The sequence below is a fragment of the Fringilla coelebs genome (genome assembly GCF_963513975.1).
Source record: "Fringilla coelebs genome assembly, chromosome: 2".
In the NCBI taxonomy this organism is placed as follows: Eukaryota; Metazoa; Chordata; class Aves; order Passeriformes; family Fringillidae; genus Fringilla; species Fringilla coelebs.
The window spans coordinates 92,791,626-92,934,932 of NC_140029.1; the positions used below are offsets into that span (position 1 = coordinate 92,791,626).

General features: G+C 46.2%; 1 protein-coding gene across 4 annotated transcripts; it reads left to right on the forward strand.

Moving 5' to 3' along the window:
- Nucleotides 1-1,570: 1,570 nt before the first annotated feature.
- Nucleotides 1,571-102,500, forward strand: IGSF11 (immunoglobulin superfamily member 11; the record flags this gene model as incomplete). Of its 4 annotated transcripts, XM_084226093.1 has the most annotated exons (7): nt 1,571-1,643; nt 97,418-97,581; nt 98,766-98,973; nt 99,760-99,915; nt 100,935-101,057; nt 101,289-101,439; nt 102,050-102,500. In XM_084226093.1, 7 exons carry the CDS (start codon nt 1,571-1,573, stop codon nt 102,498-102,500), a joined length of 1,326 nt encoding a protein of 441 aa, XP_084082219.1. The 4 variants fall into 4 exon arrangements, with proteins under 4 accessions (XP_084082219.1, XP_084082221.1, XP_084082222.1 ...); XM_084226095.1 differs by lacking the exon at nt 1,571-1,643 and having other exon boundaries at nt 97,505-97,581; nt 101,376-101,439; XM_084226096.1 differs by lacking the exon at nt 1,571-1,643 and having other exon boundaries at nt 97,505-97,581; nt 100,935-100,997; nt 101,376-101,439.
- Nucleotides 102,501-143,307: the final 40,807 nt, after the last annotated feature.

The following is a 143,307-nucleotide window of genomic DNA, read 5'->3' on the forward strand; positions in this document are numbered from 1 at the left end:
TGCTCACTGCCACATGGGTAGGTCAACCATTGCTCCTTGTAAACAGAGTTAGTAGTTTTATTTCAGAACCAAGATAACTGGTAAACCTGGACTGCTGGGGTGACATTTTTACCTAGTCCTCTGATACAAGTTTGCCAAAGCTTGGTGCTGTCCAAGGCAGAGCTTAACCTAGGCTAACCAAGGCTGGTGAGATGGTAGTTAGCTTTCCACATACTGTTATTATGGGGCACCAGCTTGCTTTTTTTTCATGGTTCTTAAAATAATTTCTGTTTTTCTACTCCTTGCCATTTTCACTCCTGGGTGCAGGTCTCCCCCACCCCTCTTCACAGGGGTAGTGCACCCATGTAAGGGGTCAGAGCACCTTTTGAGGCAACTGAGGAGGCAGAAACCTGAACAGTGCTGAGCAATAGGGTAGTCTGGGCAGGGGGATGCTCCCAGGGACTATGACTAGGAAGGAGATAGGGAGAAGCATGACAAGATGGATTCGCTGACTGCAGGATGCAAAGGCTGCATAGTTGTGCTTTGGTGGGGAGGAACCATTGAGTGGGGGAATGAAGCAATTGGACGTTGACAGAATTGTTAGAGAGTTTTCCTTGTCAAATGGCTTATTTTCACAAAGCAAAGCTACCGTGATCAGACTTGGACAGGGAGCTGGCTGTGTACAGTCATTCTGTGCAAGCTTTCTGCTTGATCCGTTCCCCAGAAGATCACCCTAGATTCGTAAAGGGCTCCTTTCCTCCTTTTCTACCCTCTACATAAACACTTGATGTATGCTGATTTGCAACTGATTAATTTTTCTGCACAGCCTTAAGAACTGCACTGACTTAAGCTTGTGACACAACTTGTTGGCCATTCCTGCGTTACACAGTATTGCAGTTCCCCAACTCCAAGAACTGCCTCACGCCCTTTGGAGATACCTTGGTCGGTTTTACAGGAGTGCGGAATGCTCGTGTTTCCCAGGCTCCTGCATGGCGGAGTTCGGGTGGTTCATACCTTTGCAGTGTTTATACCGTGCGCTGCAGCGGTGACCAGTCCCATGCAGACCATCCCAAATATTTTGCTGTGTGCTGCCGCGGTCGTCTTCAATGCAGCTGTAGGCAGGCTCCGGAAAGAAGAAGCCCCCACGCTGCCGCGATGATCCGGAGGAGCGGTGGGGGTGCAGTCTCCAGCCTTGCGCTGGACCGCACCTCCTCAACCTGGCCCGTGTAGCATCCCTACGGATGCAGCGGCGCCGGGTTGGCGGGGAAGGGGAGGAGGGGGGAACCCCCAATTTGCGCGGAGAGAGGAGGAGGGTGGTGGGACGTGCCGCTGCGCGCCGGGACGGTGCCGCGCGGGGGGTGACAGCCGCAGCCCGGCGGGTTGCGGGGGCGGCTCGGGGCCGCCAGGCTGCGCTCTCGGTCCGGCCGCCGCGCCTGCCGCCCTCCCCGGGCGACCGGGGCTTGGGGCACGGCGGAGCCTCGCCGCGAGCGGGCGGTCCCGGGACGGCGGCGGCACCACCGGCGGCGGCACCTGCGGCGGCGGGGAAAGGCAGGGCTCGGCGGCCCGCTCCGCGCCCCTCGCCCGGCCCGGCATGACGCGGCGGCGCCCCGGCGGCGGCGGGAGGTGGGTGCCGGCAGCCCTGGCCGCGCTCCTGGCCCTGAGAGGTGAGTGCTGCACGGGCGGAGCGGGGCGCGGCACCCGCGCACGGGGCATCGCCCTGCGGCCGCGGGGTCGCCGCCGCCGGTGCCACGGCGGTGCCCCGCGCGTGGGGAAGTTTTGATTGCGGTCCCGCCGGGGATGCTCGGGAATGCGGCGGCGGGTGAGTGCTTTTGCAGGCAGGCGTGAGGAAGGAGCGCTGCTCTGCTCGGCTCCTTCTGCTGCCTCCGCTGCACCATCCTTCCTACTATTCTTATATATACATATTTTATTTAATCTATTTTTTACGGTGCCGTAAAACTTGCTTGAAACTGGGCTTCACGTTAGGCTCAGTTGTCTGGGCCTAGCCCCTTGGCAAGCTCACCTGTGTGGAAAACTCTGGTCTATCCCTCAGGCCCTGAGGCAGCAGGGAACTTTCCGCAGAGATGGTGACAGGCTGCTCGGAGCCTCCTGTGTCCCCCCCATCCTCTCCTCTGCCTCCTCCTTCCAGGCACACGGCGCACCGCTTCAGCTCTAAGATACGTGCCTGCCCCCGGGGACGTGGAGACTCCAGCACCTCCCGCCCCCTATAGCCCTTCCGAAATAAGGTTCGTTCCCTGGTCTCTGTGCGGAGAAGAAACAAATTGCATATGACAGATGCTACTCACATCACTTAGTACATTGCCGGGGAGCACCAGGAGGTGCTGCATTAAGGGCAGCAGAAGAAACTACCAAGTGCAAGATGTTCAGGCTCATCTGTTGATCAGGTGGCAATGCCTCCTTTCAAGTAATGCTAAACTTAAGGGCAGCCTGCTTGGTTATGGTTTACAGAAGTTCACGTGGCAATTTTCTTAAGGTCTGGCCTTTAATGCAGACACTCGCTAAGCAGTTTTGCAGAGCTCAGCTCAGCAGTGAGCAGACCACAGCTTTGAGACAGCTGGGCCACCTTCACTGCTGGGAAACTGGGAAACTTGCTGCAAGAGGTCCCTGAGATGGCGGGAGGACAGTAAGAAATGATGGGATCTCCCATGAGAAGACCAGAGATGTCTCAGCCAGGTCTAGATGAAACCGCCTCTCAGTTGGGGTCTGGGTGGAGTCTGCTGCTTGGGTGGCTGTGCCGAGCTGTCACTGTCTGTGAGTCCCCTCTACCCAGGACTTGGTTAGAAACAAGTCTTGTGATGGATAAATGAGCTTTCCACAAATGCCTCAGCCTCAAATGTACCCTGCATTCCTGTCCTCAGAAAATATTTGGGAATCTGAGTCTCAGGCATTAACTGGAAGTTGCACTGCTGACTTCAAAGAGATGAATTATGGAAAAAAAAAAGTTTACTAGCATTAAGTTGAAAGAAATAACCTCAGCTTTCAAACTTCACACTATTGATTTGCTTTTTGTCCTCTTCCCAATTTGGAAAGCAAGTTCAATTATTTTCAGGTCCTCGATGCTACAGGTTTTTTTGCCTGCAGATATTGCAAAGGTATAAATGTCTATGGAGTTACTGGACTTGCTCCAGTTAAAGGCATATAAGTGGTGAAGTCCTTCTGTTGATATGATATCACTGTAAAAACATACAACAGTAATCAGATATAAGGTTAAAATTTAAGGAATATTTAATCATCCTTTTAAGCATTGACTCAATAGTCACTTTTTTTTTTTTTTTGAGGGCACACGGGGACAGTGACATTAGACAGAACTAGGTGTGAAAACACACTTTTCCATGAATTAGTTGTCTGCAATAGTGTAATGGTTTTTCTTGCAATTTCCTTTAAGACTTCATGGTTACCTGAATGAAGCACCTATGTCTCAAGCTTGGCTTTTTTTCATTTTGTCTTAAGAAAATCTTTAGAAGCTGGTGGTAGATGAAAATAGCTGTGGTACGCAGTTATTTTTGTGGAACACAGCATGGCCATATTTTTCAGTGGTTCTTGAGTTTGAAAAGAAAATCCTGTAAGGGATAAGGAACAGACATACGCCCAGGAAAGCTGAAATTAAATTGGGAGAGTTTTTTCTAAACAACATTTGCAGAAGATTAATAAGTGTGTTTCTGCTCTGGGCTGCCAAGTATGGTTAGGAAGACTGATTTTTAATTTTTTTTCCCCCTTTTTGAGATTTTTGACTGGTTTAGAAGATAGAAGAAAAATGAAGGGTCATATGCAAAGTGATTCCTAAATTAAAAGTAAGATTTAAAAGAAGGATCTGAAAGTGTAAGAGTGTATAATCAGGCAAAAGACTTAATGCCAAGAAAATGAAAGCTGTTGGGGGGAAAAACATCTTGGAGGTCACTTCATCATACTTGTACTTTATACCTACAATAACATAAAATTAGACTTCATAGTGATATTTAAGTCAATTATTATGGAGCCATTTTCTTATGTTGTTTTGCAATTTGTAGAATAACAATTATTCTTTGTAACTGGTGCTAGTTGTCCATTTTCTGGGCCTATTATATCCATGTTTAATGTCTTGGGCCAAGGGCAGCATCTATGTTTTCCCTCTAAAACATTATTAGTGTAATAATTTTTTGTGGAAATAATATTTTCCCAGGAGAAGTCTGGGGAAAGATAGGAGGGAATTCTCTTTAGAGCTTTGAAACCAAACCTGGGATTGCTAATCAATCCTCCTATGTCTCCAGAAATAGCATCCTGCAAATTGTCAAATGTGGTAGAAATCACACATCGGGTACAGTCAGAGTGCAGAACTGACGTGTTTTTTAACTGCATGGTGTTTGGATCCTGTGACACAGAACGGCAACAGGTGAGATTTCAGTGTGTTACAGTCCACTGCAGATGGATCTTGCAAGACCAGGGGGTGAGGGTGCCTGGCTGTAGTGGATTAATGCAACAGCAGGTCTACAACTCCTCACATGACTTTTTGGAGTCGCCCTCCTGTCGGTCTGAGGTTCTCATGGCTGAAACTCTTTTGGCCTTGCAGCACCCTTGTCCTACCCACTTGTGCTTCCCAGCCCTGCACCAGCTCCTCAGCCCTAGAAAGGGAGTACTGTGTCAGTCCCTTGCCCTTCCATGCTTTTGCAGGTTTTTTTGGGAACAGATTGCCATTTGTGTCAAGCTGTGTGGTTTTGTGACGTGTAGATAAATCATTTTGCTCGCGACCTGACCTTGGTCCCCAGCGGTAGGCACAGATGCATTAACCACTTCTTTTTGAAGTGGGCATCATTCCCTTCTTTTGGAAAGCAATTCTTTATCTCTGTTTCTTCAGTATTGCCTAAACTGCAATTTTCTTTTTATAAGATTCTGTTCTCAAGGGATCTCAGAGTGCCTCAGGAGCATCTATATTTAGTTGCTCAGTAGTAATATGGATATACAAAGTATGGTATAAACAACTCTTTAACTTAGAAAACTTAGGAATTATTTTTCCTGCCTTCTTGGGGGGGTAGTGTTTTTATTCTTGTACCAATAGTACAGATGGAGAAAGCAAGACACAGAGAGAATTTGTGACCCACTGAAGGTCAGTAGATGCTGGTAGTAGTCTTGAGTGTCTTGGAACAAACTGTAGCCACAGGAGGATGCTTAAATTTATGCAGCAGGTTAAGCAATAATGTAATGGTCCTCTTTAGGGATGTTCACTACTAAATTGTGGTGAGTCATCTATATTTAGCAGGATGCTACTATCATCGTGCTTTTTAAGTAAAGTGCTTTTAACACAGTTTATTTCAAGGAGAAGTGCATGCACTGAAAATCTGTTCTTTGTAGTTTCCTCCTTGTGGAGCATTAATGCTGCCTTCCCTTTTGTAAGTGTTCAGAGAAAAATTTAGCTCCTGGTTGTTTAACAGACAGCAGTGTAGCAAAGACAGTTCTCTGGTTATTACTACCTTGTGTTTGCACAGTTATTTATGAACATTACCTAATTGAGAGTCTCCAAACTTACTTTGTGAGGGCAGTCAGTTTGATTTACAGCATGGAAAACTGATGTGTGCAGAGATGAAATGATTTTCTTGCTGTCAGGTAGGACATTTGCCCAGCCTCTCCTTTAGAGAAGTCACAATTACAGGGCTTCTGGTCATATGCCTCCCTGCTTTATTCTTGCAACTGTTTCATGCCTTGTGCACCAGGGAGAAAGCACAACATTTTTAACTGTGCAGAGTGAACTTTTGAGTTTGGTGGTTTTTTTTTTTTGGTTTTTTTTTGGGTTTTTTTTGTGGTTGTTGTTGTTGTTGTTGTTGTTGTTGTTGTTGTTCTTTTTTTTTTTTTTTCCTTAGAAGTTTTCATCTCTTTGGCTTTGGAGGTCACTTATGTCCTGGCTTCTGCCTTTTTTTCACTGCTTGAGCTGGGCTGCTCTATTTCATCAGGATTGAGGAATTTGGCTTAATTCTAAATGGAAGTGGAAGTCAGATGCTTTGATGGTTTTGAAAGGAAATTTTTGAGAGAAATTCCATCTTAGGACACTGATATTTTGTCTCCTTGTGGAGTTGTATGGTTATAATACAAGGAAGTACCCTAAGCAAAAAGATATTTTGATGTGAAAAGTCAAAATTTTTCATCCCAAAAATGCTTCAATTGTATGTTTCTGTATTTTTGACTTTTTTCCTCACTGTTTTTCTTTTGAAACACAGTTAGAATTTTACAAAACATCCCATGTTTGATAAATTTTGGTTTAGTGGAAGTAACTTCAATAAAGCTTTAGGGGTTGCTGCTTTTTATTTTTACAGGACATTTAAAAAGAACAGAGATAAAAACCAACCTGCAGCAATTGGTGGTACCTGTGCACAGTCTTTGCCCATTATTTTTGCCATCTTGACACATGTATGCAAACACCATGTACACGTGCACTGCTTTTGTCCTTTCCTTATTCATTGTGCTGTAGAGCATTGTACTGAAAAAGTCAAGTTTCTATTTAAGAAATACGGCAAATATTTGTTAGTATTTGTTTCTCCCTCTGGAACAGTCACTGGAGAAATCAGAACAGGACTAGCAGGTTGAGCTCAATCCCTTATTATTTGTGCATGTGCAGAGCCACAGCTCTCCTCCTGGCAGCATAGCAGTACTTGTACATTTGCATCTCTGCATGAAGCTAATTTCAAGTGTAATTTTGGTATTATGCTGATCAGATTGCTTATTTAGAGACAAAAACTTGTGCAGTTATTTTCTCATACTCTCATGAGCCAACCTAGCTATGAGAACATGAGCTTTGGCTTCACAAGCATCAGCAGGAGGAAGTCAATGTCTGAACTCCACTTACTCCTGTTACCTCTGGGCTTTGATTTTACCAGGAATGCTGAAGCCAGGAGTGTTGTTTGTGGGGAGGCAATGACACCCTGTTTACAATCTGTGGTGAATTTCTGCAGCAGCCTGTCTAAGCAGTCCTGGGCCAGGTCAGCCTACTGGTCTCTGCTGTCATGGCCAAATCTGGATGCTCCAATGGGAGGTGCCAAAACCTCCTCAGTGAGAAACTGGTGCCAAAGATTTAGCATAGAGGAGTCTGGTGTCATGTCTATGCTACAGGTTGCCCTAGGAGTAGGTTGATATATGCATTGCTCTGGACTTCAATGCCTACAAAATCCAATTTTCTCTTAATTTTACGGTATGAGCACACTCCACTTCCTTGCCATAAAATGAATTAAGTCATATGTATTCCTTCTACCAATGCAGAGCGAATAAAGCATCCATCTCCCCCCTTCCTCAGGCAAACCCCACCACTTGCAAAGCAGCAGATGGAAAATTTCCCCCTTGCCAGGGGCCAGGCTGAGCTGGGCTGAGCGAGCCCCCTGGTGCTGTGTCCTCAGCTGGTGTGCAGCAGGGTGGGTGTGCAATTGCCCAGGACACACCAACCCCTCAGCCCCCTGAGCACAGGGGCTGTGGTGGGCTGCAGGCTCAGCTCTCCCTCTGCCCGGCACATTAACAGCTCTGCCAGGAGCAAGTGGGTTGGCACACCCTCTCTGCAGGCCCACTGGGGGGATTACTTCCTAATCCCCACTAATTAGACATTGGCTAGTGCCTGGGAGCATGAGGGTAGAGTGATGTTATGCTTTTTTCATTCTACTTTTTTTGGGTTTTTTTCGTTCTACCTGATGTATCTGTGGATGTTCCCAGTATCCTTATAAATGCATGGGCCTCTGTGATTTCTGCTGAGCTCTTGACTATAACATGGGCTAATAATTCCTAGTAGTTAATTATTGTCTGTGCTTAGAAGAAGTAGAAAAAGTAAAAACAGAAAAGGAAAATGGCAATATTTTCCTTCTGTCTGGTCATGTTTCCTGCTCTTCAGTTATGCTGAACAACCTCTCTTTTTTTCTCTTGAAAAAACAAACAAACACAGAAAGCCCACAAGCAAACAAAATTCACAGAGATGTACCTGTTTCACTTCATTCCCATTTGATAATTTTTTTTTTATTTAACTCATCTCCAAGTTAAATTGTTCCAATTTTAACAGTGTTTGACCATTAAGTGTTTTTTACTGTTGAATGACGAAACCTTTCTCTGCCTTCTGCATTTTCAAATGTGCCATGCAGAAGTAACCACAGCAATTCCAGCTGAGGGTGCACTTTCAGTGTTCATGGTGGCATTAGAATACTTCCAGCATCCTTCTTTTCAGCCTCTGCCTTTAGACACCCTGACAGCTTGCTTGCTTCTTTGACCACCGTTGTATGTTGAACAGATGTTTTCATTGAGCCGTTCACAGTGATACCAAGATATTTTTCTCAAGCGATTACATTTGAATTAGAGCCCCATAGTATATGAGTAGTTCAGATTATTCTCTCAAGTTCTTATTACTGTCCGTTTGGTAATGTTGAATTTCATCCTGCATTATGCTGCCCACTTGCTCAGCTTTGTCAGATCCCTTGGAAGTCTCTCTCAATCTTCTTTTGTCTCAGCCAGCCCAAATCACTTTGCCAGCTTCCTGTCTCTCTTCCAGATATTAAGGAATAGATTAAACCACCCCAGAACTGGTTAGAAACCTGGGGGTAATCCCTTGTAATCAGGGCCAGAGCGAGGGCAGGGGGAGAGGGGCACCCATGCCTCTGAGCCTGGGCACTGAGGAGTGGGGCAGCAGCTCTGGACTCAGCCTGACCTCAGCTGGCCTGAATCCCACAGGGGGCAAGGTAAGGGGAGGAGTTCCCATGCCAGGCAAGCAGGGGACAGGTCTGGCAGTGGACTGGCATCTTGCCCAGAACAGTTTAGCAGGTGCACTTTGAAGTGACAGAAAATTAATTACTTGGTACTGTCCTTTTCCTTCCAAAATTAGAGTGGTTTGCAGGGCCACAAGTTCCCTGAGCAGAGATCCAGCTGGTTTGTCCCTTATTGTGTACTTTTATGGGCTTAGGGTACTGGGCTGGTTTAACCAACCCTGCTGACACTTCCAGGTTAGCCTGTAGCCTCCCTTATGAAAAGCATGCCAACTTCAAGAACCACCTGACCTAGCAAGAGTTTGCTGGTCTTTGCTATTTAGAGCCACTTGAGAAATTTCTTTCTTCAACTGTTCTGCACTTCTGGACTTGTCTCTTAAATGTACTTGAAGTGACTGGGTTTTGGCTTTTGCAGTTGGCCTTCAGTTCTGTTTTCAGTCCTATCTACCATTTTATGAGGCAACTATTTAGGCTGAATCACTTCTTGTTTCTGTTGTTTGGCCATACAATGTGTTCTTTTGCTTCTCAGCAGTTTTTTGTTTAGATCACTGAGTACCTTCTCAGTGATGATGCTGAGATTGCTTCAACACACCACCGTACAGTGTAGCAATTTTAGGTCTGCTGCTTTTGGAGTTAGGCTGTTTTGACCCTTTCTGCTTCTAATTGTTTTTTCTAACATGTAAGAGGCACAATGCAAAATTCAGCTGCTGTATTTCTCACAGGGATGTTAAATTTGATTGTGTAGCAGTCACTGTTACTTTGTATCTTTATATCAATTGCAGGATTTTAGCTTCTAAATGTGCTGGGACAGGTTGTTCCAAGTTCTCCCTACGCTCTTTTAGACACTGCAGAATTGTAGCCTGCTGTGACTCTTCGCTAATTCCTGCACATGTTGCTGAAGTCACTATTTTTTTCTCTTTTCTTTGAATCTGTTCCTTTGCTCTCACTCCACACCGTGCAGCAGATATTCTTACCTGATCAGGAGGCCATTGGAAAATACAGGTTGCTTTAGTGAGATTTGTTTTTTAGTTAACTTTTCTCCCTCTTCAGCCTTAGCTATCTAATTGAGATTTGTGTATCACCCATCCTGCAGTTTGGTGTCTCTACCTCTTTACCCACACTGGATTTCCAGGCAGGGCAAGAGTCCGTGATGAATTCTGCAGCTGTGGGCACACAGACTGCAATGCATGTAGGACACCGTGTTGGTTGGTATGGCTGTATAAAGAGGTTGTTGCATCATGTTGTAGGGACTGGTTCACTGCATCAAACCTGAAGTGCTTCTTGGGGTTTTTGTTCCAGCTCCACACCACCAGCTCCCCACCACCTGCTCCCACGTGGTCTATCAGCATTAGCTGCACTCTGGAATGTTTGGTTTGGAGGTGATATCTCAGCAAATGCAGCCCTGCTTCTTGGTTAAAGGGGTCCCTGGGGCCTCCTGCAAGGAGTACATCACTCACTCTGCTGCCTCTCACCGCCTGTGCCAGTGAAGGGGGCCTGGAGCTCCCCACGACCCTTGGGGAAGGAGACAGGGATGGGTGGAAGATGGGTAGCTTTCGTGGAGCAGAAGGTGATGGAGGGCTTCTGCAGGGCACTGCTGAGCTTGTGTGATTTCTGGGCTGCTTCCATAACTAACTGTGTGGTTGATCTTCACTGTTTCGTGGGGTTTGTTGTCTGAACATCTCCATGGGCTGTGGAGCTGCTCGTGTGCAGATCTGCTTGGCTTTCTGGCTGTGTGAGCTAGTGACTCGGAGAGGCTGGGAGGACCTTGGCTACTTGGCAGAGGGACAGAATGGCCTCAGTCTGTCCGCAGAATCGTCATGTCCTTGGCTTGTCAAGGGCAGCCCTTCCTTTTGCCCCTGAAACAGCTGCTGCGCCCTGGGCCCTTATTACGGGACTCATCCGCAATCAGCGCCTCCCTCTCTGTGCTGGAAATGCCTCGGACAGGGAGAGCAGCCTTGTGCATCTCAGCTGCACGGAGCTGCAGCAAGGCTGTGCTTTGCTTGTTCTTTGGGGAATGCTTCGTGCTAGCTCTACTGTAGCTTTTTTTGCATAGTTTCATCTGTTCTCCCTGCTATCGCCCTTATTCCCAGTGGCTGTTTTGCCTTTTTTTTTTTTTTTTTTTTGCAAGACTTCATTTCAGCTGCCACATTGACAGCAGTTGTCTGTTTATGCACAGAATAGGTACAGTACAGGCAGGCTTCCCCCACCCCTTTGGTCCCCATCCTCCAGCCCTCCTGCACTACATGCCCCGTCCCCCACAGCTTCACCCTCGCTGGAAGCTCCAGCCCTGAGCCAGAGGGCTCACAGCGAGGGCACCGCTGCAGGTGAAGGGGGGTGAGCTGAGGCATCCCACTGCCACCGGCTTGTGTTGCATCCTAATTGCAAATAGCCCTTCCGGCGTCAGCAGTTTGTGGGAATAATTGACAGGAGGTGCCGGCGAGGTGCTGAGTCAGAGCGAGGTGTGCTTGCCAAGTCACTGCAGCAGAAGGAGTCCGATCGCCTCGTGTGGAGGGAAGCCAATGGACGGTGGGTTTCCTAGCTGCCTTTTGGGCCTCTTTGTTTCCTTTCTCTGAGGCTGCAATCCAGCAGCAGTGATGCTATGCATGTAGGGGAAAAACCAGGGGATCGGGGGAGCTCTTCATTTTTTGCTTTTTCCTTTTTTTTTGGCTGAGAGCACTGGGATTAGGGGATGTGGGCTCCATTCCCACCTGCTGCCACTGGGTTTCTGTGCTGTCATTTCTGTGCTCCGAGCAAGCAGAAGGGGTAGAGAACACATGTTGGGGGATATTGTCGAGAGAGTGGCCCTAGTGACAGATTGATGTCTCCTGGGATAGGAAAAGCAGCATGTGACATCCTCAGCTGGGCAAGGGGGATAGCTATGCATGCCGAAAAAGATGCAAAATAAAATTACTGAAAAGGTGTTCTGTCCTGTCCTTCCTAAGGGTTGTTTCTGCTGCAGTGTCCTACCATTTATTTAGGGGTTTGAAATTACTCATTTGACATGCAGGAAAATGAGTGCTTGTCCTGTACACATCTAGCACCTGATGGACATCCAGGCCAGGCTCGTGAGAGCTTTGTCATTTATTCCTGACCTTCTTGAATATGGCTAACATCAGTGTTTATACTGTGGGACAGCTGAATCTGTCCCACAGGTCTGGATTCTTTCTTTTTTCTTGCTTCAGGGTGACTTCAGTTGTCTTTGTCTTTCTCCCCCTCTGTAGCACAGGGTACCTTTTTCCTACCTTGGACAAAAATCAGTATTTCTTTCACAGTGATCTAAATATATGTGTCTGCTGTGTGCTGCCTTTGTAGGAAGAGCATACTATTTTTGCTTTTAGTAACCACTTTGTGGAAAGAGATACATGAAGACAGAGGCCCATGTATTTTTCAGAACCCTTTCTATCTTGCTGCACTCTGCCCACCCACTTTTTTAATGCTAATCCTTGTATAATCTTTCTCTTCACTGACTCAGGTAACAGCCATGTTATCTAGATCACCATGCAGCTGATGGGGAAAACTGAGGCCCTGAGAAGGGAAGTGCCTTTGCCATGGTCTTGCAGGACTCTCATGGCCAACCTGGGGTTGGACCCTGCATGTCCTGACTGCCAGCCAGTGCCTTCTCCACGGGGCAATGCTGCCTGCTGGATACTTTTCATCCTGAGTTTTTGTCCTGAGTTTCATCCTGAGCCAAAATACAGTGGCTCATGGGTGGTTATTGAGTCTTTAGAGAAAATCTGCAGTGACTAAATCAAATACAGTTCTTCCCTCATCCTTGTCTTGACCATCTTCATGATGAATATTTCGCATGGGAGCCCCAGAGGGGTGACCCTGGGGTCACAGGTGAGGGGACTGTGTGTGTAAGGTATCTGTCTTCCTCATCTCCAGCTTGCTGCCTGTTCACATGCTGGGTGTGCTGGTGGCAATCTTAAACAATCTGTGCCTTGAGGATGTTTTGGAGGAAATCTTTCCCGGCTGGGTTCTGCTGCAGGATCAGCCAGGGCTAATCAGGATCAGATCAGGGCTGGTTTGGGAGGCCCAGGATGGTCTGAGCCATGTCTGTCCTGCCTTCAAGTTGGGTTTCTGTGCGAGGTTTTGCCCTGCACAGTGGAGATGTGCTAGCCAGAGCACGCTCCTATAGAGAAGAGTGAGCCTGGTCCTCAGGCATTGTGAAATACTTTCTTCATTGCTTCCTTATCCACTCTCTACCTATCGTGTGGCTTCATCCTGAAAATAGAAAAAAATAGAGCATTGTCTGTTACAATTGGGATTTTATAAGATACCTATGGGAATTAAGCACACAATTCCCTCAGGTTCTTTTTAAACAGCCTAGCTGATGTGAATTTATGTTGGCAATAAGCAAGGGTGGAAGCAGTCCTGTCAGCAGAGCCACAGCTATTCTCCCTGTGTTTGATGTAGAAACTGCTGTGGTAAAGCTTATTTAGCTTTGAGGTCTGTGTGTCAGGACCTGGCACTGGAGCCTTCAAGAGGTCTCTGGTGTGAGAGGACCCCATGCTCTTGCCTCCTCTGGGGGTCTTTTCAAGCACTCAGAAGGTCTGTGGAAATACCAGTGTGAAGTTAACACTGTATGTAGGGCTGCTGTGCTGGGCTGGGCTGGACAAATGCACCTGACATCCACTGGGCCAAGGACTGAACCTGCCATGAGCCAGTCAGGATGATGAAACTCTGCCAAACCAACTCTTCTTTCCTTTCCAAGGGGTAAAAACATGCATGGATGGTAAGGAGTAGCATTTAATTGCAACTCACTGCAATAGAATTTGCTTAGGACAGAATTGAGAGATTCTTCTGACAACTGGAAGAATCCTTTTTGATTCTCTTTCTCCATAACCAAAGAATGACAATTTGTATCAGCTTTCTGCAAATGGAGAAATTCAGTGACAATCATTGTACTTTTAATTAAAAATAAACAGTTATGATATAAAATAATAAAACAACTGCTGGAGATCAAACAAGTTGCGGAATATAGCTGTCACTTAGAACAAATCAGGACACAAACAAGAAGAAAAAGCTGCCTTCATCCTTGGTTATGAGTGTGAATCCTTTCTGGGATTTTGTTTTCGTGGCTAAAATTATTCTCGTGGTGTAACGTAGGTTTCTTTTTGGAATTTGTTCCTCTGGCCATATAGCCAGGGCACAGCTGGCAGCTTCTCTTGCAGCTGCAGGAGGGGAAAAGTAATTCAGGTGGGGTTGCTGCTGACCCTGTGATCCAATGCTGGCCAGAGGGTCCTAAAAGGCCACTGTTGTCTCCTGCCAGTGATCTGCTTCCTGCTTCTCGTCACCCCTTTCACCTTTATGAAAATGTTCACTGTGTGGCTTGTTGGACACAAAGGAGTGTCCACCTCTCATTGTAAATTTATGTGAAATGGGCCCAAGTTGTGGAAATCTCATTAAATTAGCAAACTGTATAAGGCTTCCATTCATTTTGGCTTCGCTCAGAGTACAGCTTGGATTATTCTCTCAGATTTGAAGAGTTATTCAGCCTTGGAGCTCAAAATCAACTTAGAGGCTAAAATCAGACTAGGTCTCCTTAGCTTAGCTTTAAAAACAGAAACGTATTACACTCAAAGTCCATTAAAGCCAAAAGGCTGTCGTAATGCATGTGTATATATATATAATATATAATAATGCACATATAACTGTACAGTCAAAATAAAGCAGCACTGGGAAATGCATAAGTTAATGATGCCTTGTTATGTATCCTGTATCATTTATGGCACGAATCCTGTATCTTTTATGGCATGAATTTTATAGTCTAAGTGGTAGTAAGATTAGAGCTAGGTGAATAATTTATAGCAAATAATTTATTTAATGAATTCCTCTTCCATTTCTATTTGAAAATTGTTTGTGAACATCCTGTGGTTTCTTTGCATTTTACTTATTTGAAATTACTTACTGAATAGCTTCTACAAATAATATTTGACATGCCACATGCTCATAAGAAGGTTGTTGTTTTTTTTTAACTGTTTCCTAAGAGGGAAAGCAGCATTTCAGCTCCAGGTTTGGCTGCTCAGCAATGATACAAAGTGAAAGTTCATGCCATAGTATTTCACTATCCTGACAGCTCAAACTAATTGCTAGAATTAAGCAGTTTCTGAAATGTATCAAGAATTAGCTATTAATTTTTAATAATTTTTCAGACTGTTTGTGGGGATATGCAAGTTCAAAACTCACTTTTGCCAGTGAGTGCTAAAATTGCTCAAAATGTGTTACTTCCTTGTACATTTACGTCACTAAATTAGAATAGTTGCAAAAATGAACAGAATGCTCTAAGGTCCACAGTCAGCAGTGTGCTGTGCATATGTCTGACTTCAGGCATATTCCTGAGTAGATGCATAAGAGGTAGAGTGGCAAATTATGAACTTCAGCATATGTTTAAGTGGTTTTCTGAATTAGGGACCAAAATAGAGAACAAAGCAAATTTATCTTTCATGAAAGTGAACATACAAGAGAATTCTGTTTCCTCATCTGCAATTACAGGGCACTGCACCTTTCAGATGGGGAGTGTGGGGGAGTGATGATATAAATGTTGAATTAAGTTGCAGTATTTCTGATTTCATCCAATACAAGGCAGTTTATTTTAAGTTTCTCACCCATGTCACTGTGCTTTTTTCCCCCTTAAATATTGCAAGAAATAGCATAAAGAATTGAAAAACAAACAAACAAAACCTCAGCCATTAGTTTCAGTTTTTATTTAGATCTTCATCTTTTAAGATTTCTCAGATTTCAGAATATTTTCCATGCACTTTTATTGGCCTGTCATCCCTCTAAGAAAAAAAATAATTTGGAAATATTAAATAATGCTTGAAAAAAGTAATGCAAATAATGCATCACAGAAAGAAGGACTTTCTCCGGGTCTGCAAGGAATGGGTGTGAGTTACTTTAGCATCTTAAAGAACAGTTGCAACCATGTCAGCTGCTGAAGGTTCACATTTTTGTGTGCAACTTTTGTGCACACTGTGGAAAGCAGCCTCTGAGGCTGCGTGAGACACCCTTCAGCTCTGTAACACAGGTGATGCTTCGTTGGCCTACCTGAAGGCAGTTAAACAGTTATATTTTGGGTTTGTGAACCAGTGAGACCTCATGTTCTTCCTGTTTGCATCTTTGGGCTGACCTGTGTGGGGTCTCTTATGTGTAGTAGAGGGTGGAGCATGGCAGTGAGTATCTGAACCTTATGAAAAGAAAATTAGCATGTTTAAGGCCTTTGCTCTTCTGTCAGAGGAGGGCTGGGTGCGGGGCCTTGTGTCCCAAGGGAAAAAATGCTCTGGGCCACAGGGCCCATGGTCTTACTGAGTTGAAGTAGCTAGCAGAAGAGCACAGACAGTTCAGGAGAGTCTGGGAAGCTGAAAAGAGAAAGAGCCATCTCTGGGTGATCGATGATGTGTGGGATGCAACTGCAGGAACAGGCAGTCAGTTTTGGGAGGGGGAAGAGCAATCGTCCCTGCTGACTTGTGAGAGCTAAAATGACCTCCTTGGAGCAGAGAGTCAAAGGAGTAAAGTGCTGTCCCTCATGCCAGTGATCAGAAATGCACCCGAGCCATGCTGTGCACCAAACCCCCAGATCAGACATACCATGAAGATGAGCCTGTCAAATGTGGTCATCGATGTCCATTGGTGCTTGTATGCGAGGAACTTGCACCCATGAGAGGAGGGCTGCTTCCAAAGAGAGGGTTTCTGGACCTCTGTACACACTGATTGCCCTTTAGGTGATGGTCTACATCCCAGTCTTGTACACATGGAAATCAGTGGGAGAGTTTCAGCTTCATGTGGTTGGGAAGGTGAGGGAATGTTTGTCAGGCAACAGAAAGGAGGGCTAGATCTGGACTAGGACTGTGTACTGCAGGGAGGACTGGGGAGTGCCTGGACTATGCATTCCCCAATCTATATTCCTATTTATTGATCCATGCTCCTCACCCACCTGTCCTCCTCCATGTACTGTACTGTGATTCCAGCCCCAGGGCTGGAGAAGATCCTGTAGAAAAAGCTGGCAGTGAAATTTTGAATCTTGCACCAACAGTCTTCTCTCCTCTTTCTGAGGCTTTCAGAACACTAATCACATGAAATATATCCAAACTTATTGCTCATCCCAGGCACCTTTTATGACCTCAGTGATGAATGTTAGAACATTGAAACATTGAAATTAAAAAACAGTCACCTGTACCAAACAAGGCACAAGGCAAATGGTCCCAACAGTCTGCCACGTGCCCTAACACACTCCAGAGATGCCTTTAGCAGCAAAAGAAGTAGCACTGCATTAGGTTTACAAGGGCAGTGATGCTACACCCCACAAGGGCTGTGGCACTTGTGTCTATGACAGGAACAGCATCAAGAGACTTCTTGAAGTAATTGCATCCTCAGTATTTTGGGACCAGAGCCTGGCCAGCTCAGGAAGGTGGGAGATCAAAGGCCACTTCTGAATTTAGCTCACTTTCATAGAGCCTTGGGACAAAAATGGCAGAAGAGGTTGGTTTGAGAAGAAGTGTGGCTATGTCTCCATCCAGTGGCTAGTGCCAATGATGATGAGGTGGCATCCCACAGAAATTTAGTTTTATATGGGGCGATCTCCCAAAAGAAACATGTGGCAGATGCGATGCTGCCTTCTTAAAGCTGACTTTTACAGAGGTCTAAGATGTCTCTTATCTTGTCTTGTACCTTTCTGTGTTGTTCTGTCTTCAGTGTTATAAACATAGACTTATTAATAGTATCAATAAAAATATAATATAATAATAATAACAACAATAGTAATTATTATTTACTATTTTACACTCCCATGGGAAAGCCCCTGGTTATGCCAAGTGGTTCTGCCGTGACTCCAATGGGATGGTGCACAATTGCAGACCTAAATGGCTGTGGCCATACATTATGCTCTCTGTGTCTCTCTCACAATCAGCCAGGACAAGTCAAAACAGGCAAAAGGAAAGAAAACAGACAAATTTCCGCATCCATAGCAGCTGGAGTGAACGCCAAACAGATGGGCTCTTCCACCCCGATTATCCTAACCTCCTAAATATAGAAATACAGGCTTTTTTTTTTCCCCTTCTTTTCTATTTTTTTATAAATTTAAATTACCCGAGGGGGTGGTGTTAGCTCACGCTAGGGCAGTGCTAACGAGTGCAAATAGAAGTCATCTGCTGACAGAGTCAGATCGTGGCTTCTGCTCATGACTATCCCCCCACCCTGCCCACACACATTTTTTTCCATTGGAAGTGTGGGGAATGATAGGGGCTGAAGCCATCCTGTCTGTGGGGTGGGGGAATATGAATGTGTGCATGAAGAGGCTTTTATTTCAAATTCTGTCAGTACTTATGCAAATACACAGAGTAAATAAGCACCAAAGAATATGGTTAAGACCTACACGCCCTTGCCTCCTCCTGCAGATGGTTTGGTGAGTAGATGGGGTAGCAGTACTTCAAGTCACTGGAGGAGTTCACAGCTATTTTGGTTATCATTCCACAAGCACACTGATAGATAGGGGGTAGAAAGGTGCAGGATCTGCTTTTTTATCATGTACCAACTCGCGTTTTTTTGCAGCATGCAGAGAGATTGGAAGGATGTCTTCTGGCAGCAGGCTAGTTGTTCCTGAACAACCTCATCCTTTTTGTTCTGCAGTAGTTGACATCAGCAAAGCAGCAGCAGGGCTGTGTGATTTTTTTGGACTTCTTTTGCTGTACTGAGGACTTGGATAGGAAAATTCAGATTTTTTTTTTTTCCAGTGGGGAAACACACCGCCTCACCAATTCTGTGTTTCCATTCATCTTTCAGACTTCCTTTGCTCTTTCTTGCCCCGGGGGCTGCATTTTGTACCTGTTATCAGGCTTTTGCTCCCTGACCAGTCTTGGAGAGCAGATGGCAGGAGGAGGTGCTGCCTGCACAACATAGCAGAGGAGTGTGAGGCTGTGTCTGATCTCTGCCCTGTTCTACACTTGCATGGTGGAGAGTGCACACACCTGGGTCTTTCTTTCCCCACCTCTAGGAAGGGAATGAATGACAAGGGCTTGTTTCTGGATGTTTCAGGATGCCGTCAGGGAACAGCATTGTGTTGGTGCTGTATTACTGCTATCACTGTAACCATGAACCAAGATATATAATGAGGATAAAGGTTAGGAACAAAACTGCCCTGACTTGGGGCCCAGCCAAGCAGAACGGCAATGTTTTTCCCTTGTCATTATGTACAAGGGTGTGTTGTGCTCTGTGGATGTATCTCTGCTACCATCAGTGCAGATATACAAATAGACCGTGTGTAAGACTTCAGAGACTCTGTGAAGGGGTTCTTTATCTTATGGGCTGCTCTCCATGTAAGACTAGCACATAGTTTATTAAAGCTCCCAGGGCTCATTTTGCTTGTGTGCTCACGCTCTCCTGCAGAAACAGTTGCAACCTTAACCCCAGGTGCCGGAGTGCCACAGGTATCATTGGGTTCTGTAGGATTTGCATCATCTTTGGAGGTTTGGCACATGCAGGAGAGGTCAACAGCTTTTAGAGGAGGCTGGCTGGGGAAAGCATGGAGTTTGCACCGTTGAAGAAGGTCTCTAAGAATAAGTTCATCCAGCAGCTGGCAGGGTGACAGAAGTGCAGGATATCCTGCCTTGGGGCAGAAGGATGAAGCTGGTGATTTCCTGAGGTTGCAGTGCAGGGGATTGTTACGCCATGTCTCTTCACAATAGAGTGCTTCTCTTGTTACGCTGAGGTCATGCCGAGTGGCTTGTCTGGAGTGTGAAGCACACAGGTGCTACAGCTACTGGGTAGTGAGGCAAAAGCAAATAAATACATCTGAAAGCTTCCCCTGGAAACTGTTTGTTTTAACATGGTGGCGATCATTCCACTAATAATAAGCTCAACTGAGGCAGTGCTCAATATTTGCACTGTGTCCCCTAGAGCCTGGGTCAGAAAAGGGCTTTGCAGCCTGGATGCAGTGACAGACCTGTGCTAGCTTCCACGCCTTTGCTTAGGGCTCTGGATAAGCTCTTGCACATACTGCATATAGGGGATCACAGTGAGAGGCATCCAATTGGCTTTGCAGCAGAGGAACTTTGGCAGGGTTTCTTCACTCTGATTCACGAGTGGCTCTATCAAACCTGGCTGGCGCAGCACAGGGTCACTCGAGCATCTCCGTGCTGTGCACTTGAGTACTCCTGAGCAGCAGCAGCTCAGGGGTGCAGGCACACCCGTGCTGGCCCTGCACACTGCCTGCTTGGCAGAGCTGCCTCGCCCGGGCTCCCAGCCCTGCACGCTGGCTCTGTCCCTCACAGTGGCTGTGCCCCATCCGTGCTGCTGGAGCCAGGCTGTGCTAACCCTGACAGAGCCACCACTGTATTTCTGCACCCAGGGCTTGGGTAACCCACAGCCGGCTTGGATCCTCTCTAGGGACTCCAACAGCATCTTTAGGATTTAAAAATATAATGGTACTGCAATCCGAGGCTTGTTGTGCTGCTTGTGTTTAAGGATGCCTGGTTATTTTTAGCTATGTTTTTCACCTTTTCTTGCCTCAGTTTCACTCTTGATAAATGTTGTTAAAAGTCCCCCTGGTTGCAGTTGTTGTCCACTGAGTAGTTGTGATTTTCATGATTGTTATCCTGTCTTTGCTTTGAGTCACTTTACTATTTTGCCAGGTTTGAAAGAGATTGCCTGGAACTTTCCTTTCCCTGGATTCTAGCTCAGATTGGTTTTGCATAGAAAATTTTACCCTTCTTTCTCCTATTTTCGAGAATAGGTTTGGGGGTTGAAATGGGTTCCTGCATATACGAAAAGGAAATTTTTTTCTTTTGAATGCTTCTTTTCCACCATGTTGTGTAGCCAGGCCTTGAAATGCAGCAGAAGGGTGATCTGTGTGCTTTTTGTCACCTTTGAGACAATCCACATGAATTAGGTTAGATAAAGAGCCTTTGAAAAATCAAATGTGATTGTCCATGTGCTCAGCATGGACAGAATTCATTGAGGAAAAAGCCTCAGAGTTTTCACCCCTTGCAGCTTCTTTGTGCAAACTGGGACAAACCCAGAGCTCCCCTGCAGATGCCATCAGCTGTCACTAGGAGCAGGGAATGGACCCACATCTCCCTTACCTGCTTGGGAGACTTCCTTTGTCAGACTTGGAGGTGGTGGAGAAGAAAGCCACCTTCCCATGTCCAAGGGGAGAGGGAGCTGGTCAGGAAGGTGACCAAGGCAGGGGTGCCTGCAGACTGAGGAGCATGGTGAGAATGGAAATGTACTGAAGGGGTGGGGGGAAGAAGGGAGGAAGCAGATCCATATGGGACTGAATGGAGAAGGACTCCCTGGCAGTTAGTCACACTAATGGGCTGTCCCCCCAAGCCTTTTCTGCTTCAGAAAATCACCTCTCTCAGCTTCTCCTCAGGGAGACAACAATCACCCAGAGGGATTGGAACTGGGACCCTTTATGAGGGATCCTTTGGTCTAATGAGGCTCAGAGGAGAGGGGAGCAGGATGAGTCTAGGAATTGAAAAACTAGAAGAACTGAGCACCCTGAAACTTCCCTAGGGACTCAGCAATTCTATCTTCAGTTTGGGATTTGAGGGTATACCACAAATATAACCTACAGTCACACATTTATTGTAAAGCCAGTAAACCAGATGATTAAGTATAGGCTCAGTTTCTGTCTATCCTGGAGTGTGAAAGAATCGGGGAGAAACAAAAGTACGTGATTTATTTATTTGTTTGTTTGTTTTAGTACATAATCAGCTATATTTTAGCAGTGCCAGTGGATATGGCAGCTGTTGCTGTTGCTTTTCTGGCAGCATCTGGGCTGAATACCTGAGCTGTGTTGATACTTGAGTGATTAGACAGTTTGTTTATAAACTGCCTTGATGAAGGCTGATACTTGCACGACAGAGGTTAAACAGGAGGTGAATTAACATAATATGAAGGTAATAATGATTAATAATTGCTACATTAGTTACAAGAAGCAGCAATGAATTTTTAAAATTGGGATAGTTTAAATTTCTGTGAAGTAGATTGCCACTTTCTTCCTTTCCCTTCAGGAATATTACATTTTTGAAATGGCTCCTGTCCCTTCTGTGCTGAGACACTGCTTACCTTGGCAGGGGTCAAAAGATGCTTTTGGGACAATAGTGCTTTTCCCTGCTTTTGTTATTGTTCAAAAGAGTGGAAGCTGAGGACGAAACAATCTCTTGCCTGGATGTGATGTGTATTTTGTAGCAGCTGTTTAACCCAGCCTTTTGCGTGGAAATGACTCAAAGTACCTGAACTTGGGCCCCCAACCTACAGTAACTTAGCAGGCTTTTGCTCAGAATCCGTAATTCAGAGACAAGATAGGTGGTGTATTTCAGGGTTTGGGCAGAGAGCCACCTGTGCAGCATGAGGGAGAGTGAAGTTCCCAGAGCACCTTCCTCCTGCCTCTCACAGTACCTGGGGCTGCAGCAGGTTGATTGGAGGAGAGAGGTGAAGCTGATCAAACAGGGCTCCAGTAGCAGTTGATGGCCTTCCCACTCCTACTTCTCCATTGTGGAGAAAAGACACCAAGGCCTGTGAAACATATGCTGAGATCACCATGCTTTGTCAGCTCCAGTGAGCTGGATCCTGCTGCTCAGCGGGGTCTGTAAATACTCTTTACTGTGCAGGGAAGCTGTGGGGTCTGACTGTCCTTGGCTGCTTGCTCCTAAAGCTTCTTACAGGCAGGTCAGTTGCATGGGTATTTGGGAGATGTCTATTTACTGCATGGCATTCCTTGGAGCAAGGAGGAAAATTTTCAATTTAGCTTTCCTGGTTTCTTGGTGTCAGATTTTGACAAGCCATGGCACCCTGTGGTCAAGGTTACTGACCACATCGAGAGCAGGTGCAGGCAGACTGTCTTTCAAATGGAAAGGGATTTTTTTCCTTAAATCATTCACCAAGTGACTGTGAATTGAGAGTGAATTATTTTCAAATGGATCATGAATTGACAGTAAATAATTTTTAAAATGGTGTGCTGTGAAGCAATCACAGATAGTAAAAAAGCTGGAATGGACACTAGATATTGCCTGGAGATAACTGAAATGCTTTCTCCTACAAGAATCAATGGCAGTAAGAGATCTTCCTCTCCTTTCCTGTCCTCTGATCTCCACGTGCTTCACTTGCATGTAAGTAGCTATTGAATATATGGCTGGTGTGGCTCTTAATTCCTTGGGGAATACACAGCTGGAGAGTGTTCATTTCTCTGCAGAACACATTAGTCTCTCCCAGTGTGGAAGCTTAGCTTTTTAACCAAAGCAACCTCCCTACCACATCAGTGAGCTTTGAAAAGTTGTACTTTTGTTCTGTCTGTCCATGACATTTTATATTTTTTTTTTAATGGTTTAGATAAAGACTTTCCTACCTACTAGTGGAGTTGGAGAATGACAGACTTCAGGGAAAATGAAGCTTCCCTGTGTTTGTCCAAAGTTCTATTTCCAAGAATGTTCCTGCTGTCCATTAGGAAACAGAATGAATGAGAAACATAGTGAGCAATTACTTACTAAAGTGGAGGGAGAAGGTGGGCAGGACAAACATGTTTTATTTGTTTCTTTAATCCTTGCTTTTTACACTTCTATTTTGAATATCTGCCCCGTGGATGACCTAGGTGGTTCCTAGCGAGCCCAATTAAAAACCAGAGTTCAGTGTACCACTTATTTTTTTTCTTGTGGCCCATGATCTTGTCCTGTGATAATTGAGCTTTGGAGTAAGTCCCAGTGAATAACTCTGGAACTCCAACACCAAAGACAAAAAACAACACTAAACCCCAACTTTTTGTGTTTGCTCATGACCAAAATAGGAATATGCCAACTAAAGGTCACTTTTAGGTTCTGTCTTTTTCCAGTGCCCTGGCTGGACAAATCATGCATGGGAAAGGGATATCATCAAGACTGGGGAGAAGATATTTCCCTTTCTGGTCAACCCTGATCCAGGATGGAGACTGGGATGAGGAGAGGAGTTGACCTGAGATGTTGGGCTCTGTAGGACAGCTGCTGTCTCCCAAGCTCTTGTTGGAGTTGTTCACCCTGGAGAAGAAAAGGCTCCAGGGGGACCTTAGAGCACTTTCTAGTACCTGAAGGGGGCAACAAGAGATCTGGGGAAGGATTCTTTACAAGGGTATGTAGTGATAGGACAAAAGGTAATGGCTTCAAACTGAAAGAGAGTAGGTTGAGATTAGATAGTAGGAAGCAATTCTAGTATCTAGAATTGTACTGTGAGGGTGGAGAGGCTCTGGCCCAGGTTGACCAGAGTTGTTGTGGATGCCCCATCCCTAGAAGTGTACAAGGCCAGGTTGGATGGGACTTTGAGCAACCTGGTCTAGTGGAAAGTGTCCCTGCCCATGGAAGGGGAACTGGAATTAGATGATCTTTAATATCCCTCCCAAACCAAACCATTCAATGATTCTACCTAGAATTAATTTTGACTGATAGCAGCATAGAGTAGCACAAGCACAGCTGTGAAAATAAACCCACAGGTTGGCTTGTAGAATTTCCTGTGATTGAAGTCATAATGTCTCCTCTTAATTAATTTAATTCTGGTTTAATTAATTGAGGGTTTGCCTTGATTTATTTGGTTGCTGAATTGCTCACTCAGATGGCTTCTGTGAAAAGCTGCTGCATTTCCTTGCAGACCGGAAAGCTGTGTTGTAATGTAATAATCAAACACAAATTCCTGATGATACTATCCCCCTCCTCTCACCTTGTTCCATTCATCCACCCAGGGAAAAATAATTGAAGAAGAAGGAGTGGATCCACAGGTTCTAATGCTTAAAGAAGAGCAAGACATTTCTTGGAACTTGATAACCGTTTTTGCATTCAGTTGCCAGCGTGTCTCGGCCAGTCTGCTGCAAGACCATGGGCACAAGGCCTTATCCCTTGCAGCTGCTATTCTTCCATGTGTGATGTGGCTCATTTGAGTTTGGGATGTGGTTTTGGGATCATGAGCGTGTTAGATGCCCAGCCTTACCACATGTGCTTCTTACGGGGCAAGTTACACTGGGCGCTCACCAGCAGAGTGTTTTGTTCTCCCTTGTTCTCTCCCTTCCAGCATCCACTTGTGCTGTGTATGTGCCGGAGAGTGTCTCCCCCCTCCTCCATCCTTTTCCCAATCCAAAGTCTCCCAGTGATCTTGTTGTTTGTGAGGAGCCAGCAACCCTCCTCCTCCTCCTCCTCCCGGCTGGGAGCAAGGCCCTGATTTCCATTTGAATAGCAGCCTTTCTGCCGAGGCTTCCCCACCGCCCCGGCGAGTGAACAAGGAGCCCACTGTTCCCGGACGGGATGTTCAGCCAGCCCTGACGGCCCCGCTGTCCTCAATGCGGCTTTTCAGCCCCTCCGCTGAAGCCTGGGGCGCCGGGCTGGTGGGGGACAGGCTCCCGGCCCTGGGCAACATGCCACTCATTTTAAGCAGTCCCAGCCTGTTCCCACTTCTGCCTTTATGGTCTAGCAGAGGCTTGTTTGAGTTGCAGCTGGTTTTCGTGCGGCACCGAGGTAATAAAAAAAGGGAGGGATAAGTCAGACTGGAGTGGTAGCCGGGGATAGGATGAGATGGGATCCTTTGCCAAAGGCTTGAAGGATGAGCGGGTGTGTGTGGGGGGGTGAGCCTGTATCCTGGCCAGGGCCTCTGTCTCCTTAGTTCATGCTGATGCCTCAGGTCAAAGCTGACTTGTGCCTTGCTCCTGAAGTTCCCTTCTAAAAACTGCATCCTGCCATGCAGCAAGCTCTCCTGGAGTGGCTTTTGTTTCCAGACATGTGGGTGCACCTCCCCAACTCCAAGGTTCAGGGTAAAGGCAGGACAGAGGAGCAACATCTGACCTGCCCTGGCACTGCCGAGAGTGGGCAAAGCCTCCTGCCCCATCCCACCACTTGGAGCCTTTGTCAGGGCTGTCTCCACCATGAACTGGTTGTGGGGTTTTTTTTTGAGTTTTCAGCTAATTTTTGTCAAGTTTTCCTTCTAGATGATGCTGGTGCAGGTGTCATGATGGATTCCACCCTCCACCATGGGGAAGCTCCACTTCCCAGCAAGGTGTGGAATAACTTGCCCACTTCTCCTGCTGCTTTTAGCATCCAGGAGCCCTTGTTGGCATGAGAAACCCCAACTGGCAAGCCATGAAGGAGCTCCAGACACTGAGATGTCCCAGGCTGACTGTGGGTGCTGCTTTTGTGAATCAGTTTTTGGTTTTTGGTTGTTTTTTCCCTCTGTGGGCAGAGGTAAGGGATTCCAGGTTTGTTTGTGTTCTTCCCCAGATAGTGTCACACTGATGACATTTAAATTCAGTGGAGCAGGCACAGAAGGGGCAGCAGCAGAGCAGGCTTTCCTCTCTGCTGCTGTAGGAAGAGCCAGCTGGAGCGTGGGGACAGTGATGAGGCCAGGCAGACCTCTGCCAAGGCTGGCAGCAAACAAAGCCCACTAAAACAGGTTACAATGTGTTAAATTGCTAGTTCACAGCAGACATGAAGGAGAAACCTTTCTCCTCTGTGTGTATGGGTAAATTGCTCAGAAGCAAAGGTAATCATTGCTTCTGGTAACATAAATTTTAATGTAGCTGCACCCTCTTTAGCTTTTTTGGTTCTTCCACTGAGTACTGTTCATTTGTTGCTTGAGTGCTGAGTTCCTGCAGTTCTGATTTCCCTTTTTTGAAGAAGACCTTGATTCAAGTGAGCTACACCCCTCTGCAGCACACAAATGATGGAGCATATGCAGGGGTCTGGAGGTCTTGACTTCACCCCCTCCTCTTCCATCCCATCCTGGCAGCCCGATAGGACTGGTGGCGCAGGAGTGGCAGTGTGGGGCTCATTCAGGTTAGTGGTGGAGGCTTGGAGCAGGTCAGAGACTGTTTCTCTGCTGCCAGCAGAAGCACTGGAAATCCAGCATTCCCTACTCCCTGAGCTCTGGGGGTTGGGGGCCTGAGTGTGAAGGATGACGCCTTTGTTTTCAACTTTTGGGAGGAGTTTTTGTAATATAAAAGGATGGAAATTACTGTGGAAAGTCAGTCACAACTTCTTTTTTAGAAGAGCACTTCTTGCTCTTTGCCATGAGGAAGAAAAAGGGATAGAAAAAACAAACTGATTAAAAAAAATGTTTCCAGATTTCTGTTAGTGGCAGCATGCTCTGAGGCAGCTCAGCACTTGGTTCTCTTTGAGGCTATAGGGGCTGGAGTGCTCTTGTGCTCAGCACTTCAGCTGGCAGCCTCCACAGACTTCCCTAGGGAGCACCACGGGTGCTCAGAGCTCAGCAGGAGCAACCTTATATTAACATTACCAAATGATGAAGCACAAGGCGCCCAGAGAAAAATAAGTTTGAGTCCCACTGGAATTCTTGGACTCCTATGACAATTCTGAGTATGGAAAATTCAGGCAAGTTTTAACACCGGCAACAAATTGTTGAAGTCTTTCTGGGGTGTATGGATCCTGCATGAGGGGACCTTCTTACGAGATAGCTTTTGAATGCTGCACTCCCTCTTACAGAGTTTGCTCTGGTGCAGCTTCTGGAATTTGTTCAGAGTGAGCAGCTCCAGTTATGTGTAAGAGATAATATGTAACTGAGCTGATATTTTTCTTTCTTTTATTTTTAATTTTTTTACTCAGTGGAATTTGTTGGGAACTCAAGAAGAGAAAAATACAGATGCTTGTGTTACTGTAATATAAATGTCACAGATGAATAGGTTTCTAAATTGTGACATTTAGGAAATAATATCTTGTCTTTTTTGCACTTGGAGAAGACTATAATTTCAGTGTGAATATTTCTTTGTGTTTTTGTTTTTTAAATTTATTTTTAGAAGACTGTTTTGCTGGGTATTGAGCATATAAAACCTTTAGATGGTGTTGCTATGAGAACCTTCAGCATTTCATTTCCAGATTAGGAGTCTTTAGCTATGAGAGTGTCATGATAGTTCAGCTCAGCTTGTTGCATTTTAGTTTTGTGAATGCATCTACACAAGGTTGTCACCTGGGTGATTTGAGTGACTCTCAGTTAAGTAAAAGGAAATGCAGAAGTTACCCCCCAAGAAAACACAAACCAAACAGTTTCTCTAAATATAAACCCCTCTAAATTCAGCTATAAATATGGTTCTGGAAACAGCTCAGTGTTTTCTCTTGACAGCTGCATTCTGAATTTACACTTCCTCTGCTGGGAAGGGAGTATCTCTTCATGCTCATCTCTGTGCAGTTCAGCAGGACACATTCTCTAAGAAAAGAAACCCTTCCCAACATGAGCAGACTCTTCAGCTGCATGGTGACACTTGGATACTTTGACTCAAGGTTATTTACTTTTCCTCCCTTTAATTTTTTTTTTAAATTACTATTTTTGTGACATTGGCATCCAGTTTGCTCCATTCTCTGGGGTTTTGGGTTTTTTTTTTACATGCATAAAGAGATAGAGCTCTGGGAGCTGTTTGTTGTGCCTCTTTTACTTTATGGCACGACCTGCAGTGACTACCATTGAGAGTAGGTGGTGAGGGAGAACAAACAGTTTATGCCTGCTAGAGTTTCATGATTTTGGTAACAGTGTGCTGCTTCTTTCAGATCCAGGTATGTTTGAATAGCCAGGGAAGGACTGGTGGGTTCCACTGGCACAGCAGGTGTATTTCTCCAGCACACCCAGGACTCTGGCAGCAGATGCAGCAGGCTGGCTCCCAGCTCACTCTGCCTGCCATGCTGCATGGGGGGCCTGGGAAGCTCCAGTGGACTGGCACTTCTAAGTCTGCATCAGTAAAGTAGATTTTTCCATCAGAAGCCATTTCCTTCCCCACAGCACCCTCTTGTCTCTCTTGCAGGGAGGATACTGTGGCAACAGCCATTGCTGCATCTCAGTAAGTCTGTGTAGACATCTGGCAGCAAGTCACAGAGAAAATGCCTCCTTTCTGCAGGGGTTTAATTAGGCTGTGAATTAGCAGAGAGGGCACACTTACCATGCCATAGGGTGGGCATCAGTCAAGCTGGGCACAAAAGGGCAGGAGCCACGGGGTGTGGAGAGAGACTGAGCTCCCCGAGACTTGCAAAGGCCAAATGAAGCACAGCATTTGAAGTGGCGCACCTCCAGTGAGTGAGGTCACAGGCTGCACCACCAGAACTGTGCTGGACCTCTAGAGATGTGTGTGAGTGCTCTGGAATCATCTTAGAGCTGGATGTGGTGTGGGCAGGGTGTGTGCTGCTGTGTGTACTTGTGTGGTAGTCCTGCTGTCCCACGAGGTCAAGCTGTGTTTTAACAGTGTGTGAGGAAATGTGGTACTTGAAATGTTGCTTTGGTGCTCTGAGTGGGCTTCATGTTGCCCTCTGAGCCTGTGCTGGAAGACTGCTAAACATTGTGTCATCTGTCCTTGAAATTGCCTCATGAACACAGCAGTGGGAATACTGCTGGGCAGGAAGGGGGGACATTGGCTGAGTTGTTGCCTCCTGTTTCAGGAGGTGTTTTTCTTCTCTTTCCTTTGCCATTCCTCACAAAGAGTCAAAACTGGATAACAAAATAGGAAATGGATCCTCTCCAAAAAGTGCCATCCTCAAAATCAGTAGCGATTGGAAGGGAGTGTGCATAAACTTAGAGTTTGCAGCAAAGTGCCTGGTCTGGTTTGTTCTGTGCCTAAAGGCTGAGCAAGCAGCTCTTAGTGAAATTATATACAAGTGCACACAAATGTGTGCACACACACAAACACAGAGCTCTGCATTTTCCAGTAAAAGTGCAGTAACCTGCACTCTGCATATGAAAGATCATGTCTGTGCTAAAGGTCCATCATCCAGGGGAAGTTGTGCTGTCAGGAGCTACAAAGGAGAGAATCATTGATATATACATTGCTGGAAAACCTGAAAGGTTACAGAAGCAGAACTAACTGTGCTGTTTAGGCTTCTTTTTTGCATTTTTATTTATTAAAATGCTCTAGATGCAGAATAGCTCTTCTCATTATTTATAACTGTCGCTGCTGCCTTGAAATGAAACTGCTGGCACTTTGATAAATGTGGTGAAAGCCTGTCTGGTGTCCCTGCCACTTCTCTAAAGTGCCTCCTGCGTCCTCTGCTGAATTGCTGTTTCATCAGTTTGGACAGCAGTGTTCCTCAGCAAATTGCAGTAAAAGTCTAGTTGCATCATCCCATGCTAATGGAAATGGAGCAGGAGGGAGTGAGCATGTGCCATGAGCATCCTGTAAGTGCTAGGCAGAGCAGGAAAAGGAGGAAGACAGCCCTGCTGAGCCCCACTTGCCTCTCTATCCTGGTGAGTTTGGTGGGATAAAGGCTCTTGTTCAGGGCTGCTGTGAGCATGTTTTTCTTTTGCCTTGTGCTGACAGCGGGGATGTCATTCCTGTTTGAATTGCCTGTGCCCATGGGCAAAAATTGAGTTGTTCTGGCCTCAGTCCTTCCTTCCCATCATCTCAATGGCCATGGTGTCAGGACGGTCAACTGGTGGGCTGTACTGGGGCTGTCCTGATAGCTGAGTGCAGGGAGCTTTAACAAAGTTTGAAGAATGCAAATCCCTTGAGATCAGAGAAGGCTGAAATGTTGACATTGAAAAATCTAGTGACCAAAACAAAGGGAGAAAGTTCGTTTTAAACAACCAACCAACAAAGAAACTAATCAACAGCAACAAAGAAGAAGCCTCTCAAAACCTTGACTTCTCTTTTGAGCATAGGAACTTGCTCTTAGATCATCTTGCTAAGCAGAAGCTGCACTGTTGCTGAAGCAAGCTTATCAGGATGAGGAGGCAGTGGAAATCTTGTCCTGCAAGGAGAGATTAGAAGAGCTTGGACTGTTTAGCCTGAGGAAAATGGTAGGGGGAGTATGAGAGTACTCTCTAAATATGTTAGCAGGTAAACAGTGTGAAAAGAAAAGAGTTTTAAAGGCTAAGGGAAGGTCTTTGCAACAGTACAGGCTCCGATAAATCAATTGTGGTAATCTAGTCCAGGAATTAAACCACAGTTTCATTCTGTTAGGTGGGGGAAGTTTGGAGAGCAGCTTCCAAACAGAACAACAGGAACAAAACTCCCAGAGAGGCTTTAAGAGGAGTCTTGATCTGTCTGTGAAGGGGATTGTATTAAGAGGGACAGGCTCTGTGTGCCAGTAAATTCTGTTCTGTGCTGCTTCCTGTATTTCTAGTCCCAGATTAACTATTCGGGCTTTTGTATGAGATGTGCATAAATGGAAATCATAGATTAAACTGAGTGGTTTGCAGCTGCAAACTAATTTGTTTGGGGTGTGTGGTTTTTTTGTTTTGGTTTTTGTCATTTGGTTTTGGTTTTTCTTTTTTTTCCCCCATCCTTTCAGGGTGTCCTTTTGACCTGAATATGCCACAGCAGCATTTCACCCAGTGCCCAGGTTTCCCCTTCCTTGTCCTCAAGCCGTCTCACTTTTGTGCAAGCTGTTTCCACCAATGCATAGCACAGCTCAGCACTTTTGGGGCCTGAAAGCTATTTACCAGCTAAGAGGGCAAGAGTACAAAACTATTTTCAGCTCTATGACCCACCTCGGCCAATTGGATTGTGTCTGGTAATCCTATTTGGTGGAGATGGGTTCACGTAACCTGAAATAGTTTCTGCTCTTTGCCTTCACCTCTGGCTCCGGTGCCTACACAGCAACAGGGCTGGGGTGCCTGTGCTGTAAGACCTGACCTCCAGAAGGGAGAAGGGCAATTGGAGAACTTGGGCTGAAGCTCCTTTCCAGGAGGTTGTCCCTTTTTCCCAACTGGTGTCCTGTGGGGTGATGCCCTGTGCCATGGTGTGAGGTTGCTCTCCACCCCTGTGGAATCAGGCATGGATGTATCTAGCTCTGACCTTCTTATTACAGCCCAGGAGTCAGTCTTGGCTTGCCCCTTTGGTGAGGAACAGTGTTTTGAATTGCCACTGCAGCACTTTCATTTTTGCCTGCACTCCCACCTCCTAATGCTCATGTGTAGCCTGGAATGGGCAGGAAGGAATTAAGTCAGATGAAGAAAAGGACATCTGTATTCTCTTACACAGTTCACTTCAAATGTGTAAAGTATTTCAAAATAATGAAAAATCTATAGCCCAAATTAGGCCCAGAATAGATATTGTTATTTAGCCCAAACTTTCCAGACAGGATTTGAGGCTCTAGGACTTTTATTGATGCTGCAACTAAGCAGTGAACTTGCAGGATTCTTTTTTACCCCAGTTTTACTTTGAGGAAAGAATTGTGAAGTTACACTGTCTACTTCAGCTTTTTAGCTTTGTACCTTGTTGCCACTTTTAGCCCTGTTTGACAGGAGTCTCCAAAATACTGCCATTGGCAGAAGTCATCAAATCACACAGCCAAGACTAAGAAAGGAGAGGAGGTCTATAATGTGGATTTAGGCAGAGTATTAGGCATAAGAATATCCAAGCCAGAAGGCTGCAGGAATCTAGGCTTCAGTGCTGCTACTCAGGGATTCCTTGAGTGTTTAGGGTGGGGGTGGGCGTGTAAAGCTGAATATCTCTGAGCTTGTACAGGACTACAGAGCAGGAATGTTGCTGAGTTTTGTGGTTACCAGTTATAGCTCAGCTCATCTGCGGCACTTTCTTGCCTTGGTTACTGCAACTTTCACCCCTTTGATTGATGGAGAGTACCAGGCACACTGAGCTGGGCTCACATGCCTGCCTCCTCCCTCATCAAAAAGGAACAACTGTGGGCTAATCCTCTGGGCAGCCCCAATGGCAGTGAGAGATCCTGTGCCCTCCCTTGAGGGGTAAAATGAGATGCTCCCTCTGGCACAGCTCCCACAGGTGCTGCTCAGCCATACCATGGATCAGTGCTGCTTCTGGCTTGTGCCTGTGCTCATCAAAGCTATCCCCCTTATTTCAAGGAATAAAACTTGGAATAGCAGAGGCATGTTCTCTGGAGGAATGGGAGGAATAGGAAGGCTGTCTGAGGATAAGGTGCAATTTGGTATGAGAATCACAGAACATTCTGAGTTGGAAGGGACCCACAAGGATCATCAAGTCCAGTTCTTAAGTGAATGACCCATACAGGGTTTGAATCCACAACCTTGGCATTCTGGGATTATTTTAGCACCAGGCTCTAACCAACAGAGCTGTACTCAGGGTCATTTTCCTAGCAAAAGCATAAACTGGAGGTTGTGGTGCATTGCTAAACCCAGTGTCAGCTCAGGCATGGGGCTTTTGTTGCCATGGGTGCTGGACCAGGCTGAGCCTGACTCCCAATGCTGTGTGTGGTGAGCCTTTGTCTGCCCTGTGATGCAGCAAAACAGTTGGCAAGTGTTGTCAGAGACCAGTGTATGCAGTGTTTTGCACTGCTTTTGACAGTGCTTTTCATCATGGGCCATTGCAGATGCTGAGTTAAGCCTGGCAGCAAACCCAGGAGGTGGGCCAAGTGTGCTACAAGCTAGGGCAGGCTGGGGGAGCATGTGGAGTCACCCTTGTGGAGTCACAGGATGGGCAGAGCAGGGGCAGACTCCTGGCAGTTTCCCTTTCTTTGCAGCATTCAGACTCAGCATTCATGGCACGATGATTTGATCACTCCAACCTGCAGCTTCTCCCTCACCTGCCCTCCTGGCCTGTGCAGCAGCTGCTGCTGCATGGGAATGAAATGCTTTTCCTGCTACACAAATATCCAGCACTCCAAAACTAGTCTGGAGTTTCTCCCTTTCCCCCCCATCCTTGTATCCTTGCTCCTCTGTCTTTTCAAGGATCACGTGAGTTCTCCCAGAGATATTCGGCAGTGACATGTAGTTTATTGTTGCTTCTTTCTTCTGCCTTCTCACAAAGTAAAACCTTTTTCTTGTTTCAGTGTTGGCTCAGCAAGGGCATTGGATTTGGATCCAGCATGAAGATGAGCAGCCAGCATAAAACCTGGGCGAGTTTTTGGAGTAAATAATACACCCAATTCATCTCACTGTGTCATTTGCACTAGATGTCTTGGAAACCAGAGCCTCAGTTGGACAGGCAAGCCTGCACCAACTGGAATTGGAAGGATCCTTCCAGCCTGAGTGCTGGAATCCCTGGAGGGATTTCCTTCTAGGCTTTCTCAGTTTACCTGGACAATAGTCATAAGCTTAGCCTTTCTTGCACATGCTTTAATCTCATGTTTCAGACTGTCTGTTAGTCATCCGTAGGGTCAGGAGGGCATTTCTCTCTCTGATCAGTATGGCAGATCTGCTGCAATCTGGTGGGGTTTTTTTCCCTTCTCAGTACTTTAGGGCACATTTTACTTTTTCAAATTTCTGGGCACTTTTGCCTAAAAAGTTTCTGCTGATGGTGAACGCAGAATATTGCAGGGTGTTAGTGGAGTGCTTTATATGCACTCCTGTTCATGGGCACTCTGCAGTTAAAGCTCAGCAGCACAGGACACCAAGAGGAGGGTAAAGTTTCTCTTTGTGGGACCTTTTCACATCAAAATGCCAGAAATTACATGGTGTTTCCAGTCCTTCCTTCCTAGTGACTGGGATGCAATTCGTCCAAGTACTGGCAGGGTGCTCACAGTCTCTGATGGGGATCCAGCTTCCTTGGGGATTGCCACCAAGTTTTCCTGCAACCTACTCCAAATGTAGCCTGTGTCCTCAAGCTGCTCAGATCTAAGGGCTGCTGTTCTCCCCCTCCCTCCCTCCCTCTCTTCCCCCCGTGAATTTTGTCATTCACCTTTTTTAGTTCAGAATTGCAGCAGTCAGGGTATTAAAAAAAAAAACAAAACCAAAAATCTATCAACAGTATGTGTTTAGAAACAAGCCTCCAGGGTGTTTAATTAAACCAAATGTGATGGGAGGCAGCCAAAAGGCATGTGTGGTGTGTGTGTGTGCATAGACAGCTGGCCATGGGGGAGCAGCACGTGTGTACGTGTGGGTGAGAGAGGGAATAAAAAATCTGGTTAAATGGATCCTTTCTAGCCGAGCTCCAAATATAATGTTCTTAAATGAGGAACCCATGAGAAAACAACAATCCTCTCATGAAATATTGGAGAAGCTTGTGCCAGGAAAAGGTCAGCAGCCTGGCTCTGCAGGGCTAGCACAGCTGTAGGCTGGGGTGGCTGAGAATTTTGGTGGGAACAGCCATCCCAGTTAGCCCTATCCTGGGCTCAGGGGCTGGATTTTCCTACTGGAATCAAGCTAGAAGGCTGATGGCTCTTACCTAGTTTGAAAGAGACAAAAGGCAGGCTGGGAGAGGGATGTGTGGGCTTTTCTTTTATCTAGGCTTTGGTTTCTGACAGGGAATGGAAAGAGGAATACAAAAAGCCATGAGTTTCAACTCCTATTTTGTCCCTGGCATCCATAAAATCTATACCTCTTTCCTTCATGAGCTATCTACCACCTGGATATCATAAGGACCCGATTTTATTTTCTTCCTCAGTTACTTTGGAAGACACAGAGAAACCTAGGTGTACTGGGGTAAGTAATTCTGACCTACTAGACCTTCCTTTTCTTTTTAAATCAGTTTCATAGAATCATCTACACATTGTGTCCAATTTTTCAGCTTGTGTTCTCTATTTGCCAAAAATATTTAGCTTCTTCCCTTTTACAGCCTGCAGAGTCCCTCGTCATTTGCCTGCCTCTGCTGTCCCAGAAAAGGGAGGCAGAGGTGCCTGGTAGCTTTCCCTGGTGAGCAGGGGGGAGCCCTCAGGGAGAGCTGCCCTTTTCTGTGGAGCTGAGGGTGTAAATGGGCCGTGTGCCTGCAGAGCTCAGCGCTGGCCGCAGCGGGTCCCGCAGCGAGCAGCTCTCCTGCTGCCAGTGGTACAGGCTGTGGGTGCCACAGCTGTGTGCAAAACCACCATCATTCTCCTGTGCCTGATGCCCACTTAAAAACAAGGGGGAGCAGAAAAAGGGGTTTTGTTTTCCAGCTGAAATAGCTTCAACAAGTCACGGGCCCAGTCCCTGTCAATGCAGCTGTTGTGTATGGCCCTGGGAAGAGTGAGTGGCTCTGTTGTGCTTGTGCCCAGGCGGCCGTCGGGCCCACAGGGGCTCCTCTGAGCTGGGGGCTGGTGAAAGCCAGAGGATGTGATGATGGGAAAGGATTGCCACAAGAATGGTGATTTGCCATCCATTGCAAATAGCCTTGCAGCTGAGAGGTTTGCTGAGTGTGAGGCGTAGCTGTGGCTGCTGCTGAGCTTCTCCACCACAGGAGAGCAGTGAGCCGTCACGCTAGCTGAAATAAGGGGAATATTGCATCAAGGTGTTACCTAATGATCGTGGCTTTGTAGTCTATGGAGCCTGCAGTCCTGTGCCTTCTCTGAAATTCAGGTTGGTGAAAAGAATTAGGGTGGAAGGGCCCATCTAGTCCACCTGCAGGCAAAAGCAGTGCAGCCTGTAACTTTACATTAAGGACTTCCAGCTGCACTTTTGCTGTCAGGTTTGGCGACTGTACCGCCTTTCTCTGGCTTCCTAGTGAGCTCAGGACTGCCTCAATGTGTGTGGAGCCATTGAATGTGTGGAGTTGTAAGGGAGGGTGGCTGCTCTATCGAGCTCCTGGTTCAAGCTGCTCCTCCATGATGCCATTTCTGTGCCACAGCAGGTAATGCAGGTTCTTATCAGCTCTAATTAATGCTCCTGGCAGAGGTGACAAGTGGCCCACAGAAGTGTGAATCTAGTTTAAGGAGACTAAGAAGCCAAAAGAAAAAAAGAGAAAGAAAGCCTTCTAATCTGATCCACTATGCTCAGGCCAAGAGATCAGCAAAATGATCAAGCAAGGAAGAGAAACAACTTCTGGCTACTAGATTTTGCATGCCTATCCAGACCAAGTGCTGGGGGTAACTGTTAAATGAGTGTAGCACACTGAACATCAATCTTGTAACAAGCTTGGATAATACCCTCTGGTGAATTAACAAGGACTGCTGATATCTAAGTGCTTTTCAGCTGTGTGTTGCCAGGAATAAGTCTCTATTCTGGGGGGCCTGAGTCTCTCCTCAATCTGAGTTTAATTCCCTCCCATCTGCTGTCTGTGTTTCCCGACGATCCTCGCCCAAGTAGGGCACAGTGTGTGTTTTGAGGGGAGTGGGGACATGCTGGGCTCTCTGTGAGCTGACATTTCCCAGTCAGAGAATTTATGATGTGTGGGGGTATCCAGGGTCTGCTGTGGTCTTTGTGCCCCTGCATGAACAACTGGGTGCTGCCTCAGCTGAAGCGTCCTGGGCGCCTCCGCTGAGGTGGCTCTGCTGGTAGAGCAAAACTGTCCAAGCTTGTGCAGTCTGGAGCAGGGGACAAAGGCGTTTCATTCCCACCATTGCTGGGAAAAATGGGGATAATTATCTCATTATTCCTGCAGCCTCCACAGCTCCCAAAGAACGAGTAACTGGCGTGCAACAATGCCCGTGCTGTAAATAACGCCCTCAGCACATTCCACTGAAGCAGAAGACGGAGGTATAAAGCACTGTCTGCCCTCAGACCACGCTCACATTCAGCAATGGGACCTCGGTCCACTGAGCTTTAAGTTTTGGGTTGTTGTTTGGTTGTTGGTTTTTTGTTTTGATTTTTTTGAAACTGGGGCAGAGAGCTCAGTGTGGGCTTTCTAATGTTTTATTTATTAAATCAAGGGCATGTTCAGTTTGTGATGGTTAGAGCTGTGCAAGAAGCCTGTGTCAGCCTTGTCCCGGATGTGACTGGCATCTTCACTCAGTGGGCAGGAAGGGGGACTTGTGTCCTGGCTATGCCAGTGCAAATCTGGGGAGTGCCACTTATTCCTCCTGGATCTGTCATAATTAATTTTCCTCTTTTGGCATCCAAAGTGTCCCTGAGATCCTTGTTTGGAAGGAGGCAGGACTAGGGGGTAAGAATAGGAGAGGTTTTGCCAAGGTTCATGCAGCCTGCAGAGATCTAAGAGCAGAACTGGATGCCATGACTCAGGTTTATTTGCTTTGCCTTGTTTAAAAGGTGTCCCATAAAAAGAAATAGATGCTGCCATCAGGAGCAGAGAAGTTTCTTTTGTCAGACTTCTGCATGTTTCACTGGTCCATTGCTGGTTTGTGGAGGTTACTGCAGTGCTGCTGATGCCTGTGCCATTATCTGTGGGTGCCTGAAATCTCCTGGAGTACATTTGTTTTTTTTCTCTACTTGTTACTCACATGAGAACTATCAGGAAGCTGTCTCCCAGGTTTTCCTGGAGTGTTCCTGGAAGACTGAAAAAGTGTATCATTAAGTTTCTTCATCCTTGTCTGAAAATTGCATTGGCTTTCAGGAAAGGAGCTATTTTGCATAGCATTTGTCAGGCAATTGGTTTAATTAAGTGTTAACATAAAGCATAAGGTGAGTTTTCAATGTTTTTTTCAGTTTCCTTGCTCAAGCTTCTATTCTGCTGATTGTGATGTGACTATTTCATTAGCTCACTGGAGATGTCTTTGGCAAAAATTAAGCTGACATCTAATGTTTCTAATGTGTCATAAAAACAACTAAAAGAGCAGGTGAAAAAAAAACCCCATCCATACATTAATTTTCACTTAGGCCTCAAACTATTGCCAACCCACAAAAACAAAAATCCAAAGACCTAACCTGGAGCCCTGCTGGGAGCAAGACTAGTGTTGGCTGGCACATGAGCTTTCTCTGTGCTACCACTGTGCCCCTGCTGGGCAGAGCGAGGCGGGTGTGGGTGCTCCTTGCAGAGAGGAGAGCAGAGCCAGCTGCAGGGAGCCAAGGCAGCCCCCATCACTTTGTCCCAGGCTCTGATGCTGACTTGCTACAAAATTTGAGTGCCTCCTTTCCCAGCAGATAAAACTGGGAAGGGTGACTGTTGCTCGTAGTGAAAGGAGGCAGTGTGTGAATTGGTGGGGGTTGTGCTTGTGCCTCTGTGAAGTGCTGGATGGATGTAAAATGTCTTTATTCCCTGTCTGGTCCCAAACCAAAAACCCTGTGAGGCTGTGCAGAGGAGGGATCCCTCTTTCTTGCAGGCCATCTGCAATCCTGCCTGCCAGCAGCCTCTGCTGCTCCCACACTGAGCCAGCAGCTCAGCGCTATGTTGGGGCTGGCTGGCTCTAGGCAAGTGGGGGCTTACACAGAGGGCGGAGCTTTCTGAAATCCTGCACCTAACCTCGGCAAGGACAGGCTGTAGCCAAACAATCAGGACTCCTCCATCTTTGCCACACCATCTGTCTTCTTCAACTTTCTGTAATCTTTCAGCTGCTGGATTAGAAATTATCACTATGCAGTGCTGGGCTGAATCCAAAGCAGGGTTCCTCCTTCAAGTGATTGAGGAGAGGAAAGCCTCTCTGAAATGTGGTGTATCTTCCCTCCTCCTCCTCAGGGCCCTTCAGGGTCACACCTGCCCATCTTGAAGCATCCTGGAATGGCAGAGCTAGATTTATGCCTTGTGTCTTGATATTTTCACACGCTGTGTGCAGGGGTAGAGGGGATAGCACTCGTGATTTAGCAGGACAAGTGCTGGGAGAGGAACACAACTGCTAATTTCTCCTCTCATCTGGCCTTTGCTAAATAACATGTTCAGTGCTGGTGCATTGTATCTGTATCTGGAAGAGTATTTAGGAACCTGTGGTTTAAACACCTGTCAGTGACACTGAGGGTATGACATCTGCCTACCTACAGAAGTGCTGCCACGCCAAGGGGCACAGCACGTGCCCAGGGTCCCTCAGTGTGGAGAAGTCAGTGTGCTGGCTGGGATGGTGGGGAAGGAGGCAGTGAGCTGTCTCAGTTGGAGGACCCAAGGAGATGCCTGGTTCCTCATGCCAGTCATAAGCAAGTATTGTATAAAAGGCTGGTGCAGCTGGTTACAGGCATTATTTTAGAATGTGTTTTAATAATGTTGAAATTTGAACCAGAAGAGAAACAACTTAGTTGGTTATGCAGTACCAGAAGGAATAGGGAGCCATTAAAATGTATCTGGGTGAGCAAAGCTGGGTGCACACAGCGGCAGCACATCTCAGCAGTGAGAAGGGGTCCTTTGGTAGCAATTATTTTTCTGACAGAAGCTGCACTTTTGCTGCTGCTCTGTGAGGTGCAGTGCAGAGAGGATGACTGCCTGGAGGGTGCTGCTGGGAGGTGAAGCTGTGTGCAGTCTCCTCAGGGAAGCAGCATTTCTTTTTGTGAGCCACTGCTCTATGTGTGCCCATGTTAATGGTGCTGAGTTGCCACTCAGTGTCATACGTCCCTGCCTCCCAAAAGAACCTGCACTATGGAAAGGGAACACAGAGGGGAAAGGAAAGATGAGAAGCAGGGGATTTACAGGCTCACAGGGAGGTGATGGGGACAATGCCTACATGAGATACTGCAGGCAGAAGTAAGCTCACTTGACCTTCTATCTGAGCCTGTGGATGAAAGCCAGCGCTGGTCTGAAGGCCATGAGATTGCTTCAGTGCAGCACTGGGTATAGGCTCATGCTCCTTGCATCTCAGCATGCCAGCCACAGCTGTGCAGCTTCATCCTGGCTGAATCCAAAGCACTGCTCCTCCTTCAAGTGATTCTGCCTGCAATACTCCAGGTAAATATACCTGTGGCCTTGCAGGTGCCACCTTCTGCTTATAACCCTCCCCTTTTCTCAAAGTGCAGCTCACCTGGAGCCCACCAAGTGTGTATTTAAGGGAAGGCTACTCAGGCTGTCCCCTAAATGAGTAAAATGGCTCTAATGTGCACCAGCTGGTCCCATCACCTTCAGATGTAATTGCTTAATGTACATGTTGTACATCAGCTTAGCAACTTGACAGTCACGCTGTGGCTCAAACAGGAATCCCAAATATCACAGTGCAACGTTGCAGCATGACTGTTAGTCTTGAACTGCACCTTTAAAAAGAACAGTTAGGCTGAAGATCCCAGTTTCTGTTTCTCTGCAAGGCTGAACGTTCCCATCCTGTGGACACCTTTGCTGTCCTAGCAAATGGCTGGCAGTGTCAGTGTTTGGGAAGTCACTTGCTACACTGGTTGGAGGATTAAGTTCAGAAGGGGTGGGTTTGCCCTGAGGAATGATCCCCAAAATTGCTGATTTGGAGAGTCCCTTCTATACACTGCAGTTGTTTGCACACAAACCTATCATCTATTCTCCTCCTGGGATTTGCTGTTTATATGGAGGAGAACAAATAGAGATTCTTCTGCAATTTCAATGGAAGGCAGGGAGCTTTTAAGCAGGCAGAACAGCTACTGGCATTCCTTTCTCTCTGCTGAAGAAATGGGCTGACTGCTAAGAGAGATGTGAGATGTCACAGTTCCTTTTCATCCGAGGGATGAAAAACACTGTACAGGCATTTAAGCTTTACAAAATCTCCCTGCAAGGTGTAGGAGGAATTTTTTTTCAGATGGAGAAACTGAGACAAAATGCCTCACTGCTGCTTGATCCATTCATTACTGAAAGAATTGAGGACAGAAGTTGGGACACCTATTCATAGCACTGACCACAAGGTCCTCCCTCCCTGTCACCTTGGGAGGGACATAGCCCATGCAGCAGTGCTCCTGGGAGGGCTTTCAGTGTCTACTTTGGTCAGGAGACTGTTTTGCAGATGTGTCTCCTCCATTCTTGCAATGACATTGCATCTGACCTGTATTTCTTACAGATATTTTGTTTCACCACCCCATTTCTAGTATGTCAGCCCGCGAGACTCATCCGTATGCGCTTCCCATTCCCTATTCCTCCCTGCTTTCAACCTATTCTAGTGCACTGCTTACTGGAATCATAAAAACTCTCACCTTGTGTGGCCTTTTTGTTTTCCTGCTTGTGGTTCTGTGCTCCCCTTTCCGTATGGCCCTGCCAGCTATGGCACAAACAAAACCTGTCTGTGGGGGAAGGGAGCGGGCTGGGAATGCCCATCCTCTTGGGGACACGTCTGATCCTGCATGTTGTGAATGAGAGCTGCTACTCTGTCCTCCCTTCCTCTTCCCTGCAGTGAGCTGACCATCTGCTTACCTTAATGGACTAGAGATTAGCCTGGGGGTTAAGTTATCAACATAATTAACCTAGATTTCTCCTCTACGGCTGAGGCAATTTTTGCTTATCTGCTGCTCAGGTGATGTTGTGAAATTCAGACGGCTCTCGAGGAACAACAGAAACTGGAGCGAGTGGAGGGGAAGACTTTCAAAGTTTGAAATTACTCTGAAGCCCCCAAGGCACAGAGATGAGAGATGATGAAGCTTGTGCAGGATCACGTATGTTCTGAGCTATGAGAGCGGTATTGAAGAGAAGTCTAATATATTATTAATACTGCCTGTTCCTTACGGGGAGGGCTTTTCAGGTCTGTGTCTCAAACCAGGCAAGACTCATTACCTCTGTTTATGGAAATTTGTTCCTGGAACACATGCAGAAAGCTAACAAATTGAAAATATTACATCCCTGTGTTTCTGTCCAGGTGACTTTTGTCATTTACCTGTGGGACACTTCCCAGCCTGTGCTCAGTGGTTCAGGCTGACAGGCTATCGTTCCATACTGTAGTCATGTATCACCAGAAACTCTTTTCATTCTGGCTTAGGATGCTAGAGCTAATGTGACTCTACAGCCATGTGTGGGTGGCTTTTATGCTACATTTTTCTTGACAGTAGAAGATTGCAGTTGCCACTTCAGAGCATCCCTAGCTGCCTTTCCTGCCCTAGATTCAGGCTGTATTTGTGGATAGTGCTATCGGACTTATGCTCAGGCAGCCTCCCTTTGCAGGGCCCCAAGTTTCAAAGGGCACCAAGTCCCTCCACACGCCCCCCGGGGTTCTTCTGCCTGTGGCCACGGCATTCAGGCCATGTGCCCTGGCACTTGGATTCAGCTGGCCGTGGGTGGGGATCCCTTGCAGAGGCTGTGAGCGTGGGAGCGCTGTCTGACCCATCCCCGCGGGCACTTCCCGTGCCAGAGGACATGCCAGTCGAACGATCGTTGTAATTACCGTCCTGCAAGCTTTTAATCCCTTGGTTAAATAAAACCAACAAATGATAGCGGGAGTAGGAAACTGCAGCCGGCTGGAGGACAGCCCCGCCAGGGGCAATGAGATGTGTGAATGAAGGAACACCCGCATCCTGCCAGAGACACCTAATCTTCATAATGGTGAAATTAGCATGCAGCTTTGGTCAGATCCCACCCACACCTCGGTGCTCAGCTGCACACATCTCATTGGCACAGAGGCAGGCAAGCTAGAAGGAGTTCAAAGAATAACAGCAATGATTAGGGTGCTGGAGGGGAGCCGAGGTATGAAGAAAGATTAAAGCAACTAAGTGTGTTTATCATGGAAAGTTGGTGATTAAGGGGGGAAACCTAACTGTCTTCCTGTAATTTGAAGGGTGTGAACTTGAGGTAGAGGAGCTGAACAGAAGGGTAGCAGGAGGTGTACAAGTAGGAGCGATGTAATAGAGCTCAGGGAAAGAAATGTAGGTAGAATAGCAAGCGAGCTCCTAATTACATTTTTTGGTAATGAGTGACAATGGTAAGGATATGATTTTTTTGGGATGCATATATACAGACAAAAAAATGCTGGAGGAGAGACCCTCTAGTAGTAAATTATCCTGTAACAGCAAGGGCTGGACTGCCTGAGTCCATACATGCTTTGTTCTCTTCTCCACATCTTTTTTGTTCTTTACAAATATATATATCTAGGAGGAAACAAACAGCACTAGCACTTGTGATTTTCAGTGGAGACATGTTGCAAATGTTACATTTTCCAGTAACACTTTACCCCACACTGTCAGTGTAAAATCTGTCTGCTGTCAAACTGCAGTGGGGTGTCAGTCCTCATGTCTCTTTGATAAGGTCTGGGAAGGATTTAGAGGACATTAGCAGCACCCAACGCCCCCAGACTCTGCCTAGAGCAGCTGTCCTCGGTGAAATGGGGGGAGCCCTGGTGGTGCTGAATCGTTTGGAGATAGAAAAGCCTCAGACCATGCCTGTATTGATTTTGTATGTAGTGCTTGGTATGGCAAATCAGTGTGCCCATCATGCTGTTGGGCTTGTGCTCTGCTTTTCAGTTAAGGCCTAAAATTGGCAGCCCTGTCTCTTTGGGTGACAGAGACCAGTCACAGTGTAGGGAGGCTCTCCCTTATCTTGGCTGTGAAGGATTTGAGTTTCCTTATGAGGGGTTTGCAAACCCTGTCTGTGCCCTTGGAAACATTAGAGGACCTGTGGTTGGAGCATAATGACAGGCGCCTAATGTGTTTGTCCTTTGTTGTCCCATGATTGTTGCCATGCAGGAAAGGCAGGATTACTCTCCTGACAGACAGGTGAAACATTTGAGTGGTTCTAGTGATGGCTGTGCTGCAGCTTTCTTACTAGTTTAAATGATACCCCACCACCGCTCCTAATAAGCCTCCCTATATGCTGGGATGTACATTATACTAGGGATTGCTTCCTGTATATAGAATCATAGAATCACAGAATACGCTGAGCTGGAAGGGACCCATCACAATCACTTAGTCCAACTCCTGGGCCTGGACAGGACACCCCAAGAATCACACCATGCCTTGGAGCACTGTCCAAATGCTTCTTGAACTCTTTCAGGCTTGGTGCTCTGACCACTTCCCTGGGGAGCCTGTTCCAGTGCCCAAACACCCTCTGGGGGAAAAATATTTTCCTTGATATCCAAACTAAACCTGCCCTGACTCAGCTTCATGCCGTTTCCTTGAGTCCTGTCACTGGTCGCTAGAGTGAAAAGATGTGTACCTTCCCTTCTGCTTCCTCTCTTGAGGATCCTGAAGACCACCATGAGGTCTCCTCATGTCCAGGCTGAACAAACCAAGTGACCTCAGGCGCTCCTCACAAGGCTTCCCTTCCAGATCCCTCACCATCCTTGTGGCGCTCCTTTGGACACTCTCTAATACCTCAATTGGCTTTCATATTTTGCAGTGCCCAAAACTGCCCCCAGCACTCGAGGTGAGGCTGCCCCAGAGCAGAGTGGGACAATTCCCTCCCTTGCCCAGCTGTGATGCTGTGTCTGATGCCCCCAGGGCACAGTTGGCCCTCCTGGTTGCCAGGGCACTGCTCATTCAGATTCAACTTTCCATCAGTCAGGACCCCCAGGCCCCTTTCCACAGTGCTTCTCTCCAGCCACTCGTTCCCAGTCTGCACACAGAACCAGGGCTGCCCCATCCCAGGTGCAGAGTCTGGCATTTGCCCTTCTTAAACTTCATATGGTTGATCCATATGCTTACACATTCACCCCCTCCCCCACCCCTTCCCTGCCCTGCCTCTGCAGCTGCCTGCATGCTTTCCATAGAGTTTGCGGAGTTTTTTCGTTGGCAGGAAATGTTGCTTAGAAGGGGTTCCCATTGCAAGCATCTCACCTCAATGATCTCCAAAATAATGTGTTTGCCAAGTTTGCAGCTGCCCATGCTATCTGTAACGCACAAAAATTTCTCACCTTGTGCCTGATCTGTTCTCCTGCTCCTGCCTGCCTTTCTCTCCAAACCTGCAGGATGATCCCCTAACTGTGTTCCTGGTTTTCACACCAGCTGCCCAAAGGCTGTGACACCAGGTACTAGCATGGCAAATGCTGACATAGTGCCCATGCTCTACCATGGTTCTTACCTGGGGCAGCTGCTCCCCATCTTCATCATCCTAACACAGAGTGACTCGGCTCCACTGCCCCTGCAGTAACCTGCCTTGCCATAAATTGGAGACCTTTACAGCTGAAGGTTTGCCTCCAACATCTTTTTTTAGCTTGCCTGGTATAATTCTCTGCTCTGTGACTGCTTGCAGACAACGCTGCAGGTTTTATTTCCAAAGCAGGCAGCATTATAATTAAGAGGTCCCAAAATGAACTCAGCCTTTCGATAAGAAAGCATAATAAAATGAGCTCCTAACAAGACTGGCAGGAGAGCAGTCAAGCTGTTTCAGCATCCACGTAGACATTTTACCTGACAGAATAATAACCAGTTTCTTTCAGCTGTTAAATCCACCTTCTCTGTTAGGGTCTGTCAGCTGCTGTCACCTCAGGAACCACCAACAAAGGGGTGCATCCTTGTCTTTCTGGGGAGGTAACAGTACCAGCTAAGAGGTAGAAGCTTTCAGCCTGGAAAATTTCCAAACAGCTCTAGAGAGGAGAATCCTGCCACTGGCAGGCACTGACTGTAGAATCAGATAATGGCAACCAATGGCAACTGCAAGACTGATCCTTTCCCTCCTCCCCACAGGCAGGCAACTCTGAACAGCTATGGTCTATGACAGCATGTAGAAAATCAGGGTCTGTAGCATTATGTTGACATAGACAACCAAATTTTGAGACCTGGTGTCTTGAGAAACTGATCTTTCTTTCAGGCAGACTTGTATCAGCTATTTCACAGCCAATACATACTTGCTACACACCAAAATGTTTGCTCACTTGCAGCTAGGCTGGTGTGCTGGGAGGCTCCATCTCTGTGTTATGGCCCACTTCTGGTGCTGCCTGGTCCTAATTTGCTTCAGGAGATGCAATTGAGCTGCTGGTCCTGGCTCCAGCAATGCTTAATGAACCTCTCAATCAACTGGCCTGGATAAAATTTGGCTGGGTCTTGTTACTGGGTCTTGGCTTCCTTGTCTGACAAGGTCTAGTGAAAAGCTGCTTGATTGTCATCATGTCATTGTCATCCTGTGCCTGTGAGAGGAGGCAGGTGAAAAAAAGCTTTGACTTCTTGCGCAGGCAAAGATAAAGACCCTTCCTTGAAGGCATTTCCAAACCCACAAGACCTTGTGGGACAGTGTGGGTACCAAACAAGAGTTGCCTTTCCCTTCTGTGTCCAATCCCTTATCAACTCAGGGAGCCACTGGCTGCCTGCTTTGGTGCTCAGGGTGGCCACGCAGTGCTGAGGATGTGTCTGCCAGCAGGGAGCAACCCTGGACTGAGTCTGCACACCAGGGAACAAAGCTGTGCACAGAGACCCAGCTTTGTTTCCTTCTTTTCACCTGCTCCCTGCCAGGAGATGAGGCAGCTCCTTGCCTGGGTCCTTCTTGCAGGGAGCAGGTTGGTGGCTGGTGTTGTTCTGGAGGGAGGTGGCACTACTGGCAGGGACTGTGGGGCCAGGGTGGAGAGCTGTGTTGTAGGACAGTGCACTTGTGCAAGTGGCTGTCAGTCTCCTGGCATCTCCAGAGTGCTTGACAGCTGGGAACACAATGCAGACAATGCTTATGTGAAAGGAAGTGACAGCAAGGAAATGGAAACCTCTGGAAGCATACCAGAGAGTGAAGCCTCGTCATAATATACCCCCAGGCCAGATCAGAATTACTTCAATGCAGTGATTCATTATTTCTTTTCCTCTGCTTTTCTCTCAGCAAGGAGATGCTACAGATTTTGACTGGTATTGCTGAATATGTAAAGTATCATGTTGCACACTTCAAGGAGATGCTGGCCAAATAAAATATGAGTCCTGCACAGAAAAGCTAGTTTGAATGTGAGTTTTCAGGAGCCTTGGCTTTCTGGAATTATAGTAATTTTGAGTTTGCTTTATTTTGCAAAAGGAACCCAAATACTTTGAAGCTTCTGCTAGTCAACCACAAAGTCCAGGAAGAAGTTTTCCCTAGCACCTCCTCCCATGTAAGTTTGTATTTGTTATTGGAGGGGTGTGTCTCTTGTATTTTCACCAGATTTCAGACTGACTTTGGTGTAACAAGGTGGGATGAAGTCCTCTTTTATTAGAGCCTGGATGCCATGGGGATGTGATACACCATGTGGTGACCATCTCTCTTTTCCTTTTTACCATACTGACAGAAAAACAGCATCTGGTATTGGTTTTCACTTTCTCCTGAGAGGGAAGAGGGAGTAATATCACAGTGGATATGTATGCTGGTGCCACAGCTGTCATTAGGAACCTTTTGAGGCCAGTGGGTATCCCTGACTGGTGGTCATGTCATGACTGGGGACCAACATTTGCCCACAGTGGAGCTATGATGGCCAAACAGCTTATTTCTACTCTGCATCATGATCTATATAAATCTTGTAGAGCAGGAGGTGGTTATGATCCTTTATCATTTGATGAGCTTCAGCTTTGTGTCTGACAGATACTAATGGAGAAAATGTTGTCATCCAAACCCAAGCAGCCTTCAGCTGGAGTTAAATTACAGTACTGCTGAAGAGCTACAGATTTAAGAAAGAAAATAATAACAGGTGGGCAGATTATTAAAATACAATGCAGACAATACCTGGAGGGTAAATATATTCAGCTTTGAGATGACAGTGAAATCTGAGGAGGGTTTTGACAGTGGAGAAGGCTGGTATACATGTGACTTCACAGTGAGGACCCCTGGTTACACAGCTGGAGAGCTGATATCTTTATTTCAGCAACTTGTTTTCCATCATAGAGGAGGGCTACTTGTGCCTGATAACTCACAGGCAGCCTAGATGCATCTTCTTTTGCTGTGTTTTGCTGTAGGCTTCCTGCAGCATCCCAGGTACCCGAAAAGTCTTGCTGCAAAACTGTGTGTTTTGAGAGGCATTGCAGAAGCTGGCTTAAACCAGCCCTGGGCTGCACGGCTTGCCCTGGGTTCCTGTGAACCACCACGTGGCCATGACCACAAGCAACAGCAGTCATGCCCACCCCTAATTCCAGAGGAGCAGTGTCACAGTTTCTCTAGATACAGGTGACTTCTCTTTCTGCTCAGGTGTGCTTTCTTCCCCGCCTTGTGCACGGGCTCAGCTCACCCTGGCAGCCTCTTGCCCCATGAATCATGCAAGCTTTTCACTGTCTGTCCTGCACACACTTCAGTTGTTTGTTCTGCCATACCTTTACTTCACTGGCTGGCAGGGGAAGACACATTCATGCCAATAAAACTGATAAATTGCCAAAGAGGGTGAGATACAGTTTTAGTAACTGGCATAACAGTGAATTTGCTGATCTGGCACAGGGAGGGGAAAGGGAAAGGCTTGTGAATTAATTGCAGTGCTGAAGCAGTGCTGAGGAGAGCCTGGCTTTCTGCTGGAAGTGGTTCAGTTGCTTGGCTGAAGACAGAGTCCAACTGCTGTACACCTGAGGAGGCTGCAAATGAGCAAGGTTGAGAGTCAGGGCTGCTCAAGGAGTGGGGTGGGTGCTGCAAGCTGCATTAAGACCATCTGCAACACTCTGCCCCCCATCCATGACTTGCCACTGCTTCCTCTGTACTGGCATTTTAAATCACCCTCCAGTTTAGAGAGCTGCACAATTTCTGGGGCTGATGTGAAGGCAGCATGACAAGGTGTGGGCAAAGTCAGGATGTCAGCAAAGCATGCTCCAGTCTGCTTTGAGTCCTGTTCCATACCAGATCCTGATTCTAGCTCTGCCACTGCAGTGGGCAAAGACAGGTCACCTCTCCATGCTGTAGGCAGAGAGGGACAAACTGCTGTTGTGACCAGTATTGCTCACTGTATCCCCAGATGCTTTCCAGTAGTCTGGAAAAGTCTGGTGCTGTCCTTGTTTTGCAAAGCTAAAGCTGTGTCTGGAGTGCCCCAGCCATGCTGTGGTCCCTTGTCCCACTTGCAGGGCTGGAGGAAGATGAAGATCAAGCATTCATCTCTCGGCACTGCTGCTTTCTCTTCTGCCCATCATCCCAGGCACCAGCTTGGGGAAAACTAATAGGTAAGTGTCTGTGGTGGAGCATTGAACAAAGGGGCTCCAGTTTTCTGAAAAATTCCAGAGAAAGATACAGAAGGAGGGCAAACTTGCTACCCATAGGAGGCTTGGAGGCTCAGAGGCTGTTAGTGGGTGTTAGTTGCAAGAGAAAGGCAACATGTTGAACAAAATCTCCAGAGATTTCAAGTTTTATGTGTCTAGAAGAAGAGCATCTCTTTTGAAAGGTGTATTATCTCTGAAAGTAGAAAATAATTATTACTGTACCAGTGTGATAGTTACCTATCATGTTTACAAATCTTTGTTGCCAAAGGAAAAATATTGCAATGCATTTTGAATACAAGTTGCCTCCTTAGGGGCCACCTTATCTCTGATATATGACTGATTACTTGGCCAGAGGAAGGTTATTGCAAGAAATAGACTTGACCTTTTAAGCATACAGCTGAGATTTCCAGCAGGAGTGAGCACCACACTTTCTAAATGAATGTTTTAGTAGGCAACGAAAGCAGAGGAGTGCAGCTAATTAAAGATGTATGTAGAAAAAAATAGATGAAATAATAAAAGGCAAACAAATATTAGAGAAGACAAACATATTGTCAAAATAGAAGTCAAAGCCAGCCAGCAGAGAGAGGGAAGAGTCCTATGTGGAACAAAAGCAGCCATTTTGAGAACTGTGCTTAGCATTAAATTGCAAAGAAATACAAAAATAAAATGCAATTATGACTGTGCAGCTGGAGGACAAAGCTATTATGATGATGATGTGGAGCCATTGGTAACTGTATGATGAGAAAATGTAAAAAAAAACTTTCAGCCATCTGGTCAAGCCTAGTACTTATACAGTTCTCCTTGCTAATGGTCCTCACATCAAGTATGTGTTGTAAGGCTGCATCCTTAGCAGTATTTTAAGACTGGAGCTGTAGTAATAGGACATGCAATGACCAGACATGCAACCAAATGCACACAAACCTCTACATTTCTCATCAGCTTTTGAAGAGAGAATGCTGCCTGGTAGACACTTCAAATTTTGACATTTTTTCCTTATTGGCATTTGTCAAAATCTCTTTGGCTTCCAATACATCTGAACAGAATCTTCCCTGAGCTTGGTTTCTGCTTTTGCTGTGCCTCCCCTGTAAAATGAATATAAGTTCCTGAGCAAGTATTGGCATACTATTCCTGCATCCAGCCAGACCTGTGGAAGGGCAGTGGGGGGATTAACATAGGGAGCGTGTAGGTACCTGAGCTGGAATTTAGCCTTGACTCTGGCTCATCACTCTTAATATTATTAAAAAACAGGACCATAGGACCTCCAGTGACTAGAAGTGATCTGGTTCTCGGCTTTATCTCTGGTCTGAAAGCTAAGGTCTCCAAAAGCATGGCTCTTCTGTGGGAAGCCTGGGCTTGCAGAGAAAACAATCTGCTGCCAACTCATTTTGGGCAGCATTCTATTTTTTCCCATGAAGGTCTCCTTGCTTTGCTGTGGGCTTTTGTCTGGTTGGGCAAAATGAGTGTGGGAGCAGTGGGAGCCTGGCTCTGTGAAAGCTGTTAAGAAAGGGTGGTTACAGGTTTCTTGTGTTTACAGGGATGATTGTTTTTGACATGTCTTTTGGTGCATCTCTGTTTGGGGAGGACTGAAGGGGGACCTGATGTCAGAAAAGAGGGAATTCAGTGTGGGTTGGAGCAATGCAGTTCTCTGAACTTGAAGGTGGTGTCACCATTGTTGCTGTTGTTGGGAGCTCTGGGGCAGAGTAGGGGATGATTTCAGTCACAGCATCTTTGTGTATCTCGGTGAGATGCCCATTCACAGAGACATGATTACCTAGTGTGGTCTGACCTCTGTGGGCCCTGCTGAAGGAGGTGAGGCAGTGCAGTGGAGGGCTGCTCTAGACTGTGTAAGCACTTTTGATTTCAAGTGATGGCTGCTCAGAGGCAGCTGGTACAAAGGGCTGCCTGGCAGCAGACTCCCCGTGACAAATGCTCACTGGCCACCACCAACTCAGGTATTCCCAGGGCTCTTGTGGAAGGAGGTTGACTGAAGTCACGTGTTCAGTGTGTGGGGGGACCTGCTCTCAGCCTCAGCAGGTGCCCCAGGGCCCCTGGTAAGGCAGGGGCACAGCTGCTCTGAAAGGGTCATTGCCTTCTAACGCTGTCGCTGCTCTGCTGGCTGCGCGCTGGGGACAGAGAGGAAGAGGAGCTAACAGTTTTTGTTGACAAAGCTGTCTTGATACCTGTGTAGATCTATAGGCAGGGTTGCCTGAGGAAAGATGAAAAATTAATGGGGACATTTTCACCCTGGCTGGCTCACATGCCATTTTAATCCTGCTGCCAACATGACGGGCATTTCTGCCTGAGAAGAAGCACTGAGTGAAATCAAAATCATTTAACAAGGAGCAAAACCAGCTACTGATGGGGCCTGGGGCAACAAATCAGTTTGTAAACACTCTGCTTTGAGGAAGGTCTGTACACAGATTTTGTTTGTATGGTGGCTTGGACCAAGGTCTAAAAATCTCTGAAGTGTGCACTGTCTTCAACAGAAGGCCGTCTCTGCTGCAAATGGGGACAAATGGGCTGGTAGTGAGGAACAGGTGAAGAAACCTGTTTTATTCCAGCATTGGTCTATGTGCAAAATAGCATCTGTGTAATGGAAGGGATGATTTGTTTAAGTTTGCAAATCTTCTGTGTGTTCCTCTGGTTGAAGGAAACTCAGTAGGTAGCAGGCACAGTGACAGCTAATGCCAAGGGAAGTGTCATAAAGGTAATGGCTGTTGGATGTCATAGAGAAATGCTGAACAATGTGCTGAGCTCAAAATGTGGGATGAAATAGAGAATTAATTGCTTCTGGGGAGCAGAGGAAGTGGGATCTATGGGTGCAAGAAAGCTAGAGCAAGAATTAGTAAATGAATCAAGGTTTGCCCAGGCCCATGTAGTTCAGGTTCCAACACCATTTCCCTCAGATCTCTATCTGGGAGCTGTGGGGTGAGCAACCAGTGAGTGCACCCCAGGGGTCAGGATGAGAAGGGACACGCTGCTCTTCATGTAGTCCTCCTGTAGTCCCTGTGTTATTACAGCCCATTCTTTGTCAGCCAGGCAAGAGGACTTGTCCTCTTTCCAGAGAGATCAAGCCTGAAATGTAAAAATAGTCCGATTTGGACTGGAGCTTAAACCTAAAGTGATTACATGACTTCTATTAAAGCAAAAAGCAAACAAGCAAACCCTATTTTCCTCTGGTGATTACATAACTCACAAATCAGATGAATGGGCAGTCTTCAAAACCATGGCCAGAGGAAAACACCTGTACACCTTGAGCCCAGTGGCTGTGTGCTGCAGGAACTGGTGCTTTGATGGAGGCTGACTCTTGTAAGCACTGTTCTTGCCCTGCACATAACTTGAAGCCTTCTGCTCCTTCTCTTCAAGGGCATGTGTGCCTTTTCCCAGTTTTATTTGGTGACTTGATAACCTCTTCTTCAGTATGGCATTTCTTACTGCACTGCTGTGTCTCTGCTATGGGGTATAGAGTTGCTCTGTCAGGCACTTGGGACTTGGAGGACTGCAAGCCAACTGGTTTTGCCATTGTCTGTCAGCAGCACGGGCAGCAGGGCAGCTGTGTGTTGTAGTGAGAGAAGTAAGAACAGCAGAAGAGGTTGCATTTACAGACCCTGCCTACACACTGTGCATACTGTACACACAGTGCAATGCACATGCTCCTGAAGAGCCTCGCAGACATGTGATCTGAATGGCAGACCAGGATTTCTCTGCAGAGAACTTCAGCAAGAACTTGTGTAAATCAGTACCTGCTGGGGTCCTGCTGTGAAGATTTCCTATAGTACAAGGAAGTTTACTTAAGTGGGGGTTACATACCCCAAATGATGGTGTTCTTGAATCATCAGCAGCTGAGATAGTTGTGTGTTGTGACTTGTGCTCTGTGTGATTTCTCAGGTGCCTTTGTCCTCACTGCAGGTCATCAGTCAGTCTCTCAGCGGGAAGTTGCTGCTGAGCATGCTACACGTTTTTGTAAATGCTAAGGATGAAGGATATGGTCATTCTTTTTTTTTTTTTTTTTTTGATACATAGCTTGAGGGCTTTAAATTTTTCCTGGCCTGAAATCCTTCTGGAAACCTGACTTGCGTAAAGCCATCACAGAGTGGCAGATTTGAGTTGCATATCTCTGAACTCAAGGCCCTCCTGGCTAGGTGTCCAGCAGGTCTCTGACCCCTTTGCCGGGTAGAGTGGTGGCAGAGGGAGTGAATGATTTCCCATCAGCTTGCCTGCTGCTCTGGAAGTAAAGTGTTAATGTGAGAAACTGCAATATGAGTTCATTGAAGATGGATGTGGGAAAGAAACGTTTTTAGGGGATAATGGGTATGCTGGGAGTGTGTAGGTAAGGCAGGGAGTTGCCATATCAGTAGAGTTATGGGCAGGACCTGGAGGATGCCTTGCCCTCACTGCTGAATGTGTAGGGTTATCTGCAGGAGTAGAACTAGCACTCAGGCTTTAACACAGGCTGGTACAAAGGACTAGGCTGACATGCCAGGTCCAAAATATGTGTGGGGCTGGGACAACAGCCACAGAAGAGCTAAGGATGACTCTGCAGTGAAAGTACTTGTCTGGGAGGGAGGTAAGGGGCTCTGGGCTCCCCTAAGCAGCTGGGTTACTGAGTCAGAGACACTGAGAAATAGAAAGCTGAGCAGTCCAACATGCTGCATGTTGGGGATGGGGTGAGCCCTTTGCCCTGTGCTGCTGTCCTTTTATAGGGTTTCTTTCTTGCACTTTTGCCTCTTGAATTTGTATCCTCAGGCTTCGCTCAAAGGTTTTCAGTATTCTCCTAAGAAAGGGGTCGGATTGTTTCCTGTCTGAGGACAGTTCAAAAGAGGCTCCTTCATGTGAGAGCATTGGAGTCCTGCTCCAAGCAAAATGGCCACTGCTTCACACTGTGTAGGAAGGCTCCACTGCCAGCCCCACTTGCCTGCACGTCACAGGGTAGAACAGGAGAGAAAAACATACATCAGAGACAGAACTGGGTGCTTGAGGGTGTGGTGGGGGCTCCGAGTTTGCAGCAGGTTTTCTGCAATGAGTTGCAAAAGGCATTTGCGATGTTTGCTGTCAGAGGGGCAAGAAGACCTATTAGTACGAAGAGGTGTGACCTAACCCCCAAAATGTAACTGCTGGTGGAGTTAACTCCTTGATCACTATCAATAATATCCAGCAAATATGGGAATGCCCCAAGTCTGTCTCTAATGTATTGCTGAAGTGTGAAGAGCCTTGTTGTCTTATGCTCTGCTGCTACAGCATCCTGACAGCTCCTTTGCTTCAGAGACTTCTTGTAAAGACATTGATAGTTACAGTGGAAGGGGGGGTGAAGCACAGGAAGGAGCCAAACTAAAGCACATTTGATGTAAAAGCATATGTTAACATAGGTACCTCAACCCTGAGTGTGTGATTCTCATTGCATTCCATTTGCTCAAGTCTTGCATTGAGGTGTCACAGCTGCTGCCATGCCAGCCTGCTCTCATGGCCCTTAGCGGCTGCAGAGCACACCGCGTCTGCCCCATCCAGTTTGGCATCTCTGAGCCATAACATTGGTGATGCTTTGAAGCTGTCTGGGGAGGGAAGCTGCCTGTGGGGAGTGTTTGTTGAAATTTAGACATAATCCTGCTTCCTGTAACCCTATCCATGAAAAGGACTCTGTTTCTCCAATGCAAGGTGGTTCCAGCAAACCATGGTGCTCAATCTAGGCACTCAACTTTCTTGTTCTTGAGGTATTTAAAGAATCCTGCATTATTGATCATGATATCCACTGGTACTGGATCATTTACACAACTTGATTGCTTCAGCAATCAGCACTGATTGCACTTATTGCCACATTACAAAGATGGCTGTTTTTTTCCTGAAGATCTCTACCTAAAAGTGTACCCTCTCCTACCAAATGATGCATCTCATTCTCTGTGCCTGAGATGCATTGCACGAGTGACACCTTGATTCTGCTCTTTGGGTTATTGGCAGGCTTTCTCCTTCTCCTCTTCCCTTGTAATTCTTGACTGCTCTGCTATATATGTGAAAGTGCCTTCTGTTATGCTAGACCTGCACCGGGCACTGGGTAGTGGAGCTGATCCATGGCTCTGCTGGGTCTGGTACATCACACACAAATTATACCTAGAGTTACCTCCCTACAGTTTTATAGCTTTTTTCCTTTTTTTTTTTTTTCCTTTTTCCTGTTCATGGTCTCATTGGGTTTTTCTGCATCCGTAGTCTGTCCCAAGGTATAGCAGCAGAGCAGCTGCACCAAAAGGGCTGCAATCACAAGTGAGCTCTGTCTCTCGCAGAGCAGATGTAACGTGGGATTCTTGTCTGAACCGTAACAGGGTGTTATGCCATGGTCAGGGCTCCCCAAGAAAGGTGAGGAACCGAAACCCAGATCAGGCTGAACACCCCCAAGGCACCTGGATGGAGGGCTCCAGACTACCAAACTGGCCCTTTCACCAGTTCTTCCCAGTGTGTTAGATGTGATCAGTCTTATCACCTCTGTAGTCCTGCTGCCTTGAACGCAGTTCTGCCGTCCTGCCCGTGCTGTGTACCTTGTTCATCATGGTGCTGTGCCACACTGCAAGAGCTGCTCAGGTAAGGTAGCCCTCTGGCCTGTTCCTTGTGCTCTGCTCTAGAAATGCCTCATCTGCTCAGGCAGAGGAAAGGTTTATATTTTTTTCCCCAGTACATCATTGGTCTCATAAAAGACTTAAGTCACTCTGTTCAGTGGTGCAGAAAAATGGACTCTGTGTTTTCTGTCTGGTGGCTCTTGCTTCTTTTTAGTTTTCTCTGAGTCTCATTCTTTCCCTGTGTCCCTCTGGTCTCCTAGTTTGCCTAACTCCAAGCCATGCACAATCAGGGGGTCTTACTCTTGCTTCTGCCTTTCTCCCACCGCTTCCCTCCACGTGTCTCCTTGCACTTACACAGACACACTGTCCTCTTGGTCACCTGCCTTCACTCAGTGTCTGGGGCAGGGTGCTCAAGGACAGTGGCTCCTTTTTCAGCCATGCCTGTCCAAGGACCCTGGCCATCTCCCAGGCTTCATCATGTTCATCTGCTAGCCCAGGGCTGTCCTCACTTCCCTTGCCCACCAAGAGCCTTGAACAACTCTTCCCTCCCAGCAGCACCTCCTGGGGTGCTGTGCACATACTCAGCCACTGAGTCCATGCAGACCTGGCAGTGCTTGTATGCTCAGTTTCATTTTACCTGTGATGTGGCACCAGTCTTGCCCTTTGTGAGCTGTGTTCCAGCAGTAATGCTGGCTTTGCTGGCCTGCAGCCCCTGTGGCTGGCCCAGGTTGCCCACCCCACAAACACACCGTAGGCACCATGTGTGAGCAGTGCCTGCCAGCGCTGCTAAAGGACTCCTGGCACACTTGGCCTGACTTGTGTGTAGCAGTTCAGTTTGCTGTGTTTTTTGAAATCTTTCAGGAAGGGCAGAATGAAGTTGGTTGGGTTTGGCAGTGAGACTTCTCAGCCCTTCCTTCTGCTCAGAACAGGGGTGATGTCCATGTATTTTTATCTCCACTTTGATGCTGAATTCCATGTCTTTATTTGGCTCGCCGTCTTCTTCCCTCTGCCAGGATGCCTCTGGCTGTACCTGGTTATATCCAGCCCTTTGGCATCCATGCAGGGATTCTTGTGAGGGTGGTGGCCACCCCCTCATTCTCCACCTGTTTCGAAGATTTGGGGATAGGGTGGGGGTGAGGACTTGGGTAACAGTTGCATCTGGTGGATAGAGTTAATCCCTGGAGTCTTGAGCATCTCCTGTTTTACTGGCCCGCCTGGTTTCCTGCCTCCAGCCCCTGCCCTATTGGGGTAAGGTTACTGAAGATGGAGGGGGGTGGGAGCCATGGGGGGAGTGTGTCTATTCTGAGGAGCCGGGTTTGGTTACTACTCTGAGCACGTGGCATGCCAGAGACGCTTGGGTATGGCTGCAGGGAGATGTGTGGTACTGGGGCAGGGGGGCAGGAGCTGCACCATGGGAGCAGGAGAGCATGGCCAAGGAGCTGCCAGGCTTCAGGACCCATTTTTCTTTACCCAGATGATTGCAGAGATTAAAATTAAATGTGTTGAATACCAGGAAGCAGTGGCACTGAAAGAACATACAGCAGTTCACCTATTAACCTTAAATTATTCCTTCTCCTGAGCTCCCCACTACCGTGCTTCCTTGGCAGTGAGGGAGAGGATACAGATCTGTTTTTTGCATAGATAGCCATGGTGAAATGACTCATCAGAGGATGTGGGGGGTTTGTGGCACAGGGTTGACCAAAGCCTGGGTCACAGATGGCCTGGTAGATCTGTAAGTTATCTGCTAGATGGTAATGTGTGTTGCAGAGATACTGTATTTTGGATATCTACAGATAATGATAAGGCATCATTCACATGTAAAGTGCTGTTCAACACACTTTATAAATCCTTCAGGTACAGAAGCTCAGTTTGGAAAAAGAGACTTCATGGCCTTAGGAGTAAGGCACAAGGCAGGGATCTGATGAGTTAATGTACTCAGCTTGGGCTTGCTCCGATTTTTCTGTGCTTGCTGGTGACATATGGGTGAATGAGGACAGTGCTGCACCTAGATGTGTGTCTAATGTCACTGAGCAGTGTGTGGGCATGCCTTGAAGGAGCTTTCTTATATCAATTTGCATCTCTACCTACCTGGTACTTACCTCTCTTTTATAAACCTTTAAAGAAAATTATATTTTCACCTGCTGACACACCAAAAAAAGCTCATTTGGGAAACTTGTCTGCCTTAAGGTTCTTGTCCTACATCCCACACTCCTGCAATGCTATCTTCTTCTGCTGACATCCCCAGGATCAAGCACCACAGCACTTGCAGAGAGTGCACACATCTTCAGGCACTTCATGCCCTGCCAAAGGATTCCATATAACCACCCCTGCCCCTATCCAAACTGTTAACACTGAGCTTCTTCCTACATCTCTTTTGACCCTTAGAAATATCCTTTTCTTTCTCCTTTCCTTCCTCTTTACTTGACCAGGTACAGGTCTGGCAAGTGCATGGCTTTGGGATCTGTGTGTGGTGATTGACTCCCTGTCAGGAGAAACCAGGCAGCTATCTGTTGAGTTGTTACAACAGTTTGTCACAAATTTACCCAACTCCTCAATGTCACAAATCTTACGGGAAAGAAACCTTGGAGATGTCTACTGCTTTCTTAAATCTTCTGACCAGCAGGTTTGAAAATGGTGTGGGTGACAAAATACTGATGCACACCCACACAAACTCTTGGTGTGATCTCAAGAAATGACATAAGTGTTGTATATATAGACAGTAATCATAGCTCTTTGTCTTAAAAGCAAGACCACATCTCTAATTTGACTAGCAGTCAAGTTTTGTCATTTTTCTTTCTGAATTACTTGTGTCAACTCTCTTGGTCTTTTCTGAACTGGTGGTGGATATTTAGTGGGCAGTTGTGCTTGTACCAGTGTTCTGGTCTCACTGCTGCTGTGGTCCTCTGGCTTGGTGACCCCACACATCACATCTTTACCTACCTAGGGGCCCAGTGGGCCAGCCCTCATCCCCAGGCACACACCCTGTGTGTGGAGGCTCCAAAGTCCGTGGCAAAATATCTGTGCCTGTGTGTCCTTGTTCCCTGCCTGGCACAGCACGTGCAATTCCCATTTCAGAGGGATGTAGGAGAGCCGTATGGGAAAGCATAGCACTGTTTAATGAATAAAAATACATTAACAAAACAACAGGGTTTGTTGTGGCTACATGCAGACTTTACACCAGACAGAGATGCCAGCATTCCTAAGAATCACAAGCAGAAAGACTATTCACAAGCACAGTCAGCTGATTAATTTATTCAGTAACAATAATTTTTATGGCCGAGTAGTCTTGAAAATAGAGTATTTAGGAAATAAAATCAATAGTCCTTTTTAAGAATTCCAGAGCTATTGGTGAAAGGGAAGTAAAGTTGTTTCATACTTTTCATTGTGTGATGCTTGATAAAGCACGGTGGAGTCATACTTTCTCATCTGAGCATTTTTTTATATATTGCTTCAGTAACCAGAACTAGAGCTGCTGTCTTGCAGCTATTACTTATTGTGTTGTTTTAAGAGATAGGTTCAGCTCTTACTGCTTCTTCGTCTGCAGTCTATCAAAGTTTCATATTTTTTCCTCCAGATTTTTTACCTATGACATTATGTGGTTCTCCCATGATGGTTTTTTTCCCTACAGGATGCTACTCTGGTGTCTCCTGCTCTCTCAAACTTGTCGTTGGTTTTTAAGCTTTCCTACTTTAGCCTCTCATTCATGTTTTTACCTTTTTGTGTTCTTTTCCCCAAACACTCCACCAGTTCTCCATCCAAACACATTTCATTACAGCCTCAGTCACCATTTCTGCCTCTAGATATCTCCCTTTAAAGTTTTTTTCTGTTTGCAATGGGTTTCCTTTTCAGTCCTGATAGAGCTGCCTCCTTACCCTCATTTTTTTTTCAGGTCTGTGCTGTAGCATCTTACACTAAGTTCTTGTACCCTGTTTTAGCTTAAGACCTCTTGGAGTCATATTTTACTCTTAATGTTACCAAAAACAGTGGTTTCACGAGGTCTCTAAGTGCTACAGTAGTACAAATACATATTTAAAATTCATCATCCTGCTAGGGCACATTCCTGATGTCCTAACCTAGCAATTCCCTTGCTCTTAGTGCGTGGGCTTTTCAAATGCTGTGATAGAGAAGTATACTGTAGTCACTTAGCAACCAGAACTGGCTTTTTGAAAGCAAAAATATTGGTTTTGTTCGTAATTTTGGTTTCTGGAACTTTAACAATTGCGTGCTCAGGAAATCAATGCAGTGTTTGCAGGGTTGCAGAATGAAGATGCTGTGTTGGTTTATGGGCTTGCTTGCACATTTGTGTGTGTGCATGCCAACCTGCTTGCTCTCCTCGGTTATAGACAAGACAGGGTAGTTTCTTGTCCTCTTCTTTTGTACCTGATTTGTGAGGGTGTTGCTGAACTCCGCTTACAGGCGGTCGGTGAGAACTTTGTTGCTCAAAAATCTGGAAAAATCTGTTCCTCTGCTGCAAAGGCAGGCTGCCTCCAATGCATCCCCAGCTGTGAAAAGTTCCAACTGCCCTTTATTCAACAGCCAGCACTTCCAGCTTTGTCCCTGGCAAACTCTGCAATGCAGCTCCGAGTGATCAATGCAAAAGATTTTGGCATAAGAAAACTAAAAGTGTGGGTACAGCACAAACCAAATTGAATTGCAAAATAAAAGAGCTCAGGCAATTCTCCTGATTGTATTATTCAGCTTCACATTTATTTAATTAAACTCAGGCATTTTCTAATTAAAACGCGGCCCCTGCAGGATTTCCCGCTTGCCGCCCGCGAGGCGGGATGCGGCGGGCAGGGCTCGGGGGAGCCTGTCCCTGGGGATGGGGGTGGCCTCGTACTGCGGCGACGATGCTGCGGGACAGCCGGGAGACACCGTGCCCGAGGGGGTGCCCGCGGCCCGGCCCCGGGCTGGGACACACGCATACATCCCGCTTCCAAGGCAGCGCACTGCCCTCTAATGCTGCTCCCCGGTAGTGGAGGAGGGAAGCCTCCGGAGGATGCCCGCTGAAGGGAGGGAGCCCTGCCGAGGCTTCGGGACAAAAGCGGAGTTTTTCGGTGCCGCGGGGAGCGGGGAGAAGCAGGGCACAGTTTGGAGGGACGCCCCGAGGCCAGCGGAGGTGTCAGACTCTCAATCCCTGGGCGAGCCTGGCGGCCCAGCCTTACAGAGGAGCTGATGTGGCGCCTGCTGTACTTACTTGACATGGGCTTTTCTTTCTGGAGTAAACTTCTCCCGAAATTTACTGTAAAAGAGCTCCGGGTCAGAAATGTTGCCTCAGGGCTTTATTTATAGCTGTAACCTGTTTTAGGTGAGGCCATGGCTTGAGCTGCTGCAGAGGCGAGGTTGCCCTTTGTCAGTGCTGCCCTTTTTGCTCCAGAGAGGCATGTCCAAGCTGCACGCTGCAGTTATGTCAGAGATGTCCAAAATTACTGTATCTTGCAGATCTTGTGGGGGAGATTCCATCCCTTTGAGCCTACATCTTAACAGAAGAGCAGGATTTGCTCCTGCTGCTTCCTAGAAGTGAGTGCCTGGAGGTGGGTTTGCCCTGGCTTTCTTTGCCAGGGTGCCATTGGGTAGGGACTCTGGTGGTCCTGGCAGTGGGCTCCCCTTTTGGAACCATAGTTTGCCACAGGGAAATCAAGGCACCAGGAAGTGCTGGCGTTTTAGATGCTGGCCTGTGGGATCCAGGCTGCAGCACAGCAGAGGCTGCATGGAGCCATGGTGCTGGAAAGGAAGGGCTGGAGGTGGGTGGCGTGGGGTGACCTCCCTGTGGCACAGGAAGGAGAGTGGTGTGGGGCAGAAAGCTTCTGCCAATAATGGAGTTCACTGTTTTCCTGACCTGAGGGCAACTGGGTACGAAGCTTGGCTGGGAATGGCTCATCATAAGACTGTCATCAGTTGGTTTAAGTCGATACCAATTACAAGGTTATTAATTAAAAAAATGTGACTACAGTGAATAATGATTGTAACCCTTTATTTTCCAGATAGTCACATTGCAAATATTTTGTATGAGTTAGAGCTCTCTACATGCACTGACTGATAAAGGCTCTACTCCATTAAACATGTGTTTTAAATGTCATAATAGCATCTTTTTAAGTGTTAGGATTGATGGTTTTTTCTTCAGGATTGTGATTTGCCAGCCTTGATGAATCTTCTTTGACTCAAGACTCCCTATTCATGCATCTTCTGCTGTCTGAGAAAACATAAAAGTTCCTTCAAACACAGCTCAACATGAAAGGGTGAATGTTCAATCAGGCATGGAAACCCGCCTGATGTCATCTCTTGTTTCCAAAGAAGTTTTCTGGCATTCCACTAAGTGTTCCCATGCTTTGATCTGTGGGAAAGAGATACTAGGGTAGTCACCATCCTTTACTGGCACTGAGATAAGAGCTTGCTGCTCATATTATTGCATATGAGTCGTGTTCTGGGATCAACCTCCAGACTGTCTGGCTGCCACATCCTGGAGGATGGAGCTTGGGGCTGACTGCTCCTCATGAGGACTGGTGTGTTTGCTCAAGCAAACCTGCACCTCTGAGAGTTTCCAGAGTGGCCTGCTGGAGCCTTTTTTGTGTTCAGAGAGGGGCACAGCCTCCAGGGGAAGAGAGGAGTAGAGGGAGGCAGTGAGAGAGCTACCTGTACACTGTCTCACCTTGTGAAGCAGCTGGTGCTGCCTTATTTCTGTTCTGCACCTGAGGCTCAAGAACAAAGAGCTGCCTGGCTTTGGTTTGTGGTTCATCGGCCAAACTTAGGGACAGCTCCAAAGTGAGCTGTCCCCTACCCCCAAACCTCCCCTCTCCTTACACCTCTAAGGCGAGCTCTAAGCCTTACAGTGCCACTCAGCTGTGCCTGGAAAATGCTGTCCCCACCCTTGCTGACACACAACTTGATGGATTTGGGGGCATGAATCCTTCTCAGGGACGCACGTAGCCCTGGCTCCATCACCGCTGGGCAGGACAGATGTGAATCCACGTGCATCAGTGACGCAGGCAAACTGGATTTGGCCAGCTGCCGGGGCTTTGAATGTTCATTTTGGAGGAGGGAGGGAGGGAGGGAGAGAGGGAGGGAGGACAGGAAAGGGGAAAACCTGCCCTCTGCCTGCTTCTGGTACTGAGGTGCCTGGGGAGGGAGCAGGGGCTGTGAGCAGAGGAGGAGTCAGGGCAGAGCTGCTGCTATGCCAGGAGATCCTTTCCTTGTTTGATGGCAGAGACATAATGTTGTAGGGCCAAAGCACAGGAGCCGGCTGGCTGGAGCTGTCTGTCGTTTTTCTGCATCCGATGGATTTGCGTGCATTTGTGGGTGTTGTTTTGTTTTTCCACCCTGTGTTTTTTAGTAATAATCCCCTCCAAGGTTACAGAGATATCATTTGTCAGGCAAGCCGACAGAGCTCTTTCTTACTATGGGATTACATAAGAGAACACAGGCTTTATTACCATTTTAGGATGTATTAGCGTTGTGGATTATTTCCATAGAGACTGAGCACAGTGACAGCTTTCACTCAGGGTTCCCTCGTCCTTCCTACCCCACAACATCTTACTTTTAAAAAATTATATCCATTAGTGAAAAAACAAGCAGGAAGCATCCTATGAAGCCTGGTCCATGATCAATGTTGTATGTGGAGGGCTGATACAAGTGCCAAGGGTGCATTGCAAGACTGCACTCAGAAAGAGGGATTTCAAGGAGACGATGCAGAGCAGCAAGAAAGCAGACATGCCTTCTTCATTCCTGCTTGTCTGTGAGCCTTCATGTGAGGCTAGGGAGGGCTGCTGCCCCTGCCTTGGTCGTTCTTTGCCTGTGGAATCATGGCAGGTTATATCAATGCTTCACGTCTCAACTGAACAGTCTGTAAACTGGGAAGGTTAATTATGCTGGGGTATCCTGTTGGCCATGGTAATATATAAGACTATGATTTACCCACAGCATCTTTTCTGTGACAAAGGCCAGTCCTGGAACAGCTGTCTCATAGTGGCTGTGAGTCTTTTGAACTGCCAGTAGAGTAGGAAAAGAGTGTGGAGCCTCACTGTAAATAGATGCAACTGCACATTCCTCCCTTGGAAAACATCTGGCCATACTTTTAAGTCCTGCATTTCTGATGCATGCTGTAACCAGGTTGTGGGGGGGATCTCTTCCACAGATGGACTAGCAGGGGATATTTTAGGTCTTTTCTCTTTTCCTCAAAACTTATGGAGAACAGAGCTGTTCTTCTTGAGCAAGTCTAAGGGATGACTGAACTGTAAAATTTGGAAACTGATTTCCTCCTCTTCAATGTGCCTCTGCTACAGCAAAAGTGTTGGCATACCTCATGGCCTGGCAGACATGGTAGTGGGAAATTTCTGGCCTTCATATGTGCTGGAGGTGTCTGTTACATGAGGGGGTTTGTCATGAACCTTAAACTGCATCGTGCAAAGCTGATAGACACAAGTGCCAAGGCAGATAGTAGCTCACTTGTCAGTGTCTCCATGTCTGGAAAGCAGTCTTTTGTTCTACTTCTTCCTGGTCTTTTCAGGGATCATAAGTCATCTAATTCATCTAATTAGTGTTTCTTCTCCTGATGCTGCTCATCTATAACCTATAACATGAAAGTAGTACTAGACTTGAGCAACCCCCAACTTAGGGAACACCTGCAGTCTTTGCACTGCAATCATATGTCACAACTATCCCCCAGGGCCAGTCTTACAAGATAGCAATCAGAGACTAACTTGTGTCCAAGAAAGAGGCTGCTGCTCTGTTTCTTGGATGCTTCTGTTCGGACCCATGCTCTAGTGTGTCTGTGTGCACGCCTCTTCCCTGCCAGTGAAAACAGTGGGATCTGGGTTGCAAATGAATTCCAGTGACAGAACAGGCCTCTGCAGAAGAGGTGCTTTCTACAGGAGAAGCAAGAACTAAATAAAAATTCACTGAGGATCAGTAATTTTTGAGTGACTTGCTGAAGAAAGGCATGGAATTTGAGGTTGTTGGAACGTATTGTTTGGTTCTGTGGTGGCTGCTGTAGAAACTCACATGAATTCCTGGACAGCCACATATCAGACAGTTAAAGGAAACCAGGCTTCAGATATTCTGCTCAAGAAGCTTTTGGTTCCTCTTTGGAAGAATAAATTTAACCAGAGCATTGAGAAAGTAGCTGTCCTGTTGTGACCCTGGCAATTTTGTTGTTTCAGTGCTTTATCAGCACAGTGCATCCTTACCTGGTATGTTACTCTGAAAACCTTTATATTTACCTGTAGGCTAATTGCACCAGAATTTTGGCTTCTCGTCTGTCATTTCAAAGAATTAGTTATATTTCTTGCCATTAATAAATATGCTCTTTGCTGCTGTAGAGAAATGTGTCCAAGAGAGGAAAAAGAAATAAAGTGAAGTTCTCATTTTTGTGACCTGCTTACACTTACCAACTTTGTGTTCTCTCATGGGCCACTCTCATGTTTTCTTCTCAACAAAAGAACCTAAAGACCCTATAAAGCCCTCAAGAGACACAAGTTTCTAGCTAATGACTTGTGGCTGTGCAAGTAACCGGATGCTTTGCTCACACAAAGTAGAAGAGGTTTGGATCTTTAAAGATTTTTAGTTGGACTCTTCATCCAGTCATAGGACACTTGTTGGCCAACTGACAGTGCCCTATGATCTTTACTTTCTATAGAAGAGACCAGGTGTGATGTTTAAAAGACTGAGTCTCTCAGTCCTTAGAGAAGTGCATTTACAGAAATGCTTTGTAATCCAAGATGTCTTATCCTAGCCAAAGTGGGCTACTACAGCAGACCCCAGCAAGGCAAACTTGTTTGTGGGAAACAGCCTAAGGGAAAGCTGTTTTGGCTGGCATATAAATCCCTGTGTGTTCTACTCTGAACTGGTATGGCCTCACCTTGAATATCGTGTGCAGTTTTGGGCACCACAATATAAGAAGGATATTAAGCTGTTAGAAAGTGTCCAAAGGAGGGCAATGAGGATAGAGAAGGGCTGTGAAGGGAAGCAGTGTGAGGAGTGGTTGAGGTCACTTGGTCTGTTCAGCCCAGAGAAAAGGAGACTGAGGACAGACCTCACTGCAGTTACAGCTTCCTTGTGAGGGTGAGAGGAGGGGCAGGCACTGATCTCTTCTCTGTGCTGACCAGTGACAGGACCCAAGGGAATGGCCTGAAGTTGTGTCTGGGGAGGTTTAGGGTGGGTATTAGAAGAAGGTTCTTCCCCCAGAAGATGTTTGAGCACTGGAACAAGCTCCCCAGGGAAGTGGTTACAGCACCAAGCCTGGCAGAGTTCAAGAAGTGTCGGTGACTGAAGACTTTACCCAGAGACCTGACTTTCTCTCAACTGAAAACAAGACAAAGAGTTTCCTTAGGTGAAATTTTCTACAGTTCAGAAAAGAATTGTTCTAGGATGTTCCTATCAGCCTGTGGAAATCACTAGGGAATCCCTTAAGTATCAGATCCTAGACATGCTGCTCTGAAGGGCTCAGGGCAAGCGCTTTTCTTCATGGCAGCAACACCAGCACCCATACACTGCAACACCTTGGTGTGATTCTTGAAGATTTTTGGTATTTGTGGATGGACTGCAAGGGTTTGTGCCTTGGATTGATGACTGACAGAGCAAACCTGCAGGTCTATGCAGGCAGTGGGGCTGGCTACATTTCTCATGTGGACAACATGTGCTCTTCCAGGAGCCTCAGGGAAGGGCACGCATCTGAAATGAGCTGTCTGTGGAAATGATTAGTATCTGTTTATCACAGCTACCATCAAAACAGAGTAGCAGATAAATAAAATGGAGAAGAACCTTCTTTCTACCACAGTTCCAGGAGTTCCTGCACCTCATATTTGCTCATTCATGTGGCACAAATCAATTTTCCTTGATGGAATTGGCTGGATTGCATCTGCAGAACAGCAGGGAGATGAGCAGGCATTGCTTCTGTCTCTTATGGTCCTCAAACACTTTGAGCAAAGTTCTGATTGCAGATTCTCCAGTGTCTGCAGCTGCTGAAGATGCAGGAGACATCCATCTCAAGCCTTACTACCCTGTGTCTTGCCTAAGGCACCTAACTTTGGTGCAGTGGGAAACCTGTGAAAATGTTTGTCAGTGACAGAGGGTGATCCTTGGGGTTGTCCCATTAACCTCCATCAGAGCCTATCCTGCCCAGGAGCCCCGTGCACACAAACTTCTGCCTTGGGAGCCACAGGTGTAACTTAATTCTTGCTTCTCCTTGGCTTTGTTTGATAAATCCCTCACCAAAGTAAGTGTGCATGAGGACTTGGGGTATGTTAGATGGGCTGCATGGAAGGCTGTTTCCTGTGTGGAAATAGCGCAGTAAGTCTGATGCGACCTAGCTGCAAGCAGCCTTGCATGGCATGTGGACAGAACTGTTCTTTTTTATAAGTCATCAGACTGTGCCTGCACAGGGCTTTTAAAAGACTATGATAATAGCCTAATTTCTCTTTTTCTGCTCTCATGGTTTTAGGAGATTTAAAAAGAAAGAATTAGTTGAGGGGCACCTGGTCATGCAACAGTCCCTTAGGTGTGTTGCTATGACCCCTGTGTTACTCATGATATACTCTGAAAATTTAAAGAAGCTTACCCAAAATGAAATTCCTTATCTACTTACTTTGTGTGGTCCTGCCTTCAGTTCCAGAATGGGAGACCTCTCAGGGACCACAGCAACCACTGTGGAGCAGTTCTGCTTATCTGCTCCAAAGAATGGTGGGTGGGATATTAAATCCTTGTGCCTGAATTGTATTGAACCTCCGGTGTTCTTAAAAGTTGCCTTTGTTAGATACCTGTCCTTATTAGTGTTTTATTTGAGCACTGTATGTATGGTGCATTTGTACTCACCACATCCCCAAGAGTTGCTTCATTGCTTCATGCTTCACTCTGTGAAATAAAGATAATTATTCATCTTTAGGCATATTATAGAGTATTTGGTAGTCTGAATTTCACTCTGCATGGGCTTGCCTCTGTGTTGAGATCTTCTGAACTGGGCCTCATTTGGTGCCTTGGGAAAGCAGTGTGATTGCTCTTCCAAGTGACTTCCAGAGTCATGTATATTGCTTGTAGGACAGAAAGGAGGAACCTGAAGATGAACCTTCGGTCTGAGAAAAACACCCTAATTTCAGAGTTATCCTCTGTTTCCAGGTACACTGACACCAACATTTCAATTTGTGGAACCCAGTTAGTCTTGCAGCAAGAAGAAAAACACCCTTTGACTTATAAATTAAGCACACTTAATGGGGAGCAGCACAGGAGCAGTCATTATTAATAATTATTTGCATAACAATAGCCTTTCTTCCACAGATCTCACAAAGCTGGGCAAACATGAATTAATTCAACCTTGAACTACCCACATGGGAGGATGAAAAGTATTATTATCCACATGAACAGTTTCTCTGCATGATTTTACTAATTATAGTATAGCACTTAGGTGTTGTTATATGTGCTTTGTAAGAAGGTAAATAACATTTTACAGAGAGGCGTTTCTCACCCAATCAGACTCTTTCCAGCACTCACACTATATTGTCTCCAGCAATGGGCAGAATTATTCTGGCAGAAGGTGAAGGAAATGGGCAGCATAGGCAGAGCTATAAATAGGTGAAATGCCTTGCTTATGCCCTGCAGGAGTGGGCCTTTCAAAGAACTGGATCAAGATAGTAATTCAAGTTGCACACCCTGCACCATACCAGAACATCTTCCACCTTCCTCTGTCACTTGGAGGGATCTCATTCCTGATCTTGGCAAGGAAGTGTAATGCAACCCTCCCAAAAAGGCTGTGCTGTTCCATTAGCACTGCCTTAAGATTTAACCAGGTTGGTCCAATGAGGTGTGGGAGCGCCTTCTGCTTTATGATGCTTTGAGTGTTAGGGAAGCAGCTATTGCCTCAAAGCCCTGGGGAAGTGCCACTGACATACTTCCAGCTACCTGGGAGCCTGTGGGTATTCCTCCTTCCTGGCATCCGAGACTTCCAGCAAGACCTTTGCTGTGCTTTTTTCCTGCTAAGTTCGTGGAAAATAGCTGGCTCTAGGTTTTCCTGAGGACAGCCCAGCAACTGGGCATGGCGGCGTCTGAAATAAATATAGTTTTGGAGGAGAGTTCATTTCCCCTGAATTAATGCAGCCTGACACAGAGCGCAGGAGCATGTGCCATCTGGTCAGATCTGCCTTGATTTTCTGAACAAGGGGGAGGGTAACCGATACTTTTATGAACTGTGCTTGCTGCACAGGCGAAAACAGTAATCCCCTAGGTACTGAAAATGAGAGATGCTAATCTGAAATTAAAATGGGTAAACGCACACAGGCCCGGTAAGGTCGTGAAGATCAAAACCTCGTTCTCTAAGGAAATGAACATTTTTGTCTTGAGAAGCCCCAGGCACAGTCATGTAGCCCACCAATTTAATAGGAGGTGGTGGGGTAGCATGCTGCTCTTGTGGGGTCAAGCTTGTTCCCTGCACACACAGGGTATAAGGTAATTTCCTTCCTCATCCCATGATGTTTGTATGTTCTCTGCAGAGATTTCACTCCTTTATTACCTGTCCATGCCACCTGCTCCACCCTGGGCCTGTTTTGCCATTGCCTTCTGATGCTGCTGTATAAATTGGGCTGGAATATGTCCCTCTCATTCCTCCTCAGCTAGAGAGCAGACATTTAATTCTACTCTAGCCTGCAGTCCTGCCGAGTGTGTAATGAAATGGCCAGGTTCTGTGGATTCTCCCTGGGAGGGAGTCAGCAGCAGTCCAGTAGTGTGTCAAAATGCAAGCTGGGATGCTGGAGGAGATCCTCATCTCCTTCCTTGTGCTGCCATAGGAGCAGGGCTTGTGTGTTCATGAGCATGGGTGAGGATTCTGCGCAAGCTGCTGGAAAGTTCAAGGCAGCCGCGTGTGCCCTGCGGCTATGGCTACGAAGTCATGGCTGGCTGTGACTCTGGTACAGGATGGGCTCTTAAGGCCAGCCGCGCTGGCCCTAATTTGGCAGATAATGGCTGAGTGACCCAGAGGCATCTGTAAGGCAGGAGCACAAAGTGTTTGCCTTGTTTTCCTAACAAAATTGTGCCCTGGCTGTGTGCCTTTCAGACTTTCAGCCATCACCCTGCAGTATAAAATAACGATGAGGGCTCTGAAGCTGTTCTGCAGATCAGGTGAGGCTGGCCTGCAGTGCCACCAAGAGCAAAGAGGACAGCAGGGAGGTGGCAAAAAAGCTGCTTTCAAATGCAGCAAAGCACTGAGGGAATCTGTCAAGGTGCAGAGAGAGATGCAGGTAATAACTTGCTTTGCCTGCCTGAGGCTTGTAGTGCCTGCACTGCTCAAGGATAAAGCCTGTCATCCTTTCACATATGCTTGAGATGAAACAGAGTTGTGGGCCAACAGAAACCAAAACAGAAACCAAAACTGGGGTGCAGAAACAGCAGAGGTGCTCATTGCATTTTTTTCTGGGGGTGTTTGCACACATTCATGGCCAAAGCTGCTGTCATCCTGGAATTCATGTCACTGAAGCACAGCCTTGTGCCTCCCACCTAAGGGGTTATTTTGTCTGCTGCGATTAGGTCTTCCCTTGGAGCTGTGGGTTCAGCCCCTCAGTGAGCAGTGGGTGCAGAGCACACAGAGCCAGCGTGCACTGCTTGGTGCTGGGGCCAGCACCAGTTCATGTGGATGTGAGGACTGCAGGAAGGGGAAAAACCAGAGGCATGTTTTCTGTGTGGTTACTTCAAGGAGAATATTGTAGCTCTTTTGGCCAGGAAAGATGTGTGGGGAGAGGACATTTACCTGTGGTAGCCTGGTTGTCCTTTTTCCCTGATGAAAAGCAGAAGCAGTACCTTGATGCATTCCTTCTGTTCTAAGATGTAGTAAAACTTGGCTGGCTTTTTAGGGGAAGCTGCATTGCAATGTTTGGGTAAAATATGCTATCAAAGAGGGTGAAGGTTTATCTGGCCTGAAAAATCGAGTTAAAGGGTCAAGACTGAGGTTTAATTCATGACAGACGGATTCTGGCTAAGAAATTTCCATTGGTTTCAGGAATGCTGGTCTCTGATCATCTGTGCAAAGGACATGTTTCTATTAAGGTACTGTATTTTTTTCTCTCCTGTTCCCCTCCATCTTTTCTTCTGGAAAGAAGATACCTCCAAAATCAGGGAACTTTACTCTTCTCTTTCACTTTTTTTTTCTTTAACTCCCAACCTTGGTTTTTTTCTGGACCAGAATGCCCAATACAATCATGCAAAGGTCTTTTATTTATGTTTGGTTGGGAGCTGACCAGATGCCCCAGCCTGTGAAATAATCACCATCTGTTGATTGTAATTGCAAGGCAAAAGCCAAAAGCCTGGAAGGTTTTTTCAATGATGTATTCAAAGAACTGCTGCTTGACTTTTCTGAATAAAAACAAAAGCTTCTGCTTTGGGTCAGACTTTTTTTTTTTAATACTTCCCCACATGGTGAATGCCTATGAATAGCTCTGCTACTCATTCCCTCCTTATCAGAAGCAATTTGGCTTTTAGCTTTCTGGGTTTTTTCACTGCCGTCTGAGAAGGTGGCATCATTGCTGTGCCCTGGTGCATTGTGCCCCTCATCTGCAGCTTAGCACTTTGATGGGGAACACGCTTGTCTGAGGTCTCCCCCACACTGAGTTTCTTCTCTCCCTTTTTTTATCTCTCTGACATCCTGCCATTCTCACATCAGTCAAAGCTGTCTCTGGGGAAGAAGGACAATGCCGAATACTGCAGGTGCAGTGAGAATCAATAATTCATTTAATCATAAATTAATAAATGATGATGCTGCTTGGGGAGAAGGGGAGGAAAAGAAAGAACATTAATAAAGTGGTTTCCAGATCAATTCCACAACTCTGAGAGACTGAAGGAAGGCTCCAGAGGGCCTGAACTTGGTAATTGTCAAGATCTGTAGGAGTCCCTCAATACCATAATTTCTGTTTCTTGGGTTTAATTCAGTGATACGCCTGCTGTCTGCCCCCTCTCCTGCGGAATTTGGAGGCTGCAGAACTTCGGTATTCGCAGGATGCAGAGCAAAATGCCTCTGGGTGGGGCAAGTGAGCCGTATAGAAGTTTTTCTGCCTGCTGGATGAAAGCGTTGCAGTTCCCCAAGTGCTTCTGCCAGGCATTGAGAGGAAGGCAGGTCTTCACTCCTAGCCCCCCAAGAGCTGAGCTTGCTTCTCTGGGACAGCGGGCTGCAACTGAGTGTTGTTCCCACCGGGTGACCTGGGAACACTCAATGCTGTGCTGCATCTGGCCCTGCCCAAAATACATGGTGGTGAATACATATGTGCATCCCATCTGCTTGACACTGCGGCATATGAAGGCAGGGCAAGCCAGGATTTAGCCGTCAAAAAACGAGGACTAAATTTAATAAGGATGTTGAGTGTATTAACCTCCAGAAGACACCTCTCAGGCAGGCAATGCCTATTTGTTCCAGTAAGTGGGCAAAGACTTCCCAAAGCACTCCATTGTGTAGTAGTGGGCATAACGGGCAGCCAGATTTGTCACAAGCTGCCACCACGCTGCACGTTTCTCTCCGGTGTGCTCTGTCCTTCCCTGTGCCTGCAGTAGTGCAGACCTTTCGCAGCAGCTCAGCTGAAGGCCCTCAGGGCTGCTGAGCACTATTACTCTTGTTTTCTCCTTCATTGGCTCTTAAGTAACATCTGACACGGGGGTTGGATTTGGCTTTTTGAAAATACGTACAACCCCAAGGATGTTTCTCATGCATTAAGTGCTCTGTGGGTCTTCCTGCAGTTTGAGCTGACTTAAATTTCTATGAGAGATGAAAATGTTTATTTTTGTCATTGTCCAGAAGAGGTCAGGTCTGTTTATGCAGTGCTTAGAGAAATTCAGGAACTGTGCCCCTCTCCCAGCCCTTCCTGTGGTCAACAGGCTTCTGGAAACATGAACTTCCTAGGGGCAGGAGGTCTTTGCTATGTATTTGTATGTCACTGTACTAGTAATGGTAATGAATAGTGGAATTAGAGCCTTAGTATCTCTTTTATGTAACCATGCATGTTGCTAATGGGCATTAGATTAGCCAGAGCTGCTCAAACACCCAGCAAGGGTTTGCCTCAGCAGTGGTTTGAATTTTGCCCAGTGCTTGTGCGCTGGGTAAAGCGTCTGCTTTTCCTAGAAGGAAGGAACTAATCGATGCAACCAAGGGTGCTGCTGTAGCTTGGGAGCTGGGATGTCAGACAGTGCAAAGACTGGGAGACAGAGAAAGGATCTCCAAAATGCTCTCTCTGGATGCAGTAGTATCTATTTTCTGCGCTCCTTCTTTCCTTTTTGTTGAGTTATTTCTGATTTAAACTGATTCAGAAGCAGGACAAGGCCAACCTATTTCCTGGTGTAAGGTCTACTTTTTTTCTTCCTGGTTTAATCTCATAACTCCTAGTTATTACCTCCTCTCACTCTGCAGTGTTCACATGCATCAAGTGTATTTTACAGTTTACTACCCTAGGGTTGTTCTTGGTCTTCTGTGCATATTCTTGCATGTCTGTCTATCAATCATCTCTGATTTTTTTCTAGTTTGTTGTTCATCTATTAATAATGAGGAAAAATGATGGAATTAACCAAATTAAATCCTTGGACTGGTTGTGTTGAAATGGTGTGGACACTCTCCCCTCCCTTCTTTCCTTTGCTGTGTTGGGATGCACTTCTGCTTCCCACTCAAATTGCCAGAGCCTGATTTGCTAATGAAGCAGGATTTTTTTTATTTGCTTCTTTTCTGTAGCCTCAAGTTTCAGAGAGTGAAACAGTTTCTGTGCTTTCACCCTTCTGCTGCATATCCATCTTTTAGATAACTGCTCTCCAGAGACATTAAATGTTTTCTTTTTTCTGTGTTGATGGGTTCAGTTTGTGGCCTTGGTAAGTCCAGATGCAATCATCCTCTATCCCACTCATGCTATTCTCTGCTTTAACTTTCAGACCATTGCCCTCACATGCTCAATTTTAAGGAGCTATGTGTTCATTGAGACCCTCTTTCTTTGTCTTCCATTATATTTGTAATTTCTCTGTAGGGTGGCAGCTGCAAATTTCATGGACAGTTAGTGTTGTTTTCCTGTGACACTGTTTTAATAAGGCCACCATGGATGAAAACCCCTTGGCATGTCATTTGTCATTTCCCAGTCCAACAAAGCATATTTTCTTTTGGTACCACTGGCCAGTGTTTTGATCCATGGGCTTTTGGTTCCAGTGGGGCAGTGTCAAATCCTTCAAATTCATAAAGCTTCAAATTCTCTTCACTATCTTCCTCTGTGTGCTAATGTGTATTTGTGTTAAAAAGCAGAAGATTTTAACTTGTGTATTTCATGTAATTTTATTCCTTGGATTTTTAATGATCCTACATATTTGTTTCATTATTTCACTAAGGCTAGACATTGATTTAGAATTAAATATTGCTGGCTCTATTCCTTATTGAAAATCTTTATTATGTTTGCTTTTTAGCTGGTTTTGTGGAACCTCCCTAGCTCAATGTAAATTGTCAGATTATTTGTCACTGGGATAATACGTTTGTCAATGCCTCACCATAACAAATTAGGCCCCTGATCCTGCATACATTTATGCAGGTGCTTATATGTATAGATTGCCTAACATTCAGCTCTATATTAGTTCTGTTGATGTGAAAAATGTTTTTAAAAAAATGTCTCTGTCTTTTCTTGATTAAGTTCTAAGATGTTGCTTGCTTTATTTCATTTGTGGGCATATAATTCTTCAAGTTTTTTTTGCTTCTGCTTTTTAAAAACTTGCTTTTTTCTAGTCCAAAATTCTTGTCTTTATTCTTATGGCTAGAGACAGATTTACAAAAGCTGTTCAGCCATTTCTGAACTATTCATTTCATCCTCATCCTCACTTATTAATGAACCCACCTTCTTTCTGGTGCTGCTTCTCCTCCTGATGAATTTGTAAATCCCTTCTTATTCTCCTCAATGCCTTAGGCAACATAAATTCATTTGCTTTTTTTTCCCCCCTTGCCCTTATCTCTTCCTTGCATCCTTAACTGGCACTGTATATTCTTGTTTAGTCACAACCCCCGCTTCCATTTGCAGCAAAGGAATTTCTGGCGATTTTCTTAATGAAAAAGCATCAATAGGAAAACACCATGCTGTACATTACTATATGATCTGAAATGTTTCATTTAAAAGTTGTGTGTTGTGGAGCTTTCTCAGGGTCAATTTATGTTGCAGTCACTGCATAGCAAAGCCAGCATTTTGGCTTAAGCATTTCTTTGCTAAAATTTAAAAGTACTCACCGTGGCTTGAGCAGGGCAAGACAGGCAGCTGAGCCAATGGGAATTCCTCTGCTGTCTGAGTGGTTTCATGCACTGTGCTGTGTTGACTACTCATTGCAAGAGCTGCTCTCCTTCCCTGGTAGAGATATAGAAAAAACTCCCTTTCTAAGAGGAGTCCTTCTAACCCAAAGTGTGTGGTGGAGGTCTGTGAATGTTTCAGCCACTTGCTGCTCAGGAGAAGGCAAAGAGCTAAGAGGAAACCTTGGCTGAAACACTGAGTGGCTGTAAAAGGGGAGAAGAGGCAGGAGGTCTTTCCATCTTTGGAAGCTCCACTTGAAGACAGATTGGCAACAGTGCTGTGTTTGAAAACAGGCGTGGTGGTGTCTGAACTCCATCAGCATGTTGGGCAGGCAGAAATGTCCCATGACCTCTGTGACTGCTGCCACCAGAGATGGCAAACCTGCCTTGGGCCGCAAGGCTGGAGAATGTCTGGTGAAGGAGCTTTTTGCACGAGATCTGGGAACAAATAAACCTGGAAGCTAAATTTAGAGGCTCATTAGAGAAGACCACTATTCAGCCAAGGCTGATATTGTGACCTGTAAAAATGCCTCTAACTCAGCTCATGAGAATGGTGCTGTACCCAATACTGACCTGCCTTATGACCTCAGAAAAGTCTCTGCCCACGTTCAGTTTCCCAGTCTCTTAAAACAGAGACAGTGATGCAGGGTTACAGGGCTTTGGCCAACTCCTAACTGTGAAATGCTCCAAAAAACTGGGTAGAAATGGAAGTGTTTCTTTCTTTAAGGGAGTCAGAGTGAAGCTTTTTGTGGGGCAGGGCAGGAAGAAATTGACTGTATTTAGTGGTTCTCATCACATCTTTTTGGGGTGTTCTGACCCACCTTTCTCTCTCGCTTCCTTCCTTTGTGGATGCCATGGAGAGCAGCTATGCACAGGCAGAATATAATGAGATCATGAGTTCTCATGTGACTCTGACTGAGACCAGAAGCTATTCTGTCTTCATCTTCCCAAATCATGGAATCTTTCACACCCTTCCTGGACATGGACAAGTCAGGAGTCATACAGGGACCAGAGGAGGGGAAAAAAGAAGGAAAAGCACAAAATATGCTTAAAAGCAGAGTTTACTCCCATAGACCCATACTTCTCCCATACACCCATACTTTCCCCCTTCTTCTGTGCCCCACAGTGTTGGGCTACATGAGGGTGGGGAGCCTGCCAGAGTTCTGGTCAGTATGTTGGTTATTTTCTCTGAGGAAATGTCTTTTTGTTTACATGGTGGGGAGAGAAGCTTAGAGAAGAGACCTGGCACAGAGCAGTTGGGATTTGGTTAATCTGCTTAGAAATACATTAATCGGAGGATCAGATGCTGTCAACAATACTCTTTCCCCTCACTCTCTTCCCCCTTTCAGTACCTTCCTCATCACTGCTCCCACTGGATCCTATTCCTCACCCTCCTCCCTGCAACTCTCTTCTCCCCTGCTGTGAATGCCAGGGAGTAATGAAGGACAAGGAGATTAAAGCAAAATTAACAAATAAAATATAAATCCTAGACCTAAATGAAAATTAAAAATGGGTATTCAGCTGTTTATTTATTTCCCTAAAAATAGCCTTGTACCCCAGCCAAAATAAATGTAGCTAGCCAGGATTTCCCTGGAAAGTTCTGGGGAAAACAGTCAGGTTTCAAAAGATGAACAGCTAGTGGAAATTGTGTCTGTCTGCTTTTCCCTTTGATTCCATCCACATGACATTATCATGGCATTATGACAGTTCCTGGAGAAAAGACTACTCCATCCCTCACTGCCTTCAGCAGAAACTGCAGGCACTCAGCCCCTGGCTGTCGTCTCTTGTCCAAAGATGGGCATCCATAATTGTCAGAAGTCACAATTTAGGGGGTGTTGTGATTAAAACTAGAGCCAGCCTCTTTGGACAGTTGGGACAATAACACATACAAGGACATTACCTGTAGAGGGAGAGGAGTTCTGAAAGGAGTTGTCACTGTTAGTGGCACTTTGCTCAACATCCTCTTGCTTTTGCCTGGCCTCTGGTGAATTGGAAAGGAGGCTCAAAGGTGGCATTCCATGATGGCATGAAGCCAAGGCTGAAGCCAAATTTGTTGCTCTCTGAGCTCTTTTGTAGTAGAATTACTGTTGTCAGAAGAGTTTTTGTTCTACATGCACTGTTTTCTTCTAACATTTTTGTTTTATGAATTTTTCAAGAAAAGCTGAAACAAGCTAGAACAAAAGGCATTGCAGTGAACAAACTATCAGTACCAACTGGGAGATAAAGAAAGAAAGTAGCTAGCAGTTGTTATCTACTCTTAGTATTTGTTTTGCGCGCACAGACTTTGATATTCCTGGGTTTTGTTCTCAGATGTGCAGTACTCTATTTCATTCTCTGTATGAAGGTTTAATCATAGGCAATGCAGGATATGTGGTGTAGCTAGCTTAATTTCAAGGAAAACATTTCAATTCAGGGATCTTCTGACCTCCAAGCCATTATTTTAACAGCATTACAGTTGCATTAATTTTGGAGACTTTGCAATCCCATGTTAATCCACATTCCATTGAAGCCAGTACGCAGACACCCATTGTCTTAAGCTGGGGTTGGTTCAGGTCATTACTCTTCAAATTGTGCTAAGGGAAAGGATGAGAATAAAGGGAAGGGTGCAGGTGTTATCAGAGCTCAGGTTTTTTTTGTGTTTTCATGGGTGAAGTAAAGGCTGTCTTAGAAAGAAATTGAGGTGGTAAATGTTTTTACAGGAGAAGTGGGGTATTTTTGAGAGAGAAGGAGGCATGAGAAGAACACGAGGCTGCTGCCTAAGGGTGCAGCAGTACGTGCCCCAAATAGGAACAGAATGTTTTGGCCACAGAGATCTCAGTGCTTTATCTGTTCAACAGGAAGATGTGTCCTTGTGCCAGTTCCCCTTCTCAGTTCCCTCCTGCTAGAACACTGCACTGAAGAGAAGGTGAGAACTCACCCCTGGTTCTCTTCAGTGTGTTTTAGAGGAAGATCCAAAGGAAACACATGAAGAGGTGCACTCAGCTACTTGAGGACATGTGAACCCCATTAAAATTGGTGCATCCCAGCTCTGCTTAGCTTGCCTCCTGTATTCCCCCACCAACGTGACCCACCTGCCAGCTAACTGTGGCTGCCAGGCAGGGTGGTGGTGTCTGCTGGCTGTGTCCTGCAGGTCCTTTGCAGGCCTCTTTTTCCCAATACATTTGTAGTTCTGCTCCCATGACCTGTACTATAGTGTGAACCGTTGGTGTTCTGGGACAACACGTTCAAAAGATCTGGGCTTGAGCATTGGACTTACAACCAAAAGGTAGTCATAAGATTTTCCTGATGGCTGTGTCCAGGCCTTGTGCCAGTAAGGGAGAAATACTGAATTAGCATGGTCACAAATTCTTGTGCCTTGACTTCCTGCCAGCAGGTGGGAGATAAGGATCCAATAAACCTGTCAGAGATGTGTACCTTGGACAGCAGCCCCAGACACATGAGGTGCTCTGTTACTTCTGCTTGGGAGCTGGGGCTTTGATACCTGCTGGTTGACATTATAGCCCTGAACCAGTATGCGTGTAGGAATTCTGTCTGTCTGGGCAAAGGAGGGTGTGATAACATTGCTGCTTCTATTTTGTTCAACATGTGTAAGAGTCAGAGGGACTGCGGTAGCACAGATCTCGCTGTGAGCTGCCATCAGGAAAGCACACAATGTCCTTTCCAGTGTGGCATTCTTGCTGGTTTTAACATGCTACTTGGATTAAACCTAGTAGAGACACATGCTGTGTGTGCTGAGGACAGATACTTATGGGCCTGGAGCTAGCCCATATGTCAAAAATGTTGTGGGGAGCTGGTACATCTTTTTTCTTGGCAGGTGCTCTCTTCACCATGCTTTTTTCCTGTCTGACAAAGCAGTGTCCTCCACTGATTTTTCCATCCTCTTAACAGCAGAGGCTTTGCTGGGTCTTGCCTCAGGCCCCATGATTGGGCTACTGGTTGGAATTTGGGTTGCAGCAGATATTCCAAGAAATAAGTCCTTCAATGAGGAATATTTTCCCATGTACCTTGTCCCTGGAGTGTCATGAAGGAAGTGTGAACGAAGAGCTACCTCCTACCAGTCTCTTCCCCTGCCCAGGGTGTTGCCATTGACTTCCTTGCCCATAGCCAAGACCTGACTTGACAGAGTTCACAGCCTGATATGCTCCTTCTCAGGCTCAGTGTTGTAGGTTGGTGTGGATGTTTGTTGCTGGGCTGAGAAGGGGGTTTGGAAGTGCTGGGATGGTTGTCCCTTCCAGCATGGCTGCATACAACACATGCACTAGTGCTGAACAAACTGCAGGTCCCTGGGAAAGTGGACTTCCTACATTCCTCTTTTTTTTTTTTTCGTGATCTCCTTCACATCTCCTGGAGACTGTCTCTACAGTTGAAGCATGCAGAAGCTTGAGATCTTGGGGCACCTTTTTAGGCCAGTGACTGTGGTCTGGGACGCAGGTGAGCACTATGTAGATAAACTCTAATATATAGAAACTCAGTTATTTCATTCAGCCACTCTCCAAAAATAAGAGTGGACTGTGGGCCAGTAGGTCAGGCACCACGATTCTGGTCTGTGTGCTGCTTAGAAAAGTCGCAGGCTAAGTCTCCGTCAGCCCTATACCCTGCATTTAGAACTGCTTGAGATGGAGTTTCCAGCCTCCACGGAGCAGTTTGTTACAGAGCTTTGCTGTTGTCACAGCTAGATAGCTAGTCAGAGATCTCACTGCAAATTTTGTTGCTAATAAAGATGATTGGTGGGGAAAAGAGAACTATTTTTATCATGCAAATTAAAAGCATACTACATTTATCTTTTAGCATTTTTCTATCTATTTGTCTTCTGTTTCTTTTCTGTCCCTTTGATGTATCTCCCTATCTCTATCTCATTTCCTACCTTCCTTCTTCCACGATTATCACTTTCTCCTTTCACAGGGAGCAGAAAGAAGCATCTGCTGTGCTTTTTGAATTCCCACTTAATCCTGCCTGATCTCCCATTATGAGAAGGCTCCTTTCCCTCTGGTACCTTTGTGCTTGGTACAGATGAGTATGGCAGAGCCCTGCAGAGGGTCCTGTGCTTTTGGGATGCTTCCCAACTAGTGCCTCCAACCCCATCTCCTTCCTCGCTCAATCTAAACCTCATGCTCAGATGCTAATGTTATCACTCATTTCTTCCAGCCTGATGGATGGAAGATGGATAGAAGTGACGCCTGGAGCTTTCAAATATGTTCATTAATTAGGCCTCCTGGGGTGCATTCCCGGCTGACCACTCTGTGCGCGTACGCGGAGCTGGCGGGCGGGAGGAGAGGGCATGCCTGGCTCTGGAGCATACGCTGTGCATCCTGCCGGTTTGCAGGCTTGCTTTAACAGTTGGTCATTCCTTAAAGCCTCATCCCCCTGCAGAACTGGAGAGAGCCTGGGATGCCTTGGAGGGGCAAAGAGACGCAATCGAGTTTGACAGGATTTGCACCACAAATTAAGTGCTGAATGTTCACGTTTGACACTCCAGTTCCATGGAGCTTTTGGGTAGCCCTTCACAGAGAAATCTGTCAGAAACCCAAGCATCCAGAAAGCAGGGGGAAAGCCACTCTGCCACCTCCTGTTTTTCACTTCTCAGAGGATGCAAAACACCAAATTGGTGCTGCATGGCCTTGTCAGCTCTGGTGCGCTGGGGAGGAAGGTACTGTCATGGCAGGGACCTTGCACAGTGCCCTCCTCCACTGCCATCACACACCTCCATGCTTGGTGTTTCATTTTAGATGTAATGGGATGTGGTGGCAGCACCACCATTCTTCTTGATTGATTAAAAGTAAAAGTATGAACCAAACTAATTTAATTATGTTGAGCCAGGAATGTTCTTGTCAAAAGACTAACAGAAGCTTGGTTTCATATCGCAGATTTCCCATTTCTAAAAGTAGATGTATTTTCTCTCTCTGTCCTCTGTGGTTATGGATTATTGCTGTATGTACTGTCTGGAGCAATGCTGTCTTCCAGCCTAGTAGAAGTGCTTTACTCCATTTTTGTATTGCTTCCTAGAGCCTGGAAAAGACTTCACCTTTTTGTGACTTGGGTACAGAAATACCTATCAGTAGGTTGTCCTATACTGCCAGCTGGGCAAGCAGTTCTAAAAAGCTGTTCCTTTGATGGAAGTCATCCTTGTATGAACAGCCCTGTATGTGCCAGTCTCAGTACAGCAGAACCTCCCACAATAGCATGCTGTCATTAGAACTGAATTCCTTCCCTATGGCTTGTGTTTACTGTCAACATACAGAACATTCCTGTGGCAGTATCAGAAGACAACTCCTTCTGAGCTTTTGTGGTTCTCGAATATACCCAGGGTCTTTCTCAAACTCTTGGTTCCTCCTACTCAGAGACTACTCTTGTCCTGCTGTATTGTTCTTTAGCCATTCAACATCCTGCTGCAAGTTATCTGTGGAGATATGGGGCTCTTGCAGAAGCTTCTGGTGAGTAGCCTTTCCACGTATCTTCCCATGTGTGTTTTAAGCCGTGCTGATTTACCTCCATAAATAGCCATCAAGTGTACACTGTTGCATTTATTCCTCTCTGCCCTTCAACGAATGTTTTCCCAAGGGTCATATTCTAGCTTGCAACCTATCTCTTGGAGCATTTGTTTTGTTCAGCCTACATTTAGGCCTCAGGGTAGGCCCCTGCTCGTTGCCTTGGTCTCTCTGCATTTTCTCCTGCTTTCTGTCAATACCACATGCCCAAGCAGCACGAAGCCCCCTTGGGCTGAGGGGACACTGCCCCAATTCACAGCCAGGCAAAAGGAGTCAGGCAGTCAGATGTACTGCTGGGACAGCTGCTGAGGTGGATGGAGAGGCCAGAGGCTGTCCCTACTCCCCTTCCCTTGCCAGAGGTTTCCCTCCGTTCAGGGCGTCAGCGCGGCCGCCTGCATTCTTGTTCCTTAGCCTGATCCTCTCAGTGTGGCCTATGGTAGAAAAGAAACTGCTCTTACCCATTAACCAGGATCTTTTTGCCAGAACTGTGTGGGAGAGAGAGCTATTAGACCAGCATTTCCACTGGCAGGTCTGATGGGAGGCAGAGGGATGAGGAGTGAGAGGGATCCTTCTCTGCACCTCTGGGAGCAGCCAGCCGCAGGAGCAGCTATGGCCTCAGCAGGAGTGGCTACCTCTCTTCTCCCAGCACGTACGGACTGCAGAGCCCAGCATTCAAACCCACAGACACATTTTTCAGTGGCAGGCTGGACTTTGACAAAGTAAGTTTTAGCTTTCTGACTTGGCTGATTTATCTGAGCTGGTTTTTATGGAGTCTGAGAAGCAGCCTGCAACCCTTGAAAGGCCTATGCACCTGAGGTTGGAAAACCCTCCTCCACCAGGCAAAATCATCTTCATGCTTATGTGAGTGTGTGCAGCAGCTTCTCCCTCACACTGTCATTTTTGAACCAGAGAAAGGTGGTGTGAGCACTCGCAGAAGGCAAGGAAAGCAGGTTGGATGAATACAGTTGAAGCAAATTCAGGCTTATTATTCAAACAGATGTTCATGAATATATTTTGCCATACTTGTAGAGTTTTAATTGTAATCTGACTTGATGGGCATATGAGTTTAAAAGTAGAAGACTGAATTTATGGAAGGAGAGATGATTTGGAAGATGAACTACCATGCCAGAGAGTGAGAGTTCATGTCTGGCTCTGCACAAACACACCTGGGCTTATTGTTCCTTGCCTCCCCTGGGTCCCAGGGGTGCTCAGATCCTGCTGGGAGGACACATCAGCATCCTGAGCAGGACTGTTTGTGTGCTGAATTGCCTCTTCATTCATAATTATTGTTTTCTTTGCTTTACGCTGTTGGCAAATATAGTGGAGATTTGCCACTTTTTTATCCTCCTGCCTATCACTCCCCTGCACCCAATTCAAGGGCTCTCCTCCTTTACTCTTCTGCTTTCTCAGCTTCCATGGGAAGCTGTCAAAACCCTTCATGGTGGCACTTCTGTGAAACCAGGTGTCTGTGAACTTTTGGTGATACAATGACTTCACTGCCTGGTGAGCAAGAGGAGAATCTGGGAAAGAAGCCAAAGCATGATTCTACTACAGTGATTATTATTATTTCCATTAGCAACTATGGCAGGAAAAGTTATGATAAACAAAGGAGAGATAAGTGCGACTTGTAGGTGTTTAAACCCTTCTGTGCTTTTTTTTAAAAATTTGTTTCTTTTTCTCCCTGAATACAAACACTGATTTAAAGCTAGGAAAGAATTGCTTCATTGTCACCCAGAGCCTTGTGATATTTGGGGTGCCCACATGTCGGGCAGCGCAGCCTATCCATTCTCACACAGTACCTATCACACAGCAGGTAGCAGCCCTGACTGCAGATGAGATGTCCTCTCCTCTGACAACACCTGGAGGGTCAGAGAGCCATCAGCACCTCCCTGAGGGGGACAGTCCCCTCCACGAGTTGTGCTGGCTGCCCGTGCAGCTTCCTCACCCAGGAGGTGCGTGGGCAGCGCTCACCTTGGCTGGCACTGTGGTTCATCTGGCGTGGACCCAGCTGGCTGCAGGTGAAGGCAGCCTCCTGAGGACGGTCTCAGGTGGAGGATTTGGACAGAAACAAGCCTGAGAGTGCAGAAAAAAGCATAGGAGAGAGGTTGTTTTGTGTTGGTAACTGCTAGCATAACTGTGCTGAGGCAGCTGTTAAAAACAGTGATGCTTAAAGAGAAAGTTTTACCCCTTATGGTAAATGACGTGGTAGCACAGACTCTAGAGATGGAAACCTCCTGCTCAGCCTCCTGCAGAGCTGTAGGGCAGCAGCTGGTAAGAGAGCCGTGGCTCCAAAAATACTTGTGGAAAATGCAACACCTCTGCACATGCTGCCTGGTCCCTTGGTTCCCCCTCTGGGCAAAGAAAAAGGAGCACAAAAAAGTAAGTAAAATTGAGGGCTCAGCCTTTTCTAGCTCTTGGGAACCACAAGCAGGTTTCTCTGAGTTTTAAGGACACCTGGGGAGAGCAGTGAGTACCTGCTCTTAGCTTCAAGAGAAAAGAAAGAGTTTGGGGAGACTTCATTATGCAGAGTAGCATTGATCTGAGATTTTAATAATGCAGTGGACTTGTAAGTGTTCCAAACTGTGAGATTTTTGAATTAATTTTTAATCCATGGTTTAACATTAAAGATTAACGCATGTTTCAAATTTCAGAAAGGGAATTCACCCCTAAAAGGGTAAGACTTTCTTCAGTGGCTTCTTAGGGTTTTGTTCTATTTTACCTTTTTTTTCCCCTTTTTCTCTCTGTTGAGTGCATAAAATATAAAAAAATAGATAAAAAAACCCCAAACCAACAAAAAACCCCCAACAAACAGCAAACAAAAAACCTCCCAAAAACAAAGGAAAGGGAAAACCCAACACACAGGCTGTGGTTGGGGAATTTTCAACTTGTTGTTAAACCAGTGTCCAATTGGGCTCTTTCATATTAATGCTGCTCTGTGTGCTTTTAGACTTGGCAGGAGAAACAACATCTGTGTGAAAAACTGAGCCAGCTGTGCAGAAAAAAAATGTTAGTTCAGAGCAGTTGTGTACTTTGCTGCTTGGGCATAAGCAACTTCTTGCATCTGTTACAGAGGGAAAATTTGCAAAATGTTTTCCTGAGACTTTTACTTTAAAAGACAAGGGAAGCTCATAGCAGTTTTATGTTTGCAGAAGTTAGCAGCTGTTGTAAAAGGGAATTCAGGACATCATGGGAAGGGAAGAAGAGAGGGCAAGCATAAAATCAGATGGCACTGTGGGGCTTGGTCATCTGGGGTGAACTCCAGATCTTGGCATCAGAAAATAAGATGGTAAGGAGGGAGCTGCATTGTCAAGTACAGTAACAGCAGCATCTGCATTCCCAAAGTCTCCTTTCTGCATTGCAAGCATGTTATAATTGTACTCACTGTTTTTTGCAAAGCTACTCAAAGGGTTTGGAGCATTTTATAAGCATTTGATAGCTCCTTGAGGGTGCCTGCTTTGTGCCTCCCAGCCTGGAATGCTTTGGGCCAGGGCTGCTTGCAGAAAATGTTTGCTTAGAGAATCATGTTGGCCTCCAATGGAGCTGAACATAGTGAACCTTCTTGGTTATTCTTTTTTCTCCTTGATAAGATGTGTGTGTGTGTTAATTTGAAATCAATACTAATACTTAGTACAGTGGTGGAGAGAGTGATTAATAGGCAGAGCAAGGCCCATGAATCAGGTTCTAAAGTCCTGTTCCTGTCTTGCCATTGACCTGCTGCATGGTGTTTGGGTGAGTTATATCCTCGCTTCATCTTGGTTTTCCTCACTGCAAAATGGAGACTCTGCATTTCTTCCTGGCACATTTTAGAGCTACCCGTGCAACTTTCTGCATTTGAGTTTTTCAGCATGATGCTGTGTACACAAGTAGAGTGCCAGAGGGCTGGCACTGGCTGGAGGGGAAAGTGCACAGCATCTGGGAAAAATCAGGCTCAGTGATCTTGGCTTGGATGCTTAGAGCTGCAGATGCTTCAGCTCTGGGTACAGGATGAGCAGGGAGAGCCTCTCAGCTCTGGGATGTGTTTCTCTTTGCACCCTGTGCTGGCACATGCCAAAAGGACACCTAGCAGATGGACAGCAGATTTGTATTAATCTGGCTGTGTACATTTCATCTGTTGGTCCTGCTTCCAGCATACAATGTGGGAATGATCAGCCCAAATGACCGGAGTGTCGGGAACTGATTTATAGTCAGCAGCACTTACACTGGAGCTTTGGGTTTTGGTGTAAGCAGGTTGAAAAGATTGCACTTCCAGAGGGCAGAGAGCATGGAGTGACTCTCCTTCTGGGAAAGGACTGCAAAGTGCTTAAATTGATGTGTTGCTGTGGCTTTTGTGTGGAAGTCTCTGTGCCTGACACTCTCCCCTTCAGCCACATGGGGACCAAACTTCATATGGAAACATCTACAGATCCAGCACTCTGGGTGTTCCCATGAGAAGATTGTGATGGAGTTGTTTGTAGCTAAAGCAGGTAACAAACTGGACATTTATTGCAGGGAAGTCCTAATGTACCCTCTCTGTTTCATTTCATTTTCTCATCGTGAGAGATCAGGTCGTGTAATGGAAGGACCAAAAATCAGGGTAAATTTCCACTGGGAAAAGAGACTATTCACATGATGTTGAAAGGCCATAGCATATTAAGTATGCATGTGTGTATTCACTGCACTGGTACTGCATAAAATTATGCAAAGTCAGAATTTATGTAATATCTAAATATATGGCAAAAGTTTAAATGGATTGAAATAAAGTGTTCTTACCATATTGAACTGAAGTGTGCCAATATTACCATAATTAAATGGGGAAGTCAAAGCAATTCATTTTGTCTTCACTCACTGAAAATGTCATCAAAGTTGATAGTCTTACAACCTATTTTGATTTTAATGAAAACTCTTTTTTTCCCAATGGAAAATTGTCCTTTTACAACCTCCTTTAGACAGCTCAACTCATAATCTGAAACATTCAATTACTGACCTGACATTTGCCAGAGCAAAAGACAAATTTGGGTTTTCCTTTCTTTCAATTTAAATGAAAAAGAGACTGCCTTTTTTTTTTCTTGTTTGTTTCCTTTCTGTTTGCTTGTTTTTAATGATTTTAATAATTTTAAATCCAAAGTAGTTTGGGATTAGTGAAGTTTAAGATACGGAGGTCTAATGTCTTTGAATATGCCCATGTAAACTAGTTTCAATCCGACTGCTTTGAGAGACTTTGTTTTAATCAGTCTTGTTTGGAGACAGGGAAGTTTCATGGTGATTTTCCACATTCTTAAGGCTTAAAGGCTCTCTCTCCTATGAACAAGCTACAGGAGGTTTTTTTTTAAACCCCAGTTTGGCAAGATACTTAAACATGTGCCTAATTTTTAAACATAGATTTCCACTGACCTACCTACCTTTAGTGGAATTTCTAGGACATATCAAATTCACCCAGGCATCAGTGTCTGGCTGAGCAGCCCTGGCTCCAGGTGGGCTCCTGCTGGCGATGCAGGTGGCAGCTTTGGTGAAGCAGGACTCAGTCAGGTCACAGAGCAGGAAAACTTTTAAGGGAGCTCAGAGGTGTGGTGAACAACAAACTTTGGCCAAGTATCCTTCCACTTGCAAAACTTGTGCACTTCACAGGATGAGAGCATTTCATACATAAGACACAAAAAGGGTGTGGAAAGCAGAGAGCCAACTTGTTGGCATTGCACCAGCCAAAACTTATGTTTTGCTGGACCAGATCCTTTAAGAATTTGGTACTCGCCCTGGTGACAGTCCCTCCTGACCTCAAGGAAAATGGGATCAGTCTATAAATGAGAACTTTTCCTCTCAGAAAGGGCTTGGGAGGTTGATTCCTTGGGGGTTGCTTTTATTTTAATATATTTAAATATTTTAAATTATATTATTCAAATATTTTAAAATATTTAATTTTATTTTGTTGTGTCTTAGGCACCCCTTTGTTAAGGGGTGACCCCACCATAATCCCCCACAGGCCAATATAAGCAACCATGGGCTGATGATGGTGCTGGAATATTCCAGTAACAGGGGAAAACAGGTAAGGTGGCCCCAAGAAGCATTTGGAGGAGCTCCCCTGCAAATCCATTTCTTGGAAGTTAATTCCAATCCCCAAACCCCACTGCCAGCAGTCCTCTGAACCTCCTAAACCCCAATACCATCTCTCATTCTACCACTGCAGCCCCTCAGTCCTCTCCCTAAAGCTCTCCTTCCCAAAGCTATCCTCATCCCCTCTTCCAACCTGAACTACGTCTGGCCCAGCTTAACCCCACCCTTGCAGGGAACTTCCTTGAGGACTCCCAGATGATGTCAGTGGTGTCTGCAGGAAGGGAGACAAGATGCAGCATCCAGCAAGTCCCTGGATCTTCACCCTGCCTGTGTTTAATAGGGCAAGCCCTGCGCCTTTTTATTTCATCATCTTCTGCTCTTCCTCCTTTTGGAGGAGGGTGGACATAGCTCTTGACACTTTGGGTAAAAGTAGTTGGATGAACCATAGGTTGGGATGTTTGCACTGGAGTTTGACTTAAGGATGGTGGTCTGGGAGCTGCACTCCGAGCTGCTGCCTTTCCCCACCACTCGAGTTGTATATTCCAGCCTGCCCACCCATTCATCCTGCCTTCCCCTGTGCCAACTCCCTTCACTGGACTTTAATCTTATTCCTTATGGGCTTTGTCCTTCCCACTCAATATACCATTGAATATATTTAAACCTTGAGTTGTTTTCCCTTATTAAGCAGTTTATCACTGTTGCAATCTTTTTTGTATTTTTTTTTAGCCAGGAGAGAAGGAAGAAATTTATTCTTTCGACCATAAATCATTTACAAAGCTGCTGCGCTGTTAATGTATTTTTTATGTCTTGGCAAACAGAAAATAGAAGTGAGTGTCTTAGTAAAGCTTTGCCGACCTGTTTTAATTTCAGTTCCTAACCCTGACTCTCTGTTCCCCAGTCTTGGGAGCAGGTACATTTCTCTTGTAGAGGCACCAGTGGATACCTTCTCCCCAAGGAGACAACGTTGCTGTGTCAGCAGTGTCACGTGCTGTTGCCTGCACTTGGCACTGATCCGCAGCGTGACACATCTCTGCTGACTGGGCTGTGCTGGGAGAATACTAGCAAAGAAATGGGATCAGGGAGGGTGGGAACTCAAACCTATTTCTGCTTTTAGAGCCTGGCAAGAGGTCTAATTAGATGCCCACTCTGGGGTAAGCATGTTACATGCAGCTCTCAATTCATCCCATGCAGCCTCAACCTATACTTTTCATATCTGGGCTCAGGTGTGGTTACAGATACCCATAGGGATGCTTGAGGATGCTTTCAGAGACCAGGGCTGGCCATGGTGGAGCTTCTCAAATGTTAAGAGCTGACTTCAGTGAGGTTTTGCAACCTGTTTCAGAAAAATTAAGCCAATATGTACCTTCACTGCTCTTAGTCAGCTCTGTGCATTTTCCCTCTTTTAGGAAACATAGATACCAATCTTCATGTAAAAGGTGAATTTTCATTTCTGGTGTGCTGTGACAAGCAGTAAGATAATTAAGAGGAGGGATGTGGGAGGTTTATGTTGGCATCCCAGCTAGATGAATGGGTAAGTCTACAGCTCAGAGCTGTTGCTGCAGGCTTTTTGCAAACTCAAGCTGAGTTTCTTACCTTAAATGTACTTTTAGGAACGTTTGATAAGCTTTCATTCACAAGTCACTTCAGCTAAAGTAACGGGCTGTGTTCATTTAAAATGTTCTCATTCCTAGACATCCTTTACTGTAGGATGATGCCTTTGCTGTAGCAGTGAGTAGGACAGGACAGCATGTCTGCAATGCAGCTTTCCCCTCTCACAGCAAAGGAATTTAGGATGTCCCCACACCTTCCTCAGCAGGTTATGCTGCTTAATGCCTAGCTGTGAGATAGAGGAACTGCTTCTTTTCAGCTTTTGCTGGCTTTGGGGCAATAACGTTGTGTTGACCAACAAGGCAAACAGCAGAGGATGACAACACCTTAAGTTACTGCAGCAGGATTCCCCAGAGCTGATCTATCACAGGAGTAAGGAGATGAAGGAAATGGAACTGTGTTTTCCAGTCTTAGTTTTGTAAAAGACAAAGAATAGGGAAATAACTTTCTGTGCCCAGTTAAACTTTTGCTTTCCTCCTTGTCTGTGCCTGCTATTTGGTAAATATTGTTTCAGGCATCCCTGAAGGACCTGAGGAGAGGGAAATGACTGGCATCCTGTTGCAAGGATGCACCACTCTGTTTGTACCTTGGGTATCCTGCTTTGTGTGGCCTTTAGCTATCTTCTGTAGACAGATCGCCTGCTCCTGATTTGCCCACCTGAGTCCCAGGGTATGAGTCATTGATGACTCTGATTCTAAGCACAGCCAGGGATGGACAAAATTGACATCAAATGGTCCCACAGAGGGGGCTGAAATAGCCTTACCCACCCCTCCCCTCTCAATTTAGGGGAGAAATGACTGAGCTCTTGAGTTCCTGTTCCCCCCTGAGTCCCCCCTGGCCTTGCTCATCTGCTACAGCAAAAAAAAAACCAAACCCAACCTGCCCTCCAAAGTGCAGCTGCTCTTTGAGTCCTCTGCAAATGCTGTGAATTCAAGGACTGCCAGCTCAGATCGCAGCAGTTCCTGTTTCCAGCCAGTGCTGCATGCATCGGAGGGAAGTGTTAAACTTCCCCTAATGTACTTAATAGTGCAACACTACACCATGGAAAGAGGATTAACGCATGCCCTGTGCACAGCCATTGATTAGTTTCATCCTAGCTAATGTCTTTGTAGACGCTATTTTTGTTCCTCTCAATGTTCCTTTGTATTTTTATAATCCTGCTATAATACAATGCAGTTGTCTTTCTGCCTCTAACTTGCACACATATTGCATGCAAGGCAGCAGAGATAGATGCAAGGCATCCATCCCAGCTTGCTTGAGCTGCAAAGGTGGCAGCTCTCCTGGCAGCTTCAGCAAGGCTTGACAGGAGCACATAAGAGAGGCCTGTACTGGGATCACAGCAGGAGTCCAGAACTGGGAAGGAGCATTTGAGTCATCGGCCCCATGGAGGCTGCATCTCTAAGACAGATCTGGGTTCTTGTTCCCACTTAGCACATGCCAACAAGCTGCTCTAACACTATATTCTTCTCACTGTTCACAAACTTCTTCTGCTTTTCAAGTCTGTGACTAATTAAACAGAAGCATTAAAATCTATTGGGAAAGCACAGTTCAGGTGCTCAGGGAGCTTAATATCGCGTGAACTCTGCTACCTGGAGAGCACAGCCCCTCTTGATTTCCCAAGTAGGTTTGAGTACTCAGTAGTTCAGCAAATCAAACTCTTGAGGTCTAAACCTGAGCACATGAGGGTCTCACACTAATGGGGATCCTCTGAAGATACCTGAAGCCGTCTGGCTTGCTCAGCAGGATCCAGGGAGTCTCTGCCAGAAACAGAAGAATCAAATTCCTCAGTATGTCATGAGAGCCCCTTTCCTACCCCTGCAAGAGCTAATCCAGCTCCTCTGACCAGGACATGGAAGGGAACTGACACAATTCTGGAAGTATGTGGAGCTGAAAGCTCTTCTGCCATCTTTGTTTTGGTCATAGAGTCCATTCTTCATCCTGTCTATGGCTGCAGACTGGGGAGGTCAGCACAGGGAGATATGCTCTATGTCATCCAAATCAGTCAGTTGCTTGAAATCTTCCTCCCAACTGGCCTGCAGGGAAAGACTTATTTCCAAAAGAGAAGATGGCAGGGGTGGTAGTGACTACTGCTCACTGGTCAGCAGGTGAGGCCAGAGTGGAGTGGATCAGCAGGAATTTTCCTCTCTTAGTTTTCTGTCTAGTTTAGATGAGGTTATAAATGGTAAGGAAGACGGATCAGTGTGATCAGCACAGTTTCAGAGGTACTGAACAGCTAGTCCAGTTCTTGGCAAGAAACACTGCAGGGCTCAACCTCAGGACCCTGACACTGTGTTTTCTCCCTGGATTAGTGTCTGCTAGTCTGCATATCCTACAGGTTGGGCATCAATCCTGAGATTGCTCTTACTAGAGTAAAATGGATCTTTTCACTTGGGAGGCTCTATGCTGAGGGGATGACTTGATACCACCAGGTATGTCTGATGGTTTCTCCAGGGTTAAAGGTGCCTATTAATCTGCATTTAACAGGAATGCTAACACTACAAACACCTCAGAGGAAAAGTCAGCATCAGTATAGTTTTAATACCTGTTTTACAGAGATCTTGCTCTAAACCATGTTAGATGGGATGGTTTTCCTACTGTTTGTTCCAGTCTGTCCTGCAGAGCCCGCAAAGATAGGAAGAAAAGTGTTGGAAATTATTTTGCCTTATACACTGTTCCATTGTCTCCCACAGGTTACTATCCCATTGCTAGACCTGTCAGCCACTTGTATAACATGTGCCCTCAAACTGGGGCACAGAAGCAATCCCGCTATGGAATGTCTGGAGCAAACTTTGCCATCTTGCTGTGAGCTGACAGAGGGGCTGTTGTTTGCTGGAGCCCTTCCTTCACTCCATTACTCCCACTATTATTGTTCCAAGGAGGTTTCTACCAAGCATCCTTCCCAGGAAAATTTGTGCTAGGGCACCTTGGACCCAGGATGCAGTCTACTATGACAGTGTGAATCTGTCCTAAATACCTTCCCTGCAGAATGACTTTGGAGTCTGGAAGTTTTTCCGTGGTAGAATATCCTTAATGAACTGGAAATTTAGCTGGGCATAAATTCAGATCTGTGCTCCATTGCAGTGCCTGGTGATGTTGGTTCCCCAAGCAGGGTGGAGTCTACTGCAAGCTGCCTCCAGACACTAGGCTGGGTAAATACTGTGTTTGGTTAGATAGACTCTGACCTAGCAAGTGTACCATGTCCAGAATGAAGCAGGATACACAGTCCCTGGTGAGAATGGGCAAGACCAGTATTCAAGCATCTTGCTTAGCAGCCAGTTTGGATGCTGTCATATCATGCTGGATGACTTCAGTGTTTGCTGTGTTTGCAACTGCAAGCCAGGCTCCTTCAGGGACTTTTGAGTGCTTGCTGCAGAGGCAGCAGGTGTACTGCCTGCTTCTGTTCCCGTCTCCTCCTGCTGTGAGTCACTCCTTCCTGGGCTGTAGGTTTTGCTGCTGCTCAGTGTGTTGGGTTGGCAGCATACCTCACCTGATTCAGGGTGGAAGACAATTCTCTTCTTAAGCACAGGGGGTAGCTTTGGTCCCAGACTCAGAAATGTGAGGCAGGCAAAAGGCACAGCAACTTGATCTTTTCCTTTCATCTCAGGAAAAAGACTGCTCTGCAGTTTCTCCCTCCATTGCCTCCGGTTGCCAGATGGAACACTGTGCTTCTACCCTATTCTTAAAACTTCTGTGTGACCTCATCTTTGCCTCTCTAACAAGGGACCCAAAATGTCACACTGCCAAAGGTATCTTCCCCAGCATGTGGCAGCAGGATTGCTAATTGCGCTGGGACAGGCAGGAGCCATTCCAGCCATTCCCTGGGTTTAGGATGCAAGCTGAATCAGCTTGAAGCTTTATTCTCACTTTCCCCACAGTGACACACATTCCTGCACATTTTCCCTTGGGGTCTGGAGATGCAGAATGCACACAGTTGAGGGTTTCTTTCATCCCTTTCACACCTTCTTCCCTCCTTCCTCCCCTGGCCATTTGCTTCCCTGGCTTGCCAGCACTGCAGGGTGAACCTTTACTCTGGTCTCTACCTGTGGGTATCAGGACTTTGCTGCTAGCAAGTGCCAAAAGCTGCTGATTCTGCTGGTGATCTCTGGAAGAAAGGCGTGGCAGCAAGTGGGAGCTGGGAATATTTTTCTACCAACTTAGAATGAGTCAAAGTGCTTAGATTTGCCCATGTTTTTCCAGCTTCATGGTATCTGGTATATTCTGAAGGCTCTGTGAAACTTGCAACCCCTCTAGGGCAGCTAGAAAATGTGGCAGCATCTGACTCGTCCTTACACCCACCAGGGAGGGCAATGCGTGCTGTGGGACTGTGTCCTATGTGCTTGTGTCATGATGTATAAATTGCCTACATAGACTCCTTCCTGCTTAGCAGGGAGGGAGCTAGAAAAGCAGCTACTTGGAAAAGCAGCAGCAGCGAGCCATCAAAAATGGAATCAGTTCTGTTGCCAGAATAATTACTTGATCCTAAAAATGTGAAGAAATTCTGAAAGAGCCTCTGCAGCCAAAACATTCTTCTGCTGACTGGTTTGCTGATAGGGGACAGAAAAATGGAGCATCCTTTCTAATTAGTGATGGGAGCTTGCTGCCTCAGGATCAAAGGAGAACGCTGTTTGCTGAATCAAGCCAAGATCAAAGTGTCCTACGTACAGGAAGGGCTCATTCCTCTTTCTGCTGACGGTGGTGTGCCCTGCTCATCCTCTGGGCATGCTGCTTACAGGGCTGCTTAATTACTAAGTAAGGAGGAGACTGCAGTCACAAGAGAGAATGTAATGGCCATTGTAATCCAATTCTGAGAGATGATTTGGTGGTGATCGATTCTTTGTCTCTCTGAAGTCATTAAACTTTCTGAATGCTTAGAAAATACCTGGATTGTGTAACTTTGCAGAAGGAGACTTCTTACAACATCCTTTGCTTGATTTTTCTGATCTCTTATGTGTAATTTGACTTAGTAGGCTGTATGTGTGTGCATATATCTATATTTGCATTTATATCTACTCAAGGGAATTGAAGTCCTCATTCCTTAGGCTGCATTGGAAAATCCTTATCCCAATAGATATGCTAAATTTGAAATCTCTTTTCTCCTCTCTCCTCTGCCTCCCTTCTCTTGCATTAATACAAACCCACATTTTTGCAATGCCCAATTTTGAAATGTTTAAACACGAATAATTTGGTTGAGTTTTCCTAGTAGGTGTCACCCTGGGCATACAAGTTTTTAAGTGTATGTGACTTTGCATGTGTCCATCTGTGTTTTGGGCCATGACCGTTAAATGTGTGGAAGAATGCAGTCACAAAGATACCTGCATAGATGGACAAGTGCATGTGTAAATGTTACATTTGTAGTCTTGAGATGGTGCAGCTTCTGAAGAGGATTTGGTCTTTGCTCTTTCGGCCGTCTCACTGGGAAAGGAGTCAATTTACAGTACTGCCTGCCCAATGCTGTGCTAACACAGCACCCTAACTCCCTGTTCATCCTGCTGGAAGAGGACTTTGCCTACCTTTCCTCATGCCTTGTTCACTCTTCCTTCTCAGAAGTGGCTGTGTGTGTTTTCCCCAGCTGTAGCCCTGCAGGTGCCACTCAGCTTAACAAAATGAGTCTTTAAGTGCCACCTGCCTTGTGCACCAAAAGAGCCAAAAAAAGGGCCAAGGAGCAGTTGGCATGTCCTGGGCTGCTTGAGGTAAAGGCAAGCCTGAGGAGCTGGCTTGCCTGGTGGTTTAACAAGGCAGAGATAGGACAGTGAGGTGTGTGTGTTGGGGGAGCTCATCTTGCAAGCCAGGTTCAAAGCAGCTCCCCTTGACAAGAGAGTGAACGGAGACCTCAGCTCCTCCTTAGTGCTTCCCTGCTCCGTGGCACTCAAATTAAAAGGGATGCTGTGGTGCCTTGAAAGGAAAGGGAGATAGTGTGGGCTGTAGGGTGTTGCAGCATAAGAGAGGGGTACTGGCAGAGAAAACGGAATATGTGTTTTCTTTCATTTTTAAAATTGCTCATGAGTACATAGCAAAGTTCTCAAATGTAGCAAAAAGTATTTTTACGGTGAATAAATTATGCATGTTCTATTTTAGTGTTTTTATTATTCTGCAGGATGTTTACAATCAACGAATAATAAATATTAGGAGTAGGAAGAGGGTGATTAGACATGAAAACCTCATCATCTTGATGACTGAGTGATTGAAGTAACTAATCCTGCAAAGCAAACTGCAAAGTCTGACTTTTCCAGTAAATTGGAACACTCACACTTAAGTATTACTTTTCCTGAATGACAAGAATTTGAATGTGTGGGTTTTTCATGGAATGCAAAGTGGAAGGGATAAGGAATGAAGCTGAAAAACACATAGTGCTTTTCCAAATGGGATGAGTAGTTTCTTTTCCTCTCCTGGAGAGGATCTCATTAAATATACACTAGACATAACAGAGGATCTTCCCGCACCATGTAGGAGAGAGAGGTCAATCCAATAGATGTTCAAATCATTGTGACTCCCTGCACACTGGTTAGCACATTCATGATGCTAGACTGGATGAGTAGTCATGGCAAGACAGCCTTCAAATTTCAGCCTGCAGAAAAGACAATTCCTTGTTGGAGTAACATTCAGCAAGAGAGATCTCCAAAGTTGACGTGGATCACTTCTGGGCTTTGGGCTACTGCCGCTGCTTGGCCAGCCATTAGAAAATGAGGAGTCCAAATCCATTCTCAGCCTGTTGCCCACAGACACAGCTGGAAGGCAGATGCCTTGTGATAAAGGTGATGCTTTTTACTGGCTCTTCAAGTTATTTACTTTTGCTGGCTACTGACAGACTTGCAGAGGAGATTGATGGATTAAGCTTCCACCAGCTGTTTCTCATCCAGCCACCTAATTCTCTGAGATGTTAGCACTGGAGATTAACTGTTTCCCTAGGAGTTTCCAAAACGGTCCATATTTTTAAGTAAGTTTCAAGAAAATGAGGGAAGTCAGACATGGGGTGCTTTTTTCCCATAAAGTAATAAACTTGTGAGCTTCCCTTGAAGAGGTTGAAGTGAAATTTTGTCTGACTCTGTTCTGAAGCATTTCTGAGCCTCTCCGAACTAATTGGGACTTTAAAGGTAGGAGATGTGGACGAAGGAATGGAAGTTTGGAAAAGGCAGCTGAGTATTTGCCAAGTCTTGGAGTACTGCAACTCTGGAGCAGTTGGTTCAAACACCAGAACACATGGAAGGCTGTGCAGGTGCTACAATCTTTGGGTTTATAGCATCTGAAGCTCAGCACTTCCAGGCTCTGATGCTGCCTTTCTACACTAGGCAGTCTGGGAAGGATCTCAGCAGACAAACATGTGGGGACACTCACCTTTTTGTTGGACATCAGCCTGTTCAATATCTTGGTAGTTCCAATAGAAAACTCTTCTCATGAAGCATTTCACCTTCAGCAAACCACTGTCTCTTGGCAGAAAATAGAAACTTTGCAGGCAGCCCTTCCTGGGTTCAGCAAGAGAATAGGGTGGTCTGCAGACAGACCTGGATGTTAGCAGTATTCTGCTGTTGCCTTGGAGCTTGAAAACTCCTTGCCTTCTTCTCCAGCACTCTTGCACACGCTTTGAACAAGAAAATAGTGAGCTGTCATATAGAGACAGAGGTTTTTGTAGTCAATATTTTGATTTTGTGGAGAAAACTGGTTTAAAGCATTTTAGGGCAACTCAAAGTGGTGGTGGAGACCCCTTGGTTAGTTTCATTTGACAAGATTTTGGTGGTAGGAACAGAGGTATTTCCCTGTGTGACTTGCAGTCTTAAAATGGCAGCCTTGAGCTGCTGTACTAGAAAGAAGCTGGGGCTTATCAGGCTTTGTCTTTGTCCAGTCTATGTGGAATGCAAAGAAGTGAATGGTGGAAATTCTGGAAAAAAAATGAGATTTGATGAGATCCTCCAGTAGCAATAGTAATTTTTCATCACCTAAATAGAAATGACTGGACTGGAAAATATTTCAACTTTTAGCCCTTTAAATTAAAAATATTGTTAATATACTTCTGGTCTTGCTGTACTTTATGAGGCATAGAAGTTGGAGGAGAACTGTGTTTCTTGGTTAATATTGCAGTTCCTTTTTCTCATTCCCTGGTGCTGGGTATCATTAAGATTGATGAGTTTGAAAACATATCTCTTTCTCTTAGACACAGCTTGGTTGTTCTTATAGCCCTTTACCTGTTGCCAAAAAAAATCCCTGCTGTTCTCAGAAGCTCTGAAACTAGAGTGCCCACACTTAAAAGGACCACATATCTACATTTGTCTGTAAAAAATGTCTGCATGAGAGCGGAGTGATCTGTGAGGAAGGAATATAATTCCTTTTAGACTGATGTAGTAGGGTACAGTTGTGTAGGAATGGGAAACTCTTTTGTGACCTGCAAGTGTATGGGACCACCTGCAGCGCTTTGAACTGCGCGTCCTTCTCCTGAAATGCTTGAACTATGCGTCCTTCTCTTTCCAGGTCTGGTGTGTCCTCTGGAGGTGTCAGTCAGTTCAGGGAGTATCCAGGTTGCCCGAGGCCAGACAGCAGTGTTGCCCTGCACCTTCACCACGAACGCTGCTCTCACTAACCTTAATGTCATCTGGATGGTCATTCCTCTTTCCAACGCCAACCAGCCTCAACAGGTGGGTCTCTGCTTACGGGAGCAGGTATTTTCTTGGGGCTTTCCTGTTCCCCACTGTGTTCTGGATGTAGGCCCTCTAAAATGCTGAGTCTACAGTTGTCCCAGAACTTCATTGTCCCTTCACTGCTGAACATGCCCTCTGGGTATCACATGAATCTGTTTTCTTCAGTGTTTTGTTAACAGATGCACAGTGTGTCCTTGTCTGCATGTGCAGCTGGGGCAAGTACATGTGATACTGTTTTGCTGCCCTGGGCCTCTGGTGGTTTGCGTGTTCAAAAGAGCACAGGAGATGTAATCCAGGTTTTGGTGCACTGGATGTGGAATTTGGAGGGCCTGGGAGTAGCTGCAGCTTTAACTTGTGAAATCTATGTAAAATGTCCTCTGACACATAATTCTCATAGACTAATCATCCCTTTTACTTCCCTTCTTATTTTTTTCACTGCCTGTAGCTTTTGCAAGTCCATTCTTATGAATACTAGCAAATGAGAGTATATAATGGTGGGCACAGGAATCATAACCTGAGATATGCTGGCCTGTTTTTTGCCCACATACTCTGACAACAGAAGAACGCTATTTCTCTGAAATACATCTTGGGTCACACTGCCCTGGTCACATTTTGTATTCAGTGTGAGAACCTGCACTGAAGAATACTTGTTCCTCAGGGACTTGGTCTGAGCACAGTCTGACTGGCAGAGGCTGTGCAGGTTCAAAGGTTGCACTGCCTGTCATCCAGCTCATGCCAAAGATCTTCAGTAAGCAGTGTCAAATCATGGCAGCATCCTACTGATGGAGACTCAAAGTGATACTGTCCACTGGACAGATGCTTTTCATCAAGGTATTCAATGACCTGCAGAGAGCCTCTGCTTCTGTACATTGATCCTGTCCAGGCTGCTAATGACTATCATATGAAGGAGGCTGGTGTTGCCAATCCACCTACACCAGAAGATTTGAGTATCTTTCTGGTCTGTTACCTTTATGAACATTTTTATTGACGTAAAATGGGCTACAGAGTGTGTTCCTGTTTTGGAAAAAATACCTGTGCTAGGGATGTATATTGAGGTTTGCTTATTCAGAGATCTTTTAGTAACTAGTCCTTTTGGCTTTGAAAGCTCATGTTTTGTTTGCTGTTCTTCCTCCTTGCTCAGCTCCTGCAGAATGTTGTTTGAGCCTTCCTTTCTTTTCCAGGTTATTCTCTACCAAGGGGGTCAGATCTTTGGTGGTGCACCCCAGTTCTACGGGCGAGTGGGGTTTGCTGTGACAATGCCAACCACCAGTGCCTCCATCTTCATCAACAACACTCAGCTGTCGGATACTGGCACCTACCAGTGTTTGGTCAACAATCTTCCTGACCGAGGCGTCAGGAATATTGGAGTCATTGGACTTACTGTCTTGGGTGTGTTTATTGGTATTTTGTGGGAAGAAGGTGGGGGTAGGGCAGGGACAAGGGGACCTCTGTGCATGACAGTGCATCATGAGCAACACGACACTTGTGCCTTTGAGCCCACAGACATCCTGTGGTGAGGAATGGGCTGCCTTGTGGATACTGTGGGAGTTTGTAGGGCACATAGACTTCATATGCAGGCAGTGTGTAATGAAGTTTTAAGATATGGTGGAGAGAAAGTTTTTGCGGTGGTATTGTGATAGGGAGTTGCAAAGTAGCAGGGATAAAGTATGAGGGCATCCTGAAGGGCTGAATGGAGCTTAAGGGGTTTGGTGCATAGCAACAGGAGGAGAGAATGACTTTTTATCTTTGCTTCCTTTCCATGAAATCTGTTTAGTTCTGGATGCTCCCATTGATGCTAAATACTCCAAAGTGCATGCCATTATAGGGATATCAAAGCAAAACCCAATCACAGTAAATTTTGTCTGCAGGTCTGTTAACTTTCACCATCCATGTTTTCTCAAAGACAGAAATACTCACCTTTTTTTCAAGGGAGGGATCTAAGAGAACTGGATCCTGTGAAAGTCAGCAGTAGTCTGTAACCCCAGTGGGCTGGTGGGTCAGGAATCTTTGTGTGAATTGTCTCTCCTCAAACAGTCTGCTGCCTCCTTCTTGTCCCCTTGACAGCTCATGCCTCTGTCCTTGCTTTCCCCAGCAGCACATGTCCAAAATTAGCTTGCATTCCACTGTTTGGTCACATTTCCTGATTTGCTATCACCTTCCCCTCTTCTCTCGCAGTTCCTCCTTCTGCCCCGCTTTGCAGAATCCAGGGGTCCCTGGACGTGGGCAGCGATATCACACTGACCTGCAGCTCAGAAGAAGGCATCCCCCGGCCAACATACCTCTGGGAGAAACTGGACAATGTCCCCAAGTTGCCCCCAACTGCCACACAAGGTGCTCATTCTGTTGATTATCCTCTTATTTCCCAGGTGGCAGCCTGGGCTGTCCCTTGTCTGAGCTGCCAGAGGTGGCATAGCTCATTGAGCCTCTGCCATCATTTGCATGGTCCCTTTATTGGAACGAAGATTCCTAAAGCCCACGGTGGATGGGGTACCCTCCAGAGGCCACTTAAATTTTTGTGGTTGTTTTGGTCCAGAAGCATGTTCCCCATTGAAAAACGAGGATTGGGTTGAATGGAAGAGAGAGAGAATGATTTCTAGATGTTGGCATGTGGCTGGAAATTTCTGCTGCCAATTCACCTGAATTTTAAACCAAATGAAGGACTTATAGAATGGAAGCAGGGAAAAGAGAGGCAGAATCATCCCGGGAAAATACGGCCAGCTTCTCACAGTTCTCCATCAGGAACTGATGCCACAGTCCCCCAGTAAATTACTGCCAGAGCTGCTTTTCAGATGTATGGAGAAGCAGGGCTCTGATCAAACTGGTGTTTCCCAGCCTCAAGTCCCATCCTTGGGTTTCCTTAGCCTAGGTGTCCTGATCAAATACTGATAGCTGTACTTTTGCCCTCTATCTTGCTGTATTTTAAGAATATGCCACCTTTCAGTTTCATATAATTCAGGAATGAGGAATATTGGCAGAGCAGGAGATGGGGAGCCCAGGGATGGGAGAGTAGGGGTTCTGCAGAGCAAGACTGAATTCAACAAGTAGATCTGAGTGTAGGTAATTTCGCATCTCTTTCTTCCCTGTTCTCGCACAATGCTGAGAGTCCCAAGCTTTCATCTGCAGAAATTCCTCTCTAAGAAAAGAAAGAAACATCTAGTGTAAGCTCCTTAAGGCCTAATCTTGTCTCTGTGTGTGTATGTGCACGCACAATGCTTCCATCTAAAGGTTATTTCCTAATTTATTTCTCTCTTAATAGTCTCACACCAAAATTCTCTATTTGCTGGCTTTGCCTTTTCATGGTTTTCCTCAAGCGGGGGAGGGATTTAAATCCTTCTTTTCTCTCTGACTAGACCAAGTCCAGGGCACTGTCACTCTCCGAAATATCAGCACTGTGTCCTCAGGTCTTTACCAATGTGTGGCTTCAAATGCCATTGGAACCAGCACTTGCCTTCTGGACCTGCAAGTCATTGCACGTAAGTATTTTGCTAGGGGAGGCTTGGCCACCTGTTTCTGTCTTGTGACAGTAAGGTGTGTAACCATGTTTGCTGTGAGCCACCACATGCTTCTCTATCAGAAGACAATCATGCCCTGGAATGAGAACATTGCCTCTCTCCCCTCCCAAGCCACGGCAGTTTCATGTGCTTACAGATGGCCACAGCCCATGCCTGATTTCTTCTCCATGCTCTGTTCAATCATCTCCACAGCCCACCCACGGAGCATCGGCCTGATTGCAGGAGCGGTGGCCACAGGTGCCGTTGTGCTCGTTGTTTGCATTGTGTTGGTGGCTGTAGCACTGTTCTACTGGAAAAATAAACACAAAGAAGAAGAAGAGGAGGAAATTCCCAATGAGATAAGGTAAGGGTCAGGGAAAGCTGGTGATGGGGAACCTCCAAGCAAAAGCTGTGGCTGACAGGAGTGAAATTGGAAACCTCATTTTTGTTAATCCTGGGTGCATTCCCCCGGGTCAGGGGAAGATGTCCATATGTATTTAGAAAATGGAGGGAGAAAATGAAAAATGGTAACAACACATTTTGTTTTCAGTATTGCCTTTAATGCCTTTAATCCCTCTGCCAGCAAGAGGGATGGGACTTTATGTTGTTAGCTCTGTAGGAGAGTGATGTGGTGGGAATTCTGACCCATAATGCCATACAGTAATAGCTGAAAAGCTCTGGAACTGTGATAGTCTCCGGTCACAGAGGTTACAGTCACAGGTATCACCATCTGGCACTGCCTGTTTTTGTAGACCCATGAGCATGGGTCATTTGCCTCAGTGCAAATTTGGCACATGGAGCACGCAGGTAGGTCCTGCAGAGAGGGATGAGCGAACAGGCCAAGGAGCAATGCTGATTCACATTGGTGCTGTCCTTCTCCTTGAATTGATGACCCCAGCATGGTAGTTAGGGGTGGGGGTGTTGGATAAGTGGGCCAGGGTCCTCCATATGCCCTTACACCTTCTTCTTCCCAGGGAGGATGAACTGCCACCCAAATGCTCCTCTGCCGCAAAGACGTTCCACGCTGACGCGTCCTCGTCAGAGAACGACACCCTCACCTCCTCCAACACCTACAACAGCCGCTACTGGAACGACCCCAAAGCCAACCACGCCACAGACTCCTTCACCCGCTTCAGCAACAGCAACGATGCTCACCAGCCGCCCTTCTCCCGCTCAGGGAGCACGAGTGCCCGCCCTGTCTATGCCAACGGCGGCCACCCATCCCCGGCTCCCCCTAAGACACTGGTGGTGACGGCCAGCACGGCGCCGTCGCCTCAGGAGGTGATCCGGAGCAATGGCTCGGTCAGCAGGAAGCCACGGCCGCCGCACACCCGTTCCTATGCAGTCAGCCAGGCCACGCTGGAGCGGATCGGGGCTGTCCCCGTCATGGTGCCCGCCCAGAGCCGGGCTGGCTCCCTGGTGTAGGACCGTGTGGGCGGCTGAGAGCTGAGCAAGGGGCCTCTCATTCCCGGTGGGGCGAAGAGACCCTACTCCTTCCTGAAAGGCAGCGAGGCGATGGGGAGGTCACACACTTACCTCTCCACCTGCCCTCCCCTCTCGAGGCTGCTGCCAGCTGGTGGGACAGCCCTGGCCAAGCCGCTTTCCCTCCAGCTGCTGGAGCTCCTCGTGCCAATGGACACCACAGATGTGCCAAGGCCGGAGGAGCAGGGAGGTCGGGGCGTGCTCCCGGGCTGCTGGGCCCCAGCTGGGACATGCACTCGAGCCTGACCCTGGGGGGAGCTTTTGCTTTTATTTCCTGTTGGTTTTGCTGGGGACTGATTCCATCCATTTGGGTCTTTCAGGGAGGTTGGGGAGATATATATATATATATATTATTTTTTTTTCCATTGTTGTTGCTGTTTTGTTTCCAAGAGGATGATGACCTGTGTTGGGGCAGGGAAGGCTGCACAGCCCCAGCTTCCCATGGCCCTGGCTCCACTGTTGGATTAGGGAGTACTGTGCACTGGAACTGGGTGTGGGGAGACATGGGACAGGCTGGGGGGTGAGATGAAGGCACAGCCACCAGCCCAGGCAAGGGGATGGTTGAGTGAGGGTGTGGGCTAGGAAGCATTTCTCTTTTTTTTTTTGCAGTTCTTCCCCCCACCTCAGCATACACAGACACACACAGGCACACACACACACACAGACACAAGCAGATCCTCTGACTGGGTGTTTCTCCTGCACTAGGTTGGAGTTCTACCAGAGCCCTATTTATAGCTGGGGAGGATGCAGCCATCTGAGCATCTTTCCCTGAGACACTCGGTGCAGGGCAAGGCTGCACAACTGCTGCTGCTGCTGTTGCTGCTGCTGCTGCTCTAGGGCTTGGATCTCTTTCTTTTCTTTTTCTTGGGGTGTTGCTGGAGTTATTCAGAAGGCAGAGAGGAGCAGGGTGGTGTGGTGGAGCACCAGGCAGGTTCATGAGGCACCTGTTGCCCCTGAGCTGCTCTGATTTGGGGCAAGTGACTTCAAACCCCGTATCTTTGATGGTGGATGGTGGATTTTGCACGGTGGATTTTGCACGGTGGAATTTATTCATCAGGCTATGCAGGGCTGGGCAGCATGGCAGGGCTTGGAGCCTTCACAGAGAGGCATCAGAGTTTTCATTCCTGCTCTCCCACGTGCACAGACATGTTAGCAGGATTTGTTTCCTGCTTTAGAATGCAGAGGCTTAATGAAAGCCCACACACTATCTCTCTGCCTCCCCCACTTCCCTCAATGTCCTGGGACTGGGTACTGGTGGCATCTGCCAGTGGCCCTGCCATCTCCTTGCAGCCTGGTGGGTGGTTGTGGCTGGCACCTCTACTTTTTTCTATTGCAACTAAATAGCCTTAATCAAAGCCAAGAGTTGAAACCTCTGAAGGAACCTGATGCCATTTGGAGGGCTGGACTGAGGGCTGGGATTTCCTCTCCTAGAGAGCACTGGTTCAAAGAGGCCACGCCTGGATGGGTGTTTTGGCCCTCCTGCGTAACACCAAGCCTTGCATAGGCAAAGGCAGTGATCACCTCAAAAAGCACCAGAGCCCTCCCCGGTCTGCTCTTGGAAAAGCAATGTGGGGAGTCACAGGTGACTTCCATAGTTCTCACATTGGAAAAAGGGTCTGTTTAAGCCAACAGACTCTTCCTCATCCCCACTTTCCTTGTCCCGGCACGGCTTTACTTTCCCTAGCAGTGCACAAACCTTGGGCGGGGCCTTCTACCTGAGCAGTACAAATGCAAGCACAGACTCTGAGGAAGAGGAGGGAGAGGTGAGGGCTGGGTTCCCATGTGGACACACTGGCTTTTTGGGAGACTGGGAGTTCCCAAGCAGCACTAGGTTTGAAGCTTGGCTGAGATTTTGTGCCTTCTTTTCTTAAAATAAAAAAAAAAAAAAAGGAAAAATGAAAGAAAAAGGAGATAAAAATTCCAAAATCCCTTCTTTGCCCCTCTACCGCGCTGCATCCAGAATGCGTGCACACCCCCCTGGCGGTGCAGGCAGGTGGTTACTCTGTGTGTGCACACATTTCACTGGTGCAGTCCTGTTTCCTGCCTGTCTGCTCACTTTGCTGCTGGGTGGTAGGATTGATGGGGGAAGAAGAGTGGCTTTAGAAACCCTAATGTGGGAAGAAAAAGCCCCAAAACAATCAAAGAAAAGCCCAGACACATTCTCTCTGCTTTTGTAACAACCCCTGTGTGACATTTACAGGAACACTGCCCTCAGCAGGTGCCCTCCTCTACTGGGAAAGCTCTTGTGGTTCCTACCCTCCATAAGACTGTTTGCTCCTCTTTCTTTGTTCTTTCTAATTGTATAAAATTCAATAAAATTTTATTCATATAAAAAAAGGACTTCTGCCTGCCTGCTGCTGCTTTTTTCTTCCTCCTACCTAATTCTGTAACTACAATGACTTTGGCCATTAATACTTATCCTTGATGTGACTGGCAGTAGGCAGTGACCATGCAACCGAGAGCTGAATGTTATTAGGCCAGCCTATTTGGTAGTGAGCTCTGGTACTAGAGCCTTGTTTTTCTCATTCATAATAGTCTGACACATTGCCCTTGAATGTACAATTTCCCAGCCTTGCAAGGTCGCTACTTCTCTACACAAAGGTGAGTTTTATTTTCTGTCTTTTGGCAGGGGAGACCCTATGCGGCTTTGAGTGATGTGGGAAAATGTTTTTTAAAATTGCCAAATTTTGCTCTTGTATTGGTTTTCCAATCAAAACCATGGCATGTTTATCCCAGATTCAAAATCTAAGGCAGTCACTGACTTTCTTGGGCATTTGAATAAGTTTGATGGGGGAAAATGTTAGGAAATTAATGGAAGTGCTGATCCCCATAGACAGAGCATGTGAAGTTTCAGTGTCTGAGCATTCACACTCTCAGGGCATTAGGGGACTGCAAAGCATAGACTTCTTAGTCTGTGTCAACAGCTGCTACCAAAAAGTTATAATTAGTTAGGGCAACCTGATGTTTTGCCAGGGATTTTGCATTTTTCTCTCCATGTTTCATTTTCCCTATTTCTTCTCTAAAATCCCACAGATATTCTGAGAGTGATTATTAAAACCAGAAACCTGCAGATCCAACAGCAGTGGTAACTCAGCCCTGCTGCACATGCATCATGTTCTCATTCCTGGGTATTTTTCAAACCCTACTTCCAAATGCTCTTGTAAATGTGTTTTCAGCTATAGACCTTACTGTAAATAAGACAGCTGCATTGCCATTTTCAGGAAGCTGTCATAGGAATCTTAATGTTTCCATTTATCACCTTTTGATTGTGCAATCTTGATGTGACATTAATAGTATCTTTACATTTTATTCCTATGATAGCCCTGCCAGTATTCTGCTATACTATCCATCCCTTGCCCCTGGTTTGCTCCTTACATCATCCTTCTACATGTCTTGTTGATCCAGAGCAGGATTTCCTAGGATACAGGATGGTTTACTAGGTTTGTGCAGCACCTGGAATGCTGGAGTTTTAACCTGTAAATTGTGCCTAGTGAGGTGTTGCTGCAATACAAATAACTAAAGAAAACATTGCCAGTTAGATAACTTGATAGTGCTCCAGAGTTTTAATTCATCACTAAAAATCAAACAGAGGTTCAAGCTATTGCAGCAGTAAGTGAAAGTCAGCATTGAAATGGTCGAGTTTGCTGACAGCCTTCAGTTGCAGAGATGCCATAGGGATTGCCCATCATATGCCATGGATGTTCCTGTAAATGTTGGTACCTATGGCTGTGTCACCTTCTACCAAAGAATATGAGAGAGGAACTTGTTCTGAAACAAGGATTAACTGTACTTTTGAGTGCCGAGACAGAAATAACCATGAGAGGATGCTTCACACTTTAGAAGTGGATATCTTTTTAGAGGCTAATGTAGATGAGAACTCAGTTAAAAATATTTGGGAAAACTGGTCTGCAGACTGCCAGAAGTTTTTTTTAACTTACACAGCTTTTGGACTCATATCTGCTGATTCATCTGAACTAAAAAAAAATAAAATTACTCAGATGCATGCACTTCAACACACTCTTGCTGAAACACAGATGAGTTTCCAGCGGAAACCAGTCTAACAGATGGTATCCTGTCCAAAACTGCCTGGTTTCCCTATGAGGATGGGGGATGCTCAGGACATCAGTCTTTCTTAGGGGTTAGGCCCTCATTTATAAGACATCAAATCAGGGTAGCCTCAGATGACATCCAGGAGGTAACTGGCTGATTGATGGTACTGGGCAGGGGAAATCAAACAAATATTTCTATATTGGAGGAATGTTCATGATTATTGTGGTTTCATCAAGTACATTGGTAAGCTCTTGCAGGTTACTGGATTTTTCTTGAAAGCAATATTTGACATCCCAGCCTAATTCACTTCAGGCATGCAAGTGTCTCTCTGTGTCTGCACTCTAACCCGGATCTTCCCAGCTATGGCACCACTGGTTTGTGAGCAGGTGGATGAATCTGTGCATGTGTCTGCCAGCACCAGGTGAACCCAAAATGGTTCAGCAGATTCTCTTATGATGGTCTTGAACATTTCTAGCTCGTGGAGAACTGAGGAAGTACATCCCTTTCACAAGTTCACTTCTGAGCAAATCCAAGCGCTCACATTAACTCATGGCCTCTGTTTAACAGAGGCCTGGAGCAGAGCTGTTGTCAGGTTTCTCCATGACTGAGTTGCCTCTCTTTCTGTGCTTTTTCCGAGGGCTGCTGGCTATTCTGCCTGCAGCTTGTTTTCCTGATGCCAGTAAAGCAGTGCTCACCCATTATGCCCTTGTTACAGGCCTGCTCTTGCTGTGAGAAAGGCAAGAGGTGCTGGTGAGGATCAGGAATATGAGTGTTGAGAGAGGGAATGCAGTGTCACTGAGCTCGCTGAGCCATGCCTCATGTTGGCTGGGGAGTAGATGGACATCAGAGACAAAGCAAGCCTTGAAAGCAGGGAGAGTGAAAGGCTGTGGCTCTTTTTCTTCACATTGCTTTCCTCCATGTCTGCCTCTGTGCATTGCACGTGCCTGAAGGATGTTACTGAGAATTACCAGGTCCGTGACCTCCTAAGCAAGGGAGGGCCCATGCAAGGCATTTCCTGAGCCTTGGCACTAGCTCAGAGCTCTTGCTGGCTGGTGGACAGCACAGAGAAAGATTTCCTTAGGTCACCTACAGAGCCATGGAGGGGTGGGGTGGGAGATAATATGTGGCAAGAGCTTTGGACATGTGAATGCTGTTTTTAGGGAGGTGAAACTTGGTAGTCTTGGGACTTCCTGACTCTAGAGCTCTGGCATATTTTCTTTGATGTGTTTCCATGGACAACGACAGCTAAAAAAGCACTTTTCCTATCCCTGTAGTAGAGAGCACTGCTGATGTGCAGGAATGGGTCAGTGCGCATGGCTAAGGATCAGACTCCTCACTAAGCCTTCTAATGCCATTTTCTGCTTGTTGTTTGTTCCTGATTTTCTTCTTCCTCCCACTTCCTCTGTAACATGTTTGAATGAGAAAGTGGGTTGGCAGGAAATTTAATCTGTCCGTGTAAAAACAAGCAAAAAACCCCCAACCCCAGAAAACAAATAGCAGTAAAGAAGAGAGATTAAGACACAGCTTGCGTGGTTGGCTGGCAAGTGATGCTTTAGCAGTGGATGTAGCCTGGGTCAGGTCCTGGATTTGGACTTATTAAATCATACTTGGGAAGGGATGATGACTTGCTTCCAGTTGATATGCTTTAATGGGAAAACTGATGTGGTGCAAGCTCAAAGAGAAACATTGGCTCAGGGACTGGACACAGTAAAGCCCAGAGGCTCTGTAGTTTCTCGCTGGAATTTAAACCCACTATGTTTGATAGGGTCTGCCTTCCTGAATGCTATCAATATCTGCAGAATTTCTCTCAGGTAGCTAAGTTTTCTTGAATGATCACAAGACCCTTTGGCAAGCAATCACCCGGTTGTCGTCCATGTGGACATTTCAGACAGGGAAAAGGTGTGAGATATGGGTTGTAGCAGCACTCTTTAATTGTGGCAGTTTCTAAGGTTGCAGAATAGCCCAGAGACTTTTTTTAGTGCTTGGCTTCACTGGTACATCTTTTCCATCTGGGATCCTCTTCCCTCCTCTTAGATTAAGGCATGTGGCACATTTGCCCCTGCGCTCCACATGAAGGACCAAAGGCAGGAGGGGCTAGAATTAGCTCCATAGAAAACCCAGTGTGACTTTAGACTCTCAAAATTAAGATTCTTAGGGATAGAAACAGAAATGAGCCATGGACAGAAAGCAGCTCTTTCTTTTGGCTGTGGTTTTCTGCTGGGATTAATATGTATAAAATCAAAGACTAACTTTTAGTGACACAAACGACAGTAATAGGTGCACAAGCACACAGATCTCCCACCAGCTCTCTCCAGGGGGCACTTGCTCGATGGCTGCAGTCTGTTCCTGCTATCCGCGAACACAATCTCCATCGTTTTGTTTGCCCATCTTCCTTGTGTGTGAATGCATCCTCCACTCGCTCATCCACGCTCGGGGACACCGCAGGAGGTGGAAGCACGACAGTAAGGGATGAGAATGCCCCATGCTTTTTTGCTCAGCCCAGCCATCCAGATCACGCATCCCGTTTGTTTCCCGGGATAACCTGTTGCGTAGCTCCCAAATCGCGGTGGCTTTCGCCGCTCCTGCCGTCATTCCACCAGTTGCACACTGGCCGGGGAAAGTTGGTTACTTCTGGGAAAGCAGGCGGGGAGCTTCGGGGCTGTGTCCGCAGAGCGGCTGCACATTCCAATTCCCTCACCGCCGCCGGATTTGGGTCACAAAGATCGCCTTTTTTTGGCAGCTCTACGCTGACATCCTCTGGAAGGATGCAGAACTTCAGTGACTCCCGTTCGCTGCTGAGTTTGCCTGCACACGGCTGCGCCACCTTCGAGCTCCCGGGCTGGCTTTTCCCCCTTGATCCTGCAAAGAATAAAGTGCTCTGCCCCTTGAGTAGGAACACCTCTTCCTTTTTTCTCCTGAGATTGTCTCTCAGGATATGCTCTCGCTACTGCGGTATCTGCTTTGCTGTGATGAAGAGGCTTGAGTACTTTGTGTCCCAGGAGCAAATGGTCTTGCCCACAGTCTGCCTTTAGCTTCCCAGCTCCTGCTCTTGTCATGATGGTCTGTGCTCCAAAGGCATGGAGAATGGGCTGGTGCTGGGTCAGTGCCAGGGAACGGAGGGGACACAGTGCAAAGAGCTGCTGCCCCCACATTTAACTGTATGCACCAGTGCAACTAGTCTCTTTTAGGCTCACAGCTGACTAAAATTTGTCCCGCTGCCCTGCTGAGGCTGAGAGGAGCTGCCTGGCTGACTTTTCAGGCTTCTCCATACTGGGGCCATGCTTCAGAGCTTAGGAGGGCGCCCAGTGGAAAAACCACTGCAAACTAACTTTTATGTGCCTGCCAGCCAGCTCTGGGAATTCAAGGATTTACCGTCCTTGTGAAACCAGCAACCATATCCCTGCTCATTAATGGGCCCAGATTAGTTGCAACAGCAAGGACATGCAGAGTTTGGGGTCAGATATGTGAGCAAAGTGCTTGCTCATGCAAGTCCGGTGAGGATTTGGTTCAGAAGGCATGCTGATTACATGCAAACCTCCCAAGTTTGATTCTCTTTTCAGCTATGTGTTGATGGAAAGAAGGAAACATGACCCTCATAGATTTTGGATGAGACTAAGACTCTGAAGTGTTTTGCTTTACAAAGAGCCACCTCCAGCCCCAGGCAGTGGACTCCTGGGATACTAGAAATCAAAACTTTGTTCCAGATCTGTGTTTACTAAAGATGGTGTATGAAATAGTCCAAACCACATTTGAAAGTTTAACTACTCAACAAATACTGTTTTCCTTGAACCAAGGCTCATAATCAGGATTTCCATGTCATGCCCTCATTTCTATTCTTGTCTGTCAAATCAAGAGCATTCAGCCCATGGGGCATTTCTGGTAGCCTTTCAGCTGAGTTATAATTTAGACATTGTGCCCCCATCTGTCCCCAGCACATGCCAGACCCAGAGGATGTCTAACCTTTCCTTCAAGTGACATGAAGTTCCTTGTCCACTGGCTGGGAGGGAGCTGCAGCCAGCTCCTGAAGGCTCTGTCATATTTCTAAGCACAGAGTTCAAGGTCTGCATTACAATTGATTAAATCTGTGTCTGCCTGTTTTAAATTGGTTCTTTTTGGCCACAAAGGATTCTTGGACTGTAGATTTGTGTTTTCTTTCGTTTTCCAAAGGTTTTTGGAAGTTATCAGTGGCTGTCTATCTTGTAGATATAATGGCCATACATCTTAGCATCGTATTTCAGCTCTCATAAACAGAAGTTTCAGCATTAGACTTGTGTTATTCAGAGCAAATCCATTGCTTGTTAGAGTGAAGCACAGAGGAAAGGGAATAGACCTCACGAATGCAATTGCTACACAAGGTATTTGTGGGAGAGAAGAGTTGCTAAGTTGTTTAAAACATGGTCACTATGATTCTTCCCAATGTGTTAGTTTCTTTCATGTGCTTTTCATTGTTCATTTAAAGCTTTTGGTGGATTTTCCGCTGCTAAGCCATACTTAATAAGTAGGAAGAGTATTCCTTTTCATACTAACAGATTACCTTTAACACTCACTACTGCTCTTGAAGTCAATGCTATTCCATTGGGAATCGCTCTACTCCTACATTTCCTCCTGTCTTTATCAACAATAAGATCAGGGACAAAATGAAATTGTGGTGTGACTTAGAGAAGTAAAGAGAAACCTCCACCTGAGAGTGGCACACAATGAAATGGAGCTGTTAAACTGATTGCGTTAACTTGGGGCAAAGCCCGATGTGTGTGTGAGCGTGCATTTGGGGCTGAGAGCAGGGTAGGTCACTTTAGGGGAAATGAAGGAAGGCAGCATTAAGTTAACTTGCAGCAAGGGTATTCACCCACAGTAGCACCCCAGTGTATGGAACACTGGTTTGCAGGCCAAGTGGTATTGAAGCCATAAAACACCTTCATATAGTTAAGCCAAGTTATATTCACCAGCCAGTCACATCTCAGCCACTAGGGAGTTAAATTCAAACTCCTTTTTCAAGCTTAAGTATAACTGTTCTTTAAATAATTCTTTACTTTGTAGGTATGTGATTTATATCCTTTAAGGGAAGGAAATTACTCAAGAGGATAGAAAAAACAGTACATTAAATGAAGACAAATACATCGGGTGCTCGTGATCCAGCAAACGTGCTGCTGGGGTTCCAGTCAGATCTGGGTTTCAGTCTCAGCTTGCCTTTGACTCGCTGCATTACCTGAGGTAAGTAGGAATGCAGGCACCCATCCTGGGGGGCCACAGCTGGATGCCTGGAGTGCACGTCAGAGGAAGACCTGGTGGTTAATCTGAATGTAGGAGCCTGAGAGTGAAAATATAAACTCTAGTCTCACTGAGACTTTTGTTCCCCAGCTGGAAAATGAATATAATCATAAGGAGCAGGATTGAGAATGACTTATAAAAAAACCCCCCATATAATTACACACACATGCACGTGCGGATGTGCACACACAACCCCCCAAGGTCTGACCTAAGAGGCTCAACTATATTTGATCCCCTGCTGAAGGATGGTTAGCTTGCTCTTAAAGATCTCTGCTCAGAGATTCCACAGTCTTACTAGGCACAAGGATAAAAGGGAATGCTTCCAACATTGGTTTTGACTGACTGCCTCATAAGAGTTTTATATTTGAACAATAATCTACATTTTTCTTCATATGCACATTGCCAGCTCCAAGGGTTAGCTTTGCCAGAAGCTGCAGAGAGAATATGCTAGGAATACACAGAACTCTGTATTTTTCATTGATTTTTACTCAGAGACTAGGATTTTCTTTAATCCTAACCTATATTTTCAAGGAACTGCCTAGTTCATTCACCTCCTCTGTTGGCATTGCAGCTCTTCAAAGTAGGTGACCAGCCACATTCAAATTTGCTCTTAGGAGATGGGAGAAAGGATTTAATTCAGTTGTAGTAACCTTTGCATATCTGGTGGCTTCATCCAGAGGACAGGAAAGCTACGAGGTGGGGGGAGGGGGCTGGATTTATTTAGCACCAAGCAAACTCAGTCCCAAGGGTGTTCCCTGAGCACAGGAGAGCTGTGTATAATCTCCACAGGCAGGGCTGGGGTTAGAGTACATCTGGCCAGCAGTCCTATCACTCTCAGGTATGGCAGGGAGCTCTGGGCTCCCAGCTAACCCCAGAGCCCTCCTCAAGCCTGAATGGAAAGACAAACTTGCTTTGCTAATTGGAGAAAAAGAGTAAGGGATGGGTTTCATAAATTATGGGTTTCTGGTGCTCCCTGTAGAAAATAGAGGGCATCGGCTCTCTGTTACATATTTGGCTCTCTCATGTTGCATGACCTTGAAAGAGCGATCATCCAGTGGTTTTGGGGAGCAGCAGGTGGGTTTTAAGACTGGCACTGCTGCTCTTTGGAGTGGCACAAAACCCAGTCTTCTCTGTGAACTGGTGTCAGGACTTTATCAGTGCTGCCCTGGTGGTTCAGCTTTCTTTCAGGATACCAGGTAGAAGCATCAGCTCTGTTGCCTGGGCTGCTCCTGACAGTGGCTGCAGCACTAAGAGATTCCCACCCTGTTGGTTATTTGCAGTCATGGAGTGTGCTCAGGGTGAGCTGGTGAAAACAGCTGCTGAGAGCCTTCACAGTGAATACAGTGACAGCCACAGCACAGACAGGGGCAGCTGCATCTTTCTCAGTGCTGTCCCTCCTCATATTCCCAAGACAGTTGTCTTTTCAAGCCATTTCCCAAAGGCACAGTGTCCTACTCCCACAGCCTCCTGCTCCCAGACCTAGGCCTCTCTGGTTTTCTCCATCTCTTCCCCTCTGCCATCCCTTTATCCTCGCTTGATGTTTGCCTCAGAGAGGATTTTTGTTCCCCACCTCAGATTTGCCTCTCCAACTGCTGAAAAGTGTGTTCTCTCTCTGCGGAGTCTATTCCTTCTCTTCCAATCCTTCTCTCTTCCCTCTCTCCTACCACCTTTAGTCCTGTCCTCTCTAGTCCATGTGGCTGAAGCCTCTTGTTCAGTTTGCTTTTCCTCACTCTGGCTTTCAACTCTGTGGGTTTTTTTTCACCCATCCTTCCTCTGTTCGTCCATCTTCTGCCTCCTACCAATCACCTCCATCTCCCCCAGCTTTCCCAGTGGTGTGGTGAGGTGCAGTTAGCCCCTGTGTGAGTCTCTGTAGGAACTCAGGTGATGGCTGGCAAAGATGGTGAGTTCAGTGATTTCACCTGCACTCAATGGCTTTGCTTTACCATCTCTGCAGAGGGCAGCTTAGTCTTGTCCACACCTCTGTAATTCAAGGTGGTGGCAGCACAGCTGGCAGTGAAGGTGGTGTCTGTGGAATAGCCTTATCCCTTGGGCTTTGCCCTGCCTCTGAGGTGCAGGGCTTCTGTGTAGATCACAGCATCACACAATGATTTGGGTTGAAAGGGACCTCAAAGATCATCTTGTTCCAACTTCTCAGCCCACTAAACCAGGTTATTCAAAACCCTGTCCAGCCAGGCCTTGAACACTTCCAGGGGCAGCCACAGCTTCTCTGGGCAACCTGTTTTAGTGTCTCACCCTGCTCACAGTGAAAAATTTCTTCCTAAAATACAATCTAATTCTAACCTTTTCCAGTTTAAAGTCATTCCCCCTTGTCCTAGCATGCCATTGTAAGATGTACACCTTACTTGTAGATCCACTTTAGGTACTGGAAGATTGCTACAAGATCTCAGTGGAGCTTTCTCTTCTCCAGGCTGAACAACCCCAATTTTTTCACCCTGGCTTCACAGGAGAGGTGTTCTAGCCCTCTGATCCTGTTTGTGACCTTTCCCTGGACTTGTTCCAACATTCCCATGCTGGGGGCCTCAGAGTTTGGCACGATACTTCAGGTGGGTTTTGCAACAGCAGAGTAGAGGGGCAGAATCACATCCCTTGAGCAAATGCTGATGATAGCCCCTGAAGTCCCAAACGATGAGATCTGCATCCAAATCCACCTCTCCTTAGAGGGATGCACATGAGCTATAAATAGCCTTCATGTCACCTGTAGTTCACTGAGGACAGTAAATAAAGGAAGTAATGAAAACAGCCAGCCCTGTTCCGGACCTCCCCTAAGGCTTAGCAGGGAGGCCAGATAGGATGTGGAGACCAGCTGGCCTCATGAGCTGGTACAGAGTGTTTGTGCTAGACAAGGAGTGAGCTGAGTGGGCAGGAGCCAGTGTTTGGAAGAAGCTAGACATGATACTGAATGGACAGTCTATGCTACGTGGTTACCTGGTGGACAGTGAGCTTTGGTCTCCAAGGCTGCCAAGGTAGCAGCTTCAACTATCAACCCATATCATTTTGCAAGTTATCAAAACCAGAGTTTGATGTTCAGCTGCCAGATGGAGTTTTTTTGGGGAGGGGGGGGAATATCTATATATATATCCTTGGACAGAAAATAAATCTCAGTGACAGGAAATAAATGGAGGGCGCCGAGTTGTCACTGTTAATAGACCGTGAAAATGACGATTTCTCTCTGGGTCACCTCGGCAGCCCCGCAGACCGGGGCCGCTGTGACCCTCGGAGCTGAGGGGGTCCCGCGGAGAGGAGGAGCCGCGGTCCGGCTGAGCCTCCGCGGTCCCGTCCCGCAGAGCGCAGGAGCCGCAGCCCGGTCCGAGCCCCAGGGATCCCGCAGAGCGCAGGAGCCACAGCCCGGTCCGAGCCCCGGGCTTCGGCTGAGCCGCAGCCCGGTCTGAGTCCCGGGCATCCCGCAGAACCCAGGAGCGGCAGCCCGGTCCGAGTCCCGGGGATCCCGCCGAGCGCAGGAGCCGCAGCCCGGTCCGAGCCCCGGGGGTCGGGCTGAGCGCCGGACCCGCGGTCCGGTTCGGTCCGGTCCGGTGCGGTCCGGTCCGGTCCGGCCCGGTGCGGTGCGAGCCGCCGGGGCCGCACGGGCGGCGGCCGCTTGCGGGCCGGGACCGTCGGGGGGCAGCAGCAGCCAGCGCTTGGCAGCGGCGCCCCCCGGAGCTGCCGGCGTCCTCCCGGCTGCGCCTGATCCCCACGGCCCGGCTGCTTTCCCAATCCCCACAGCATCGGGCTGGGGCGGTGACGCTTTAACATGCAGCATATGCATCTCATTTCCCTATCCGCAGGGCTATTTGTAAACCTAATTTAAGCGAAGTCTCTCCCTGCTCTTATCGTTTCGCATCGCTCCGAAGGAAAGGGTGGGAGGGGGAAAACGAAATCAAAATAAGAGGTGACAGCAATGCACTTTTCCCCCTTCCCCTTCTAGTCCAGTAGCTTTGTAATCATTCGTTTGCTGCGTAGGAAGGACTTGGCACCCTTGGGTGCAACTTTCATGTCTTTTAAGGCCAATGTCAAAGAGGAAAAATGCTCTAGATTTCCTGGAAAGGGGTGAAGGAGACTGAGTAACAGATGTGATTCCAGCTGGGATCCATCACGGTCCTGCTTCAGTAGGGAGAAGGGCCTGCCTGAGCTGCTCCAAGGCTGGGGGGGCAGCAGGCAGTACACAGAGGGAAGCAGTGGGATTTTGAGGAAGTGCACAATTTCTTCCAAGTTATTAAAAAATGCCATGTGTTTTGATTGCAGATTAGTTCAGTTTGTTTGTTTTTGACAATACTCACAGCTATTATCGGGGAGCAGGGGAAGCAGCCTACGGTGTCCCAGCAAGTAAAACCCATGAAATTTGATTAAATTTTACAGTCAGAAAGGTAAAATATTTTACCTCCATAAATTCCTACCAAAGTAGTTTTAACCAGCTACAGGTTTTTCCCTGTCGTTCTTCCCCGCTGAGATGCAGCTTTGCTGTTTAGTGTTTAACAGCTGCTGCTGCAATACAAAGGAGGGTTTAATTTTCATCCTAGGTGAAGAACTGCTTTTTTTTTATATTTTTTTTCTTTTCTTTGTTTGTTTGTTTCTTATCATGATAAAAGTGGTAGGAACTTTTAAAGATAGAAAAAGGCCATGGCAGTTTTTGCAAGGAGTTTAGAGCTTGCTCTTCTGAAAGATGCCAGAAGACTGACAGTAAGAAGAATGAGAGGGCACATTTCATGTGTGCCTTTGTAATTTTCTATTCAGTAATGTCAGTAAGTTTGGAGGAGCAGAGAAATGCTCACAGGTGTCTAAGAGGAGGCCTTGGAAAGGCAAACATCTCATCGAAGGAGAGACTTGTAGAATGGCAGAAACAGCTTTGCAGAAGGAATCAGGAAATTGTCTTTGGTCACAGGAGCCTTTTGGAAGAGGCAAGAGACTACTCGAGAGGCTTCAGCAAAGCTGCTCCTAGAAAGCTGGGTGAACACACAGGTGCAGACAAGTGGGTGGAAGGTGGGTTGTCAAGGGAAGGGCAAAATGTGTCAAATGAACTGCAGAGAGGAGAGAGAACTGGTGAAGAATGGTTTTGGAGGTGTTTGGAGCATAAGGATGAGAGAGAGGATAATGGCAGCAGCATCTTGTATACGCTGAGGCTCAATGTGTTTCATGGTCAAAGCTCAAGGTAACACAGGTCCAGAGATGGGTTTGTTATCTTGTATACATTCCGAGGAGTCTGCATCGGGGCTTTTTTCATACAATGAATGCAAATGCCTTTCCCGTGGCAGCTTGGAGATGTGTATAACTATTATTCAGCCGGTAGTAGACCTCCTTTGAAACTGACTGGCAAAAAAGAAAGATAGTAAAAATTTGGTATGACATTTCCATGCAATATTTTCACAGCAAATGTGTGCTGGGAAGGAGCATAAATTTTTTTCCTCATAAAAAGAAAAAAATTAAATTTTGGCATTTGTTTATTGGGTTGGGCTATTTTTCAAATTTTTCCTCTTTCTCTCTATCAGCTCGTTTTATTTCCTCTGGCTTTGAGTTTCTCAGCATAAAGTCAACATTTTCTCCATCTGGGGACATTTCCTATTCTCTCCTAGCTGTCAACATATCTCAGTTGAGAAGGTCCCTGGATTTTCTTCTCCACTGTGAAGATAGCTGCATGGAGCAATTCAAACCTCAGAAATGAGAAAAGAAGCCTTACAATTAGCATTGTTGTATCAGCCTGTGAAGTCTCAGTACACCAGTGGAACTGAGAGGCACACGTAGCCCCTGTTGTTGTCTGCCTGAGATAACAACAGGGTCTTGCTGCCCTGCTGATGAGGAAGCAGGGCCAGCAGGTGCAGCTGGGTGGCTCTTTGGAGCCCCTGTGTGAGGAGCAGCTGGGTTTGACAGCACTGGCAGCACCCTGCAAGGCAGGGATTTGATGAGGGGAACATCTGCTGAAGACAGATAACAGGACAAGAGAATCCTGCAGCCTTGCTGAATGGTAACTCAATCTTCAAGCTAGTGTTTGCAACACAGTGTGTTCTACTTCATCTGCTTTCTTCTCCAGAGAGGTGGAGGGTGCTTATGGACACCCAGGAAACATTCTGTATGGATTAACCCACTGGAAAGCTGTTTGGCAAGAGGAAGCTAGGTCTGGCTGCAGCTCAGAACTCACCCATGTCACTTCCTTATGAGTATGCTAAGTATGAAGTGATTATCCATCTTTCTTGGGTAACAGTAGAAGACAGGGAGATGCTGCACTGTAGCCATTTTCCTCATTGTGTCAGGAAGGAGTGAGGACATCAGTTCTGACCCTTCACAACTGTCCAGGGGAGTATTCCCATCCTGCCTCTATACAGAACAGTATCCACTGGACATCCCTCGATTCCTTTCCCAGTCCATTGTGCTGCTCTGGACAGCTTAACCCACCCAGTTAGATTAACTGGGCTGATTCCTCCAAGGGCTGAGGGAACAGAGGGAGAAATTCACTGTGAATATTGGTTCATATTTGAAAGTGAATTTTCATTCAGAACAGAGCCACGTCCACATGACTGCTGCAGCTCAGCCAACCAAGCATTGAATTGAGACTATTCATAACAAACTGTCCATGAATGGCCTGCAGGGCAGAAACTATCTGCAGGAGAAATTCATGGGCAATTTTGACTAATGAATGAATTTGGGAATTTGGCTTGCAGTTTGCAGACAATTCACAAATAGAAAAAAAATTGCCATATGAAACTTATTGAAGAAATGATTTACAGTGAAATATTTGTTCAGCTCTAATCTCTGTAAAATGTGTAGTTTACAGTGTTAGAAAGCATTTTAGGATTAGCTGTGGAAGCTATATGTCAATGAACAGTCTGTGAAAAAACCCCTTTCTGTTCAGAACAAATATATGAAAAACTGCTAATGTCACCTGCTGCAGAGGGAGCCTGGGAAAGGGCTCATGCTTGGGAAAGGACACTTGGATGCCAGCAGCGTCCCTGGGCTCTTCAGAGGAGAAGTTAAGGCGTGAAATCTGTTGTTCCTGCTGATTGCAGTAACTGAGAACAAAGATGGGGCGGTGACCTGTTTGTGGCAGCCATTTGAGAGTCATTTTGCTTCTGGAATATTCACTGAGACACTGAGCTGTGATCAATTTTCACCAAGCTTGTAAGAAACAGAACTCAAACCTTGTTATTTAACAAGGGTGTTTATATATTAGAGGTGCTAAATGTTCATCTGCCTGGAAGTTCTTTGCAGCTGGGTAGAGCATGACTTTTTTTTTTTTAATCCATAGCATTTTAATGCTGCTAATGCTAACAAGTCCTGCTGGGAGGACACTAGCTACACCTTGAATGAATATGCTTTCAGGTTCATGTGGAAATGTTCCTAACTATCCTCTCTGGTGGGCCTCTGGATTCTGTTATTCCACACTGCATTGCCCCATTTCAAGACCAGCCTTCTCCTTCTGTGCATGGCCTCTCTTTGGCTGGGCCCTATCCATATCTCCAAATGCTTGCCAGCAGCCCTGAGTACCTGTTTTCCCTGGTGAGTGGTATGGAGTGGGACCAGCTCAATGCTTCTACATGGCACAGGCAACAGGAACTGCTCCCTACCCCTCCTTTGCAGCAGCAGGGACTGGCAAAGCTGGAAGTGGAGCTGACTTCTGAGACTCATCTGACAGTGGAAATAGGGTAACTCAGAAAATGCCACTCCAGGACAAAACTGAAAATGTTTCTATTTCATGTTGGAAATCCTGGACAGCACTTCTGTGTGCACTTTCAAGTGGTGTGATGACCAGCTGTTTGTTAAGTCCACCCTGCTTCTCCCCCCCTCCAGTGCACTGAAAGCTTCTAGACCAAGTCTGGCTGGCTGGAGGAGATACACCATGTACAAAGCCATTGTGAGAAGGGGAGCTATGGAAGCAGCTTGCAGGGGATTCCATTGGAGATCAATAATGAGTTTGGAGGAGATACACCATGTACAAAGCCATTGTGTGAAGGGGAGCTATGGAAGCAGCTTGCATGGGATTCCATTGGAGATCAATAATGAGTGTGGCGTGGCATTTCCTGACAAGTGCCTTCAGGGAGTAAACCTCATTGCATGGATGTGAGTCTGTGCTGCTCCTGTGTTTCTCACAATATTACCAAAGATGGATCTCACCCTTCCTTCTCTTACAATCACTGGCCATAAGTTGCTCCATATTCCACTTCTGTTACTGTTCCCTGCTTATTCTTCCATCCATTCATCCACCCCCTGTGGCTCAGTTGCTGTATCTCCTCCCTGGGCTGCTGCAGACACTGGCTTCAGGCAGGCACTAACTAATCCAGAACGTTCCATAGCAGACTTGTTTATGGTAGCAGTAGAAATAGAAGCACAGACAGTGAGAGCAAATGAACATTGGCTCATACTCTTGTTCTTCTTTGCTTTTAGTAATGTTGACGTTTCAGGAAATAAATGGCTCAGATTTGACTGTGAAGACATTTCCAAATGCAGGGAGGCTTTAAAGCATTTGACTGTAGAACAATTACTGTTAAAGTCTATTAATTTTGTGGCATGATTCAGATGTCAAAAATAGAGAACTCACAGCAATGATAGTACTCTATTTTGGTACAAACAATGCATAGCAAAGCAACTTTCCTGGAAGTGCCCATCTTGCAAATACTTATTTTCAAATTCTGATTCATCAAGAGGAATAGGAACTGGAGGAAACTATCCTCAAGCTGTAATGGAGAATTCTTAAGCTAAGAATGATCTTAATAACATTGTTCTCTCTTTTTACTGCTCACTTTCATTATTGCAAATCAATGTTTCTAAGTGAATGTCTTCTGTTACCCTTAAATCTTACCTGGTGATAAAGCAAATTTCTGAATAATAGGACACACATTCAGACCCTGGAACCTTTTTGGGCTGCTTTGTCTTTATTTAAGCTCAGGCTGGCAAACCCTTGTTTCATCTGCTGTCCTGTGTGTGGCACTGTAAAGTCATGAGGAAATCCACCCTCTACCGCAAGGAGCAGGGCCTTGGCAAGCCCTTACAGTACAGGCTCCTGCACTGTGAGCAGACAGGAATTGCCATGCACCTCTTTTGGGAAGGGACAAAGGAGCAATAGAAGAGAAATCAAGAGAAAGCAAGGCAGTGAAAGCATGGTGCAGACTTATGGCCTGTAGAAATGCAGTGAACCCAAAGACCAAGTCACAGAAGTGTGGGCAGGGTTTCTTTAAGTTTTGTTTTTCCCTAGTACTACCCTTAAAGAAAGCAGGACCCTGGACAGAGAGTCCAGAGGTCAGCATTTTAATCAGTGTTCTGACAAATATGAACTATGGAAAAATGTTGAGTGAATTTGGGTTAATTAGCCTACAGAGAAGAAAGCTGAAGGGGGAAGGTGATAGCAGTCTATTAAAGGCAGCTACAAGGAAAAAAGGCAATAAACTGTTATTCTCATCCATTGTGGATAGGACAAGAAATAATGGGCTTAAATTGCAGCAAGGAAGATTCAGGCTAGAAATAAAATGGCCACGGCAGTGAAAACCCAAAATTATTGCCTGGGGAGAGAGTGAAGATTCCATTACTGAAAAGCTTTTTAGGAGCAGATTAGGTGGGCATTTGCCATGCATGGTTTAGTTCTAGTTCATCCTACCTCATGGAAAGAAAACAGGTGGTGTCCTGAGGTTCCTGCATGTCCTTCTTCCGTGTGGTTCCAGATGTGCCTGGAATTCAGTCAGCTTCATTGGGGTTGGAGAACTGGTGTCAAAGGCAAGAAGAAAATCCTCTCACAGTAAGAACGCTGATTCTGTGCTCCCTTGTGCTGTGCTATGTTCTCAAATGTTTATTAAAAACACACTCAGGTGGGTTCCCTTCCAGTGGTGGTGGGATATAGGTGTTAGGGGGGAGGGCTGGAATCATGGACACTTGAAACAACAGGTGTCTTCTGCAACGAGAGATGTCCTGTCACATTTAATGGATAGGGTTGGTTCAAGATAGTTGGTCAAACTAAGCTGATAAAATCATGCTATGCTTCAAATGTTTTTCAGATTTTTTTCTCTAAACCTTCTTTGTCCTGATCCCTGTTACAGTTTGAGTAATTCCTGAAAGTCCTTTTCCCCATGCTGGTTTATGCTGTTCCTGATCTTTCTCCTTTCAATCCCAGGGGAGTTAACCAACAAGTCCATCTGAAAGCCACGCAGTTCCTCCTCCTCTTTCACCCTCCCTCTGTTCTTTCAGCCTGCCCCACAGAGACCCCACTATCCTCAGCGCTGTCAAGCCCTGACAAAACCAAACAGAATAAATACTCTTTGGTTGCTGTGCATTTCTGCCCCAGCCGCTGCCTTTGCCCTCAGAGGAGGAGGGCTGGGCATCTCTGGCTGTTTCTTTGACCATATGGTGACACCATCTCTGTCTTTGTCAATTCATGATGTTCAGAAAACGCTCACTTTCTGCTCCTTCCCAGCCCCCAAGGTCTCTCCTGTGCTGTCCCAGATGTTATGCAAAATACAGCAGGCATTTATCACACCAGGCATGTTTAGATGATTTATAAGGCAGTGCCACCTGCCCTTCAGGCTCCCAGAAACATGTGCTGCTGACATTCTACAAGGAAATGCTTGTTCCTCCAGTCTGAAGGGCTGGTGACAGGCTCTGGAAACCAGGTGGGCTGGCTTTCTTGTACTCCAAGGAAGAATCATGAAAGAGGGAAGGAGGACAGCAGGTTGTTTGCTGAAGCTACAGCAGACCAGCCCCTGTGCATGATGTTCCTAAAATCATGAGCCTTGATTTCCAGGGCTCCTCACACTGAGGCACAATCACACACATCTTCCTGGCTGCTGCTGTCCCAGCTCTCTGGCATGGCCCCTGCCTGGGTGAGTGTCCTTTGATACCTGTGTGCTCAGGTGTCCTTGTTGTCAGCTCCTGACACCTGGTTTTTGCACCTGAACTAGGTGAGCAATGACCTGTTCTTAGAGCTAAGCCAGCTCCTTCAGCCTGAAGGGAGGATGGAATTGCTTTCAGGAGCATCTCTGGCAGCAGATCTGGCCAAGCAACAATGACTGCAGCTGGAAGAGGACATGGCATCCAGCCCTGATATTTGTGACTGTGGAAGTGTCACCAAACACAGGCAAAAAGAGCTATGGGCTTGATATTATTTTAAGTAAGTCCAGTAATGTTTTTACCTGATGTGTGAAGGACAGAAAATAAGGACAGAAAATCATTAGCCTGTCTCTACACAGTCTGTAAGCACCTCCTGTGCAAAGCTATCAACAGCCTAGGTGAGATATGTTGCAGTTCCTGCCACAGGGAGAGCTCTGAAGGGAAATTTCTGCTGGCCTTCTGAGGAAAGCTGGTCATCCATGCCTGGTGGGGCCATCTAACTGCTTTAGTCATGATTACTTCAGCTGAAAAGCAGTGCTCTGCCAAGAAAATATGATCCCAGTTAGTGTCTAGCCAAAGTAAATGAACAGTGAGTCCTGCTCCTCACTCATACTGCTGTGGTATGTGCCTAAGGAAAACCTAACTCCAAATCTTCTCACATCGTGGTTTCTCATGCTTGCATGCCATCACAGCACTATTTTGTGTCTTCTGATGACAGTACCCATTTGTGGGGCCTCTAACTTATCAGACAATATTTTAACAACAGTGCTGGAAACATTCACAATGTCATAGGAGATGAAAACTGGAACTTTATCAGGTCAATCCCTCCTTGGCCCCATGTTTCTTGTATACCTGATGTGAAACTCAGTGTGTATCATACCAGAGGGCAGAGAGCAGAGCAGAATTCCCTTAAAATGCTTGAAGTTTAATGAGAGTGAACATGGAGCCCCCCACATGGCATGAAGTGAGCTTGACAAGCAGTGAGCATGTGCTTTGTGTCAGGAAACTGCATGCAAAGCAAATGAAAAACAGAGATGGCCTTAGAGTGGATTTCCTCTGAGCATGAGAACAAGCCCAAAAGGAGAAGAATGTAGGTGTAGAAAACAGGCAGCTCTCTCTTTCCTTGTGTTCCTTTGTCTTGGAACCAAGCAGAGGAGTCAAAGGGTTAGGGATGGGTGGAAAATAACATCTCCCAGTCAGAGACAGGGAGCACTTGAGAGGAGACAGCAGCTAATGATGACAGCCCTTGCCAAGGTTTGCAGAAATACTCTGGGCTTGGGCCACTGGGGTGGGCTAAAACCTATCTCTGCACACCAGCTTTGGGTAGTAAAGTTTATGTACTGCAGTGCCCTCTTCTCACAGCAGCTGTGGTTTTTCCTGCTCTCAGTTAGCATTATTGTGAGCTCTGCCATGGTGACATTTTACAGCAAACAGCCATCTGCAATATTTCCTTAATGACGAGAAATGCTAGATTTCAGTCCCTCTGTTTTCTGACAAGACTAACAACGCTTCTTCCTCTAGAGCAGAGGGCTGCAGGCATTGTATTTTATTATTGAAGCTTTGTGTTTCTGGAGGCTGTTGTTTGGTTAGACTCCCCAGTGAAACAGAATTGCCAGGATTCCCTTAGCTGTCATCAGAATTTATAAAACAAAACCCCACCTGACCCCCAGTGACAGGCTGTTGGGATGGCAAACCTCTGTTAGTCCACAGAAAGCAGGTAAATAGAGCTGGGAAAGCCTCTGGAGCCCAGTGCTGTACAGGAATGGCTGTCTCCCAGACTCCCCTGCATGAGCAAAGCAACAGGCATTCCTCAGGGAGACAGGTCAGCATCTCCATTATCGAGTGTGCCCATCAGAGGCTAAATCTCCACCCTTTTAATTTCACCCTATTCTTCATAGCTGTAAGACCTTTATTCCTCCCAGGACAATTATTCTTCCATCAAATACTTGTAGCAGGTTAAGTATGCTCCTCTGGGTATAGCTAGGCAGCCATACATATTTAGCTCTCTTTTCCTCCCCAGGAATCAATTTCCCCAGCCCTTTAATAATGTTTACTGCTATTCTCTGAATCTGTGCAGTTGCTGGTATTTTGCATTGGTTCCCATTCATCTCTGGGCTTTTGATGAGCTGTAAGGCTTCATCTTTGCCCTTTTTTCTGCCAACAGAGAGGCAATCTAGTGAAGCAGGTGACGCTGAGCTAATGGCATTTTGTGACTATGATTCTCTGCCTCCTTAGGCTGCTGGTTGATCTCAGAGATCAGTTGCTTGTTGCAGCCTTTCTCTTTGGGTGAACCGAGGCAACAACAGTTCCCTCTCCTGTGAAGTTCTTGGAGACCTGTGTGTGCAAACCTGCTGGAAACACCCAAGTGCACAGCTGTTATTGCTGCCTAGAGCAGTGGCTGGCACGGGGAGAGGGGTTCTCAGGCAGAGCCCTGCCCAGCCTCCTTCACACACCCACTCAGCAGCAGAGATCCCTTTGTGTTCCCTGGAGTCCCTCTCTGCTGTGCAGCTCACGTCTCCCTGAGCAGTGAAGGTCTCAAAGGAAGGAGGGCAGCTAAAGCTCAGGCTGGGGGCAATTATGTTGCTTAACAATTTCACCTCCCTCTGATTCTTCCTTGTCAGTGAGGGACCAGCACATTAACTCTCAATAAATTAAGTAATTATGTTGTGTTTTAATCTCTCTGTAATATTTCACTGCTGAGTTTTCCAGCAGAACCAAGACTCTTACTGGCAGCTTTTCCTCCTTACTCGCCCTGGTATTTGACCCCTACAGGAGCAGCTTGGTTTCTCCCGGGATCTTGGATTCTAGTAAAGAGCCCTGCTCAACTTTCTTCCCTACCATCTGCCATCCTGGCATTTCTTGGCCTCAGAACAGCAGATCAGATTTCACCTTAATCAAATTACAAAGCACTGAGGTAAGGGCTGTGGTCTCCAGGCAATGTTACTGGGACTGAAGTGGGATGCCGCCGTGGGCACAAGGAAGCAGATTCCTGCCAGGGAGCTTCCTGGTGCCAGTGCACAGGGCGTGGGTCCCTCCTGGACAGGACCTGAAGGAGAAAGAGCAGCTGAGAGCTGGTGGCTCTGCTTTGCCAGAAATGTTGAGCAAACACTGCTGGCTGCCCAGCTGTAGGGAAGTGACTCCAAGCCTCCTTACTACAGGCATCCTGTCAAGGCTGATGTGTGTCTGCCCGGCTGGAGAGGCATCATCAGCCAGTGGCAGAAACAGGGCAAATATGTGCCAATGGATGTGGGGCTGGAAAATGTGTCAGGCTGAATCCTACAAGCATCTTTTTGTGTCAGGGGAGATGAGTTGTAGGGGAAGGAGCTTGGCTTCTTTTAGAGCTGGGGGAGAGTGCTTTCTTCAGTGAGCTGTTCAGACACATGCTGTGGTCCACGTTGTCTGATGGCCAGAATTTGTCTGGGTCGGCTGTTGTCTGTCTCTGCCCAGACACGTGTAGGATGGTTCGTTCAGATCGGACTTCAAAGGACGAGACTGGACTCTCTGAATTTTGGTCTTCAAGGTTGTTTATTATTTCTTATCTACAAAGTTTTCTCTCTGCCCAGCTGGAATCTGACTAGCAAGGCAGCCAAAGGCACTCTGACCATCTACGGGGCAGTTGCATCTTTTTATAACAAAACCTACGTAAATCATATTTACCTTTTATCCCCAATACCTTTCACCCTTGTTAACAAGTGTACCTTCACCAAGAACCTATCCACAAGTGCCTGCATCACACAGAAAATGGATGACAAGAAGAAGAAAGAAGAACCATGAGACAGGCCCAGATTCCTCCATCTTGTCTCCATAACTCCCTTGCACCAAAATCTTAAAATCTATATTTCACCCTGTAAATGTATTGTTACTGCATCATTCAAACCCGAATGATTCCCATGTCCTCATACACAGGTGGCACATCCCTAGAGGGATCAAAGTCAAGCCACCAAGTGCTTTTGGCAACATTCCAAGACCTCTGAGCCCCCCCAGGGGTTCTCTCGATAGCTCTGGACATCCGGAGCGATGTGCTGAATTCCCACAGAATTGGACTGAGACTAAATTCTGGTTTTTCATTTAGAATGAAGTCACTTTCCCATGTACTCACAGCTGCTGTCCAGCTCTTGCAGCTGCTAAGATCCACACCTTACTCAATTTTAATTATTCTGAAGCTACCCAGATGTCTGTAAGTACCCTGGGCTGCAGGTGAATTCCCATGGTCCGAGGGCTGGGACAAAGAGCAGAGGACCACCATGTGAGCACTGATCAGCAGGAGGGGAATCCCTACTTCTTCCCCTCTGTAGTGCCCACGGAGCCTGGCCCATGCCTGGAGTCTGCTGTTCTGCACGGCAGGCTGGGAGCAGTGAGGTGAGAGCTGGGAGGGGAAGGGGAAGGGGAAGGGGAAGGGGAAGGGGAAGGGGAAGGGGAAGGGGAAGGGGAAGGGGAAGGGGAAGGGGCTGCACAGCGCAGAGGCAGGAGATGTGCAGGCAGTGGGGAACAGGAGGGGGAGCAAAAGGCCACGAGAGATTAGGAGCCAGGCTGGAGAGAGGGCTTCGCTAAGGGTAACATCAAGGAAGTAAGGCAGGGAAAGTTTGGAGCAGAGGTGAGGAGTAGGAAGGTTACTGAGGAGCAGTTTGCCATGACACTCAGCAATAACATTTATGTAGTGCTACTGCTTTTAGTCAAACAGAAGAAAGAAGACCAGAGGCCTCAAGATCTAGTCCTAGCTCCAGCCACGTACCATCCCTTGGGCCAGGCCTAAGCTTCAGGTAGGTTTTGGCAGGAGCTGTGGTTAAATACATTGCAGGAGATTTGATGTTTGGATGTAGGTGTCATAGAACATCCAGACATGCACAGAGATATGTGTAAGGAGAAGTTGTAGACCAGATACCCTTGTTCTGCCTTTTAGTATATCTAGATTACGGGATGTGTCTCCAGGACTGTTTCATTTCAGGGATGATCTTCTGTCCTTCAGGGTTACTATGTAATATGTTCATTTTTCCCCTTTGGTCAGTGGCTACTTTGGAAGCCATTTTAGGTGCCACACTCTCCATTTAAGCTGCAGAGGGCAAATCTAGGTGCTTGCATGAACATTTGTGGTGGTAACTTGGGAAGGGAAGGAAAGGTGAGGTATTGAATGATTAAATCCTCGAATGATTAAATCCTTGACTGGTACTAGTTGCATGTGACAGAGGTTGTGGTGGGAGCACAGGGAAGTGTCTCTGGCAGACCTTGATGGAACAGTGTAAAATGCTGCAAGTCCTTAGGCATACCTGGATTAGTGTTTTTAGGTCTCCACTGTGAGGGCAGCTGTGTCCAGTGAAGGGCTGTGACAAACAGCAGGAACTGCCATCCTCTTAGACGGTGTTGGCTCAATCAGTAAAGAGCTGCTAGTGTGGCAGTAAAGGAGAAAATGTCTGCAGATGTGCCATAAATATGAATTTGTGATCACTCGGCTTCTGGGTCACAGCAATGTTGGAATCTTTGTTCCTCAGCACTGTGTGGGGTTGTGGGCTGTCCACAGCAGCAGTTTTGCAGTGGACCATTCAAGGCAGCTTGTGAGAAAGGCAGAAAGAGTGCTGTCACACTGTTTAAGAAGAAGGAGGCACAATTTTCAGTTGTCACAATCCCCACTGAGGAAAAGGTACCTCAGCTGAATGGTATGAAATTATGTGATGTATAAATATCACACCCAGGCTGCCAGTTGTTGTGGCAATGGTGATGCTGCCTGTTGCAGGTGAGATCCTGACTCTGCTCCTTCGCAGGAAAGATGCTTGCCCTTGCTTAAATATTTCCTCAAGATAAGAGCAACAAAGGCTTAAAGGTGTGAGCAGCTACTACTTGAGCAAAGAAGCTACTCTGAAGCAAAAAGCTGCTCAGAAAACTGACAGGAATAGAAAATCTGAAGAAACCCACTGCTGTAGTGCCTGATACCATAGGTGAGACTGCACTGGGCTATGGGAGCTCTTGTTCCCTCAAGGATACTGGCCTACAGGGACACTGAAGGGCACCACCTCTTCAAACTGTTCCTCAGGAGGCCATGGATCCCTGTTGGGAATGATATGCAGCTTATTGGCTATCTGCTGTAAACTCATGAGAGGAGCTTCAGCACCTCTCACTTGAAACGTTTCCAAAATTACCGACTTGAAATATGAGGCCATATTCTGTTTATAGGTGGAATCTGGGCACAAGAGAGAGGCAAGGTGCACAGCATGTTAGAAAGGATTACAACCCAAAAACACCAGTCACACAATCTATCCAATCTCATCTGAGAGAAGGGAGACAGGCAGGGGAGGCAGATGTTTGACAACAAGTTTTTTCTGAAGCAGGGTGGTGATGCTGAGGAAGGAGTGCTTTTTAAAAAGAAGGCTTCTAATATTTTCTTCTGTTCAGAACAGGCCATGTCCCTTTGCCAGGGAATGCAGATGCTGCTTAGCTAGAGAGATGAGTGACTCGGGGAAAAATCATCACTTGTTTTCCTGTTTAAACAAAGATGCTTTCTCGTAATGATAACCAAAGCATCTCTTGGCAAACAAAGTGACATTAAAAGCATTTGCTGGAAATGCTTTCCACTTTGTTCTTGAAAAATATCCAGAGGATATTGATAGAGCAGAATAGGGCTCTGTTTTGCAGCAGGGGTCCAGCTACTGTAATTTGAAGTTTGGGAGGGGAAGGACCAGAAGGGTGGTGAAGAACCTTTAGAGAGATGCAGGAGTTTCTTCCTCTGGGAGACTTCGTATATTAAACCCACTAATCACTGGATGCCATCTGGCAGAATCCACAGACAGAAAATACGCTCTTTCAAAATATGTTTGGAAGCTGTTGGGATACGTCATCTCTGTTGGGGGCATGACTCACCAGCATGGGATAAGAAAACCACTGGGGAAATCATCCCTAGCATGCAGATGAGCCCAGGAATAGAGCCCAGCAATGTTGTTTTGAACACATCGCTGCTCTGCTCCCAAGGGATGAAGGCAGCAGCCGGGGCTGACAGAGGATTTGCTGGTTCCTCAGAGAGAGCAAGGTGTGCAAAGCAGCACAAATGGTTTGCATCCTGCCCGGCTTTGGGCTCTGCAGCTCCTTCCCAGTCAGCCCACGGGGCTGCTTTGGAGGCTGTACCTGGCAGCAAGGTATCCTGTGGAGTCTGTGGGGGCTGCTGTGGTCCTTCAGAGGATGGGATCATGGTTCCCTGTGCCTGAGGCTGCACAGCCTGCACTGTGGGCATGGCAATCCTTAAGGCTGTCCTCTGGGGCTGAAGGTGCTGTCAGTGCACGCTGCTGGGCAGGACTCCAAGGCCTAAGGGTCCATCAGAAAGAAGCAAGCACTTTTCAGGAGCTAGTCTGAGATGAGCTGGACTCCTACCACAACTAAGGCTTGTCTGTCAGCTCACTGGCCTCTCCCAAAAGAGCAAGGGTTTCTTGTCACAAAAAGAAGTGCAGTAGAATACAAGGCCCAAACCCTGTTGAAACAGGAGATGAAAAGAAGAAAAGAGTAAACTAGAAGTAAATCCCAGTACTTTACATATCCTTGGAAAACCATCAACTCTGGTGATAATTGGAGCAACTGAAAAAAACTATTTAAGAGTCAAGACAACTACTTTGCTCACTGCCTAAGGCTCATCCCAACTTCCTTGGATCCATTGAGACTCACAACATTTATGAAATCGGAAAAGATTCCTTGGCCTGTGGATATCTTACAGAGCATCCGTGCCATGAAGGAAAGTCTTGCCTTCTGCCACAGAGGCTCACCTGCAGCAGGGACTCTGTGCTGGTCAGTTGTGTATTGACACCCTGAGTACTCCTGTGGCTTCAAAACTCCGACCAGCATCACCTGGACCCTCCACTCAGGCATCCTCCACCTGGTCAGGGCTTTTAGACTCCAGCCCAGACTCTCAGTCCTGCCTTGGGGCTGTGCCTCTGATCTGAGACACTGTGGGTATCTTCACCTTTTGGCTCCTCTTCACTTGTGGAGTAGTTGTGTTTTTGTTGTCTGCTGGTTTTAGATGAGTGATCTCAGCCTCAAGGAAAAAGGGTGGGAAAAGTAGAGTATTTTGCTGATTTCCTCAGGAGCTGGTGACCACCTGTCCCCAGCCCCCTCAAAAAAGAAAAAGTTATCTATGCATTATTGCTTCTGTTCTGGAAATGAAGGAATTCAGAGAAAGTGATCACTAAAAGGGAATGACAGACAGACTTCCAATTTTTCCCATGTGGAAAAGAAATGTCAGGCTTTCTTCTTTATTCACTTGTTTCTAATGTTTCTAGTGCCAATAGCTTGAACAAGCCTGTGTTACAAATCAGGAGCTAGCATCTGACCTCTCAAAGAAAGAAGCTGAAATGAAGCACATATGTGAGTATTAAAATGTGTGGGAAATCTGCATTGCCTAATCTGCATTTGCTCCTGAGAATGAGAAGCAGGCACGTTTTAGTGGGGCTGCTAACCTCCCTGCTGTGTGAGAGCTTTGGGGTTGGAAGCTCAGCAGAACTCACGAGGTGAAGGAGTGTTAAATAGCCAGGGAGGGTATAGATATTTACATTAGACAGGTGAAAAGTGCAGAAGGGGTGCAAACCTTCATGCTTGAGGGTGTCTGCTCCCTGACACCTGACTGCTTCAAGGAAGAAATGTTCCCTCTTGGTGGGTTGTTACTTGTCAGGATGGCGCATTGTCTGCTGCAGCTCCTTGTGCCCATCACAGAGGGAGTCGGGCCCCTGAACTGCATGACCTCCACACATGATCCAGTCTAGCACTTGTTTGCCTTGTTTCCTGGTTTTGGGAAACACCAGAAGCTGCATTGAGAGTGTAGGGAGTCGGCAGCAGTTTAGTAGGAGGTGAAATTACTTGTGCTGTGATCTGTTGACAGATGTGTGAATTGTACACAAACACAATACACGAAGTTGTGCAGCAAAGAAACAAGCGATGTGCGCTTCTAAACAGGCTCTTCCTTGTTGTGGAGTTCTCACTCCTGCTGCTCATTTCCCACCTCCAGGCTGAACAATAAAATTTGCCAATCTGCAAAGTGCCGTGAAACTTGCCTCCAGGATCTGGTGCAAGCTGCAAACCTGCTCTTCCTCTGGCTCCTCAGGGCTGCTGTGGGTGCTGGGCGGTGCTGCAGAAGGGAATGGGGGCCCTGTGAAGCTGAACAGTGCTCACAGCTCTGTGGGGAAGGCTCTGTACTGGACCAAGGGTGGTAAACAGAAGTGAGAACTCAAGGAACAAGTACTCAGCATTCAGTCACTGTCAGAGCCAGGACAAAGAACCGAGTTCTTGAGCCCCTTGCGTGTGCTCCAGCCGTTTGTCAAGGCGGCTGGACTTGCATGTCTGTGTTAGAGACTAGAGGAGTGTAAATGAAGAGGGCAGAGGGATTGTCTCTGAGGAGACAAAGAAACACATCCTTCCTCTCTAGATTAGGAGAATGGTAGAGGAAAATATGGTTAGGGGCTTTCTGGAATTTTCCCTAAGTCCTAGGGAGGAATATTACAGCAACTTTTCTACTCCTGTCTTCGTTGCAGCAGCAAGCTGTCCCTGTAGTGCCCCATCTTGTCTCTATTTGTATTGTACTCACACCTCCCAGCCATGTCTGAAGGGGGATACAGAGAAGAACAGTAGAACTTACCCTGGAAGTGTCACCCCTAATTAACATCCTCCAAGGCAGCTCCCTAATCAGCATGCAGATGTGGTCTCAGTGCAGCTCGGTAATGGGCTCGCTCCTCAGAGAGCAGTGGTTGGGTGTGACACTGATGGACTGTGGGGCCACTGGGCTGCATCCCCTGGGCTCCATCCCCTGGGCTGCATCCACTGGGCTCCATCCACTGGGCTCCATCCCCTGGGCTCCATCCACTGGGCTGCATCCACTGGGCTCCATCCACTGGGCTGCATCCACTGGGCTCCATCCACTGGGCTGCATCCCCTGGGCTGCATCCCCTGGGCACCTCAGGGGCAGCCACCACACCAGGAGAGCAGGTCCTGCCTGGGCAAATCCAGTTGTGGAGTCAAACAAGAGGGGTCAATCTGATGTGGTGGAGGAAAGAAGCCCAAAGTGTGACCAAAGATCTGGTTGGCAAACAGTGTGGACAAAGGAACCTCACAAGCTTGTATCCTGTATTCTCCACGCCTGTGCCTACTCATGGCCATCACTTGTGTACTAAAGCCACTTCTTCCTCACAGAACTGTTCTGAAGTTGCTCTGCCCAGCTCTAAAAAGCATATAACTCCTGTACTTTAGTACTTCTATCATCTCCTGGTTTTTGTCTACTCATGATCCAAAAGTTTATGAGTTTATTTGATAGTTTTTGTGTCAGAAAGGGTCAGACTCATTCTGCACAGGCAAAATCTAATTTTTATGGAAACATTCCTTGCAAAACATTTGTTTTCTCTCACCGACCTCTTCTCTTTGGACATAATTCAACATGTTAGAAATATTAAGAGGGAGAAAAATCCAGCAAAAATTACCCAAGACCTACCATGGTACTAGTAGGGATGACAAAATGAAAAAAAATAGTGCTTTGGCAAAGAGATCAGACCAAATTCTGTGTTTTGACATGCTGAGCTATTGAGTGCGTGAATTCTGGAGTCTCTAAGAATCAATGGTTCAGTATGGACTTGAAGAGATCTGCTCATTTGGGCATCTCTTCAGCTCCCTGGAGCTGTTTGTGTGTTCAGCTCCTGTCTTGGTGACACCCAGCAGGCTGCCAGGCTTGTCCCTTGCAGCAGCCACCCAGGACATGACCTCAGCTGTGCAGTGTTATATCCTCCCTGATTGCTGTGTGAGAATTGCCACTCTGAGTGCACAAGCACCCCTGCCTTCCCTATGTGCCCTTGAACCCCTCTTTTCCCTGCCACACAGAGGCAGAAAGAGTTCATAAAGCAGAAGGTTCCCCCTCTGTCCTAGGGCCAGCATCTTTGGCCCAGAGGAATCCTTGGTCCCAGCTGTCCCTCAGCTCCCACTGTTTTGGGACAAGTTTTGCAGTTTGTGGGATGCAATTTTTCTGTGAGGCTGTATCCCTGTGCATGAGGTGATGATGATTCATCACAGCAGCTGACTGACAAAATATTATCAAAGGAGCACAAAGCAGGGAGTGAGCCAGTGGGTAGCATGACGGTCACAGACCTCCGTCTGATAAAGTCCAGGATGTTTTTCCTCTACACCATCTCTACATGGTCAAGAGCTGAATGTGTTTTTTCCCCATATTAGTCAAACCTTTAGGTAGCAAATGAGAGGAGTTTCTGGAAGCTGAATGTGTTTTTTCCCCATATTAGTCAAACCTTTAGGTAGCAAATGAGAGGAGTTTCTGGAAGCTGAAAGTCTTCTAGGTAGAAATAATCCATCATTACAAGCCAAGGCTTAGAGGTTTTTTAGCAGATCTTTAGAAAATGGTCAATGAAAGGTCTGAGACCAGAAAAGTTAGGAATTTAAGAGAAGCTGCATTAAGAAGTGAGCTTTACAAAGCATAAATTCCCCTTAAAGCTGAGGTAAATCAAGGCTAAGCAACAAGGAGTTAAGTAGGTGAGCCTTGTGCACCACTGGGCTTATTCAGGATTTCTTAGCAATTAAAATTGCTTCTTAATTAAGGGTACCTGCAAAAGATGTTTGGTTTGCTTGTATATGGATTTCTTTTGTCTCCTGAATGACACAGAGTAGAACTTTAATGTTTTTTTCCTTCCTTTGAGTTTTACTACAAAAAATATCAAGACTATTGAGTCTGAGCTTTCCTAAACTTGCTGAAGGATTTACTTTTGAACTAATTAAAAGATCCCTTTCTACACTGAAGTCTTAGCAAAACTTTCCTACCCCTCTTGCCAAACCATGCATTAGAGTAAGGTAAATTTCTGAAATGCTTGGATGTTCAACTCTGCTACAGCCAATGAGATAGGTTTGTGTTCAGGTCCTAAACAACTGGCTTAACCTTAATGTCCCAAGCTGACTGCCATCCTTGATTCTCAGAGAAGCATTGAGCACAGCCAAAGTAGCAGCTCCGTATCATCCTAATCCTATTCTTGTCAATATGCCTGGACTGAATGAAAGCAGAGCAGTGAAGAGACCAGTCCCTCCCTGGCATCTCTGAAAAATATAACATGAAAATATACGTTGGGTCTAAGTGCCCAGAATTTCTTTTTCTCTGAGGAGTGGGTTCCTTATAGCCATGAGGATCCTGATCTTGCTTAACTTGGAGAGGACAGGATCAGATACCTGTGTGTGTCCCTCCATATCCTCTAACTATGTCCTTGAACTCTGTCAGCTCTGGAACATTTCCTCACGTCTCTTGTATAGATCATTGGGAGAATTTGAAATGCTAACCTGCCCTCTTGTCCCCTCAACACATTGTCCCAAGACAATTTGGTGGAAGAGACATTTCAGTTGCCCTTGGATATTTCATAACTTTAAATATTTTATAACAAATTAAATGTTAATTGTGTGCTGTCCAGGGGAGAAAATCATTGTAGTATTCAATTAACATTTAATATATTAGCCATCAAATATTTAAATAGCCTCTACCCAACGGATGTATTTCTTCTGCATTATCTGACTTAGCTTCCCACAGAACTTTTCACCGGGATGCAGGAGCAGAATAACTTTAAAGGGATAGGGGGGAAAAAATTACGTATCTGCCGATGTTTTCTTACTTTTGAAGTTTTCCAGCATAACATAAAAGCTCTGGGTACTGGTGTGGGGGAGAATCAGCAAGCCAGCAGCCCCTGCAGTATTGCTGTTCTGCAACCTCACCCTGACTACAAGTCATGGCCTCTTTGAGAAGATGCCTAGAGATCTCTGAACTGTACAGCTGCCTCCTTAAGTCATTTCAAGGCTTCTTCATTGTGCTGTGCTTCCAAATCAGCTTCTGTTCTCAGAGCCCTACATCTCATGGCTCCTGCTTACCTTTCCAATTTGGGTTGCTTTTACCTTTTCTCCCCGTGATCTGTCCTCAGTGATCACTTCTGTCAACTTCTTCCTTCACTGACATTTTTGTCTTCTTTTCTGTCACCCTCATGTGCTTTCAGTACCTTGCTATAAGGTCTGTTCATCAAGCTGCTCTTTTATTCTAAAAGCAGCAGACCTCCCCGCCATCCTCCAAAAAGAAATACAAAAGTTTACTTGCTACCATAACAAAACATATGTTTCTGTGGGAAGAGATGATAAAAGCATTACTTGTAAAGCTTACAGTGACAGATGTTGCCTGGTAACTGTGGGCAGGATGAGGCTGGTTCTGCGGAGCAGCGTGCCAGTTAGCAAGGTGTGCTGCCTGGCTTCACAGGGTTAGCACAAAACACTGGCTGGAGAGCTGTCTCTTGTGCCACACCAATTTGGTACATGACTTTGGCAGCCTGGGGCTAATGGGCTGAATATGAGGGTTTGGGATATTGTTCAGGGACTTCAGAGTAGGAATCAGGTAGAAGATTTGCCCAGTGTCTTTTGTTTTGAGAGGTGTTTCATCTCCCTGGATGGATAGCCATGTTTGCAAAAGCTAGCCTTGGTACTCTCAGCACCGTGGTCCCCTTGCAAAGTGATGCTGCTGATCGTAGGGAGTTGGCTCACATGAGGAGAACTCTTGTAGAACCCTTCAAATGGAAAATCCTGTCTGGACCTTGACTACAAGCCCATCAAGTGGTCCCCTCCAAGATCAAAGATATATTTCCCACATTCTTTGGATAAATCTATTTCTTATCTGGTTTTTAGTCTCTCGCTCTGTTTCAAGGTGTGATGCTTGCATATGTTTCCTGGCTGGCTCGGCAGAGCTGAACGTGTTATGTTGTGTCTTGATGCAGAGCCCTCAGGAAAATGGACTGAGGAGATGGGTATTGCTGTACTTATTCCAGGTCTTGTTTCACCTTTGGGGTCCACAGATGGAAAGCTGAAAATGGTGGGGTCAGCTACAAAAAAGATTCTGGGCTGGGAATATTCTCATTTGCAGAAAAGGCATTGACATTTTTATCTATTTAGCTTATCAAAGCAAAGGATCTTGATTGTGGAATAAAGCCAACGGGGAAAGAATTTGTCTGATCTAAGACAGCTCTTTAGTCCTCAAACATGTGAAGGGAACTGAGAACAGGAGATGGAAGCTAGACAGACTGGGAATGGAAACAAAGCACAGCAGAGCAATGAGCTGTTTGGAAGAGATCTGTCAGAGGCAGGGAATTTCATCAGCACTCAAGTCTTCAGTCCAATCCTGACAGCCTTCTACATGGGCTGCATGGTGTGAAGAGAAGTTGTGAGACTGATGCATGAACTACAGGTGGAGATTATGACCTGTGCTCTGCAGGAGGACAGAGTAGCCCTGGTTGCTTCTACAGTCTGTATTTGGATTAAAAAATGATGGCTGTAGTTCTGTGGCCTGCCTCTTCTGTTCCTGGCACGATGTGGGAACATAAGGGCATCGAGATTTCTGAGGCCATGGACCTGGGTGTGTTGTGATACTACAGTACTCTGAATATTTACCACGAGAATTTGCCCGCTTTCTTGCTGGTCAGGTGTGCCAAGCTGCAATAGCCAAATGGTACCTAATTTAGACCTGGTCCAGGTGTCCTCAGCCCTTCAGTCATCCAGCACCAGGGACCTGTGCCCAGATGGTGGCAGCCATGCTATGGGGCAGGATTTTTTCTGTTTTTATATTTGCCCTGTCATGGCTGTGAAGTTGAGCCCCTGAGTTTATACTGCTGTGCCTGCCCTTCCCTTCCAGGGACAAACGGGGTGCTGAAAAGGCAGGAGAGAACCGTGTGGGCTCTGGTCTCATTCCAGGAGCCCACAGTGTAAAACACTCTTATGTAAACACAGCTAATCTGAGGTTAACTCCCTTTGCCTCTCCTTCTCTTACCTCTAGAATAAATTGCCCACATATCTTCCTGATGGCCTCTTTAAAGCAGAACAGATCAATTATATGGAAATATATATGTAGTGCTCTGAAATAACAAGCCCTTGGAAACACCACACTGAGTCTGTGAGGCTGTTTGCAGAACATGGACCTAATTGGTGTGAAACCTCTATTTACAAACAGTTTATCTACTTGCCTGTAGGCTTCTGGGAGGGATGTCTGAAAGGAGGGGCTTGCTTTTTTTGCAAAAAGTGCTGTTTCTGTGATGAATGGAATAGCAATGGCTATTCTGGCTTTCATACAGTCTGGGACTCAAGTCCCAGTTTCTGCTCTGGACTCAAGTCCCAGTTCTTTCACTCACCTGTGCAGCACTGTGTGTGTTATTCCATTTTCTTGAGATCTAGTACTTTGGTCTGTATGTATGAAGAAGGCTTAGGGTGGCTTTTAGAAGCTCAAGAACTTCTTAAAGGCTTGAATAAATATACCTTTAGTGTTTCATGTCTCTTCTTGCTCCCCTGATGGGACATGCTTGGCACTGTCTCTGTCTCATCCCTTGCAGGGTGAAGCAGGAGGATGGAAGATCATGGTTTATGCTCAGTCCTCTTTCCCACTGGGAATGAGGGGAGCAAGATTTGAGATTTAGTTGACAAGCAGAGAACTGAGGAGCCTGAAGCATTATTGGGAAGCTTGTTTGTTTGGAGAAGGTGCAGTGGGGAGGGGTACTTAAAGCAGCGCTGCATTGCCAGCTAGATCTCACCTCTAAAGCTGGAGAAAACATTTGACACTGGTTTAGGGCAAGACTAAGTGGCCCGAGGAGCAGCCATGAGAATTGATGTAACAAGCAAAATTGTGTGTTAGTTCTGTAAGTCTGTGTGCTGGAAACATTTCCTGATGGTGGCAGATAAAATCTTTGATACTTTCTGGAGCCCTTGCCTGGAAGGGCAGAATTTGACCTCATTGAGAGGAAGAGCAGCTGGTCCCTGGCTTTCCCTTCCTTTATCCTTTATTCCTCAGACTGTGGAAAGCAGGCTGGGAGAGCCTCTAGCTTGTTCTCAGTAGGGAAATTTCCAGTTTCCTTTAGCATACTTTCTTGCCATGTGGTTAAAGAGATATGAACTATTTTTTTTTAATGTTCATGACCTTGAAAGGAGAGTCTTATTGAATAATTTCATCTACTTTTTTGAGATCTGGGGAATGAGATGGTAGATCATAGATCTGTGGGGATTGGTGTGAGAAAAATTATGTTCAGTCCTCCAAAGTGTGCTACAGCTGTAGTTAGAAGACAGATAAATAGCACATTCATGTCTCTTGTATAGATGTTAGCAAGACAGGTAAAACCAGAGCCAGGATGCAGGGCAGGCCAGTAAAGCTGCCATCCCCGTTGCTGGCAGCTTTGGGGCTGTGTCTGCTTCCCCAGTCTCATCTGTGATTCTCTCACATGCTCTTGTATTTGCTTTTTTCTGTATTTGTTTTCAGGCTGTCTGTCTGCTCGATCACCCCTTTGCTGGTTTGGTGTTGGTGGTTCCAACCTTTTATTTCAATGCCTTCAGTGCTGAGGAAGGGACCAGGGTACTTCCCTCATGCATGCTAGCACTGCACTCCCTTTGCTAGAGTGATGTTCATCAAAGACAGACACTGCTTTGGCTGCAATGCTTTTTTGTTTTGATCCTGTCCTGCTTCCTAAATGCATCCTTTCAGCCTATACCACCTCTTTTCCTCCAAATTTCCACAATGTTAGCACAACCTTTCCATCCAGTGATGTTGGGGAAACACTCTCCTTTTTTTTTCACCAGGACTGTAGAAGGGACCTGCCTGCTTCTATCCCTCAGTCTGGTTTCACAGCTGTACCCATGCTCTAAGCCTAACCATATGCTCTGAGCTGTGAGGACACTTTGTCCCATCTTGGCTTCGTCTTTTAAACTGCATGGTCCACAGCAGAACTGTGCCTTTCCACTCTGCGCTGCATCTGGCAAACTGAAGGCACCTGGCACACTGTCAGTACTTAACAGAAATTAAATAGTAGTAATACAAAGATACCTAGAGAGATTAGAGACTTGGTACGAAAACAAGTGAAGAGTCAACTTGGCAAAAATGAAAGTTAATGCACCTGGCAGTGATGGGAATGTGGGAAAATGGAGCCCTTTATGAATATTTAAAGTGTGTAAACACCAAGTGGAGAAGGAATTAGTTAATGTGTGTTGGGCAGAGCTAGAAGTGATGGGAAGAAATACAAATGAGGAAACCCTTATGGTGAGCTCATTGAGCTATTAAATAGTTTCCAAAAGGAAAGGCTAGGAGTTACTTTGCCTGGGATGCAGTACAAATACTATAGCACACTGCCTGAAATTCTGGGACCACTCAAGTCAGTGAGGAAATTTGTTCTGACACAACCAAAGCCAAGATTCCCTCCCCAGATAAACGTGAAAGTGAATTGGCAAAAAAATTGACTGGTGATTGAGTGTTTGCTGTTTTCAGAGCTGTTTTGATAGTTTCCCACCAATGCAATATATGATGGTGGCTTATGAGAACAGATAAACATAAAATACCAAGTATGGCATTGTATATAAATAAGACCAGTGTTTTACAGTTCAAGGCATTGTTATTCTACATGATCACAGCATGCAAACATCTGCAGAGTATGCAAGTAATATATGAAGGTATTTAGTATGAGCACCATGTAGATTCTTGGGGAGTTGATAGGCAGCAGTGGTTTTCAATCTCTTTTAGTTTGCAAATCCCTACCAAATATCCCGAGATTGAGGACCCCTGAATGGTGAATTAACATAACAGTGTCTCTTCTTTATTTTTTATGGAAACTGTAGATATATCTCGTGGACCTCTAAGGGACCAAAATCAGAATGTGAAAATTCTGGCAGGAAGATATCTGGGTTGTATTCAGATGTGATAGATGTTTGTAAGGCAATTTTACTTAGCTATATTGTGATGTAATTACTATTTTGTGGGTTTTCAAGTGCAACTCTTCCAGTGTTGGAAAGCCTTGTTTGTATAAAGGGCTCATCGCATACTGGGAGCAACCTGAATTTGCCTGCATTTTTTTACAGACTCCAGACTGAGTGTCAGCCTAGATTTTACATTCAGCAGCAGAGTTAGATCAAAGCAGCAGCCAGTCTTGGCTGAAGGTCAGTGATCTCAGCTGCTCATCACCAGAAGATCCTCCTTTGCTGGCACAGCTACCCTTGGCACACTTGGTAGCTGGGGTGTGATTATTCATGTGTCTGTGTCAGGACATCAGAGATGACAATTGCAGCAATAAATGAGTTGTTGCTCTTAGTAACTTTTTACTCCCTGGCTGCAGCCCACTTTAAGATGTGTGGGTTGAACAATCCAGCTAAACATAGTTTTGTTATTTTGTGGGTGGCTTTTGGGTTTATTTTTTTTTTTTGGTTGGTTTTTTGGTTGGTTTTTGTTTTGTTTTGGTTTGGTTGTTGTTTTTGTTTTCCCTCCGCCTGCTAAATAAGTCTTTGACGTGTAGTGGTCCTGAGTGAGTTCTCCATTCCCATGTGAAAGTGGAAACAGCAGGTAGGAAGTAGCAATTGAAAACTCCTGGCCTGGAGAGATCAGAGTATGGTCTGCAGCTTTTGAGGGACATCATGACAGATGGCAACAGAAATGTAAATTTTGTCCTGAAGGCGGTTTTGACATTTCAAAATTTTATGTTGTCAAACTGGGATGAAAGCCCCAGTTGGGTTACTGGCTTAATTTGTGAAACACACATTCAGTATTTTTTGTTTAATTGCAGCATAAATATTTTAAAGATATCTGAAATACTATATGAAATATGTATTTACAATAAAAGGTATTTTGATAACACAAAGTGACTCTTTATGCAGCCAGTATATTCATGCAGACACTGCACAGCTCGGTTCTGTCAGACCACCTTTTCTGATAGAAGACTGTGCTGATTTTAAAATTTCAGCTAAGGAATATAAAGCTCCTGCTCCCTTGAGAAAAGGAATACTAAACATGTTACAAAAGGAAAGGATTTAGCATTCCAATAGCATACTTACCAGCTCAAAATTAGGCTATTTTAAGTTTTTCTTTAATATGACACCTATTCTTACTTTTTGATGTCATTCTACTGTCTCAAAATGTGGCACCCTGTAATTTAAGGGACAGAGTCCTAAGAAATGCTAAAGACTGCATGTTGGAATGTAAAAACAATTACACTGGAAATGAGGCAGCTTTTTACAGTGGCAGTGCATTGGCCACGGAATTTTACTGATGGGAGATCCCATCTTCCTCTGGGATCATTCTCTTGAGTTTGGGCGTCTTTCCAACAGATATTTTCTCATGAATCCTCATGTCTTGAACTTGGTTGCATGTGGTGGTAGAGGAAGGTAAAGTCCCCTCAACACTGATGCTGTCTGAAATTCAAATGTCTGTGTAAGGAAGGGAGCCCATACTAACATTTAATGGCCCAGTGTCCCACTCTGACAGCACAGTGCTGGTGAGCAGATTAAAACTGCTCCAAGGCATCATTGTGCAGACCTGGAGCAGAAGTGAAGCTACCAGCAGAGCTTTTATGGTAAAAGTGTCTTAGGACCGTGGAATTACTCTTAAGATTGAAGTTGTGATATGGCTGTTTCCTGTGCAGGTGACAAAATAATGTAGGGGATGGCAAAGGTTTTCCTGGACTGGCTGCCCAAATTTCTTTACAGCTGGAGGCCTGCATGGAGGTCTTCTCTTGCAGTGGGAATGATCACAGCTTGGCTAGTTGAACTCTTTGATTTGTTAGTCATTGCAGCTCAAGATCACATAAGTATTTGAATTTTGCCAAGGCAACAGAATATATTCTCCTTCTCCTGGATAAGGTCAGATAGCTACTTGGCCCTTTCTCCTTGGAGCGACCTCCAAGATTAAACTGCATTACGTTATTTCCACTGTTATATCTTTTCAACAATTCAAAATTACGTTACTCTCACAAATTAACTGAGTGCCTGCCCCTGTCCTTGCCCCTGGCTCCTGATGGATTTTATCATTTAATGAAGCCCGATTCATTTTTTTCCCAAGTTTTATCATTTATTATTAATTTTAAACCACCTTTTTTGGGTTCAGAGAGATTGTGAGGTTGCACAGTAAGGCCATGTTGTATTTATAAACCCGCTAAAAATTTACAAACAGAACATAGTGTGCATATCACTACATTAGGGAATCAGGAAACACTACTAAATAATTAGATTATATATTATGAAGACAAAATATTAACTTTTTAGCTGGGAATGCAAAGAAAGCTCCCTTTGTACTAATTATTACTGTTATTTGCATTGTAGTTGAGCCCAAAACATAAGTTGGACTCAGAGCCCCATTAGGCGAGGTGTTGGGTAAATTTTGCAGAGAGAGAGAGAAGACTGCTGATGTGCTTTACTCTGTGGAAGTGCTGATGAATTGCAATCATGGAGACTAATTAAAGCATCTGGATGGATAGATAAAATGGACATAAACCAGATTTAATTGATGGAGAGCAGAGGAGGGTTTGACAGTTAATTAATGTTTTTAATCAGTTGTGGATTTACAGGAGGAAAGGGAACGGAGGAGGCTGATGGGGTCTTAGCCCTTGCTGATAGCAATACCTGGTGTATGGGAGTGCCTGGTGTCACATGGAAAGAGGGTGTTCAGATGCCCAACTTTTCCTCTCCACTCTCTTCATGGATGCACTTGACTTCAAGGCTTTTTATGTACATTTTTTTTCCCACCTCTTAATTTGCTGATCTCTTACAGTTTTGAAAGATGTCCAGTCACCTTTAGGAAATTCCCATGTCTAGATCCTTGCAATGCACGTCAGATACAGAAATAGAGCAAGGC